We start from the raw sequence: 144,179 nt of genomic DNA on the forward strand, positions 1-144,179 counted from the left end.
GGTTTCTAATCACGTAAAACACGAATGGAAACCCATCTGTAACGAAACTGGCTTCCGGCAATAGTATATATGGATCTGGCAGTCAAACTGCAAGGCTCCTTTGTGGCAACAGTTAGTTAGTAGCTAGCAGGCAAAATATTCGCATCTTGTGAACTGAACGAGGCAAGGAGAACTGAAAGATTACATAATAAAGCCTAGGAACTGGACGTAATAGGCTTAATATTCATGGCATTCTTTGGTTAGCTCTGTGCTACGAAAATCCGAGCTAGTCACACAGCAAAAGACAAGGATACTTCTGCCGCCGTTGTGAATGGCACTGGAGATCGACACTGCCACAACCTACATGTCAAATTAGCAACTGCGAACTGTAAAATTGCATGGACCAGTTAAGTGGCTTCTTTTCCAATAATAACTTTGTGTTAATTTTTGTTTTAGCCTCATAGTTTATCCTTAGCCATTTATCTAGAGAGGTTCCTATCCCAAGTGCTCCGATATTTCCTTGTATCCTACTGTACTAATCTGAAATGTCATTTCAGTGAACTTTCACTACAGTTAATAAACTTTGTGGAGTAGTAAATTTCATAATTATTCAGTAAGCATAAGTTTTCAAGTGTTACACGCACACACACATTCGATGATCCCAGAGCCTGCATGCGTTCTTCATGCTGCGGTGTAATACCAATTCCATCTGTACTCTCTACAGTTTATACTTCGATGCGTGCGTTTCACAGGCGACTTGACCCGTGCTTGTTTCTGTATGGTCGATCACACGATCAGGCACCGTCTCCTCAATGTCCTTGGCGGGAACTTTGGCCGGCTCTCTACGGCGCGAACGACTCCGTCTCTTGTAAGCTGGTGTTTACGGGGGCCGGCCGCGGTGGCCGAGCGGTTCTAGGCGCTTCAGTCCGGAACCGTGCGATTGCTACGGTTACAGGTTCGAATGCTGCCTCGGGCATGAATGTCTTTGATGTCTGTAGGTCAGTTAGGTTAAAGTGATTATAAGTTATAGGGGACTGATGACCTCAGATGTTAAGCCCCACAGTGCTCAGAGCCATTAGAACCAATTTTGGTGTTCACGGATATAAGTTTCTTCCCACTACGAAGACGTCTGTTGGCGAAGCGTTCTTTATACATTCGTTTTGCTTTAGAGGCGCTAAATACTGACGCAACGTGCGTCAAAGACATGTGTGCCAACTCCTCTGACGACTAACGTTCCAATTTTGACTGCACGTCATTCACGGTACATCGTAACACATCTCACCATTGACACATCAGTGATGCACTCGACAACTGGCACCAGGGATAACGGTGTGTGTACACCACAGGTTAATGTGTCGATGAGATTCATGTGATCGTCGCATGACTCTCGTGCTACGAGTTAAGTTGCGTACAGTGTGCCTGTTTGGTGGTGAGGGGCTTACGCTATTTATCACCAGCTGCCTGTTCCAATGTACAACAGACACGGGGGATCTTCGTGAGAGTCCTGCAGAACTGCATGCGCCGTTGCAGTACATGCATGGAGACTGACAGTCGTCGGTTTGAGCAGTGCCTATGAGCCACGTTGGTGTTACGCAGTGTCCAATGTGTTTATCCACAACACTTTAGATACGCATTTCTAACGGCTCCCTATCTGAAAAGTGATTTATGGGCCCACTGTTACCTGTGTTTGACTCAAAAGATATGAGACACCCTCTGGAAATGGTGCTCTAAGCCGAAAGTGCAGAAGTGTGTGCGCCATTGACGGCATTCCACGAAGTAGGACAGAAGAAATGTACTCTTCATCGATAAAGTACGCTTCAGTTGGAAGACTGCATCTCGTAAACACAAATACTTGATTGTAATGATATGTCTGTGTAACAACTTGAATGATGATAGAAGCTCATTTGCGGGTAAAGCAGCTGGCAGGCTTTTTTCATTGGTAATATATTTTGATCAGACTGACATTTTACAAATGTGAGAGGTTACCCCTGTCGTCCATCCCAAAACATTGCTCTGACGTCTGTGGGATCTTACGTGATAGGGCTAACAAGAGATTATGAACGTATACAATGAAGCACAACACGAAAGGTCACGCCTTTGCTTCACTGATGGTACAGCGTCACGAACAAGCAGACAATTGAAAATAAATGACAACCCTGCCGCGAAACTCAATTTATGAATTCTTCAAGAGCCAGTATTAAGTTAAGAATGTAGAAACATACGAGTACTACAACCGCCTACGTACTGCTCCCATAGAGAAAGCACTCGTTATTCATGTACGCACACGAGGATGGAACAAGAAACGACCGTAATATGTGTAGTAATGGGACCAACACTCATCATATTTGGTTTTCGTTGCTGCTTTGCAAAAATGAATGAAGATATGAAGTGTAGAAGATATGAAGTGTAGAAGCCAATCCACATTTGACGGGAGGGAAACGGGAAAATCATATAGGTACCATATCATCGTTATAACATACAGGACTGGTGGTGTTAGTGTTGATTTGTGGAGACACCAAACTATAGTAGTACGTAAAGTTCCATATCTTCCTCAAAGGCGTACTGTTAAGGCGAGAATGTTCGGGATTAGGTATAGCAACAATTGCGACTTGGTGAGAATCTCTTAATAGACAGAAATATCCATACAATGTTACATTGGGCTGCTCGGCGTGGTTTTTAGGATACTGCAAACAGAGTAATCCAATTTCACATGACTGAAGATAGAAACGTTAGGGAAATAGTATCATACTGGTCAGAACTAAAATTGCATATTGCCTCAAGTTGTCAGTTGTGGCTCGGGCGGTTGGTTGTAAATGACTCACAACACTACCGGCTACTATTAAATTAGCAGTACACCGATGATGCCACCCCTCAGGAACGATACCTATTTTTGACGGTGAATTTTTGTCATGAATAAGATATCTATTTTTCGTTCCTGGAACGGTCACTACAGAAAGGAAGCAGTAGCAACAAAACAGTGAATTGCATCAAGATTCTATAATTTATAAAGTATGCTGTTAATTACGTAGGAGGGAAAAGGTCGCCAGTATATTTAGCCCAAGTATTAGCAGCGTTCATAAAGCAAGTTGACTATTAAGACTTACTTTGCTTGATACTGAATTTCTGTTTTGCTGGTAACATACAAGACAAGAACACGATTTAGCAAGCAAGGCAAAGGTCCCGAGCTCGAGTCTCGGTCCGGCACACAGTTTTAATCTGCCAGGAAGTTTCATATCAGCGCACACTCCGCTGTAGACTGAAAATTTCAACCAAGCTAACATTAGTTTGGCACGAGCAACGCAGAACGAATATTAACCGTTTTTAAACAACTGGCTCTTAACAACATTTACTACCTGGATATTAAAGTTGCAAATGAATTATATTTATAGGTCAACGATTTACTGATGGTGGGGCATTACTAACTTCAACATGAGCTTCTTTTGTCGGTTTAGTTATTGAAAAATACTATCACCGTCATGTTTTCGAGATAACTATACCACTTCCATTGATGATTATTTCTATCCTCGTGGAGGATTCACTTCCTCGTACTGTTTACCTCAAATGGAACATTTTTTTAATGGATTTAGTCCCATTTTAATAGCTGCATCCAGCTGCTTATGAATAGCATACAACTGTTAGAGAATAGGAAACCACACTTTATTAATGATGGAATTGTAATAGGAAACTTCAATATGTCGCAACAGTTAGCATGGGGACTCGGAAATTGATCTTCCAGTACGCTCAGACGAGGGACTGACCTTTTAGTTATAACACAATATGAGGAACACTCTTAACATTGTATATATGAAAGTATAAACACTGTTACTTTCCACTATACGCAATAATTAATCCTTAAGTTGGCTCTTCAAGTCCTACCGGTCATGTAACTATTATGAATCATCTTAATGTATCTTGGTAACTGTAATACTCTACCGAGATTTCAATAAGAACATTCTTTGACTTTCGTACATTAATTTTTTTTTGGCAAATGAACATTGGTAAAACTAGCGATCCTTTATCACATAATGGAATCACAGACGTTAGCCCCAAGCGGGAATTTATGGAAATCAAAGGGAAAACTCGAAAATTTGTGACAGACCCGGATTCGATACCACGTCCCCTGCTTACTAACGCAGATGCTCTGGCGACTGAGCCATCCCGACACAGTGGTCATTCCAACTGCACGGACTGCCCTAGCACGCCTCCCGGCAGGCCCTGATTCTCAGCTTATCTACACGCTAATAATGTAGTGCCTCATGCCCATTGTATCCATTACTCGAGACACTTCGCCGAGTCCCGTAAGAGTTCGAGCCTGGTGTGCATCTGCACTCATTACCCATCTCAACTTATATATATATATATATATATATATTAGTCGCAAAGCCCAGGGTGGAAGGCGCTAAGTAAAGATGGTTTATATGGTTAATTTTCCGTTCTTCCTTTTTTCTGGTTCTTTTTATTTGCCCACAAGTTTTTCATTGTTGGCAAGAATATAGCTCTTCTTCCTTCGCCCCATTTTGTTCCGGTTCTTCGGGCTTTTATTTCTGTTTAACCTCCAATTTTTCTACTTTTATTCTAAATTGTTCCTTACGTCTATTTCTTCTTTGGTGATTTTGGCTAATTCCAAGTCTTTTTTAACATTTTGTATCAATTCCCCTCTATTAGCGAGGGAATCTACGCATTTTACTACTCATTTTGTTAGTCTGTGTTCGGAAAGCCTCGCTATGTGGCCATAGAATTTTAGGCGTCTTTTCCTCATGTCTGTCTCTATGTTAGAATATTTTTCAGGTTTAGACGTTTTCTGTAGTCTATATCCATTCTCGGTCCATCTTGGTACCAAAATTTTCCTAATTATTTTTCTTTCTTCTTTCTTTAGATTTTCTATATCAGTTTTCCTGTTTAGTGCCAAGGTTTCGCTGGCATATAACTTTGTTTGTTTAAATAATGTTTTGTAATGTCTAATTTTGGCACTTAAAAATAATCATTTTTTATTATAGAAGTTTTCACTAATCCTAAACGTTTACGATGTTTTTATATTCTTTCTTGTTACACATATTCTTCAGGGATAATTTCTCCCAGATATTTAAAGTCTGATACTTTGTTAAATTCTCCATATTTTGAAAACCTTTAAATTTGTTGTTGTAAACACTGTCTTTTCAAATGATGTCTGCAGAACGACTTTCTCTGTTCTTTCTTTTACAGTTTCTATCGGTTTTATAGCCATCTCACAAGAATGTGCCATTAGTGTGAAATCGTCCGCAAAGGACAAGTAGGAGATTCGTAGGTATTTTTTTTTTTTTAATTGATTCCTAACGAAATTGATTTCCAGCAATTTTGTGTGTGTGTGTGTGTGTGTGTGTGTGTGTGTGTGTGTGTGTGTGCGTGTATGTCTGTGGTCTATTCTTTCCCTTCGAGCAACTACTAAGAGCTACGTTATTGCTCAGATGTGTACGGTGTGTATGTCCATAACACAAGAAACATACATTTCCGACCATTGTTTCCCTACCTCAATATAATCGGTTGTGGACCCTCTACCATCTGTTTCAATTTGACACAAAAGATTTGAGACAACCTCTGGAAATGGTGTTGTTCGCCAAAATTATAGTAGTGTGTGCCCAATTTACGTCACTTCACAAAGTAAACCATTTTTTATGGAAGGTCTGAGACATCCTCTATAACACTAAGACACAGGTTTCAACGGCACAAGGTACACCGTCTGAGTCAGTTGCAAGCTTTAAAGAGTATTGTTTTGAAAGTTTCGTTGATTTTAGTCTTCAGATATTGGTCATGTTGTGAAGCGGATGTTCCTGTACCGACACGCTACCAACGTTTCTTCCACATGAAATGTACTTTTGGGCATATTTAATGACGCGGAGACGGTGGTATGTCTGTCTACCATCAGGGTTTCTAACAATACTATCCTGCGGAAGAGACACGGTAAGGAATTTTTGTTGCATTAAGAATAGGCTCCACAAATAAAATGCACTTTGTTTTCATCAGAAGTCCAAACACCACTGATATATTAAGGGTCTACGGCGTTGTTCTTCGTTGTATTTCAATCAGACATCAGAATGAAACACCGAATATTTATATCTACTGAAAAATCGGAGTTTCAGTTTGTACGGAAAACTTGTCAGCCATTTTTTAATCCTTGCCCATATACCTAATTTCCAGTTTCCTCCTCTCCTGCCCTTCACCAGTCCGTACAGACCCGTTGAAAATACCTACTGAGCTAATAACTTTGTTATCAGCAAGTAGTTCCATTCCAAAACGAATACGAAACCAGCTTTGGCACTCGACAAGGAGATATATTAAAAACAACTGCTCAATACATCTTATCGCTAAAACTATTCGACGGTGAGCGAAGTGTTACTTTTTTATAGCGGCGATATACGTGTAATCTATATGTTGTATATGTCCTTCACCTGCGCAGTTTCTGTTTTCCGTTCCCGTTAGGACTGACCACAAAGCACCACAGTCTGATTCTGGATCAGCGTCTAGAACGCTGTAAGGGTAATAAAACCCAAATTTAAGTGATGTAAAATGGCACGTTACTACTTTTCAAATGTTTGCTTACTTTCACTGCGAATAAAATCAAGCTTTAGAGAAACCTAAATAAATATTATAAGATGGCGGAGTACGAGGATTGTCCGGATAATACGTTTAAGACTTGAATAATGTCTTTATGTTACAAGTTGCAGTCACCGCCAGGTGGGACTACTGCTGTAATCAATCATCTACGCTCAGTTCGAGTCAGAGCACTGTGCGTGAAGATGGGAGTGTGCGACAGCTTGTTGACAGTTCCCCTTTTTCACCTGCCATCGGCATGGAGCTCTCTCTGATTGAGCAACAGCGCGTCAACATCAAGTTTCTTGCAAAGCTAGGCAAGAATGGCAATGAGATTTTTGAGTGTTTGAAACAGGTTTACGGAGACAATTCTCTGAAGGAAGCAACTGTGAACAAGTGGTTAAAAACGTTCCGGGATGGCCGAGAAGAAGTGAACGATGACCCTCGCCCAGGACGCCCGTCGACATCGAGTTCCAAAGCAAATCTTGAACGAATTCGGGCTTGTGTTCTTAAAGACCGTAGATTGACAGTCAGAATGATTGCTGACGAGCTGTCAATCCCCAAAACAATCGTTCACGAAATCCTGACACAAAAACTTGAAATGAAGAAATTGTGTGCGAAAATCGTACCGAAGCTCTTGACGCCAGAACAGAAAGCAAAGAGGGTTGAGTGCTGTGAGGAATTTGTCCCTCCCGGCCAAAGAGTGAACGGAAATTTTTACGTTGAAGTTCTGACACGTCTCAGAGCTCGTGTGGCCCGAGTTCGTCCGGAGTTGGCAAAAGGGGGCAGGTGGATCCTTCATCACGACAATGCGCCCGCTCACACGTCGCTCGTAGTGCGCGAGTTTTTGGCCCGAAGCTCAAACACCGTGACAGACCACCCGCCTTATTCATCCGATTTAGCCGCGTGTGACTTCTTCATGTTCCCGAAATGCAAAATGGTGCTTCGGGGGCGGCACTTGGGAGATGTGGAAGCCATCAAGGCGGAAACGACACGGCAACTGAACAACATCACAACTGAAGACTTTCAGCAACGTTATCAACAGTGGAAACGGCGTTGGCAGAAGTGTATCGCGTCTCAGGTCGAGTGCTTTGAAGGAGACCATATTGTAATACCTGAATAATTGTAAGCCCGCATCTCATGGTCATGCGGTAGCGTTCTCGCTTCCCACGCCCGGGTTCCCGGGTTCGATTCCCGGCGGGGTCAAGGATTTTCTATGCCTCGTGATGGCTGGGTGTTGTGTGCTGTCCTTAGGTTAGTTAGGTTTAAGTAGTTCTAAGTTCTAGGGGACTGATGACCGTAGCTGTTAAGTCCCATAGTGCTCAGAGCCATTTGAACCATTTTTTGAATAATTGTAAAATAAAGTTATTATTCAACTTTTATACGTATCTTCCAGACAAACCTCGTATATGAACTGGAATAAAACAGAGAGAGAGGTCGCTAATTTTCTGAAAATCGGTTTGTGAGGGATCTAATGGTAACTGTGGTAGCTTATTCGCAGTTATGTTAGTAAATTAAATTTTCCAGTTCCCTGATGCGTACAGATACGTTCACGAAATGAGCTGTGGATGTGTCGTTTGTTTGAGAATCGAATTAGTCTCTTCTCATCCAGTAAGAACAGCGATCTATCTGACTGGTCACTTTAGCCCTCTTTTTGTGGATATACTGAACATTGAAGTACAGCTGTTCCTTTGAACTAGCATCAATTTTCTGCATGATGTAGTAATCTGATTACCATGCTATCGCTTTGGGCTGTTTATTACTCTGGTGGGTTGCTCTCCCTTTAGAGAGGGTAACGACACTTTGTGACCGTAATTTACATGCAGATAATACAGTATAACATTCCTACAACGGATACCAATTTCGTCTTTTCCAAATTATTTTACATGACCGTAAGAAGACTACATTAGGTATGGTCAATATCCAACGTTATTTGATGAAACATGATGCACAGTGATATGAAATGTACAACCTTTAAACTGATGTAACCTCGAGAAATAAAGTTATGTAAGAGAAAAGTTTCCTTCTTTGTTTTGTTTTCTTGATGTAGACGTTCAATACTAACATAAAATTTTTTGGGGTCAACATTTATTACCGAAAGTTCTAAAATAATTCCTTTTCATATAGAAATCAGTGGGAACGAACTCAGAATTCTACTTTTTTACGTGCGTCACTCAGGAGATTTTCAATTTCTGGTGAGCTAATCTAGTACCTCGAAAAACACTTATTTTCGTATTCAAAGGCAAGGCTATAAAGCCTGCAGGATCAGCAGTGTCTCCGCAACTATAGCTTAAAAATATCTTATCGAATCAAGTAGTACCTGTTACTATTTTCCCCGCGCTTCTCATTTTCCAAGATTCCGGGTCCTAATATCCTAGACTTAGCCGTGACCTTAAATCCTACCTGACGCCTATCTTTAACCATTGATATACTTCTGACAGTTACCATCCTTACCCATCCTGAGAAATTTACTTGATACATTTTCTATTTACAACAAAAACCTTAGTCTTATTCTAGTTTTCGCTTAAAAAATTGCTGAAATTTTTCGGAATACCCTATTTTTACGATGCTGAGTCAGGCACTCTCTCGCCACTTCCGACGACATAAGCAGCGAAGTAAGGGATGTAACTCACAAGCCGGAGTACAGTGCCGAAATACAATAGACTGGGTGCATGTTACAGGAGTTAACTGTTTTTGTAGCCGTAAGTGTGGGTACTTTGATTCCTGCTGGAGGAGGCTCATCAATCTAGAACACATGAAATATTAGTTCACTTTATTACTGATTTAATAAAAGATTTACTAACTTTGTCACGCTTCTTTGCCACATGGTAGTTGTATAATATGCAACTGTCATTGAGCAGCAAGCTATTGCTTGATACACTTATTAACAAACCTCTTGCAATGCAAAATGCAACATTTACGAAAGCAATTATCATCAGAAACTTTAACAACTCCTACACTGTGATGTTGACTGCTTCAGATGAGGTCTTAAACTGGGGCAGAGGTTTTGAGTGCTCGACACTACACTGACCTTCAGTGCGAGGGCGCTATTGTGCTGTTATGAGAGGGAGGTGTGGACTTTTCGAGCGCCTCTCATTGGTTGTTGGGAACTGCAGCGAGCTCTCGCTGTTATCTGTGGTATCGATCTGAATTGCCGACTTTGGTATGGCACAATAAACCCTGGAAGATACCACGTAAACCAAGAAAAGGTCAGTTCCAAGGATGTTGGGGATCCCAAGAGTGAAAAGTAAAGAGCGTGTTGCTACTTAGTGTTGCTACCAGATGATTTTTCAGCGCTCTGCCTTCCATCAATCCATCCACTCCATTGGGTAATGTGCATGTATAGACCATAGAACCGGCTTACATCAGCTGGTGGTCCATCTACATCTTCACCTTCATCTTCAGCGATTTTCTGACACCAGTTATAATTGGTAACTGTAGTAACAATTACGGGGACGATGAATATTGTGGCGTTTCCCAGGGCGTCAGGCCCCGGCTGCTGACCACGAACACTGCTGCTGCTCCACCAGTGGATTCTCAGATTCCCCTGTCAGAGAAGGTATTGTCAATGGCGGCTGCTGTGATAATGTATGGCTGCATCACACTCCAGCGCCCCCAACATAAAGATCTTCTGTTGACATCTTGGCGACGGCTGCGATAACCGGACCCTGACATCACTCACGGGGTGGGAAAAAAGTGCTCCCCCTCCCCCTGGTGACGAGATGCTTAGACAGCAAGCAGTACCGCACTGAGCAGAGTGGGCTCCATGTTACATAACTGCCCAGCTGTTTTAGTTTTGGTTGGTTGGCTCACATGAGTTTAAATACTACTGCCCCATCTGAGTTTGCGGTAGTGGTGACGTTTGTGTCACGCTGAAGTATCTGGAATAGAGACAATGATATTCCGTCGTAACTGGCACTTTGTCGCCCTGTAGTACCTCCCGGTGGCTGGCCTGGTCTTGTCAACCGAGCGAGGTGGCGCAGTGGTTAGACACTAGACTCGCATTCGGGAGGACGAAGGTTCAATCCCGCGTACGGCCATCCTGATTTAGGTTTTCCGTGATTTCCCTAAATCGCTCCAGGCAAATGCCGGGATGGTTCCTTTCAAAGGGCACGGCCGACTTCCTTCCCCGTCCTTCCCTAATCCGATGAGACCGATGACCTCGCTGTCTGGTCTCCTTCCCCAAAACAGCCAACCAACCAAACAACCTGGTCTTGTCACACGGAAGGCTGCAATGCGGAGAAGCGGTGCTCCGTTCAGCACGTTGTTTCCTGAGCGGGGTTGGCTGACATCACGATAATGGCGCTCCGTATCTGGCTGTAAGAACCGTTATAAGGTTTTCTCCTTGGAAAACGTACACCCAAGATATTTGAAAGCCAACACGTCATGCTAATGTGCTAGCCGGGTGTGGTAGGTCATTTCTATGCGGCATCCTCGCCATTTCCGTGGTTGTCGTTTCGTTTTCCTGTAATAAATTGGAACAAAATATGAGTGTCGTTTCAGTCGACGGCAGTAAGAATTACTTTTTTAACTGATGCTAGCTGACAAACCCAGATTTTCCCGGGTATTCATTTTGCTAATTTTCAATCAGAAACGAAACCAAAATATTATCTGTGTTTGCACTGAAGTAGTGAAAAAATTTCATTTCCATTATACGTGAAAAACTTTGAAATTAGAAGCAGTGGTGCAAAACAATATGCATGCGGTACAAACGTATAAGTCGAGTATTCAAGTTAAAAAAAAGAATGACTCCGGACAGTTTGTGTACTGTGGACGCAGCTGCTTCGCGTGTCCGTTTGATATGATACAGCAGACTTGTGTAGGACTCCTCATCCTGATGGCGGGTCAGTGTTCTGTGACATTGTTATCTTGTACTTTGGCAGAATGTCAGTGGCGGAAGAGACGGATCCATAGCGTCTGTACTCCCGAGGAGCGGTTACAAAAGGTGTCTGACTCTATGCTCGGGGTGGCGTAATTTACACAGTGGAAGGCAAACGTAAAACCATTACTGGCGTTTCCAAGACAACGTCATGGCTTTGCTCAATCTTAAATTAGATTCTGGAGTAAGTGCCACTGCTGTGCCTGGGAATGGGTTCAGAGTGGGGGTGGGGATGGGCAGAGGGTTGAGACGTGCCTCGGAATGTACACATAACTATAAACCACTCTTGTGAATAGCTAAAAGGGCACCAACCTTGAATGTACGAAGTCTCTTCCAGACATGAAATCTTGCTGTCGTGAAGAGAGAAGTGTATCCCTGCACGTAAGTGGACGCAACGAGACGCACTGAAAAAATTTAGCCACTTCGAGACTCAGGCGCGGAATACCATTTTTCGAGATGTGTGGATGTGAGTAAGAATGACGTCATTAAAATGATTCCTAAGAGCAACAGTAACGCTGTTATAGGTTATGAACCCGCTTGTGGTAGGATAACATCTATTAAAATGAAAGCTTCTCCCTGCAGTGAGAACATCGTTCAGGTTTATGATCTCACTGCAGTTTCATTGGACATAGGTATAGATGAATATATGAGTAACTAGAACATACCATCTGAAACATACCGGAAAATGGGGTATGAGTGATCTAGGATGATTTTAATGTGAAAATAGATGAGACTGTACATGAAGGATACGTGACTCCTGTGGTTGGACTATACGGCTTGACTATTAGAAATGAACGTGTGGGACTGTTGCTCGTATTTTGTGTGAATAATATTTTGTCTTCCTGTAATAACCCTATTGCAACAAAATCCTACACAAGGATATGTCTTGGGGATATGGATACAAATCAAATTGATTTAATTTTGGTGAGGAATCGTTGGCGTACTTCGGTCCTGGACTGTAAGACCTGTCTTGATGCAGACTGTGGCAGTGACCATAGTATGCTGTCCATGAAATTTCGGCTGAGACTGAAACTGATCAAGTAGGCTAGAATAATACAGGTTCGTGTTACGGACAAAGATTGATTGTATCATGTGGCGCAAGTTATGACATACGTTGAGTGCGCTTGTGGTACCAAAACACCTAGTATCATTACAATAACTTCTTTATAACAGTCACACTGCAAACATAGATGCGGATGCTGACTACTCCGTGTTTTTCGATGTGTCATATGGAATCAGACGAGGTTTTCACCTCAGCTCTACACAGACGTGACGATAGTGACGTGACAGCGATATGAACACAAAGAGGTGGAGGCAGTATTGAGTACACAGGGTTAAAAAAAAACAGTGCATTGACAGACCTGTCAGTTTTACTCGGGTGTTTTACGTGATAAGCTTCCCCATGTGATTATGGCCGCACGACGGAAAGTGACAGACTTTGAAAGCGTATTGGTGATTGGAGCTAGACGCATGGGAATTCTGTTTCCGAAATCGTTACGGAATTCAGTGTTGCGAGATCCACAGTGTCAAGCGTGTGCTGAGAATACCAAATTTCAGAAATTAGGCTCACCAGAGATAACGCAATGGCCGGCCGGTGTGGCCGTGCGGTTCTAAGCGCGTCAGTTTGGAACCGCGTGCCCGCTACGGTCGCAGGTTCGAATCCTGCCTCGGGCATGGATGTGTGTGATGTCCTTAGGTTAGTTAGGTTTAAGTAGTTCTAAGTTCTAGGGGACTGATGACCTCAGTAATTAAGTCCCATAGTGCTCAGAGCCATTTGTCCAACGCCCTTCAAGAAACTGCTTCGAGCAGCGCCGTTTGCGTAGAGTAGTCAGTGCTTGTAGACAAAGAACTCCACGTAAAATAATTGCGGAAATCGATGTGGGACGTACGTCGAACGTATCCGCTAGTACAGTTGGCAAAATTTGGCGTTAATTGGCTATGGCAGCAGACGATTAACGCGAGTGTCTTTGCTAACAGCACGGCACTGTCTGCAATGCCTTCCCTGTACTAGTTACGTTACCAGTTTTACCTTAGACGACTGTAAAATCGTGGCCTGGTCAAGTGGCTCCTAAGTTGTGTTTGGAAGAACTGATGGTAGGGTTCGAATGTGGCCAAACTCCACGATCCTATGGGCCCAAGTTGTCAACAAGGCGCTGTCCATGATCTTGGTGGCTCCATAATGGTGCGGGCCTTGTTCTCTTGGAATGGACTGGATCCTCTTACCCAACTGAACCGATTATTGATTAGAAATGGTTACGTTCGGCTTCTTGGAGACAATCTACAACTATTCATTGACTTCATGTTCCCAAACAATGGTGGAATTTTTATGGGTGGCAATGAGCTATGCCACCGGGCCACAGTTGTTTGCAATTGATCTGAAGAACATTCTGGACAATTCGATCGAATGATTTGGCCACCCAGATCACCGACATTAATCCTATCGAACATGCAGGGGACAGAATGGAGAGTTCGTGCAAAAAATTCTGCACGAGTAACACATTCGCATTTGTGGACGCCTATAGACGCAGCACTGCTCAGTACTTCTGCAGGGGACTTGCAACGACATATTGCCTCCGCACCATTTCGCGTGGCTGCACAACCTCAAGAAAACCGACGTCCGACGTGATATTAGGAGGCATCCCATGATTTTTGTCACCTCAAGATGTAATATCTAGCACAGTGTATCATCAGAGACGCACTAGATGCCTCGAATGGTGGAACTGCCATTGGCAGTACGAAAATCAACAACGTACACATTGCAGAAAATACTATCCTCTTTACAGGAAGTGAGGAAGGACTTGGTGATATGTCTCCAGGATCAAGGTACGGTTTTCTGCCTTGAGGTAAATAGGAAACAAGATGAATTAATGGTCATTAATCGCCAAGATTTAGATCAAGTTTAATTTACTACCTTGCTTAAAAGATCTGGAGGCAGTGAGTAATTATGTACATTTGGGATCTCTGATCAGTGACACATTAAATTTTGGTAACTAAATAAACCAGCGTGTTGCTAATGGTAGCACAGCTATGGTTAAACTCATTAAGATTTGACACAACCGAGCAACATCAAAATCAACGTAGATGCGCTTGGTGGAATGATTAGCGTTGCTTGTGTTCATGTACGGCTGCGAGGCCTCGACCGCGAAAGCCAGTGACAAAAGCCAAACTGGTGCCTTCGAGGTATCTTGGCGGAAGATATTACATGTGCCATGGGCAGATAAAAGATCAAATGCTTCCACTGTAGAATAACTTAGCATCACAAGACGTTTATCTCCGCGTGTCAGTTAAAGGATCACCAAGTACCTTAGGCTCATCTTGATTAGAGAACTGATTAATTTAGAGAAGACTATCTTAAAAGACCGACTCGAAGGCAGGGGATCACAAAGAAAGGCGATGACGAAACTGGTCTTCCACCTCACACTACGTTAACAGGAGGTGAAAGCTGCTGTGGTTGAGACAATTACTTGCGTCTGGGAATCCGTGGTTCACGATTGACTCTCTCGCCTGCACATTTTCTCCTCTTTCTGCGACGCACGTTGCTACACACAAGGTTTTGAAACAATAAACAACACTGGGGCAGACCAAGTATATAAAATCGGGTTGTTTTCTGGTGCTGATTTGAGAAATAACAAGAATGCCAGCTTAGTATTAATTGCATTTATTTTTTAAATCTTGCCCATAGCAACCTATAATTGCTTTTTGTTACTTTCAGAGCTGTTGCGTATCTAAAAATCGCTACTTAGGCGGAAAGGGACCCAAGATGATGTATTACGACTAAAGATAAAACGTAGAAAATTAATACTGTGCCATACTTTCTGAGTTACCGATAGATACATCAAAATTGAACTCTAGATCTCTCCTACAAATGCGTCCACTGCCTGCAAGCATTGAACAAGAAGTGTGCTTCTGCCAGTGAAAAACGTTTCCTTTTTGAGTTAGAACAACGAGCAACTCTTCATGGCAATAGGACACTGCCGTTCCCGTATCAGAGCAGTTTGTCGTTTGCACTTTTACTCTGCTACCAAGAGACAAGTGTCAAGGAGACCTTTTACCTACGGGAGTGACTACCCCTTTGTGAGTATATAAGATACAAGAAATATGATTCAGGCTATTGTTCCTTAATTTCTAATGTAAACCTGTGTTAGTTCTGCACATAGGCTCGTGACTCGTTTAAAGCCTTGGGGCGCTTTCTTTATTAATTTCAGGTGCTGTATCAGTATTATAGAATACTGTACATACGAGTAACGTTTAAAAATTAAACATTTAACTCCCCACTACCTGTCCATTTAAGATAGCTGCCTCAATGATCATTAATAAGGAGTGAATGTCCAAATCACCCTTCCAACAAATCCTTACCTTACAACGGCCAAAGCAACTACTCAGGACACTGACAAGTACAGAAAATTCGTACATGGAAATCTTTCATAATCCAAACTTGGAGTTACACTTATATCTCCGTTCGGCCATCCAGATACTTGTTTTCCATCCATTGTTTGAAGCGCACCGGCGTCATGAGGAAATGGTAAAGTTCCTTTAAACCAGTCCTGCTTTAGAATAATGTTTCCTGTGTTCATATAAAAAGCAACTCCTTAGCTGATTCCTGTTCAGTTTCAGTTATTCCTAAGAAGTAGCTCCATGCGAGTGACTTAGCACTAAAGTTAATTTTAACACCAACCTTTCTACGTATGTGGTAACACAGTGAAAGGTGGCTACACTGTGCCACTGCGCCAGAGAGTGCGCCAAAGAGTACTATTAAGCCGCCTCCACTGTGCTTGTTGGGAGTTCGTGGCAGTCAGTGGTTGTCGAGAGTTCATGGCAGAGTGCGTGTTTAGAGTTCGTAGCAGTCAGTGCTTGTTATGAGATTGTAGAAGTCAGTGGTTGTCGAGAGTTCATGGCAGAGTGCGTGTTTAGAGTTCGTAGCAGTCAGTGCTTGTTAGGAGATCGGAGAGGACAGTGTGTGTTAAGAGCTCGTGCTTGTCGTGAAGTCGGAGTAAGATGTTGTAGTAAAGAGTGTTGTTCCATATTTTATGCAGTTATTTGATGGGAGAGATAGCAGATGTTATTGTAATGAGTGCATTTCGTCAATATATATGAAGGTAAAAATTACAATGTTTTTTTTTTTATTAATTGTGTGTGTGAAATAATGCGTCACTACAGGTTCAGTCAACAAAGCATCTGGCTCGTGTTCTTGCATTAGAGTGTAATTCTGGTTTTCTTGCGTAATTATAGTTTTTCTAAATTTCTTTTGTCACGCCAGTATAGTTGGTATTTAAAAATTCTTGTCTTGTTGGAAAAGAACCGTGCCAGATGTGGACGTTGAGTCACACTCCCACATACAGAACAGTTACTCTTGTGCTTGTTGGCTTCGTAGATTTTTATAGTTGCTGGGGTCTTAATTAATTAACTGTGTTTACGAAAATTTTCTTACATTGTTCTTTGCAGTCAGATAGGTTAACAATTCTAGTCAGGGCCAACCGATTACGAGACTTGCGTAATCGGACAGACAGTTACTAAAATTAAAAGTATTTTCAATATCAATATATATTTAATTAAGCCCCCATGCACGTGGAAAGGTGGCTACACTGTGCCACTGCGCCAGAGAGTGCGCCAAAGAGTACTATTAAGCCGCCTCCACTGTGCTTGTTGGGAGTTCGTGGCAGTCAGTGGTTGTCGAGAGTTCATGGCAGAGTGCGTGTTTAGAGTTCGTAGCAGTCAGTGCTTGTTATGAGATTGTAGAAGTCAGTGGTTGTCGAGAGTTCATGGCAGAGTGCGTGTTTAGAGTTCGTAGCAGTCAGTGCTTGTTAGGAGATCGGAGAGGACAGTGTGTGTTAAGAGCTCGTGCTTGTCGTGAAGTCGGAGTAAGATGTTGTAGTAAAGAGTGTTGTTCCATATTTTATGCAGTTATTTGATGGGAGAGATAGCAGATGTTATTGTAATGAGTGCATTTCGTCAATATATATGAAGGTAAAAATTACAATGTTTTTTTTTTATTAATTGTGTGTGTGAAATAATGCGTCACTACAGGTTCAGTCAACAAAGCATCTGGCTCGTGTTCTTGCATTAGAGTGTAATTCTGGTTTTCTTGCGTAATTATAGTTTTTCTAAATTTCTTTTGTCACGCCAGTATAGTTGGTATTTAAAAATTCTTGTCTTGTTGGAAAAGAACCGTGCCAGATGTGGACGTTGAGTCACACTCCCACATACAGAACAGTTACTCTTGTGCTTGTTGGCTTCGTAGATTTTTATAGTTGCTGGGGTCTTAATTAATTAACTGTGTTTACGAAAATTTTCTTACATTGTTCTTTGCAGTCAGATAGGTTAACAATTCTAGTCAGGGCCAACCGATTACGAGACTTGCGTAATCGGACAGACAGTTACTAAAATTAAAAGTATTTTCAATATCAATATATATTTAATTAAGCCCCCATGCAACAGCTGTCTCAATCACGATGGATAAAGACCATACGAAATTACCAAAACTTCAAAGTAACTAACTTTCATTAAGTGTAATAAAATGTACAGAATCTTCCCTTTGTCTACAGTGTATCGTTGCTACCTCCCCTAACAACATACCCTATGTGATAAAAAGTATCCAGACACCTGGCTGATAATTACGTACAAGTTCATGTCGCCCTCCATCGGTAATTCTGCGGGGTAACCGGGGTATTCGCGCGGTCTAGGGCGTCTTGCCTCAGTGCGGGCGGCTTCCCAAGTCGGAAGTTCGAGTCCTCCCTCCGGCATGGAAGAGTGTGTCGTCCTTAGCGTAAGTTAGTTTAAGTTAGATTAAGTAGTGAGTAAGCTTAGCGACCGATGACCTCAGCAGTTTTGTTCCATAAGACCTTACCACTAATTTCCAAAAATTTCAATATAGTGTTCTCCCACCCTTAGCCTTGATGACAGCTTCCACTATCGCAGGCATACCTTCAATCACGTGCTGGAAGTTTTCTCGGGGATTGGCAAACCATTCTTCATGAAGTGCTGCACCGAGGAGAGGAATCGATGTCGGTCGGCGAGGCCTGTCACGAAGTCGGCGTTCCAAAACATGCCAGTTGTGTTCTATAGGCTACAGGTCGGGACTCTGTGCAGGCCAGTCCATTACAGAGAAGTTACTGTCGTGTAACCACTCTGCCACAGGCCGTGCATTATAAACAGGTACTCCATCGCGTCGAAAGATGCAGCCGCCTTCCCCGAATTGCTCTTGAACAGTGGGAAGCCAGAAGGTGCTTAAAACATCAATGTAGGCCGGTGCTGTGATAGTGCCACGCAAACCAACAAGGGTTGCAAGCCCCCTCGTTGAAAAACACGACCACATCATAACACCACCGCCTCCGAATTTTACTATTGGAACTACACACGCAGGCAAATGACGTTCACCAGGCGTTCGCCATACCCACAACCTGCATCGGATCGCCACGTTGTATACCTTGATTCGTCTCTCCACGCAACGGTTTTTCCACTGTTAAATCGTCCAGTTTTTACGCTCCTTACACCAAGCGAGGCGTCGTTTGGCATTTACCGGCGTGATGTGTGGCTTATGAGCAACCGATCGACCATGAATTCCAAGTTTTCTCACCCCCCCGTCTAACTGTCATAGTATTTGCAATGGATCCTGACGCAGTTTGAAATTCCGTTCTGATGGTCTGGATAGATGTGTGCCGGTTGCACATTACGACCGTCTTCTACTGTCGGCGGTCTCTGTCAATCAACAGACGAGGTCGGCCTGTACGCTTTTGTGCTGTACGTGTCCCTTCACGTTTCCAGTTCACTATCACATCGGAAACAGTGGACCAAGGGATGTTTAGGAGTGTGGAAATCTCGTGTACAGACGTATGACACAGGTGACACTAAATCACCTGATCACGTTCGGAGTTCGTGAGTTCCGCGGAGGGCCCCGTTCTGCTCTCTCGCGGTGTCTAATGACTATTGAGGACGCTGATATTGAGTACCTGGCAGTTGGCAGCAGCACAATGCACTTAATATGAAAGACGTGTGTTTTAGGCGTGTTCGGATTCCTTGGACCACATAGTGTGCCATCAGTTGTCTGTAAGTATGTATTATTGTGAGGATAGTAATCTTCATAATGCGAGTGAAAAAGTTCTCTGTTCCTATTTATCCTACAGAAATATCTTCATAGTGGTCCAGATTCTCTTACAAGTGCCTCAGATAGCCAAGATGGTACTGATGCGAGCGCCACCTCGATGGGTAAAAGTGCCTCTGCACTCCTGATTTGTCGGCGGATCAACTCACAGCGTCGCACGTGAAAGATTCCACGGTTTCAGACAGGAATATGAAACAGTCGTAAGAAGTAACGGAACAAAAAACGCTATAGGAAGTCTGCGAGATGCGCAAGTAAAGGTGATTTTGCATCACCGATGACGAAAGTAAAGAAAGTCTGATGGAATGTAAAGACAAGAAGGCGACTGGTAGTGTGTCCAGGCAGTGTGCAGTCGACACTGCATCGGCAGCCATGTCTGGTGTTGTTTATAGTAATGCTCATAACAGCACATCACTGAGGTCTCGAATTCTTCTGGTGTATACGGAGGACAACTTCCCTGCTCTGGTATTAAGTACACGTCCCACAAAGGAGAAGTTTGGATAACTCGGATCACAGAGCCTTCTGATCAACTTTATGGAATACTAGCTGAGAAACCCGGAGTTGGCCAGGTCTTTCTTTATAGCTGCGCGACCACTCCCGTACCACGTGGCGTCTGGCCCTATCCTTAGTGTCTATGACGTCATATCTCCTGAAACGTGTGTCGGCAGTGAAATAATTTATTAGATACATTCAACGGCATATGAGGATAGATTTTGCAAAACGTGTTACCAATCGAGTTATTAGCAACGAAGTAAAAATATGTGATGATTATACACCGAAGGGTAAATAAATTTGTATACCGCATGCGTACTCAAATACAGAGATGTGGAAACAGGCACATTACGGAGCTGCGGTCTATATAAAAGTGTCTGGCGCAGTTTTTGGGTCGGTTATTGTTGCTACAATCTCAGGTTATCAAGATTTGAGTGAGTTTGAATGTGGTGTTACAGACGACGCACGAGCGATGGCACACAGCATCACCGAGGTAGCGATGAAGTGGGGCTTTCCCCCTACGACCATTTCACTAGTGTACTGTGAATATCAGGAATCGGGTAAACCATGAAATCTCCTACATCGCTGCTGCCGGAAAAGATCGCGCAAGAACGGGACCTTCGATGACTGAAGAGAATCGTTCGACGTGATAGATGTGCAACCTTTCCGCAAATTGCTGCAGATTTCAATGCTGTGCCACCAACAAATGATAGCGTACGAACCAATCAACGAAACGTCAACAAGATGGCTCTCGGAGGCGAAGGACCACTCGTGTACTCTTGATGACTGCACGTCTCGTCTGGGCCCGCCAATACCGATACTGGACTGATGATGACTGGAAATATGTTGCCTGGTGACATGAGTCTCGTTTCAAATTGTATCGAGAGGAAGGAGTGTACGGTTATGGAGACAACCTCATGAATCCATGGGCCCTGCATTTTGGTAGGTGACTGTTCAAGGTGGTGGAGGGTCTGTAATGGTGTGGGGCTAGTGCAGTTGGAGTGATGTGGGGCCCCTGACATATCTGGGAACGGTTATGGCAGGTGACACAAACGTAAGCATCCTGGCAGATTACCTGCAACCATTCATGTCCTTTGTGCATTCCGACGGACTTGGGCAATTGCTGCGCGAAGTGGCCGCGCGCTCTAGGAATCTTGCCACGGTTCGCGCGGCTCCCCCGTCGAAGGTTAGTCATCCCTCGGGCATTGGTGTGTGTGTTGTTCCTAGAGAAAGTTAGTTTAAGTTAGATTAAGTAGTATGTAAGCGTAGGGACTGATGACCTCAGCAGTTTGGTCGGATAAGCACTTACCACCACCTGGGCAATTCCAGCAGGACAATGCGACACCCCACAAGTCCAGAATTGCTACAGAGTGACTTCAGTAACACCCTTCTGTGTTTAAACACTTCCACTGGCCACCGGACTCGCCAGACATTACAATTATTGAGCAGATCTGTGATGCCTTGCAACTTGCTGTTCAGTTCTCCAGCCCCTCGTACTCCTACGGATTTATGGTAATCCCTGCAGGATTCATGGTGGCAGTTCCCTCCAGCACTACCTCACTACCATTAGTCGAGTCCATACCACGTCGGGTTCTGGCACTTTTGCGTGCTCGCTGGGGGCCTACCCAATACCAGTTTCTTTGCCTCTTCAGTGTAATTTTGCATGTACGTTCTGTGGTGTCACCGCCAGACACCACACTTGCTAGGTGGTAGCCTTTAAATCGGCCGCGGTCCGGTAGTATACGTCGGACCCGCGTGTCGCCACTATCAGTGATTGCAGACCTAGCGCCGCCACACGGCAGGTCTAGAGAGACGTCCTAGCACTCGCCCCAGTTGTACAGCCGACTTAGGTAGCGATGGTTCACTGACAAATTACGCTCTCATTTGGCGAGACGATAGTTAGCATAGCCTTCAGCTACGTCATTTGCTACGACCTAGCAAGGCGCCATTATCATTTGCTATTTATCTTGTGATGCATGTACCGTCAGACCGATTGTTACCAATTATGGATTAAAATTATGTATTCCAGAAGCTATGTACTTTTTTAACTAGACTCAAATCCTTTAACTATTCCAGACCTCACGCCTGCCTGCGTGAGCTTAAACGCGTGCCTTTCGGCTATCTCATAGTGGCTTGGCTGTCTTGCCGAGTCACAACACGTTCTACGACAGTTGTGGGTACATCTACATCTACATCTACATTTATACTCCGCAAGCCACCCAACGGTGTGTGGCGGAGGGCGCTTTACGTTCCACTGTCATTACCTCCCTTTCCAATCCCAGTCGCGTATGGTTCGCGGGAAGAACGACTGCCGGAAAGCCTCCGTGCGCGCTCGAATCTCTCTAATTTTACATTCGTGATCTCCTCGGAAGGTATAAGTAGGGGGAAGCAATATATTCGATACCTCATCGAGAAACGCACCCTCTCGAAACCTGGACAGCAAGCTACAATGCGATGCAGAGCGCCTCTCTTGCACAGTCTGCCACTTGAGTTTGCTAAACATCTCCGTAACGCTATCACGATTACCAAATAACCCTGTGATGAAACGCGCCGCTCTTCTTTGGATCTTCTCTATCTCCTCTGTCAACCCGACATGGTACGGACCCCACACTGATGAGCAATACGTAAGTATAGGTCGAACGATTGTTTTGTAAGCCACCTCCTGTGTTGATGGACTACATTTTCTAAGGAGTCTCCCAATTAATCTCAACCTGGCTCCCGCCTTACCAACAATTAATTTTATATGATCATTCCACTTCAAATAGTTCCGTACGCATTCTCCCAGATATTTTACAGAAGTAACTGCTACCAGTGTTTGTTCCGCTATCATATAATTATACAATAAAGGACCTTTCTGTCTATGTGTTCGCAATAGATTACATTTGTCTACGTTAAGGGTCAGTTGCAACTCCCTGCACCAAGTGCCTATCCGCTGCAGATCTTCCTGCATTTCTCTGCAATTTTCTAATGCTGAAACTTCTCTGTATACTACAGTATCATCTGCGAAAAGCTGCATGGAACTTCCAACACTGTCTACTAGGACATATATATATGTTGTGAAAAGCAATGGTCCCATAACATTCCTCCGTGGCACGCCAGAGGTTACTTTAACGTCTGTAGACGTGTCTCCATTGAGAATAACATGTTGTGTTCTGTCTGTTAAAATCTCTTCAATCCAGCCACACAGCTGGTCTGATATTCCGTCGACTCCTACTTTGTTTATCAGGCGACAGTGCGAAACTGTATCGAACGCCTTCCGGAAGTTAAGGAAAATGTCATCTACCTGGGAGCCTGTATCTAATATTTTCTGGGTCTCATGAACAAATAAAGCGTGTTGGGTCTCACACAATCGCTGCTTCCGGAATCCATGTTGAATCCTACAGAGTAGATTCTGGGTTTCCAGAAATGACATGATACGCGAGCGAAAAACATGTTCTAAAATTCTACAACAGATCGATGTCAGAGATATAGACCTATAGTTTTGCGCATCTGCTCGACGACCCTTCTTCAAGACTGGGATCGCCTGTGCTCTTTTCCAATCATCTGGTGCCTTCCGTCTCTGTCTGTTAAATATATTGCGAATAGATTTGGCTGCAAAGAAGTAATAAAGTTAGACGCTGTACATGATGTGGCGATTTTCCTCGCACCTCGCTGTGTATGACGTCATATCTCCTAGATTCTGTGTCGTAGAATGTTATAATACCGCACTTACCTTTACTGGTATATGTGCATACCGCCTGCAAAATGTGTGGTGAATACAGTTAGGGGTAACGAAGTAATAAATTGTTACGCTATGCCCATCGAGGTATTTTTACTGTACGACCAGCGGAGAAGTAGTAAGGGATAAAAAAATTTCGTTTCATAATTTTGTAGGAAAATTTTTTGTAAAGGTTTCCAACTATGTGTAAGGTTTTTTGCAAGTCACTAAGTGCTCTCATTCACAAATGCTGGATGGATGAAGTCTTGGGATTCACGTGTAACGGATCACACGTCTTTTCTACACTATCCCCATCCCTTTTATAGGTAGGTGGCTTTCACCCCCCCTCCCCCCCCCCCTCATCACTGTCACCTGACACTATAGTAAATATGTTAAGACCGGCGGCCAATTGCTTTAAGGGGAGATATGAAACACACACACACAAACACACACACACAACACACACACAAACAAACATATAATCATATATATTTTATTATATGTATGAATTTTTACGAATGGCTCTCCCTAGCACAGGTGACGGGAACACAGCACAGAAGCATTTTTACCGGGTGTCAGTGATGCGATGTGACTTTCCTAAATATAAACAAGTTTCTTTCTCAGCAACGACGTAAACCAACAACAACGAGTAAAGGGAGAAAAAGAAAACGGCAGGAGCTGCATATAACTTTAGAATTGGGCTCATTGTATAAGTTGGCCGAAGTGTCAATGACAAGACACTCCTACCATCAATAGATCGAGAGGCAGTCGTGGAAACTGTGTATAGTCGAATTGCGTACTTGTTGTTAACTTGTCATAGTGCCATTATGGACAATCGATCATCACTAAAATGGATCATAGCCTTGGAGGGATTCGAAGTAGACCAAAACGAGTAGTTCCATACAGGGATGGATGCGGTACAGTAACGATCAGTACGAGGCGCCAGACATCAGAGTCACTTGGCAGAGCAAAGTCGCACCCAAGTAGCGGGCGCAGTAGAGGCCACATGTAGGGCAAGTTAGATATTTTGTTCATCCATCCCCTAATTTGATTCCCTTACTTATATAATTGCTTTTTGTTTAACTTGCATTCCATACGAAAGGTTGAATGAGTGCCCTGGGACACGGAACGAAAAATCGGATTGAAGTACATTTATTGTTTATTTCAGATACAATTCCCAGCCATCTCATTAACCAATAAACATTCAAGTTGTTGCTGACATTGATTTATTTTATTCTATAATAGAATGTATAATGTTAATACATTTAATATGACGCAAATATCACAATTTTTATTATTATTATCCTTGAACATGAAGCCTCTCTCAGCCGGATAATTTCACGAACCCTTCATTTTCGAGCCATTGTGTAGGACCTTTTTGAAGAAACTTGTCACCACTGTCCAGTTTGTGTAAAAATTCTAATTTCGTTAGAAATAACGTGTTCAGTCCTATTATTGACAATAACTGGCTGATCACGAAATGAATTTCTGCGAAGTCCTTTCTTTTTTTTTTTTTATTGAAGTTTCATCTTATCGAATCCATGTCGCCCACTGTGAAGGAACAGAATAGTGGCAACCTCTTCATCTCTCTGCAAATTGCTCTGAGCACTATGGGACTTAACATCTGAGGTCATCAGTCCCCTAGAACTTAACATAAACCTAACTAACCTAAGCACATTTACACACACCCATGTCCGAGGCAGGATTCGAACCTGTGACAGCAGCGGTCGCGCGGTTCCAGACTGAGGCGCCTAGAACCGCTCGGCCACAACGGCCATCTCATTGTAGCACTAGGATACTAAATCCTTAACTGTTTACTAGATTTAGTCAAATATCTGTCTTCCCCTGGAATTTTTACACTCTACAGCTCCCTATAGTAGCATGGAAGTTATTCTGCGATGTCTTAATACAACTTCTGCTATTCTGGTTCGTCTTGTTCTCATGATTTTCCGTAAGTTCCCAGCTTCGTCGATTCTGTGGAAGAACTACTTTTTATCACATCAGTCTACCTAATTTCAACACTCTTCGATAGCACTACATCTGAACTACTTCATCCCTTCTACCTTCCAGTTTCCCCACAACCCACGATTCATTCCCATATAATGCTGTGCTCCATAGGTACATTCTCAGAAATGTATTCCTCAGATTAAGGCTGATGTTTGATACCAGAACACTTCTCTGTTCCAAGAGTGCCCACTTATCCTCTACTAATCTTCTTCTTATATCAACTTTGTGGTATTACACTTTTGGATACTTCATATATCCTTCTCTGTTACTCGTCAAATGATACACTATCAGTTTATCGCCATGTCAACTATATTCGCATATAAATTAACACATCTGCTGAAGCTGTAGTAATTCTTATTTTAGGAGCGTAGATTACTATGGTAGGTTATTTTGGAATATCCCCCAGATTCGATATACTTCTGAGGAGTTGATTGATTGGGTAATCTGATACCTTAATATTTTAACACATTATTAATACGCCAGTACCATGTTTCTTAGTATTCCTAAGAGGAAAGCAGTTACTAAAAAGGCTAAGTTTTCGTGTTATTTTCCCTTTCTCCACTTCATTCTGATTGCTCCAGTATTGCTGGTATGGAGTCAAATGAATTATATAAATCGAACTAAAGGGTCAAAAACATTTATTCGACAGGAATCGTCTCAAAATACTTGCCTCTAATTGTTGCATTCCAGCAAGAAATTTAGTAGGTTGAAATCCGATGAATATTTAATCTCACAAAAGAATATCCAACACCTGTCTGCACTTTCCCTGACAGTAGTAAATAGAAAGTGGTCTCGTTAAGATCATTTCAGATGTAGGAAATCTTTATTTTCTGGTTGCTTGTAGAGTTTCGTGGTGAAAACCTTTTACTTCTGCACCATGTAACTGATAATTCATTTCCTTCAGTTACGAGTAACGGTTTGCAGGCCCATGTGAGACAGAAGGAAATCAAAATACGCCCAATGCCAGTGCCTCACTAGGCCTAATATTTTTCGTAACGCCATCGCAATTAACTTCCTTTTCCTTGTAAACTATGACCAACAGTTTAGCAAAACACTTAACTTGCGAACCAAGACTAATAACACCACAATCTACCACCATGTACATAGTAACCTGTAAACCGCAGAAAGCAATGAAGATTACCCTGGACGGTAGGATACCACCGATGACTGAACAAACTGTCCAGTAACAAACGTTACTAATTATGCTCATCAAGTGGATGTTCTGCAAGATACAAATGTACGAAGGGTCAGATGCAATACCACTGCCAAGCGTAGACCTTAATGTGGAGTGCGTACTGTATGACCTTCGATACCCACACCATCAGATTATTTGACTTGACGCTCTAACGAAGTAGGCGAGTGTCAGCAAGGGGTATGTCTCGTGGTCTTATTGTGGTGTGTTTATCTTCTCCCGTTAGGTCAGACGATAGAAATGCCACTTGCACGCTTAGAGTAGCAGATTGACGGTGACCAACTTTAAACAGAACTTGATTAATTTTCACAGACATTTATTAAAATAATAAAAATTATAGATATTACGTAACTTGATTCTGGTTGCTGTTTACAATTGACAATCTGAAATTCCTTTGGCCTTGGTGCGTTAATCTTATTCTCACATATCTCTGATACTTGGCAAAGTGGCTATTCATTTATCTTCATAGCTATGTACAGGAATACAATTATCTTATTAGGCGAAGACTGAAACTTGACTATAGACTGGTACAGACTAATGCAGACTGACTAATCCAAGGTCTGTACATTCATTATACTACCTCGCTGATTCAGGTATCACTGCGTGAGTGTGATCCGCGAGGATAATAGGTTCTACGTTAGCAGCAATCTCATTGGCTGCGTGACATATTAATACGCGTATCGACGGAAGCAGAATTTGGTCCGTCTCTAAGACAGCGCCATCTAGTAGTGCGGAGGTGGACGAGCGCTGCGCCTGCGTTGTTGTGCTCAGCGGGGCGCGCTCTAGTGGGAAAGTTGTGTACATGCTGACTATGCAGAACTATGTACACAACACTTAATTTCTGGAAGAAATTTCTGCAAATGAAAATAAATCATGGTTGGGGGAATCGATACTTTTGAGTCGTCGTGTTCTTCAAAAATACTGAACATTACATGAACTGATTAAATAATAAATGAGGAGATGCTAGCAGAGGGACTACATGGTAGGAGAAGAGCTAAGACACAAGGGATTAACCTTTATGCTACTAGAGAGAGTCTTAGAGAAAGAAAACTGTGTGAGAGGACAGATAGGAAATTAATAAGCTCTATCGAATGTCTTCTAAATATTTTCATTCAATCTTTCAACCGGATCGTTTTTGAATAAGTGTGCAATAGATACTATGAAGACGTCCTGGGTTTAGGTTTGGTACAACAAATGCTTAATCCGTGAAGGTGCTTCCCTCTAGCTTCAGTGTCTTATGTCTCTTGTTTGTTTCCACCAAAATTATAATTTTACATTTTAAAACTCTATCTTGGTCACAGTTTCAATCCCAACCTTATTAAATGTAAAAATTACAACCCAGAAACGTCGGCATACACGTTCCAGTTAACATTATGAGTAATTAACAGTTGTCGCTCTATAATGTTTTAGACTTTATTTCATTACAATTTCTCGATTATTTATCGAGAGAAATGAATACAGACTCCTTAGTAAGGGGTATATATGCAGTGAAGTTATCGTGTTTCCGAGCACAATGCGTTTTTCTGAACTGATTTTGTTTCTATGCCATATCATTTATGAAAAGGTTATATCGCTACTCACGATGAAGATGGCACACTGAGCTTCAGACAGGCACAACGGAAAGATTGTTACACACTGAGTTTTGAGTAAAAGCCTTGTTCAAAAAAGTAAGTAAAGCACACACTCACACACCTTCACACAAACAGGCACACTTCAAGCAGAAGTGTCCCAATTTTCAGCCACTCTGGCCACAATGCAGCCGTTGCGTTGAATGAAAGCAGCAGTGCAGAGTGGGACAGAGAAGGCAGAGGAATAGCAGGGTATGGGCGGCAGAGATAATCGTGTCAGGCGGAGCGTCGGATGGTTGCGGTGCCGTGGTGTGTCTGTGGGGGGGGGGGGGGGGGGGGTGAGTGGGAGAGGAGAGGTGCAGAGAAATGAAAAGACTGGTAGGTGCATTGGCAGAGGGCAGCGCGCAATGAGGATGAGGCGAAGGGAATTTGGAGAACTTGATAGAACAGAGGAGGAAGAAACTCTTGGGTGAGGTGTGTGGGTACAGTAGGTTATCATACGTCAAGGCCTCGATAATTTTGTGAGTGGAGGATGTGTTGTAAGGCTAGCGACCATCTGTGCATTTCAGAATAGCTGTATTAGAGAGGAGGTTCCAGATGGCCCACGTAGTGTAGCAGCCACCGAAATCAAGCACGTTACCTTCAACTCCATGTTGTGCTACAGGAGCTGGCTGGAGTGGCCGAGCGGTTCTAGGCGCTACAGTCTGGAACCGCGCGACCGCTACGGTCGCAGGTTCGAATCCTGCCTCGGTCATCGATGAGTGTGATGTCCTTAGGTTAGTTAGGTTTAAGTAGTTCTAAGTTCTAGGGGATTGATGACCTCAGAAGTTTAGTCCCATAGTGCTCAGAGCCATTTGTGCTACAGGATGGTCCACTTTGCTCTTCTCCACAGTTTGGGAGTGGCCATTCATCTTGGTGGACAGCTGGTTAATAGTACTTTCATTGTGCCTCTAAACAGAGCATTGAGTTAATGAGCGTCGAGTAAGATATTGTTTCCCATTTCCATGCACGACGGATATTAGCTTGATGCTGCATAAAATATTACTTTTCTTTCTACTAATTCATTTACTATACTTTCATCAAAATAACTCTCATTGAAATTTCAACAAATCGAGTGGTCAGGACCAAACGCCAGTCAATTGCAATTAATTCACTAATGCGACGCACATGCTGTGTTGCTTGTTTCCTAGGTTTCTCTAGTGACTTGGCAAACACTGCTGTCTGTTCGCCAGCAACACTGGATTCGCCAGTGCAATCTGCAAATTACAAAGTTACGTTGTTCTAGCTACACATGGGAACTGTCCCTGGCGAGGGCTCTGAAAAAGCATAAGAACGAGTTCCCTGCTTTAGAAATTTTTTTGTTAATACGCTGCCTGACAAAAATGTGAAGCGCCTAGAGGACATTGTGAGATGACAAACAGTTATGTACGGTTACACACCATTGACAGGTAGACTTGCAATTCCCTGTGACAGGTAGAACAGCCACAAGAATGCTTTAGGCTGTTCGTGTTTAGTTTAGTTATTGCTGTGCACTGCTTCATACACAATGGTAAGGAGAGGTGGGCTACGGATTGGTGCATAAGCTGTCATCGTAGAGAAGCTGGATGGGAGCAGAAATGATTATCAAATACGTAAATACAGCAAACCTAAGTTTTACTTTACTTGTAGCTTTCTCCAATTGTTGCGAAAAATATTTACAAACGAACAAACAGCAATACATTCCAGGTATTGAAAGAAGCAAACAAAAAGTTGTTGTGCAGTGTGTGGGTTCCACTACTAATGCATCAGCACTTGGTTTGCCTAAGAATGAATGCTGTCGAACACTGCGACTGAGACTGGGCCGTATAGCTGCTGCCAACCATCCTATATCGCGGCGTCAGAACGCGCTCACTGTCAGATCTTCTGAACGCGTGGCTCAGCGAGGGCACATTATTGTATCCACCGGGTCCCTGTGCAGCAGCTATCGGAGTCGTCAGAAAAGTGCGTTTCCGTTGTCAAATGTGACACGCATGTGGGTGTGGTATCGATTTATGATGTCAGAGATACCAGGACGGCTACGGTGTATTCAGGCTGTGGATAGAGTCAGATATCAAGTGACCACTGTGAAGGACAAGTAGAATCTGCGTACTCATGTGAGACAGCATTATCAGCGCCTTACAGCTTTTGAAAGCGGCCGCATTAAGCGCCTTCATTTCGCCATGTAGACACATCACATGATATCCAGAATTGTGACACATTATGATCCTTGATGTTGGTGATGTTATTAGGTTATTGACTGATACCACTATTGAGTTAGATACACTCTTACAAAATTTTAACTGCAGACGTGATACTCTTCAGTTTGCAAGAGATATGGGAGGCCCTTCTGTTAATTTAGTGGACTTTAATACAGACATTAACATAACGAAACACTTATTTAGGATTTATAGAAACAGCTACCTATATGGCAATAGCTGCACGTTCGTATCACCTACAAAGGAACACACACTCAGCTTTTTAGTCAATGGTGCATAGCTTTCTAGCCTTATGTGAATTGTCTTTCCAACCAAATTAAAGACAGTAAAATTCACAGGTTCCGTTAACGGCTATAGCTTTGACTTGACTGATATATTCCATGCAAGAGAAAAATGTGTACTTTACACTACTGCCGTACGCTGCCAACAGCAACCAGTCGTAGTTAAACAATCTGGTGCTCTACACTATATGTCCCCCCCCCCCCCGCCATGCACCATGGACCATGCCGTTGGTGGGGAGGCTTGCGTGCCTCAGCGGCACAGATGGCCGTACCGTAAGTGCAACCACAACGGAGGGGTATCTGGTTAGAGGCCAGACAAACGTGTGGTTCCTGAAGAGGGGCAGCAGCCTTTTCAGAAGGTGCAAGGGCTACAGTCTGGATGATTGACTGATCTGGCCTTGTAACAATAACCAAAACGGCCTTGCTGTGCTTGTACTGCGAACGGCTGAAAGCAAGCGGAAACTACGGCCGTAATTTTTCCCGAGGGCATGCAGCTTTACTGTATCGATAGATGATGGACTCCTCTTGGGGAAAATATTCCGGAGGTAAAATAGTCCCCCATTCGGAGAAAGACAACTGGCGTTCTACGGATCGGAGCGTGGAATGTCAGATCCCTTAATCGGGCAGGTGGGTTCGAAAATTTAAAAAAGGAAATTGATAGGTTACAGTTAGATATAGTGGGAATTAGTGAAGTTCGTTGGCAGGAGGAACAAGATTTTTGGTCTGGCGAATACAGGATCATAAATACAAAATCAAATAGGGGTAATGCAGGAGTGGGTTTAATAATGAATAAAAAAAGTAGGAGTTCGGTAGGCTACTACAAACAACATAGTGAACACATTATTGTGGCCAAGATAGACACGAAGCCCACGCCAACAACTGTAATACAAGTTTATATGCCAACTAGTTCTGCAGATGACGAAGAAAGTGATGAAATGTATGATGAGATAAAAGAAATTATTCAAGTAGTGAAGGAAGACGAAGGTTTCATAGTCATGGGTGATTGGAATTCGAGAGTAGGAAAAGGGAGAGAAGGAAACATAGTAGATGAATATGCATTGGGGCGAAGATATGAAAGAGGAAGCCGCCTGGTAGAATTTTGCGCAGAGCATAACATAACTTGGTTCAAGAATCATGAAAGAAAGCTGTATACATGGAAGAACCCTGAAGATACTAGAAGATACCAGATAGATTATATAATGGTAAGACAGAGATTTAGGAACCTGGTTTTAAATTGTAAGACATTTCCAGGGGCAGATGTGGACTCTGACCATAATCTATTGGCTATGAACTCTAGATTAAAACTGAAGAAACTGTAAAAAGGTGGGAATTTGAGGAGATGGGACCTAGATAAACTGAAGGAACCAGAGGTGGTAGAGAGTTTCAGGAAGAGCATAAAGGAACTATTGACAAGAATGGGGGAAAGAAATACAGTAGAAGAAGAATGGATAGCTTTGAGGGATGAAGTGGTGAAGGCAGCAGAGGATCAAGTAGGTAAAAAGACGAGGGCTAGTAGAAATCCTTGGTGGTGGTGGTGGTTAGTGTTTAACGTCCCGTCGACAACGAGGTCATTAGAGACGGAGCGCAAGCTCCGGTTAGGGAAGGATTGGGAAGGAAATGGGCCGTGCCCTTTCAAAGGAACCATCCCGGCACTTGCCTGAAACGATTCAGGGAGATCACGGAAAACCTAAATCAGGATGGCTGGAGACGGGATTGAACCGTCGTCCTCCCGAATGCGAGTCCAGTGTGCTAACCACTGCGCCACCTCGCTCGGTAGAATTCCTTGGGTGCCAGGAGAAATACTGAATTTAACTGATGAAAGGAGAAAATATAAAAATGCAGTAAATTAAGCAGGCAAAAAGGAATACAAATGTCTCAAAAATGAGATCGACAGGAAGTGCAAAATGGCTAAGCGGGGATGGCTGGAGGACAAATGTAGGGATGTATAGGCTTACCTCACTAGGGGTAAGATAGATACTGCCTACAGGAAAATTAAAGAGACCTTTGGAGAAAAGAGAACCACTTGTATGAATATCAAGGGCTCAGATGGAAACCCAGTTCTAAGCAAAGAAGGGAAAGCAGAAACGTGGAAGGAGTGTATAGAGGGACTATACAAGGGCAATGTTCTTGAGGACAATATTATGGAAATGGAAGAGGATGTAGATGAAGATGAATTGGGAGATATATACTGCGTGAAGAAGTTGATAGAGCACTGAAAGACCTAAGTCGAAACAAGGCCTCGGGAGAAGACAACATACCATTAGAACTACTGATAGCCTTGGGAGAGCCAGTCCTAACAAAACTCTACCATCTGGTGAGCAAAATGTATGAGACAGGCGAAATACCCTCAGACTTCAAGAAGAATATAATAATTCCAATCCCAAAGAAAGCAGGCGTTGACAGATGTGAAAATTACCGAAATGTCAGTTTAATAAGTCACGGCTGCAAAATACCAACGCGAATTCTGTACAGACGAATGGAAAAACTGATAGAAGCCCACCTCGAGGAAGATCAGTTTGGATTCCGTAGAAATATGGAAACACGTGAGGCAATACTGACCCTACGACTTATCTTAGAAGCTAGATTAAGAAAAGGCAAAGCTACGTTTCTAGCATTTGTAGACTTGGAGAAAGCTTTTGACAATGTTGACTGGAATAATCTCTTTCAAATTCAGAAGGTGGCAGGGGTAAAATACAGGGAGCGAAAGGCTATTTACAATTTCTACAGAAAGCAGATGGCAGTTGTAAGAGTCGAGGGACATGAAAGGGAAGCAGCGGTTGGGAAGGGAGTGAGACAGGGTTGTAGCCTCTCCCTGATGTTATTCAATCTGTATATTGAGCAAGCAGTAACGGACACGAAAGAAAAATTCGAAGTGGGTATTAAAATCCATGGAGAGGAAATAAAAACTTTAAGGTTCGCCGATGACATTGTAATTCTGTCAGAAATAGCAAAGTACTTGGAAGAGCAGTTGAACGGAATGGACAGTGCCTTGAAAGGAGGATATAAGATGAACAACAAAAGCAAAACGAGAATAATAGAATGTAGTCGAATTAAGTCGGGCGATTCTGAGGGAAGTAGATTAGGAAATGAGACACTTAAAGTAGTTGATGAGTTTTGCTATTTGGGGAGCAAAGTAACTGATGATGGTCGAAGTAGAGAGGATATAAAATGTAGACTGGCAGTGGCAAGGAAAGCGTTTCTGAAAAAGAGAAATTTGTTAACATCGAGTATAGATTTAAATGTCAGGAAGTCGTTTCTGAAAGTATTTGTATGGGGTGTAGCCATGTATGGAAGTGAAACATGGACGATAAATAGTTTGGTCAAGAAGAGAATAGAAGCCTTTGAAATTTGGTGCTACAGAAGAATGCTGAAGATTAGACGGGGAGATCGCGTAACTAATGAGGAAGTATTGAATAGGATTGGGGAGAAGAGGAGTTTGTGGCACAACTTGACAAGAAGAAGGGATCGGTTGGTAGGACATGTTCTGAGGCATCAAGGGCTCACCAACTAAATATTGGAGGGTAGCGTGGAGGGTAATAAACATAGAGGGAGACCAAGAGATGAATACACTAAACAGATTCAGAAGGATGTAAGCTGCAGTAAGTATTCGGAGATGAAGAAACTTGCACAGGATAGAGTAGCATGGAGCGCTGCATCAAACCAGTCTCAGGACTGACGACCCCAACAACAACAACACTATATGTTGGCAAATTTTCTGATAACCTTCCAGAATAAAAAGAAGTTATTATCGCAGCTACACACCTGCGATTTACGTTAATAACAACATATCTAAGTTGTACTTGAAAAGAAAAGCCATAATGAAATTATTGGATCGCAGTAGTGTGAACGAAGTTCATGCAAGCACGGTCAGAGAGTACACAGATTGGTCAGAAACAGTTCAATAGCTAGTTAATAAGTTGCAGGATAGGTTGTGCTGTCAAATAATTGTCTCGAAACAAGTTCGAAGCGTTGCACCGTTTCAGAGTTAGTTAGCACTGGAGTCAGCCAATTGTGCCCGATCCTTGTCGTCACACATCCAATTTTTCTATTTCTGTGTTGTTCAGTTTTAGGAAAACAAACGAAGCACACGTTAGGCGACACCGTCTCTGGTGGGTCACTTGAATTGCCGCACGCAATAACCTGATTGGATAACTTCAATGCTAATTAACTCAGAAACGGCGCAACGATAGAATTTTTTTCTTGACAATTATTTCTCAGTACTACGTCTCTTGCAACAACCTTATAAGCTTTTCAGGCTGTTGATGGCTACCCTGCACATCGGTCAGCCAGGAATAGTCGCAGAAATGTGGCTTACAGAACCCGGAGAACTGGAAAGACAGATACGACGTTTGGGAAACATCTGTTAACAGAAACCAAAAATTCGATGTAGACGATGAAGTGTTACCCACTTCAAAGTAAATCAGAAATGTGACCGCTGAAACATTAGGAACTACTAAAAATATTGCAACATCTCCCTTCGTTATTACCGTAGTTATGTGGATTCGTTATTTTAGCCAGACATGAAACTTACAGGCAGGTTAAAACTGTAAGATAAAAGTGTCACGTAAGCTGATCTGCTGCACATGAGCACTTCAGTCTACAACACGAATATTATTCTTACTCACCTTTCGTCGCCGGCCGAGTAGTTCTAGGCACTGCAGTCTGGAACCGCGTGACCGCTACGGTCGCAGGTTCGAATACTGCCTCGGGCATTGATGTGTGTGATGTATTTAGGTTAGTTAGGTTTAAGTGGTTGTAAGTTCTAGGGGACTGATGACCTCAGAAGTTAAGTCCAATAGTGCTCATAGCCCTTTGAACCAGTTTCTTCACCTTTCGTCTTCTGCAGCTCTTTCTCTTACGCAGAAGACATTGCACGATCGTGAGTCCATTGATAACACCCAGCTTTAGTGTAATGAGGATCACTACAGCCCTATAACTCTGCTTGCCTATCGGCAGGGAGTAGCTACACTTCTTTTGTTTTAGGAGCCAAAGATCATCACAAATATATTGTTGTGGAATGTATTCCAGTCGTAATAGCTATCACTTGGAATAATAATCACACACAGCTGAAGTACAACAAAATCCTTACTATTTACAACATGTTCTTGGACTATGTACATCCTTCTCCAAGCACTTTCACCCTATCCTCTGACTGCCGACATCCCTTCGTGCCTGGTCATTCTATAGTCTCTGTTCTCACATGCAAGCCAATCAGAGCCCTCAAAAGGCAACTCTCCTCTATAAGGTAATGCTCTGGACAACCAACGGGAAGTTAGAAAATGTATTTCTCAGTCGTTTCGTGTGGTCGACCATCGCGTGATTGACCAGTGAAGTACATCCCATATCGCACAACGGTATACAAGGTGGGGAACGGATGCTTCCTTACTTACAAATACAATTCAAAGAAAATCTTGCCGATATGTATTTAATTCTTTGAATATCATCGAGTACATAATTTAAATGTTATGTTTACATAGTTTTAAAAATGATAATAGGCAGAGACCGTCTATTATTCTCAATGCACTGCGTTGATAGAACTTGGAAGTTCCATTCTACTCTTTCCCGAATATCGACGGGTACGTTGGAGACAGCTTGACCAATGTTGATCTTCAGGTGAGGCAGGGCTCCAGGACGATCACTGTAAACAAGTAATATGAGACAGCCCCATTAACAATTGTCGAGGGACTAAATCAGGCGACCACGCTGGGCAGCGCAGATCGATCCTCAAGGAGACGAAGCGTTCTGGGAAGTGTTACCACAAAACAGTCATTGAAACACGCATTGTGTGTACTTCTTGGTTGGCACACATTTTCAAAATTTATTTCGTTGAGCGTTGGCAGTAAGAACTCCCGGGTCATTGATCATGTAGGCATAACGATCAGCAGTAACCGAAACCGCCCGTTCATTTTCTTCAAAAAACCATGGACCATTTACTTCATCTTGGGATGGTAGACACCGAACAGTCATATGTCGCGATAGTAGGGGAATTTGTGAATATCAGGGGTAACACAGCGCATTTTCTACTTATTTACAGATCCAGAAAGATGAAACTGAGCCGCATCGCTGATGAAAACAAGTGTGTCTTGAGACGTGCCAAGAAGTTCCTTACAGGCATTTTCTCGAGCAACAAAATCGCGTCGATTGAGTTTCTGCACTACAGTCAAGTTTTAAGGATGAAATTTTAGTATCTCAGGAAGACCTCGCCTGACACAAGGAGCAGATAACCCAATAGCACCCGCATGTTCCGGGCAGAGTACTGAGGGGATCGCGAAGCACAAAGCGCTACCATGTAAATGTTCCCAGGAGACATTGCTGTTCGTGGAATCCCAGAATTTTTTTCTTCTTCACATCACCGATTTTCTCATGAAACAGTCGATTTCTGACCAGGAACACGACCACGGGGTGCAATATTCAAGTGCTAGCGAAGTCCACGTTGCTAAACCATGAATGAGCGACCGTTAGACAAGTATGCCTGGATGGCGAACGCACACGCCACTTTCGCCCACACCATGATGCTAGCTAACGTACCGGAGATACAAAAACTTAATGGCCGCCTTCTCAAATGTGCCTCCCTTCACCCTCCCCGGGGCAAGCGTCGCTACGGCGTATGAAATTCGAATATGCAAGTTGTTCTGCGAGCTCATTTAGGTTCCGTATATCGCACTATCTGGCTGGAATAATAATCTCCCCATGAAAATGCATTGTTGTTGTTGTGGTCTTCAGTCCTGAGACTGGTTTGATGCAGCGCTCCATGCTACACAATCTCGTGCAAGCTTCTTCATCTCCCAGTAGTTACTGCAACCTACATCCTTCTGAATCTGCTTAGTGTATTCATCTCTTGGTCTCGCTCTGCGATTTTTACTCTCCACGCTGCCCTCCGATGCTAAATTTGTGATCCCTTGATGCCTCAGGACATGTCCTACCAACCAGTCCCTTCTTCTTGTCAAGTTGTGCCACAAACTCCTCTTCTCCCCAATTTTATTCAATACCTCCTCATTAGTTATGTGATCTACCCAGCATTCTTCTGTAGCACCCCATTTCGAAACCTTCAATTCTCTTCTAGTCCAAACTATTTATCGACCATGTTTCTCTTCCATACATGGATACACTCCATACAGATACTTCCTAACGCTTAAATCTATACTCGATGTTAACAATATGCATAAAGCGTCATATTTCAGGTTAGCGAGATTGCAGCAGAAGGCCAATTTGCCAAAGGTATTACAGTATGATGCGGAATGCCAGCGTGCTACACAGCGACTGAACATTATTACCTTTTACACCTTTGTCACATTTAGTTGAAGTTTTCAGAAGGTAGAATACAGCAGTACATGCAACTTTAGTTATATCTGTTGTTAGGTGTAACGGTTTCCAAATAAACTTTATTTTTCATTATTTGGTAAATGTAACAATTTATGTATAACATAAATACTTAATACGTTTCATTCAGTATACCATTGTCTTAAGTTCTGTTTGTAGTTATATCTGTAAATTATTTGTAATGTGCTGGTCATTGCATCTCTGCTTTGTGATCAAATAAATAATAATTTGCGAACTATCGAAAAGTGGTTCCGATTCAATACTGCTGTCAAACGCTGACGGAAAGTTAGTATTTGAATACTAAATTCAGAATTATCTACTACAGTGTCTCATATTTATCAGTCATAACGATGAGATGCTGTGAAATGAAAGAACATGGAAGAAACTGAGATGGAATTACGTGTGTCGAAAATGTTAATGATATGAAATGAAAAGCAGATGGAAATGGTGACACGAGTGGACACAGATGAAACAGAAGAAAATATGTACAAATTCTGATAAATAATGAAACGATGATGAAATACTTAAGAAATATGACAGGATCATAACGATGAGATGTGTGGGATGAAAGAACATGGAAAGAACAGAGATTGAATTACATGTGTTGAAAATGGTGATGACATGATATGATAAGAAGATGGAATCGATGGCACAAATAGACACAAACGGAACAGACCAAAAAATGTACATATTGTTACATCCACAGATTAACACCCATGAGCGAACAAAAATTTTTATTAGGTGGAGCAAGGCCACTGCTTAATTTTACAAAAAGATAAACTTTCTTCTGAAACAAAAGGCCTCTTCTCCTACCAAAATTTTATAACAAGCCAAAGAATATGCCACCTTATTGAACTGAAATATTAGCAACTGAACCGAATTTACGTTCCTTTGTCGGGTTTAGTCTCGACGCTTTCCGGCGGATGCCGAGGAAGTAGACGGGCGCACGGTCCAGGGTCGATGGCCGTCGTAGCGAAGACGTGGCACCTGGACGTTCCGGCTGCGTCGAAGTCTCTTCCGGGAGGCAGTCCGCGGCGGGTCGAAATACGCCTGTTTCCCTTTCTTCCGGCTATTTAACACGGCGCCTCCAGTCTTCCTCCGCTGATTCCGGAGTGATGATTGGCGTCCGTTGGCGGTCCCTAATTGGTGGATGGTGATATCATAGTGTGACCATCCGCGCCGGAAAAAGGCTCGTGCGCGTGCGTAGTTCACGGTTGATTGAATGTTTGGCGGGAACGCCTCTAGCGGCGGCTGGCGGAACTCGCCGGCACTAAGTTGCAGGCGCCGCTGAACTCTGCCGCGGTAGCCGACCGTTGCGTTTGTGTGGCTGTGCGCGCCACGTCACATAATATTGTAAATATTACCTTTGGTAGAAAAGTTCCGGGACAGGATTTTTTTTTTAATGGAAAGTTGCACTTACGAAGTAATGATCCTATCTCCTATCGAAGTAGTCCCCTTGCCTGTCTATCCTTTTGCCAACTTTTCTGGAGACCTTGGAAGCTAGCAGAAAAAATTGTCAAGTGCTGTGCTGGTAAGATCATTTGTCACAGCCCGTTCGATGTCTGCCATATCTTGATGAAGCTTTCCTTTCAGTCGTCTTTTCATTCGGAGAAACAAGAAAAAATTGCAAGACGAGAGGACGGTCGGATATGGCGGATGTGGGTTGGCATATCAGAATGTCTGGAAAAATGGCTCTGAGCTCTATGGGACTTAAAATCTGAGGTCATCAGTTCCCTACAACTCAGAACTACTAAAATCTAACTAAGGACATCTCACACATCCATGCCCGAGGCAGAATTCGAACCTGCGACCCTAGCGGTAGTGCGGTTCCTGACTGAAGCGCCTAAAACCGCTTGGCCACAGTGGCTGGCAATGTCTGGACAGATACTCGGTAACAGATAAGTCAGTATGGGGTCTTGCACTACCATGCAGTAAAAGTCAGACTTGAGAATGCCGCAAGTCAGGGGGGCGACATCGAATTGCATGTCGCAAACGTTTAAAGACTTCGACGCAAAGAATTTGGTTCGCTGTTTGACCTGTAGGAACATACTCATGGTGAACTAATCCTGTACTATCAAGGAATGCGATCAACACTGCCTTTGTTCTCGAAGGTTGTCGTTTGACTTTTGTCTGGGCTGGTGGTCAAGGACTCCGCCATTCAGCAATTTGTCGCTTCGTGTGAGGATCATACTGGTAGCACCAGTTTTCATTCCTAGGAACTATCTTTGTTCGAAATGTGCTATCACGCCAGGTTGTAACCAGAGGTTCAGCGTAAATTCCTCGTCTTCCTTCTTTCTGTTACTCTGTTAATGTGTGAGGGGCTAGTTTACCATTAAGTTTCCGTTTTCCTCAGTCTTCACGTAACATCATACGACACAATGCACGATTCAAATATTCCACGCACAGTTACATGACGGTCTTCTTGCAATAACTGCCTTACACGTCCCACGTTTGCATCGTTATGTGCTGTAAACGGCCTATTAGCTCTGTCTTGCGCTAAATCTCTGTCTTCACGAAACCTTTTGTGCCACTCCAGAAGACGACTCCTTAAAAGTGACTGGTCTGCATGTGCTTGCTCAATCATTGTCCACGTATCACTATGGGTTATACCTAGCTTAATGCGTGTTCACCCTTTGCTCACTATCAGCATTCGTTGTGTCACCGTGACTAATGCGCCCAGAACCCAAACAGCGTGTTGCCAAGCACAACCCTGCCATCTAGTGGATCTGTGAGGAAACGTGGTCAAGGTATTTCGGGGACGCACACATGCCAGGTAACATAGAAACAACATTTGTTGCTTTTCAAAACTGCAAACTCAGAAATAAAAAGAACCCTGTTCTGGAACTTTTCTGACAAAATGAGTAGATAAAAATGCGTCCAATGAAGGTGAGAAGCGATACTATGAGTTCAATCATGCGAGTTCTGAAGTTACGAGACAGCGTCGCAAAAGAGAAATGTGTCAGTTCAGCGTAAAATGTTAAAATAGCCATCTATGTAGTTTGAACATGGAGGTTATGATTATTTCTCCATATGGATATCACACTACATAATTGCATAATACTTACAAAGTGCAAACTCTGTAAAATTTCGGATATATAATTGTAAAATTTTGAATGCACATTATCCCAGGACCATCCGCATTTTTGCGAATCATAAGCTAAAGCTTGGCAGAATGGGACTGCATTGGGAGCATAAAGTGTATCTTCCTTTCATTGTTTCATACCGCAAGTGAGTTTATCAGTACTTGACTACTTCAATTTTCAAATACGACAAGTAACTACTTTTGCCAGTCTGAAATTTTACGTACCACAAGTGTGTTACTTCTGCCTTCTTCCATAATTTTTAGTCTCTCGTTCACATGTTATACTATCTTTAATTCTTAATATAGCACTAGTGCACCATTTTAAAAATATGTGGCTTTCCCGGACAACAAGTACATTTTATTTGAAACTGTTTCTTCCCTGTCGCTCTGACAGAACTAGAAATTCTTCTCCTTTAACTAAGGACGTAAACTATTTTCACCATTAGGATATCACCCACCATTTTTATTAGATATATTGTTATGTGTGGGGGGGGGGGGTGGGGGGACAGTAAAGCAGCCACATGCGACGTCATCATTAGCGGAAAATGGGAAATGCTTTGCCAGAATTAGTAGTAACCGTTTTCTCAAGTACGGCTAAAGTGACGATAGTGCAAAAATGAAGGAGACTATCTTAATTACCTTGGGTATGTAATTTGTGTCGAAAATGAGTGGTGAAGATAAAATCAATAATTAAATTTAAATGAAACAGCGAATTTCAGACGGTGTCATCACACGTTTAAATAACCATTAAAGAAAAATTAAAAATGAAAAGCTTTACAATGGTATATCTAACTCAACATCTCCACCCACTGTACTGATAGAAAGTGACTAACTGAATTCTCTATTTTTCCATCGCCTGGAATTAATTGTATTACAATTTTTGATTGATGCATAATTCGATAATAAATTTTCAGAAACGATTCAAAAGCCTGAGGTCTATTGTCACAATTGGACTTATTCATAACCTTTGTTTCAGTTAAAACCACTTACAACAAAAATTATATGTAATAAAAATTAGTTCCGACCTAACATGATATACGCTTTCGGCCACTACATTAAATTGCCTGACATTATCCGTCCCTTTATATACCCGTATTCTATCTTATCTATACTATAACATTAATTTTTTAATCACGAAACCATATTATGTAACAAAACGTTCTTTTTGTACAGACGTGAGATTTACAATCAAATGAAAAAAAGAACTGTAATACAATCGTCTTCAAACACCAACGCAGATTATTAAAAAGCTGAACTTCAGAGGCTACCCGTCTTGTATGTTACCTTGCTATTTATTTGTTTTATCAGTGTAAAACTTTTATTAAATTTTCACCGTCGAGAGACAATGAATTATGACGGCAGACGACCGAAACGTGTCGGCCTGAGACAAAATAATTTCTTTACAGCGTTGGGAATAATTACTGATATCTGCTATTTCTTCAGATCAGAAATAGGTGATTATGGCAGTTATTAATACCGATTGTAAGCCAGAATTATAATCCCATCCTTGCGAAAATGTGCCCCCTTGACGTAACAGAATCACGCCAATCTTTGTATCATTCACATGTTTTTAACGTCGTTTAACTGGAGGACTGTTCCATCGTAGAACTTTCTCTACAGAGAGGGCACATTTCACTACGTAATGTATCTGCTTCTTCTGTGTGTTGCAAGTTTTCGTATTTGGTTTCTCTTTTTTAGATTATCTCCAGATTTACTAAACTATGTTGGAAGTCAGAAGCACCTCATATCCAGTGACATAATATGTTTTGTGGAGCACAGCTTTCATCAATTAAGCCTACAAAGCCTGATCAGAGAACATTTTCGACAGTTTTTTGCAAATAATTTATGAAGCAATTGATAAATTTCCGTCGAAGCACGAGGTCAAAATACATCATATCGGAGAACTAATTTTACTGAAAGCCGATGTTTTAATTACTTTTGGCTAAATAAAATGTTGATGGAGCTACATCTAAGAATTTCATAATACTTTACTCAGACGAAATCCATTTTAATTCAGTAGTCCTGTCATCAAACAGATTAGTTTGATGTGCATCACTATTACATTGTTTGGTTTTTATCGTTGATTTTAATGTCTGTATGTTTTCACCCTTTTATCCTCTTTTAACCTGGTTTGTTCAAAACATTATTCACATAATTAACATGCGAAAGGAATCATCAAATAAAGAAGAAACTCCCCGTATTGAATTATTTTATAATTAGTCATTTACGTAGCTTTCAATTATATAAATGTAATTTGATTGATAAAGGACGTAATTCTGACATAGGAATTGTTTACGCCGTGAAAATTACGTTAGAAGCTCTAGCAAACAGCAAGTGAAGATGGGGATTTTGGCAACTGTATCGACAGTTCCGAGAGAGGGAAATCCGTTTCTTTTCAGTACTTCATTGCGTTGTTTCTCCATGGTGAAAAGGTGGAATTACCGACGCAGCAAGAAATTTCAGTGTCCACCTCACTCATTTTCCTGTATTCGTACTGAACTGCAGAGTATAATTAAAGCTGCAGGTTTTAAACGCAGTAGTAAGAGTACCACTGCTCAGAATAGCATCAAATATAAACAGCATATTATTGAGGCAAAGACAAAAAAAATTAATCAATCAGATGGCATTGTTGGCCGGGAGGCCCAATGCGAGGGAGTTCGGTCGCCGTATTGCAAGTCCTCTTTAGTTGACGCGACACCGGCGACTTGTAAGTGAATGAGGATGAAAGTAATGAAAGGTAGATCGCTGTGTTTGGTCGTTGCGGACGTCGCAAGACATCCTGTCCAAGTTCGGTGGTTGATCCTTCCACTCAGTTTTTTTATTACAGAGACCAACCGGCTCTCTGACCCAACACGCTGAGCTACCGTGCCGACAGCCCCTAGGCTACGGAGGCGGACAAGACAGAGACAACCCCACGGAACAAGAATTCAACGAACATTTTACCAACAGATGGCTCTCTAGGCATCTTAAGGTAAATGAGGTCAGCTACAAATGATGGCAGTGTTAGTTAGCTAACCCCAAAACACATAAAAATGAAAAATGACATTGGTTTCTAACTGTCGCGAGACGGGCGCTAGACATATTCAAAATGCTGTCCACCATTTTCTGCCTAAGTTGAAATCGAGAAACAGCATTCTACTCAACAGATCGGAGTGACTAGGGGTTCACGCTCAGGACGCGTTGTGCACTGCGTACCTTAAATTCAGCTATGTTCGTAGTTGCAGCACTGACCACAGCATCTCTCAGGTAACCTCACAGCCAGCAGCCACACGGATTAAGATTAGGTGGCTGGATGGCCAGGCAGCATGGAAATGACCGCTGATGATTGAATCATTTCTGAAACGTCTCTACAGCAGCCGCCTTACTGCTGTGCAATGGGCGGAGGAGCGCCCTCTTGCATATAACTGACCCTACCCACAAATAAAAGCTATTGAAGGGTTGGAAAGACTTAGGTGGGCAAAACACCATCATAGCTTTTACCTGTGACGGTGCAGATAACAGGACCCGCAGGGCTCCTCTCCCCAAAAAATACAGCCCTACGATAAACGCCGCCGTCAACACGCAAAACACAGTAACCTCTGCTGAATGAAATTGATGTTTGTACGGTTTTCCGTTGCCATCTTCTGTAATTCTGCGTATTTCCATGTCCAAGAAGATGGAAATGGGGTTCGTGCGTCAACTAAATGTTCCATGGAAGTTCAGTATCCACTTCCATGCGAGCAGGAAATTCCACAGTGAACATTTGTCTTGCTAGCAGGTTAGCAAGAAGCAGCTGTTGAAGGTGCGGATAGCAATGCGGGATGTTTCCTAGGATTTTATGCACCGTCCACGCAGGGATGTCCAACGTGCAGTGCACGTTTGTACACCACCGCTCGACCACTCCAGCAATGCTGTGGCCACATCTTCGACAGACGTCGGATCAACTGCTCCAGTGCGCTTCAAAAGAATCTGTCTTTTCCAATTTTGTAGTCATTTTCTCCAGATCCTTAGCTGACATCGGACTACTACTTTTTTTTCATGCCCTTGATAGTCCGGAACTTCTGCAGGGCTACTGGCACGCAGTCACCGTTCTTCAGCTTCATCACCGCTCCAAGTCTTTTTTCCTTTTACATAGAATAATGTCACAAAATTGCAACTGCGTTTTTAAGCTGTTGTGATTTTCATCCTTGTAGCTGCTCTTCATTAATCTTTGTCATTTAAAAAGGAAACAGTCCTCACATTTTTTCTCTCTCATCTTTGTTACAGAATTAAGACTGCTCTTGGCTGAATATTAGAGTATTGTACTGCTGACAGCCCACCCCATTCCCCCACGTGGCTCATCGAGGATATAAAAAAAAATACAGAAGAAAAGAGCTTTGCCAGCAGCGTGCAGTTCTTGATGGATACAGTCTTACTGGGCGTCTCGAATACACAGAGGAACAGCCTCATGCCGCGCGGTTAATGGTGTGCATATTATGACGCTCACAGCGGCATATGTAGGTCAAATTTTCGTAATTTGTTTTTCTTTTTTATCGTGGCATTTCCCGCTGAGTCAGTAACATACTGGTTCTCTTTCTAAATCATTTTGAACCTGGATCTTCGCAAATTTTGAAGTATTTGAAGGTTATTTACACTACTGGCCATTAGAATTGCTACTCCAACAAGAAATGCAGATGATAAACAGGTATTCATTGGACAATTATATTATACTGGAACTGATGTGTGATTACATTTTCACGCAATTTGGGTGCATAGATTCTGAGAAATCAGCACCCAGAACAACCACCTCTGGCCGTAATAACGACCCTGATACGCCCAGGCATTGAGTCAAACAGAGCTTGGACGACGTGTACAGGTACAGCTGCCCATGCAGCTTCAACACTATAACACAGTTCATCAAGAGTAGTGACTGGCGTATTTTGACGAGCCAGTTGCTCGGCCACCATTGACCAGAAGTTTTCAATTGATGAGAGATCTGGAGAATGTTCTGGCCAGGGCAGCAGTCGAACATTTTCTGTATCCAGAAAGGCCCGTACAGGACCTGCAACATGCGGTCGTGCATTATCTTGCTGAAATGTAGGGTTTCGCAGGGATAGAATGAAAGGTAAAGCCACGGGTCGTAACACATCACAAATGTAGCGTCCAGTGTTCAAAGTGCCGTCAATGCGAACATGAGGTGACCAAGACGTGTAACCACTGGCACCCCATACTATCACGCCGGTTGCTACGCCAGCATGACGATGACGAATACACGCTTCCAATGTGCGTACACCGCGATGCCGCCAAACACGGATGTGACCATCATGATGCTGTAAACAGAACCTGGATTCATCGGAAAAAATTACGTTTTGCCATTCGGGCACACAGGTTCGTCGTTGAGTACACCATCGCAGGCGTTCTTCTCTGTGATGCAGCGTCAAGGCTAACCGCAGCCATGGTCTCCGAGCTGATAGTCCATGCTGCTGCAAACGTCGTCGATGTGTTCGTGCAGATGGTTGTTGTCTTGCAAACGTCACCATCAGTTGACTCAGGGATCGAGACGTGGCTGCACGATCCGTTACAGCCATGTGGATAAGATGCCTGTCATCTCGATTGCTAGTGATACGAGGTCGTTGGGATCCAGCACGGCGTTCCGTATTACCCTCCTGAACCCACCGAGTCCATATTCTGCTATCAGTCGTTGGATCTCGAGCAACGCGAGCTGCAATGTCGCGATACCATAGACCGCAATCGCGGTAGGCTACAATCCGACCTTTATCAAAGTCGGAAGTGTGTAGGTACACATTTCTCCTCCTTACACGAGACATCACAACAACGTTTCACCAGGCAACGCCGGTCAACTGCTGTTTGTGTATGAAAAATCGGTTGGAAACTTTCCTCATGTCATCACGTTGTAGGTGTCACCACCGGCACCAACCTTGTGTGAATGCTCTGAAAAGCTAAGCATTTGCATATCACAGCATCTTCTTCCTGTCGGTTAAATTTTGCGTCTGTAGCACGTCATGTTCGTGGTGTAGCAATTTTAATGGCCAGTAGTGTATTTCTATTTATAAAATTAGTACAACGTGAAACGTGTAATAGGACCGTGGAGTTTTAACCCTGGACTACCAACAACCATAACATAATTATATCCATATCAGTGTGGAACTTCATTGTAGATGGCGATGTGCTGTTTATTTTATGTTCAGTGCCATCGGTTTCGATCAGTAGACCATTATCAAGCCGCAACGAACTGTACCTAGCTTGTCACTCCAAAATTTGAAGGAACAACGTTGATGTAGGTAGAGAAACGTAGCTTCTGTTGCAATAAATAATCTCCAAAAGACACTGATATGTAGGTGACCTGCGCAAGACGATGATATATTTCAAATTCAGGATGATTACTCATTCCCTCCCTTTTGATAATAGTCTACTGATAGAAACCAGTAGCATTGTGCATACAAGTAAACAGCTGACGCTCATCAGCAATGAAGTTTCACAACAGCTGTAAGGCTCCACCTCATCATAAATCTGAATACGAAATTTGCTGAAGAAATTCCCGAACATTCCTAATATCGCGCCAATGGGGTGATGCAGCGAAATGCCGTTGGCATCACTGCGCGCACCTTTGTATAATGTGTAACTGCCGGAAGTTTCATTGTTCTATGTCTGTTAGTCATTGTTCAGTACTTGTATTGATTATAACATTGTGTCGCACAATTTGCGAATTTAGTGATGGCAGAATTAGATGAACAAAGCGTCTGCATTAAATTTTGCTAGATACTCAAGCAAACCTTTACAGAGACACACTAAATGATGCAGGAATCCTACGGTGATGAATGTATAAGCCGTACTCGGTGTTACGAATGGTTCACACGGTTTAAAAATCGCAGGACAGAAGATGATAATCGTTCAGTACGCCCTTCGACATCTACCGAGGACGCTCATCTCAGAACCGCCAGCGAAACTGCGCGTGCCAATAGAAGACTGACTGTCCGAGAGATTACAGAAGAATGTAACATTTTAGTTGGCTGACATTATGAAATACTGACACAGCTTCTTGGAATGCATCGTGTTGCTGTCAGTTTTGTCTCACGGCTCATGAATCAAGACCAGAATGACCTCCACCTCCCGATCTGTGAAGAGCTTTTGGACCACGTAAATGAGAACTAACTTTGCCTGAGAGAATCATAACTGGTGATGAGACGTGGGTCTACGGTTTTTATTTTGTGACCAAGGTTCAATCTTCACAATGGATCGAGAAAGATCCCGCAAGACCAAAAGAAGCTAGTCAACATAGGTCAGTTGTGAAAGATATGCTGATAGTTTTCTTTCACTCTGGAGGATTAGTTCATTGTGAATTATTGTTACAGGGACAAACAATTAATCGATGGTACTATCGAGAGGCGTTGCGACGCCTGCGAGATAATGTGAGAAGGAAACGGCCTGAAATGTGGCGAGACAATCATGCCTCCTGCATAGCGATAACGCAGCTGCACTGTTGGTCCGTGACTATTGCACAAACAACGAAATCACTGTGCTGCCACATCCGCTGTCCCCTTCAGACCTGGGCCCTGGGGATGGTTTTATTTCCAAACGTGAAAACCGCGTTGAAACGACCATGATTTGCAACGACAGTCGAGATAAAAAGTATTCTCAGTCGGTGCCTCCCGCGATCCAGCAAGTGGCGTACCAAGACTTCTTCCAGAAGGGGAAACGGCATTAGGGCGGATAGTATTTCGAAGGAAATGATGGGTAAGTAAAAGATAAGTGTAGAGAAATTTTGTGGATAAAGTTCGAGAATTTTTTGAACAGACCACTTATATACACTGGCTCCTGCATCACGATCTGTGTTTTTAGTGGCGCTCATATGAACGCTTATTCAAATGAGTCATTGGACTATCCCCATATTCCCAGTGCTGTGATGTGAGATATGTCATTGGAAGAGTAACTTCTCGCAGCCTGATGATACTCTCGGATCAGTATCCAGAGGTGTTTACAGTCAGAGCAGTGTTAACCGGACACAAGATACACTGTCTGCAAAATCAGGGAAGCAGGTCACACACAGCTGCGTGGGCAATGACGAGTCCGCGGTCCATGGGAAAGCAGCTAACAACATCGGCTTTAATTTAGCGCAGCGCTGTCCGCACTCGTCACGTAGGGCAAAAAATGCTGCGGTGGAGTCCAAACTTCATAATGACCGACCGCGCGCACGAATTCGAGCTGCCGCGCGCGCAGCGGCCGCTGCGCTGTATCGAATGTACTGGAAGTTTCGGCCGCTCGCTGGCGAATGAAGAATGCAAGCCCGCTCTCCACCGTACTCGCCGAATCTCGTTTGACCCGTTAGCACAGCCCGCAAACCAAACAGTAGAACATACTGTCTGCACACATTGGCTACCAGCTGAAAACTCAACAACGCTCTGTTGCAAATTCTACTGGAAATATCACTTGAAACAACTGCTGCGCACATCCTAACGGGACGTACAGTTGGTGTGCTGCTTACACACACCGAACGGACGCTACAGGTCACACAAAACTACCCGAGTACAGTAATTTCAGCAGTTTGTTAGCAGTACAATCATCACATTTTATTAATAGGTTTCGCGTGCTGTACAGACCTTCCTTTTATTTTTACCGTAGTTCGGCATGTAAATTTCTTATTCGTAATTCTTTCACTGATGAAAGCTACATACGTTATCGCGTCGAAAATTGCCGTGGTGAGACCGCAGCTGTGTGAAAATGAAGGTTAATTCCCGCAATAAAGTAAAATCAGCAACCGTCAACGGTTAATAAAATTAGGGATAAATAGTGCACGAGGTTCACATGCAGACAGCTGTTCCCATTTAAATTTATATTATGATGTACATTTATTAGAAATGAGAAAATATGGTACAGCCAAATATCAGGTTCTGTGGAAAAGTAGGAAATTTTGGGTGAGGGCAGAGAATGGAAGAAAGCAGTTTGCCAGATTTGGCAACAGCTTAGAGACACACAAGAAGGTACGCAACATGGCGGAATTGTATCAACGGAAGAGAGCCAAATGCCATGTGGTACCACGGGCAACATTCCTCCTCGCTTAGAATACTAGAGTGAGCTAAAACTCGAAGGCAACGATGACATCCCTGCATTTAAATTGTGTATGTCCAATTTACTATAAAAAGAAATTAAAATGTTCATGTCGTGTCGGCAAGTTCGTGTGGGGGGCCTAATTACTTTTCAAGTAGCATTTACTGTAAACGTACAATAAAAGCTAAATTTGCATTAAGGGAGGTACCGATACCCGACTTTCTGACACAAACATTGGCTGTGTGAGCCAGTCAGGGGACGATACACTCGATACCTTCACTTCGTTGTGGGACCTCGAGAGCGGCGGATGTGGAAGACCTCTCCATCGATAGTAGTGAGGTTTGGGATAAGTTTGACTATAGTAGTTGTAACACCTCAAATACAGTACCGATAATGACCACCCTTTTGTTGCAAAAGAAATAGGAAAAATAGTCATCCTGACAGTGACGGCAGCTACTGACAAAAAAATTTACACTCTTGTCAGTTTGATTAACAGGGATGTTATGTAATACCAATGATTATCATAAAGAGAGGACTGAATGAAAGAATACCATGTGATACAAAACAGAAACTTTAAAGAAAGAATTCAAAAATTATTATTTACGATGGTTACAGCCCAGACCATAAATCGACCAAAGATAACATTGATCCTAGAACAGAGTTGTAGCCACATCGAGCTGTAAGCTCGCTGTGACTACAATACAACTCGGCAATCGAGATGTTAACTTCACTTCTTTCTTGTACCCGGGCAACAGTAGTATTCATGTTAAGCGCTGCTGGATAGTTTTAAAATAGATTTGAATTTTAAAGTTGTACGATATAGACTGGAAATGTAGGTCAGAAGTCGGACTAATGTAGGATCATCTTTACCGCTACACAAATAAGGGGATTTTAATGTAAGTAACAGAAGAGTGAATCTTGTGATTACCGATTTGTGATGAGACTTAGCCTCCGTGATACTTAAGAGTCACGAACATCAAAGGACACAGAAAGAGACTGATCGCCGACACAAACTCGATTATTAGACTTGAGTAGGCCACAACTAAACGCAATTACGAAGAAATTACAAATCCGAAGTGTTGTCAGAAGTTAACGTCAAGGTCAGAATTACTGATATTAACATATGCAATTCCTAAATGAAATATCGGTGTGTGTGCTCAGCGTTGGGACAGACAATAATCACGAAGAACAATAAACCTTAATTCAACTTCGATTCTCCGTGTCGCTTACAACCTTTCATGGACATTTAAAGTGTATTCGTGACATAAACTGATTATTTTGATAACATAAAAGTGCTACGTGAATTAGTGACAATTTAAATGTGAACAGCAATAACTTTACACCTAAATTACGACACATTCTGAACGATGCTCAAGGGTATGTTGTCTCTGGAGTTACGTCGCGCAGTTGTTGAATACACGACGTAGCGACAACTTAACGACGGAATAATAATTAACAGATTGATATCCTCGCAAAATTCATAATGTGTCCTCGGATTGGGTGATGGGATGATGATTCAAGACACTTTTTTTTAACGTTTGAATAACCATTGCCAAACCAGCCCTAAGAACTATAGTCAGCAAGTTCGCGTAGACTGAAAGGTCTGTCGCCAACACGCAAGGGACTTTTGGTTATTTCAGGTCAATGGAGGCATCGCGTTATCGAGTGGTGCAGTCACTACACTTATAAGTGAAGAAGATCGACAGACATCGAACACCATTGCTTTAATTACAGGCAAGGGTGGCGCACACACTCCGGCGTGCTACTCCGTCCAGACAGTGATATCATTTTCGAGATACAGTATCTGAAAATAACCAAACCACTCGAGGATTTTCCTTTTCTTCTAATAGTTGCAGATTGACGTTGTCGTGATCGACGGACGCCGTTCCACGTCACCTAAAGATTGGCACACCTATCACCATCGGGCCGAGAGAGAACAACGCCACATAGCGCACAGCATTGGTGACGTGTCGTAAATGAAATATCTCGATTCTATTCATAAGCATTAGTTTTGCTATTCGGAATGAGTTCGTGTCCTAGCTGTTTTAGAGTAAATAAACGGGTTAAAATTTGGCTTGTGCTTCCTAAACGAATATCAACACTGTACTGCGCTAAATCGGGCATAGGAAAATCTAGTGTCGTAAGTAAGCTGTTTTTATTCTAGGTTGGCAAAGAGTGGCCAAGTTAGCTACTTTTTTTTTTGTCACTGCAGATGATCTTGCACAAATTTATATACAGAGTGTTGGATGAATCATTGTGCTGCTGGGCACAGAGGTTAAACTATACCAGGTGTAGAAATTTGAAACCGGAATTTGGTTGCAATAATTACACATCTGTTGTTTGAAACTGATAAACAATATTTTATTCGAAATAATCTCCATTGTTATTTATACATTTCTCCCACCTCTCCAGAAGGCTGTGAATGCCACACCAAAAAACAGTTCTTCTCTTGAAGCGAACCAGTTAGCTAGCCATTTTCGTACACTTTCATACGAACTGGAGCGTTATTCAGCGAGAGAATATCCCAGTGATGCAAACAGATGATTATCGGACAGAGCCAAGTGTGGAGAATAAGACGCATGCCCTAGTATTTCCCAACTGAAAGCACCGATCGTTTCCCTGAGCCATATTGCTATGTTTTATAGAGCTTTATCATGGAGCAATATGACACTGTGTTGCCTATTTCCATATTCAGGTCGTTTTTCACGTAAAGATCGATTTAAATCGATCATTTGGTGTTGGTAGCCATCAGTGTTAACGGTTTCACCATGTTTTAGCAGCTCATAATAGATGACACCCTTCTGATCCCACCAAACACAGAGCATTGTCTTCTTTCCAAAGCGATTTGATCTTGAAGTGGATGTCGGTGTTTTGCCTTGATTCACCCACGATTTACGAGGCTTAGGATTCTCTAAATTTATCCATTTTCCATCACCTGTCACTATTCTTTTGCATCTGGCGAGCAGCATTTCACAAGTGGTCTTTCGATTTTCTTTGCTGTCTTTCATTGAGTTCATGTAGAACACATTTTCCCACTTCCTGCATTTTTCCACTAGCTTCCAACTGAAGAGAAACGGCTCTCTGTGTCACATTTAATTGTTCCGTGAGATCCTGTTAGGTTTGAGTATCACCTTCATCCATCAAGGCCTGCAATTCGTTGTCTTCGAACATTTTCGGCAGTGCTCCGCCCTCGTAGTTTTCCACTTCAAAATTACCACTTTTGAATTTTTTGAACCACTCGAAACACTGTGTTTTCCCAAGAGCATGTTCATCGAAAGCTTCGACAAACATTCGAGTTGATTCTGCAGCAGTTTTCTTCAAACGGACAGAAAATCAATGCTGTCCGCAAATCGTATTTCGTACAACACTCGAAATGTTTACGGGTTTGAAATAGATACCGTTGTATGGAACTTGGGTTACTGTGTGTCGAGATTCGTCGTCAGATGTAACAGAAAGCAGATGGCGCTGCAAATGCGGTTTCACAGGACCTACACTGATGGCTAGCACCTTCTATAGGGAAATTCCGGTTTCATACTTTTACAACTGGTAGGCTGGGGGTAGGTGAGCAGCAGCATTACAAAACTGATCTTTGTCCGATGCATTGCGTAAGTTAGGCAACATACACGTAGAAACACAATAGAACAGCAACATTTCGAACTATATCATATCACGCCTGACATATTCCATCGCAACACGGGATATTCGTTATTATTACAGACAGAATTGGTATAGTTTCTCATTTGTATTTAGCCGTCTTTGTACAAAATCATCTGTCTGGCCGTAATACTGAGCTATCCTCGAGCTCCATGCACTCCGCCTAGCCTTCCGTATACGCCTATCCTCTACAACCTGATTCCTTTCCCCCATCTGCTCCTAATCCTCGAACATATCCACATCCTCTGCACCTCCCGCTGCCTTGATCCCTCTCATCCCCTGGTTTCTTCTGTCCTCTCCAATCCCCTCCCTCTGGTGCACCTTCACCGTTGTGTCCTCTCTACCCTCCACCTCTGCACCCTTCATCTCCTTTCCCAAGGTGGCTTCCGTCGAGTCCCCCTCCGTTTTCTGCCCGTCCCACCCCCCAGAACACGTCACGTCCATTAATAAGTTCTATTGCACCTGGATGTGGTACACGAGATTGCTATTCCAAGAGGGTGTGTCCCGGAAAGAGTCGGATAACGTATTACTCCCTCCCACACATGTCTCTTGAAATGGCCACAATGAGAAAATACGAGAAAGTACTGCTATTATGGAGGTTCATTTTATCATTCTTCCCACACGCCATACGTGAATAGAACAAGAAGGAGGGATGAGATAGTGGTACCAGAAGTATTTTCTGCCACACACCGTATGGTGCTTTGCGGAGTATAGACGTAGATAAAGATACTGGTCAAACTGCCTATGGGTGGGAAACTTGCAGTTTTGAGGAAGGCTCGATCAGCTACTGAAGCGATCATTACGATTCATTGGACTACATTTTACTGACTGAGTAACGGGATATAACCCAGAAGCAAATAATTACTTTGTTGGCATGAAAATGTTTTTGTTATGGCAGACAGGAACAAACTTTCAGAGTACCCCTGCTCTTTTCATCCGATAGATACAGACATTACGTCATACATTGAAGAAAATTTGTCATGAAACTGACTATACGAGGAGTCATACAATGTTATATCGTCTTAATAACCATGTATAAAACCAACTTACACACAATTTTAAGAAACTGGAAAATGAACCTTTGCAGTTTTGTCCTAGTTCATTTTATCGTGCATTTACATACACAGTAAATTTGCATAGAGATCATTTTGCTTTATTTCGTTAAATAATCATCATTAATATGACAAATCGTAGAATTAAGTTAATTTCATACTATAAGGTTCTAAAACAAGGTATCAAGAAGGTACAACGTACTGTTTACATTTCAGTATTATTGAGATGATAATAAATTGTTGACACTTTTATTCCGTTACCAGCAGGCTCACACTGTGAGATAACTCCCCGTGGTGCTAAGAACCTAAGAAATACAAAATGAGCAGGTACCGGCTATTTATCCTTTTTCGTTCCCTCGTTACACACATGTGCACCCTCGTAAACAGACATATTTTTCCTCTTATATATCGACGGTCAGCGAGTGTGGACCTTCAAGCTCTTAGTTTTAAAACGAGGGCACAGTACCTTCCAAGGAACGATTCATCTATTAATCTGCATTTCTTCTTATGCAGAAAATGATTACTTCCACAAACTGAAAACTTGTGTAAATAATCATTATGCCTAATTATTAGGAAGACAATCTAACTATTCCGGGTGACGGTAATGAGTTTAGATTGCCATATTTTTTTCATTACTATGAAGTAATTTATTTACTGAAGGTCCTCATACGTGGTCGTAATGCATACCTGTTAATTTGAATGTGGTCTTCGATAATGGTATACTTAAATAATCGTCATTTCTATACTCTACAGCAGTGTATGAAACATTAACTGAATAGCAATTAGAAGCTCTTTTTAATGACAGCAGTGCCGAATTGTCTGGTGGCGAAGACGATGAATTCTCGTGCTTGAGTGAAGATTGTTCTGCTGAGTTTGCAGAAACTGACTGGTAAACAATAAAAAGGATCTCGTTTCTTGCCAGTAGCTAGGAAAAGACGACGCCTATGTACAGTGAATTCCTCTGAGAGTAAATATGTAATTGCTGTAGATAATGTGTATATTCAAAAACAGCTGAGTGGCAGCCAGTTTCAGAAGTTATATTTTGTAATTTTGGCCAAGTGCAAAAGTTACTGGAGACAATAAATGCTTCAAAATGCAGGCAACATTGTTGGAATTCCAAGGGAAGAGACATGTGCGTCAAATGTGCATTGCCATTAGGTATTGTAAAAAGTAATTGTTTTGAAGCATAACGAAAAGTTTCATTTACTGGTGGTATCGAATTATTACTTGTTGCACGATTATTAATAACTTGGATTAATTAAGTGGATTTAGAGCATCAACAAAATTCCTGTATTGGAAATCATATATTCCAAATATATTAACATTAAGAATCGTATTTTCTGCGTCCATTAGCGCATAAAGCCTACTGCTTCAAATAAAATATATCTACTTCTGAGTGAAATGTTTTTATTGAAGAATAGAGAAGGAAAGTACATGGCAAATATTTTCACGATTAGTAAGACTTGAGGTCCATTTATCCCTTAGTGAATCACCGAAAAATTTTTAAATTGAATTTGTGTTATGCTTGTTTATTATTGGCTAGAAAAGATGCAAAGAAAAATTTCCTGCTATTTTTTTTATCTCTGGTGTGAATAGGGTATAAGTGGCTGCAGTGTTATGTGTGGCATACCCCTTGTTATAAATTTTAAAGATCGTTAACAGTTCTATTTATTGAGCAGCTTCGTCTGCATTCCACTCTGCAATTGAGAACTACCAAACAGGTATTTAGTTAAATCAAAATTGTAAAGTTTTTAACTGACCCTTGCTGAGGCAAGTCTGAAGATGGCAAGAAGTTTGCTTGCCGAAACAGCGCAATCTAGACGCCGCCACCTGGCTGAATACCCAATAATTTTCAAAATAAAGTCTGAGAATATTTTGTACAAGAGTGTAACTGCGAAAACTTCGTTCACAAATGAGATTCCATTATTACATGACATATAACATACGGTAACTATCGTGAATATACTCAGGGCGAGAAGGGGGAAGACAACGATTTCCTTCCACGTTTAATATATCGTGATGAGGCTACCCCACAACAGAAGTATATGGCGAACGCAGTCACCACATACCACAGCAGGTCAGGAGAAAAAGTCTTCAAAGCAGCATATGCCTGGTGTTGTTACCCGAGAAAATGTGTACGGTTATTTCTGTTTTGTGATACAGGTCACGAATATCGCTAACCTGCACGTTTACGTTCTGGCTTACATCCTGTAACTTCCCCTTTGAACAATTATACACGACTGTCCTTAAACTGACACACAATATTTTGTTAGCGCAACGCAATCTGACTTTCAAAATTCCCTACAAAAGAATGGCCCTGACTAACATTAAGCTATACCTTTCACAAATCACTTACCTCACAAAAATCTTCGCTGCTCAAGCTACTGCAATATAGCGAGCGCCACTACTGCCAGCTAAATAAAAGATTCAAACTATGGAAGGCACTAACTACTGATAGGGATAGTTAGCAAATGAAAGATATTAATAGAGAACAAACAATGTATTTACCTTGATATGATCATATATAAATATAGCAGTTCATGACAAATTTCAAAACTCCGCCATCTCTCTCCCCACATCCACCACTGCTGGCGGCTCACCTCCAACTGCGCAACGCTACGCGCTGTTCACAGCCAGCTGCCTAACACTACAATGGCGAGTATTACAACAATGCAAAGCAGCCACAGACTGCACACAGCACAGCCAGTGATTTTCATACAGAGGTGGCGTTACCAATAAAAAAACCTAAACAGCCTACTTACAATCCTAATTAGAAGATTGAAGCGAAAATGTCATTTTTCAACACGACGAAGCACCGCCGCACTTGCACCTACGATTAGGTGCCTCATCGTTGAATCAGCCCTAATATATACTTCATGACTGGCATCTGAGGCCGTCCAATTTGAGTGATTTTTTTGTGGGGGATTTTGAAAGACCTCGTCTATGAGCCACTCTTCTAACATACCTGGGTGAACTGTGACGCCGAGAACCACAGAAAATTTATGCAGTAATCGCAAACACGATCGTAAAAGAATGGGATGAATGTGATTATTGTATGGATGTTTATTGTGCGTCCGATGAAAGCCATTCGTGAAACCTAAATGAAAACTTTGATCCTTTATGCTGTGTACGCTCGCTCGAACTGTATGATGTAAAGTGCCTTGTAGTGACGTCACCCACGTGCTGCCACTTACAAATCGAGCTGTACGGGGATTGTTTTTCAACATTTCTGTTTCGTTGATTATGAAAACTCACCTAAATCCTTTTTACTGGTATGGCACTGAAAAAAAGCTAAAATAAATTAATTTTGTTTACATTTAATTTCACGTAAGGAACTGCAAAGTAACGCTTATTTTGGATGGAGCAAGCTAAAAATCGTATGCAAATGACTCAGAATAATGATAGAGAAGAAACAACAGGTTTACGCTTGTAATACTCGAGATGAGTGCAGACAAAAATATTTAACATATCAAATACAAAAATTCTGAAATTTCTTTTGAACTGTTATTTCTTGATTTCTGTAATTTGTTGTTCACCTTCCTCTTAAACTCATGTGGGACTTCATTTTGAACAACATTAAATTGATTTTTAGTCACATTATAATATTTTTCTGTATATGACGTAAAGACTTTTTTTCAGTTGTCCGAAAAAGTGTTCTGATGTTTTCGTTCCTGAAGTTCATTACTCTAGCGAAAGATTCTCTACAAGATCGTGGAAGAGATGGGCGAGTATGGCGGTCTTGGAGAAAATTGTTTTCCTGCTACACAAACTCTGAAAAGAGTTTGAATAACATTTACAGTAACCAACGCTTCGAAAGTAGATCGTTGTTCCAATCATAGAGAGTTGCACTTCTGTTGGAGTATGAATGTTTTCGTATCGTTTGCCAGGGTCTTTGATAGTACTTTCCTGGGGTGTAGGCCTCATAATACTGTAAAACGTGACACCATTAGGGTCGCTAATGCAACTGGACATCTTCTGGAAGTGTAATACGAATAAACCACAGTATTACACATCCATTATTAAAGCTGCATTACATCTTCGTCCACCAGAGATTCCGAAATCAGATATTAGAATTTAAGGCGTACCAAGGAGCATAAATAGGATCACATTACAATTTTCAAATGACGACTAGACTAAACTGGAAGCGAATCGTCCGGAGGAATCAGCGTAGAAGGAAATAAAATACAGAAATACTGAGTAATGGAGGGATTTTGCTATAAGGGATTCCACAGCAGGCAGTTCAGTTGAAGAGGAGTGGACATATTAAAATATGCCAATCACAGGTGGTGGACAAACATAGGGAAAAGGAACGTGTCTGTGAAGAAACGTTGGTTAACAGAAGAAATCAATGGATCGACGAAACGAGGGAGTAAAATATGTTCGGGGAAGGGCGTGAACACACTTGTATAAATCACTTATGAATGAAAGAAATAGGAAGTGCAGGGTAGCTAAAGCTACAGGAAAAATGTGGAGAAATATAAAAAGATTTTTTCATCGGTAGGTCTGACTAAGCATACATAAAAGTGAATAAAAGTTTCGATGAAATTAAAAGGAATGATGTTGACTTTAAGAGTGCAAAGAGCGTTGTACTGTTCTATGCAAAGGAGAGAGTGGGTACGTGGAAAGCGTAAATAGAGCGCCTCTCTTGTCTGATGACGTGACAAAGGAAAAAATGGGAGTCGATATGGAAGGTGTAGACGATCCTTTGTTAGGGCCAGAATTTAAAGAGCTCCTGAAGACTTAAGATCATTAAATGAGGAAGGATGGACAATATTCCGTCGGAATATCTAATACCATTGCTGAAAACGGCAGTGAAGCGGATATTCAGGCTAGAGTGTAGTATCTATGTGACTGGTGACGCAGCGTCAGCTTTTTTTAAAAATATCATATACACAGTTACTAAGGTTTCAATGGCAGATAAGTGCAAGAACTGTAACACAGTCAGCTTAACAGATGATGCATCCAAGCTGGAGACAACATAATATATTGAAGAATGGAAGAGAAACCTGAGGCTGTAGTTTACGATCAGTTTGCTTAAGAACAAGTAAAGGCACTAGAGAGGCAGTTCTGACGTTGCGCTTGATGATGGAAGTAAGACTGAAGAAGAATCCATGCACATAGGATCTGTCGACCTTGAAAAAGCGTTAGACAATGTGAAATGGTACAAGATGTTCGAAACTATTAGAGATATGGGTGAAACCTATAGGGAAAGACGGGTGGAAGTCCTCGGATTAAAAAGCTGTAAGACAGTGATGCAATCTTTCACTCTTAGAGTCCAATCTGAACATCGAAGAAGCAAGGATGAAAAAAGAACTGCCGGCCGGAGCGGCCGAGCGGTTCTAGACGCTTCAGTCTGAAACCGCGCGACCGCTACCGTCGCAGGTTCGAATCCTACCTCGGGCATGGATGTGTGTGATGTCCTTAGATTCGATAGGTTTAATTAGTTCTAAGTTCTAGGGGACAGATGACCTCAGATGTTAAGTCCCCTAGCGCTCAGAGCCATTTAAACCATTTGAAAAAAGAAGTTTCAAGAGTAGTTTTCATTGTGAAAGGATACCAATGATAAAGTTCGCTAACAATATTGCTACCCTCAGTCAAACAGTGTAATAAGTACAAAATATGGAATGAGAGTAAGCCAGAAAAAGACAAAAGTAATGAGAAGCAGCGGAAATTGAGAACACCAAGAAACGTTACACAAAAATTGTTAACCACAAAGTATACGAAGTTGAGGAATTCTGCTTGTAAGCCAAATGAGCGATGACGGATACTTTACAAGTTGCTAGAGAGCTGTGGAGTGTAAATTCTGTATGGGGAAACAGAGACTGCAACATATAACGAGGAAGTAGGATGGGAGAGCTACTCTGAGATGAAGAGGAGGTGAATCGTGAAGGGGTGCATGAAACTAGTCATATGATGGATCATCCAGACAATATATTTTAGAGATTTAGTTGAGATCCTGAGTTGTATCATCGCTTATTTGATTTTAAGGAACTGCTGCCATTACAATAGACAGCAAACGTGTGACTGACGGTGTGACAATACTGGAACAATATTACGCAAGATGTAATAGTACAGCAATCACAGTATCAGGTGCAGATATCATGGACGCAATTCACACCACCGATCGACTGCCTTAAGCTAGCTGGTTAGGACATTTACGTTGATTTGAGGAGAGGCTTTGCTGCAAGACATTATTCGCAATAACCCACTTGGTCTAGTTATTTACGAGTGGCCAGTTACAGTTGCCTAATGGAATTGTTTCAGTACCGTAACCGCCCCGTCAAATATTGTTGCGACCTGCCTTGTGTATCTTACCTAATGTTACGAAGGCAAAGAAAGTAGTTCAGTGTGCACATGTGTCGACCGAGCTTGCTCGCACTCACACCTTGGTTTCGCCACGTGTTGAAGACACTCATCACAGAACTCTTAGAACAGGCAATAAGTTTCCGAAAAGCTCGTGTCAAGCCTCCGGGCTATTAGAACCTCAATCTCCCCTCGGTCAAACTCATATAGAACGCACGCCTTCCTTATTCTACACACGGACATCAGGCTCACTGATACCGCACGTACTGTGTGTGTGTGTGACTAATAGACATTCCCCGAAAGGTGACACTGCTATCGCCTGGACGGTTTTATATCGGTAGTAGCCGGTGGTCACAATGTTCTGGCTGCTCTGTGTATTTATGCATTGCAGCTGGCTTGTCATGACACATCCGTGAACTGAACCCTGAACGGAACCAGTGCTGGGCTGTTGGCACTTTGAAAACATTTTACTGTTCCTTTCCTGTACTATCCCAGTATTCCACCGATACATAGAGATTATTTCACATCCTGTGTATAAAGTAATTGACCGGCCGGTGTCGCCGAGCGGTTCTAGGCGCTTCAGTCTGGAACCGTTCGACCGCTACGGTCGCAGGTACGACTCCTGTCACGGGCATGGATGTGCGTGATGTCCTTAGGTTAGTTAGGTTTAAGCAGTTCTAAGTTCTAGGGGACTGATGACCTCAGATATTAAGTCCCATAGTGCTCAGTGCCATTTGAACCATTTTTTTATAAAGTAATTTGTAAGCCTTCCTTGAACATCTAGAAAGGCTTGTTTCTTATTTCGAATAACAATTCATATTCTATCGTGGCGCCAATTGATTACATCGTATTGTGAGGGGCAGTGATCCAGGGGGCGAAAAACATGTTCCTAGCCGGCCGAAGTGGCCGTGCGGTTAAAGGCGCTGCAGTCTGGAACCGCAAGACCGCTACGGTCGCAGGTTCGAATCCTGCCTCGGGCATGGATGTTTGTGATGTCCTTAGGTTAGTTAGGTTTAACTAGTTCTCAGTTCTAGGGGACTAATGACCTCAGCAGTTGAGTCCCATAGTGCTCAGAGCCATTTTGAAACATGTTCCTCTGGGTTTGTGCAATATTTGTGTCATCTTTGGTGGAGCATGTGTTAACAGTTTCCACGTATATTCCAGGTCAATAATCGAAAACTACAGAGGGGCAGTACACAATTGTAATCTTTATCTTTTCCCAGTCCTGTAGACAGTTTCATTGTGCACTAGTCAACTTCCATGCATTCTTAATGTCCCAGTAGAAATCTTATAAAACACTGCTATAACCAACACTGTAACTTATTTTTAAGCACTATGGGACTTAACACCTGAGGTCATCAGTCCCCTAGAACTTAGTACTACTTAAACCTAACTAACCTAAGGACGTTACACACATCCATGCGCGAGGCAGGATTCGAACCTGCGACCGTAGGAGGTCTGCGGTTCCAGATTGTAGCGCCTAGAACTGCGTGGCCACTCCGGCCTGCCACTGTAATTGTTCTATGTGCTGTATGATAGTTTACACGACACAGAAGCGTTTGGCAACAGTACAGCAGAACATATTTTAAACACTGTTTGTTGGCATTTAATGCACTTAGACTCCCACAGGGTCAAACACTGGACCCATTCTATAGTCATGTATCATATCCTCCAATATGACACTACCATGTTCTTGTCCAAGATATATTCAAACGTTCCTCGTATATGCTTATCAGAAAATCTTTTGAAAATGATAAGATGGTAACTGATCTTTTTCCGATCCTGGGCAACGTGTTTGATATATAAATTTGTTACAGTTTTTTTTTATTTTTTATTCTACAGCTGATGCTCATCCACTTTAAACGTTGGACTCCACCAGTTTTTCGTTGATGAAATTCAGGTTTCTGACACTTTCGTAGCCTCCTGGCACATAGATGTTCAGAAGTCACATGTCTGAATTTTGGTAAAAATACCAGCAAATTCTTGCGTTATATCCAGCTCCATAAGGTTATAATCTGGCACATGGAGCTGGTGCAATACACCATAGGACTTATTCAGGAGAATTTACCATATGGGTAATTGTTAACAGCACTAAGTTTTTTTTCTTTATCACTACAGACTTCGCATTCTCTAATTGCTTTTAGCAGTCCTCTTCACCACAGATTGCCGCGCGGGGTAGCCGCACGGTCTCAGGCGCCTTGTCAGGGTCTGCGCGCGTCAACCCGTCGAAGGTTCGAGTCCTCCCTCGGGGTGTGTGTGTTGTCCTTAGCGTAAGTTAGTTTAAAGTAGATTAAGTAGTGTGTAGCTTAGCGACCGATGACCTCAGCAGTTTGGTCCCATAAAATATTACCATAAATTTCCAAAAATTTTCTCCACAGATTTCAACCACTATAGAGATGTCGCAGAACGGTTCTACAAGTATGTAAACACATTTCAATACTTCTTGTTTTTGGTGTCTTTTGTGGTACCAATATCAGTGTCGTGTTTCACCTGGTGCTCTGGTAACAACCACAAATTAAAGCGTTAGTCTCTTTGATAGCTGCAGTTGTTCTGCGCTCTGATGTAATTTGTCAATATGGCTTCCTCCAAGGTGCTGAATATCTTTCAGCTATTAGGAAAGATGACGAGAGGAACTGAAGAACTCTTTGATTTGTCTCTATAGTTGATATTATCGTTCAGAGAAATTAAGCAACTGCTTAGATCGTTAAGATAGTTCTCATTTCTTATCCCTTCTCAGGTACACATTTTTCTTAGATTACATATTTGTATCACCCTTGATCATCTCCATATTACGTAGTTGCGTAAACATCCCTTCTTGGCTGTTCAGAACCACGCATCAGGGTAATGTTTCGCTTGTGGCTATCGCTGGAGAACTGAGACATTCTAGTGAATAACAGTGGTATCATAAAAGTGTACCAAAACCGTTATGCTCCCTTATACGAGGAAGCCATATGTACTTACAGCCATTACAGAACCGTTTTCAGAAAACGTTATGGAGCTTAAAATCTTTGATAAACAGGATTAGCTTGAAATGCGAGGAACAGAAGCCGTTACTTGGGGTATCAAGCTGGGAGCGGTACCAGAGAGCCACAGCTCTAAGATTTGTTTACAGGAAGTATCACAGTAGAGGACATATGCGGTGCTAAGCTGAGAGGAGGGGCACAGGTGCCCAAATGCAAGATTGGGAAACACCGCTCATCACAATTAATAGCGATAACTGGAGCAGGAGAAAGTGCACGTGGTAAAACGGGTGGATGGAAGAAGACCCTAAAATGATAAAGACACTTATAAGGGAAAATGTTCTCGCACCTGCCCTGGTGATCGAGTAGACAGCTTAGAGAAATTAGGATAATTACTATTCATATTAATGAAGGAAATGATTTGTAATTTAACAATTATCTGCAACATAAATTCTCGAAATTCGTCTCTGTCAGATGTGATATCAAGAAAGGCCGGAATGGTCAATGCGACAATATTGGGAAAAATCGAACAGAAAGCACTCAATCCCCTTTCTACCACATAGAAATCCTATGGCAATACAATATGAAGTGGAATTACCTGACGCCAAAATGGCTGTACTACTCGATGAGCTGTCGTGGATACTGAAACAACACTGTACAGACGATTAGAACCTTATGGAACTGGATATAAGGCAACATTCAGCTGTGGTTTTTAGAAAAATGCACATGTTTGGGTAACTAAAATCATACTAAGGCTTCTGTGTGCAAGGAGATGACCAAGAAACAGAAACGTGGTTGTGAACAATAATAGGACAGTTGGATTGCGCTGTTAATGTGGATGAGTTCCTATTGTACAACAAAGCTAAATTACAAATTTAATTCACAAATAACAAGTGAGGAACTGTATCAGTAACCTTCATTTCACTTTGTAAACGGCTTCGATATGCGTCTATGATAAATGTTTGTGCCTTACGTGATATTAGTAGACTAAAAACATCAATTTATAACTGCAGAATGGCTCTGAATGTATTAAATGCCAATGTCGACAAACAGTATTTAAAATGTGGCGCACTGTACTCGGTGCAACCACTTCTGTGTGGTTAAAATCATTGGGTAGGTTACACAATAGTTGCTTCGTTGTGTTTAACAGTGTTTAACAATGTGTCAATTGAGCTGATAAGAATACACGAAAGTTGACTGGTGTACAATTAAAACTTCCTGCTAATGAAGACGGAGAAACGATTGTAACCCATTTCCTGTCTGACTATAGTTTAAATTATGTACCAGTTAACTATGTGAAAGCTGTTAGTACAGGCTCCAACAAAGGCGACATAAATATAACACAGAAGTATTATCTTAAAACTGGAGGATCATATCTTTCTCAATGTAGGTCATTATTCTCCACGGTACCGCCACATACAGCTATTACCTAACTTTCACTCATTCCACAGTTCTTAACAAAAAGAATGGAAAAACCTCACAGAGTTAAACCATTCGCTATTAAAGAAATTACTCTATAAATGTAGTTGGTGTGTATTGCATTGAAAAGATAAAACTGAGTTGGAAAAGATCCAAGTCTAGAAATACTTCTGCCATGAAGGAAGAATATAAAATGTTGTTTGGAAGACGAACAAGTCGTTGCAGATGTGCAAGCAAGGCTTAAAAAGTACTTTCAACACAGTATACAAAGTAATCTGGAAATGAATTGGGAATATTAGACACCAGAATGTACTGTAAATACCGATGAAATCAGGCCATACGCTCGAGTACTCAGAAAATAATGGATTACAGGACGCTTATTATATAAAAGGACGCACAAAATAATCTGTTTATCAAGCTCCATTCCCATTTGGATCTCCTGAAAAGGGATGGTTAAGTTGCATCCAAATTATGACATAAAATTAAAGGGACTCTTTTTAGAACCATCGCTATTTCTCCCAGGGTGACGCAGAAGTTCGAAATTTAGTTCAAAACCTTCTTCAACATTGCTCTGCAATAGTGTTTTTTTTTTTTTTTTGGGTATTGCGACACCAACCACGGGCCCGCCGACGCTTCAAAAATCAAGGTGCCGAATTGTGGAAAAATAGGCCTCAGTTCAGAATTTAATGTGGGGCGTAAGCTGGGTAAATGATATCGCAATGGCTCAACAAAACTCTGCTCAATGCCAGGTTCGAATCTTCCCTCGGGTATGGATGTGTGTGATGTCCTTAGGTTAGATAGATTTAAGTAGTTCTAAATTCTAGGGGACAGATGACCTCAGATGTTAAGTACCGAAGTGCTCAGAGCCATTTGAACCATGTGGGGCGTAAGGTGGGTAAATGATATCGCAATGGCTCAACAAAACTCTGCTGAATGCCACTGTGGAAGTAACCATGAGAGTTTTGTCACATCTTCACTTACTCACATCCCGCCAATTCTTTTGACACTTCTGCGAAGCACGGAAGTTCCGTTCTGAAATCACACATTTTCGTTCTGGGTGGCCGTTGCATGTATTTAGGACACACCATTACTTAGAATCGACGTGGTAAGGCCTTAGGACGTGAATGAAACCACCTCATCCTTTAAGAAGTTTATTTTTACGCATTTTGCTGTCGAAAATGAAGAAAGGTATACTAAATGTGTCTTTTCCATGGTAGTCTTGGGAGGTAGCTGCATGTGGGTAGCTGAAAGCATATAAATCCTCACTTTACACCAGTAAGAACCATCGTCTGGAACTGTCAGCTAGTAGTGCATTGCTTGTATGGCATATTAATTTTCGTTATATACGGTTAACACAGGGGTAGGATCGTAACTGAGGTGACTTGTTGTTGTTTTTCTTGTGGTCTTCAGTCCTGAGACTGGTTTGATGCAGCTCTCCATGCTACTCTATCCTGTGCTAGCTTCTTCATCTCCCAGTACCTTCTGCAACCTACATCCTCCTGAATCTGCTTAGTGTACTCATCTCTTGGTCTCCCTCTACAATTTTTACCGTCCACGCTGCCCTCCAATGCTAAATTTGTGATCCCTTGATGCCTCAGAACATGTCCTACCAACCGATCCCTTCTTCTAGTCAAGTTGTGCCACAAACTTCTCTTCTCCCCAATCCTATTCAATACGTCCTCATTACTTACGTGATCCACCCACCTAATTTTCAACATTCTTCTGTAGCACCACATGTCGGAAGCTTCTATTCTCTTCTTGTCCAAACTATTTACCGTCCATGTTTCACTTCCATACATGGCTACACTCCTTACAAATACTTTCAGAAATGACTTCCTGACACTGAAGTCTATGATCGATGTTAACAAATTTATCTTCTTCAGAAACGCTTTCCTTGCCATTGCCAGTCTACATTTTATATCCTTTCTAATTCGACCATCATCACTTATTTTGCACCCCAAATAGCAAAACTCCTTTACTACTTTGAGTGTCTCATTTTCTAATCTAATTCCCTCAGCAGCACCCGACTTAATTCGACTACATTCCCTTATCCTCGTTTTGCTTTTGTTTATGTTCATCTTATATCCTCGTTTCAAGACACTGTCCATTCCATTCAACTGCTCTTCCAAGTCCTTTGCCGTCTCTGACACAATTACAATGTCATCGGTGAACCTCAAAGTTTTTATTTCTTCTCCATGGATTTTAATACCTACTCCAAATTTTTGTTTTGTTTCTTTTATTGCTTGCTCAATATACAGATTGAATAGCATCGGGGAGAGGTTAAAACCCTGTCTCACTCCCTTCCCGACCACTGCTTCCCTTTTATGCCCCTCGACTCTTATAACTGCCATCTGGTTTCTGTACAAATTGTAAATAGCATTTCGCTCCCTGTATTTTACCCCTGCCACCTTTGGAATTTGAAAGAGAGTATTCCAGTCAACATTTTCAAAAGCTTTCTCTATGTCTACAAATGCTAGAAACGTAGGTTTGCCTTTCCGTAATCTTTCTACTAAGGTAAGTCGTAAGGTCAGTATTGCCTCACGTGTTCCAACATTTCTACGGAATCCAAACTGATCTTTCCCGAGGTCGGCTTCTACCAATTTTTCCATTCGTCTGTAAAGAATTCGCGTTAGTATTTTGCAGCTGTGACTTATTAAACTGATAGTTTAGTGACTTAGATAGTGACTTAGACATGAAAATAGGATTGTGATATTTCATTTGAGAGTCCATTATCATGGTTTTAGACGTAAAGTGTTTCTTAACCTGTAAGTTCCGCAATTTTACTCGTTGAGTAGAGCACACACTGACAGGTTATATAGCCACATAGAGAAACGCACACACACGCCCGCATAAACACATAGAAACACACACTGTTAGCTTCTAGCTTTAGAATAATAATTTAGTGCTCAGTCTCTATTCGTTAGTTTCTCTACAACCATTGCCTTATCTGTACAGCACAATATTTTACACATACACATATGTTTTTTTCTGTTTTAGGACAATAACAGGCAATTCTCAGAGTGAGTTACTGGTCTTAGAATATTATTTGCATTTGCGTACCCATTTTTTAGTTTGGAACTGCCAACTTTAACTTCCTTAGGTGCCCAGCATATTATCTTAGCAGCACATGTTTTGTACCGTTATAGAACAATAATACTAACACTTTTACGCGTGGAAGTAGCATTGCGACAGTTTGCAAGTCCGCAGCCGGTTTTAGACGTCACGTATGTCACAATAATTTTATGCTTCCTATTGCTGCCACTCACTGTTAATTTATATGGCACGAGCACGCTCATATTAGAACATTATTTGAAACCTGAACCTCACGTGTGTCACAATAATTTCACTCTTCCAGTTGCTACCGATCACTGTTAATTTATATGGCATGAGCACACTGATATTAAAACATCATTTGAAACCTGAAATTCTATTTGTATGTTTGGAATAGTCATCTATCCTTGTCATACCCGCCGAGACAATTATTTCAGACACATGTGTCCTGTACAGATACAGAGTACTAATACATCCTTGATCTCTCGACAGTCACGAGAAAAGAAGTCATTTCCATTAACAGACTACATACAGGTTACACGGATACTAACAAAACGAGGCATTTATTACAGTTAAAGCCATCTCCAAGCTGTGAGTACATTCTCACGGAAGAGTGTTTTCTACATAAACCAGTTGAATATGATAAACAAAATCATTCAGCAACATTTACACCGCATAGTATTTTAAGAATTAACTATTATTTTTCTGCGTGAGTAGCTCTTTGCTCCAAGGTAGCCATATGTATCTGCGAATGCATTCGCCTTTGTGAAAAGTAAATTGGAAATTTTGGAATACTTCCTTGTGTTTCATTATGAATACATAGAATTAATTTCATATACAAATTTACGGCTTTTATCGCAATGATGTGGTCATACTAATGGCCTTTGTTTCTGACACAATCATTGCGTTTTGTACTTTTAGTTAAGTCAGACAGATGGCCTGATTACACTGAGGTCACAAAAGTCATGGGATACCTCCTAAAAACGTGTAGTGTCTCCTGTATCACACCACAGCGCAGTAACTCGACATGGCAGGATTCAACAAGTCGTTGAAAGTCTCCTGCAGACATATTGACCCATGTTGCCTATATAGTCGACCATGAACTCAGGTCTGGGGCTCTAGGTCGCCAAACCAGTCACTCGAATTGTCCAGAACAAACCAGTGAATTGAATTGTCCAGAATATTCTTCGAACCAATCACGAGCAATTCTGGCGCGATGACACGACACATTGTCATCCATAAAAATTCCATTGTTTTTAGATACATGAAGTGCATGAATAGCTCTCAATAGTATCAAACTAGTTCAGTTGGACCACAGCACGGCATGTAACCACAGCGACCACGGTTATGGACCCACCACCAGCATACACTGCCTTATTGACAACTTGGGTCCACGGTTTCGTGGGGTCTGCACCACGTTCGAACCCTACTATCAGCGCTCACCAACTGAAATCCGAAGTCACCTGACAAGGCCTAGGTTTTCCAGTCGTGTAGGGTCAAATCGATATAGTCATGAGCCCAGGAGAGAGACGCTTAAGTTCATATCGTGCTGTTAGCAAAGGCACTCGCGTCAGTTGGTCTGCTGCCTTTGCCCATTAATGCCAAATTTCGTCAACGGCTTTTTATTCCAGTCTTTGATCACAATATCAATTCATTATATGATGACAGGTTTCAGTCCGTAATGACCATCCTCTTATCTACAATATACAAATATATATACCTAGTGAGCAGTGTGTCTTTCAACATAATACGGCAATACGTATCACAATATACTGTCATACAACCAGGGAAATGTACAGATAAAATACGGTAAGATGTACCTTTTTTACACCATGTCCTAAAGTGATAACGCCATAATGGCATCGTCAAAACATATAAATATAATCAGCACAGCATCGTCACATAGATCTAAAATAAGGTGTAGAATAGGCCACATTGTCCACACGGTCATTATTGGAACTATCTTCTGAAGTACAGTAGCCACCAGAAATCTGTTTGCCTACATCCTCCCTATATGTCGTTACTGTGCGCTTAGATGTAGTCATCATTTACGCAAATACATAATCTGATAAAAACACATTCGGTAAAATACATTAGGTAAGATTCATTAAAAGACGAATACAGTTACCCATATAAAGGTATTAAAAGGTAATATATGAATGAATGTATTACAGTTGGTTTCTATGATAGTTATCAATTTTAAAAGTCTGCTACATCTATTTTACCTAATGTGTTTTTACCATTTTATGTTTTTTTTCGTAAATGATGACTACATCTAAGCCCACAGTAGCGACATATAGGGAGGATGTAGGCAAACACATTTCTGGTAGCTACTGTACTTCAGCAGGCAGTAGCAATAATGGCTGTGTGCACAATGTGGCCTATTCTACACCTTATTTTAGACCTATGTGATGATACTGTGGTGATTATTTTTAAATGTTTTGACGATGCCATTATGGCGTTATCACTTTAGAACATGGTGTAAAAAGGGTAGGTTTTACCATATTTTATCTGTACATTTCCCTGGTTGTATGATATTATATTATGAAACATATTGCTGTATAATGTTCAAAGACACACCGCCCAGTGATGATGCTGTGCTGATTACATTTATATGTTTCGACGATACCATTATGGCCTTATCACTTTAGGACATGGTGTAAAAAAGATACGTTTTACCGTCATTTATCTGTGCATTTCCCTGGTTGTACGATAGCATATTGTGATACGTATTGCAGTATTCTGTTGAAAGACACACTGCTCACGAGGTGTATATATTTGTATATTGTACATCTGACTATGGTCATTACGGACTGAAACCGGTTATCATCTAAAAAATTGATATTGTGATTAAAGACTGGAATAAAAAAAATACATTTGACAGTATTAGATCACTGTTTGTATACCCGACTATGTCGCAGTTGGTGAACCAAATTTCGTCATACTGTCCTAACTGATACATTCGTTGTACGCTCCACATTGTTTTCTGCGGCTATTTCAAGCAGTGTTGCTTGTCTCTCAGCAGTGGTAACCCTACGCAAACACCTGTGCTCTCGGTCGTTGAAATATGATCATTGGCCACTGAGTTGCCCGTGGTGAGAGGTAATGCCTGATATTTGGTATTTTTGGCACACTCTTGAGACTGTGGCTTACAGAATACTGAATTCCCTAACGATTTCCGAAATGGAATCTTCCAGGCGCCCAGCACCAAGTCTGTAATTCTCGCCCTGCGGCCGTAATCACATTCCTTATGAATCACCTGACTACAAATGACAACTGCACTAAGGCGCGTCTACCGGCGTCTGCATATGTGCATATCGTTATCCCATACTTTTGTCACCTCTCTGTTTGTCATTATGTGATATATTTGTATGGTGTGACATGGGGTTTTCCTGAAACCAATGAAATAAAAAATGCTGTGGGACTCAGACTAAAGTACTGATGTCTCTTTCCTTCTATTCTCTCTCTCTCTCTCTCTCTCTCTCCTTCTCTTTCTCTCTCTTCCTGTAATATTTAGGGTGACAAATCACGAGATGGGTAGATCATCAGAAACGAGGCACCGTATCGAAAATTGATTTGCATGCTGCACAATTTTCTGTACTCTTGTGATTGGTTGGCCGCGGACAAAATACCGCCGTGAACCAACGATGCATTTCCAGCACTCTGAGAGAACTTGTTGACGCTGAGATATTGGTGGGTGAGGCTTAGCGACGACGGCGTAAAAAATTGACGCGGTCAGCACGGCGGCGAATATTGGTCCAGTTACCAGTCAATCCGCGAGATTGCTCGTTCCTCACCGGAGAGCGAGATGCATGCGAAACGTGGGCGTGCGGAAAGAGAAATTAGGGTTTTCGACTAGCCAGTTGGATAGTCGACGGCGTGTGTTCTCGTGGCACCTCATGTCAGTGAAAACTTTTTTGTTTTCCCACTCGCTCGCTGCAGAAGTGGAGCTAATAAGGCTTGCTGGTTGCCGGAAAACATGTGGAGGTGAGAACGGGCTAAAGTTTGCGGCCGAAGCACAAAGCCAGTTGTCGACGCGGGGTCGAGCATCATTTACACGGGGTGCAGCTGAGCAGCATAACAACTAGCGATCGCAATTTCGTTGCCGAACTTGGACGAGTTCCTGGCGAGGCTGTGAACGCCGCCGGTTTGAATATTAACCTGCCTGCTAATGAAGGACGCAAAGTAGCGGGCCAAAGCTGTCACAAGACTAACCCGACGCTGAAATTACTCTTCCCGATGGGGCGACAGTCTGTTTGCCGCGCGACGCGGCTCGCTCCATCAAACGAGTGCCTAATTGAAACGGTAGACAGGTGAAAATTACGCGAGCTGTTTTAAAACGCACGTTCTGTAGATAATGAAGTGTTGCGACGCCGCTCTCTCTGGAGACGGATGAAGTTATTATCAAAATTTCTAATTAATTTTCGCGACAAAATTACGGTGCGTGTAATTTCACTTAGTAATGAACAGCAGTTTCGGTCTGTTCAGTAGTATAATAAATTACAAATATTGGAAACCGAAGTTTTCCTCAAAGCGACAACAAATTCATTACCTTTACCTGGACAAAGTTTCCTAAAAATTAACTATGGACTATGTTTCAGCACCTCAACGACAGTAGGGAAGGAGCGGTAGTTCAGAAAATCACTCGGAAACTGTGATGTTTATTAAAATTTCCCATTTAACAGCTCAGTGCCTCATATCTCAGGGCCGTATGCGTATTGCAAACAACGTAACTATCGTGTTCATCACTTTATCAATTGTTCCACTCGGTACATTGCTGCTTCCACCAGTTACATGTTCTTTGATCTGAACTGTAATGAAGGAGCAGTCCTTCCTGTTACGCAAAGTCTACGAGCTCATAAAACAGAAACCTTCTCGATCATGATGTATAAGTCACTATTCTGAATTGGTATCAAAATTATGCAATTTCTTTGCTTGTGTGGCTACTTCGAGAGATAGTATTGCTGAAAGTTTGTAGAACTTGTAGTAGCTGTACTAGGGTAACTAGATTCATATGGATGGAGTACTTATTAACGATCAACAAGACGGATTTATCGAGTAATGGGAAGGTTAACAAGAAGAAATTTAATAAATATCATACTGAATCGCAGCAGCGTAACCTGACACATTACGATACGTGTCTTTTCTCGAAAATCTTGTCAGAATAGCCGTAGGGCGCATGATCTATGACATAGGTATTGGCAACTTTGAAATCCACTTCTTTTCCGTTGAATTGCTGTTTTCAGATGAAGCACTCATGTTACTGCCGCATTTTCTCGAATTTCATTTTATTACCCAACAATTACGTCATCATTATTGCTGTACATTGGGAATCTACCATCAGTTCAGCTAATTACCGATCAGGACTGACTGTTTTATACGAGATGTGGCTATAAATTTCGGGACTATTTGTGTAAAACAATTTATTTCAAAAACATACATATGTAGTTGCAGTCACCTTCAATGTACTCCTCTCCACAACCCCTGCCACGCTCCATGCGAATTTTCTATTGCTGGAAGTCGTCCTGTGTGAGCTCCTTGACGACACATGACGCCTTTTCTTCCAAAGCTTCAGTGCAATGCAAATTCGACTATGGGAATAGATAATAGTCACAGCGTGCCAGGTCAGTCAAACAAGGTGACTTGTCTAACACTGGGATGCTGTAATACGCTAGAAACCTCTTAACAGACAACATGGCACGAGCCGATGCATTGGCTTGATGCAGAACTCATGACTCGTTCTTAGCAGATTCTAGTCCTTTTTTATTATTCTCTCGCCGAGTTGAGTAAGAACCTCAAGGTAGTAATGTTGATTAATAGAGCGGTCATCAGGAACGCCTAAAGATACAAATTTCGATAAATATCGGAAAAACAACCATTATCGGTTTAAATATTTATTTCTTCGTTTGAGCCCTTTTCTCTCGCAATGAAGTTGGGCCCTTCCAGTACATGCCTTGGCGCTTATTTTCTGGATAATAAGTGAAAAAACAAGATACCTCACATTTTGACACTCTTCCCAAGAAATTAAGATCATTATCAATGGTATTCAAATTTATGAACACATTTTCAGGACCGTCTTTTTGATCGTTCGTTCGAGAGAACCTTCGGCACTTGTTACGCACACGCTTTTCTCGTGTCAAACTAGTTATGTAAGATTTACCTTTCACCTTCTTTGCTTCTTTGTCATTTACTACAGTTTCAACAATCGATCGAATGCTCATCCGACTGTCAGCTCGAATCAGATTACTACTTTTGTAGCATTTCCAGCCGCTTTTGATACTGAAGGGCGTCCAGGGTGTGAGTCACCTTCAGTGTCATCTCAACCATACTATGAACGCTTGTACAACTAAAAAACTCGGGTACTTGGTAAAGAGTCTTCCCCAAACACTTCTTTCAGTAAAGGATGGGTGTCAGTCGTAGTTTTTCCAAATTTCGTTTAAAACTTCACGACAGTTCCCTTACCCTATGATTACCTTTATCATCTATTTTCCCACTAAAACAAAGTAACGCATCTTACATAAACGAGTTCTCGGCCACGAGGATTTGCCTGCAGATAACACACATAACTCGCCCACTCAGGAGGCTTCAAGTTTCTTAACAACTGGTCGTTGCTGGCCAGAGTGGCCGAGCGGTGCTAGGCGCTACAGTTTGGAACCGCACCACCGCTACGGTCGCAGGTTCGGATCCTGCCTCGGGCATGGATGTGTGTGATGTCCTTTGGGTAGTTAGGTTTAAGTAGTTCTAAGTTCTAGAGGACTTATGACCTCAGAAGTTGAGTCCCATAGTGCTCAAAGCCATTTTTGAACTGGTCGTTAATTTTGGCACATGCATACTTACTCTGTGACAGCATCAATTCCGTTGTCTTACAGACACACGTCGTATTAGCTGCAGTTGTCATTAAGCCTTCATCTCCAGCGTGATTTCTATTCAGTTTACCAAATAAATAAATCAAATAAAATTTATCAATGTCGTAGTTCACGTCAGCGTAAATTCACTATCTATTCAAAGCAATGAATCAAATGGATCCACCATAAATACATTCCTCTACGACCAAAAGGATGAGTTCATTAATATCATTCACCTGAATTACGCAAACATAAGGAAAGCAGTAGTAGGGTTCCCTCGTCGTACGCGGTCCGCTGTTTTGATTAGGTGGTCTGTTAATTTGGTGCCGGATGCCCTTTCTGTGGCCACAGGCAGTTAACTTGAGAGAGTGAAATCCTGTGCACCATCTGTATGTGAATCGTGTAAACTGTATGATGATATTTTAACTACTTGTACATCGCTTTTCCTGAAACAGATATACAGAACAGGACCCTTTCGTGGAGGGGTTGAAATCACTGTTTCCTGCACCGACCCTAATGAGAATGGCTTTTCCTGAAACGGATATACAGAACAGGACCCTTTCGTGGAGGGGTTGAAATCACTGTTTCCTTCACCTACCCTAATGAGAATGGCGCGTGGAGGATGTGGTTTTCTTGGTCTGTTGGCACGTTATAAGGGGCATTGAAATGAAACCAGGTCACTAATGTAAAGTAAGAATAATGATTTTACTAACTCAAAAATGTAGTTATACACACTACACATACTCAAAAAGAGTCACCAAAACTGTTGGCACATTTATCCGATTGCGACACTAGCCGGTCGAATCCATCCTTGAAGTACTTAGTGGGCTGCTGTCGGAACCAGGTCTGGACCCAAGGTCGGGACTGTACTGTGGATGTTCCAGCGTTTCCCAACGAAACTGCTGCAATATCGCCTTCACCGCATTGGCCGTGTGTGGGCGGACATTATCATGTAGGAGGATAACGCCATTTGACAACATGGCACGGCATTCGAATTGATGGCTCTTCTAAGGTTCTGTCAAGTGACCCTATAACGCTGGGCATTGATGGTGGTTCCCCGTTCCAGGAACTCGACAAGCAGTGAGCCCTTGTGATAAAAAAAGGAGGACATCATGACCTTACCAGAACTGGTGTACACGGCCTTCGATTTCTTTGTAGGTGGTGAAGTCCCATGTTTCCACTGCTTGCTCCGACGCTTGCTTCACGGTTCAAAATGGTAACACCATGTTTCGTCACCTGTCATAGTACGTGACAGAAAGCCGTATTCCACCTCATGATAACGTTTCAGATGAATCAAAGGGAGCGCCATTCGAGTACTGCCCTGTTCGGCCGTCAGTTGGTGGGGAACACACTGCACACAGATTTTCTAAAGTTCAAGGCAAGATTAAAGCATTCACTTCCTCAACCATTTCCGATGTGACGACACGATGAACCTGTCCAGGACGAGTATCGTCTTCCAGGGACTCGCCAACCTCAAGGAATCGTTTGCGCCATTCCACAGCACTTGAAGGACTCAGAATGTACTCGCCGTACACAACCTTCATCCGTCGACACATTTCACGGCCTCCAACTTCCTCTGCCGCCAAAAATCGAATCACTCCTCTTTGTTCCTGCTTACTCGCCTGCATATTCGTTAGTGGACTATAGTTTGTGTGACCACCTTCTCTTCGGCGTGAAACCACACTGGCGCTATTCAGCATCAAATGGTGCAGACGCGTCAGTCTCTCTACCAATAGGTAGCGCCACCATACCCGCAGTTACGTGTTGCCACCTTACGTGAAAGGCAAAGGTAGACGGCACTGACGGCCTGTGTGGCAGTGCGGTTCTAGGCGCTTCAGTCTGGAACTGCGTGACCCCTACGGTCGCAGGTTCGAATCCTGCCTCGGGCATGGATGTGTGTGAAGTCCTTAGGTTAGTTAGGTTTAAGTAGTTCTAAGTTCTAGGGGACTGATGACCACAGATGTTAAGTCCCATAGTGCTCAGAGCCATTTGAACCATTTTGTAGACGGCACTAACAAGGATTCATGTGAATTAACCACATACTTTCCGCTCCCGCTTCTTGCCACTCGGTTTCTGACACGATGCATTTACGCGTGGGTAGTGCACTCCTCATTACCTGTCATTAGTTAAAGGAAGACTCCACTCAAGGGGAAAATAGTCTTGTACTGTGTATGTTACCTCACCACGTTGATGGTACATGAATATAAAGTAACACTCGTCATTGTATTCAAATGGCTCAAATGGCTCTGAGCACTATGGGACTCAACTGCTGAGGTCATTAGTCCCCTAGAACTTAGAACTAGTTAAACCTAACTAACCTAAGGACATCACAAACATCCATGCCCGAGGCAGGATTCGAACCTGCGACCGTAGCGGTCTTGCGGTTCCAGACTGCAGCGCCTTTAACCGCACGGCCACTTCGGCCGGCCATTATATTCGCCCAACTATATCTATACTACTTTCGATAACTGCTATTGTGCCACACTCTATACATCGAAGCGCATAAACTGGGTAACGAAAATGTGATTCACTTCTGAAGCTTAAATAGACGTCACGAACTGATATTACAGTATGTGGTCAAAAGTGTCCGGGCGCGCCGATAGACACGTTTTTCATATTGCGTGCATTTTGCTGCCACCTACTGCCAGGTACTCCATATCAGCGACGTCAGTAGTCATTAGACATCCTGAGAGCAGAATGGGGCGCTCCGCGAAACTCACGGACTTCCATACGCGAGATTTCCACACTCCTAAACATCCTTAGGTCCACTGTTTCCGATGTGATAGTGAAATGGAAACGTGAAGGGGCACGTACAGGCCGACGTCGTCTGTTGACTGACAGAGACCGCCGACAGTGGAAGAGGGTCGTAACGTGTAATAGACAGACATCTTCCAGACCATCTCACAGTAATTCCAAACTGCATAAGGATCCAATACAAGTACTATGACAGTTCGATGGGAGGTGAGAAAACCAGGATTTAGTGGTCGAGCGGCTGCTCATAAGCCACACATCATGCCGGTAAATGTCAAACGACGCCTCGCTTGGTGTAACGAGCATAAACACTGGACGATTGAACAGTGGAAAAACTTTGTGTTGAGTGACGAATCACCGTACACAATGTGGCGATCTGATGTCAGGGCGTGAGTATGGCGAACGCCCGGTGAACGTCATCTGCCAGCGTGTGTAGTGCCAACAGTAAAATTCGGAGGCGGTGCTGTTATGGTGATGTGTTTTTTATGGATGCGGCTTGCACCCCTTGTTGTTTCGCGTGGCACTACAACAGCACAGGCCTACATTGATGTTTGAAGCACCTTCTTGCTTTCCACTGTTCAAGAGTAATTGGGGGATTATGATTGCATCTTTCAACACGATCCAGCACCTGTTCATAAGGCACGACCTGTGGCTGAGTGGTCACACAACAGTAACATCCCTGTAAAGGACTGGCCTGCACAGAGTGCGAATGTTTAGTAAAAATCCAGAGCGCAGTGTTCACGGAGTATTACAGATAACTCGGGATAGCCGCACATCAATAATGAGAAGTTTGACCATACGATAGTGATACATTGGTCACCATGTTCCAGGGTATACATGTATTACATCTATCCTCTATCTTACATTTGGAAGGACATGAAGGCTGTTGTACAAAGGTGAATGACAGAAACCTTGCACACTTCAAAGAGCAGATTGTTTACACTTGTGCTAACATTACGCAATATGTTTGGTAAAAACTCAAGAGGAGTGGGCGAAGCAGGTAACATAAACCTTACAACGTGCCGAACAACGCGGCAAACAAAAGCTGCAACCTTTATGTGATATCACCATCATTTTTCTTGTTCAGTACAAGTTGCTTCAAACATCAAGAATTGATACGACTGTGCTCAGATTAATGACAACATCAATTTTCTTGTATATTTCCCTGTTGTTATGTCATGATCTTCCCGCTTGAAAATTACGAGAGGCATCCAAGATGGCGACTTCCAAATTGGTCACCATGTTGGAGATACAGTATCATACGCTTCCCTCTTCTGGTATTTCATATCTGTTAAATATCTGATATTAAATGTCTGTTTATCGTTCCTCCTTTCTCTTAGAGATGTAGTTTCAGGTCTGTGGACCGCACTGTAATTCAGCTATACCCAGATAGCAAATACAGTGAAGTAATCTTAGTCCACACGATCTAAATTACTCTCATTCATAAGATTACTCGAGTCGATTTGGAAGAGTTTCAGTCACTCCTTCTCCCAGAGAATCCGCCCTAAGCTTAGGAAAACCATAGAGAGTGTAAACAAATATGGGCACACACGAATTTAGATTATATGACGGTTATAGAAAACTGATATATTGTTTTCACCACGAATGGAGTGTGTATAATGTCAAAGGATTTTATATACGTTCTAAAGATGAAATATGATTCGTACGACATTGCCTACTGAAAATAACCGCTGAATGTTCAGCAGCCTAATCGTAAAAGCATTCTTTCTCTCCCCAGAATGGCCTCTTTTCACGCGGTATACTTATTTAGTATAGGTAACTGTAATAGATCTGTGATTAATGTGGTGTCACGTTCCTGTACCGCGTTTTAACGTCCTCATCTGACGAATCACTATCGAAAGCGTAACATGCAGTCAGTGCAAGATATACTTTTGAGGCGTCTGGAACTTCAAAATGGTTCAAATGGCTCTGAGCACTATGGGACTTAACTTCTGAGGTCATCAGTCCCCTAGAACTTAGAACTACTTAAACCTGCTAACCTAAGGACATCACACACATCCATGCCCGAGGCAGGATTCGAACCTGCGACCGTTGTGGTCGCGCGGCTCTAGACTGTAGCGCCTAGAACCGCTCGGCCACTACGGCCGGCTGTCTGGAATTTAATGCAGAATATTAGAGCAAAGTCCGGTGTTTAGGAACTGTACGCCACAACGTTATGTTTATTCTGAAGCCTCTTTGCTACTAGAAAATACCCATCGCAAGTACGCCTCCGGCATCATATGCATTAACGTCCGCTCCTTAACTCCAGCGGATAAATGGATAGGTATTTAGTATGGCGATGGACCTAATATTATTGGTGCATGTTCTGGTCATGATCTGGAAACGCTGGCTAACCAACTCTTGATTCGTAGTTAATAGGACGACTCTAATGTAATGAAACGTAATACAATCAGTTCGTTTCAGGCAGTTCTGTTCATGTCGAAATTCTGCCCTTGTATACCGTACGGGGTGATCAAAAAGTCTCTCCGCAGTGCCGTATGAGTGTTAGCCGCACATACTGCATGATTGTTTGCCTGCCTGGGTTACTTCCCTTCAAGTGGACTCTCCCAACATTCCACTGTTTCGTTTACCTCAGTAAAAATGAATATTCAATAAATTAATAACTTTTATTTCACTGAGTTTCATTTCGGTATAAACACTGCGGCATACGGCATGCGCGGCTAACAGTCATACGGCACTGCGGAAAGCCTTTATGAACACCCCTATCTGTAAGCCAATACAAATTGCTTGGTTGCCTATCCAGCAGTTTCCAGAGGCAACAAATATTTTATTTTCAATTCATAACATAATTATTAACCGAATTTAAAAATTAAAACTGCAGTTATAATCTGCTTATTAAGGGGTACAATCTAATGTTTAAAGTGTAGCACAACAAGGCAAGTAACACACTTTGAAATTATACGTTTACCTTGATGCAAATGGGACAGAAATAACCGGTTTATATTCTTCCAATATTTGAGAATTAGAGGACTTAGCGTCTTCCAACAGCTTTAGGCGCAATTTGACATAATTCACGAAAATGTCTCTTGATGACACTCCCTCGAAATAATGAAAGGGAGAAAGTTTATCGCTTACCACATTTTCGGTGTTCATGAATTGAAACTTTATCAGTAGGCATGACGTTTTAATTTAATAGTACTTTGCTGCCAGGTCTATTCGCTTCACAGGTTGCAGACAGTGTACACGTATAATATTGAATGTACCAACAGAATTATATCATTGTACGACACCCAGTTCGGCAGATATTCCGTCATAAAATACACAGTGGCGGAAATAAATTTAATACGCCTCGAAAGACGTAGTCGATTTTTATCCGAGGACGGCTTATACGCCGGCTGGTGTGGCCAAGAGGCTCTAGGCGCTTCAGTCTGGAACCGCGCGACCGCTAGGGTCGCAGGTTCGAATACCGACTCGTGTATGGATGTGTGTGATGTCCTTAGGTTAGTTAACTTTAAGAATTTCTAAGTTCTATGTGGCTGATGACCTCAGATGTCAGGTCCCATAGTTATCAGAGCCATTTTTGAACGGTTTATACGACCTGGGGGATAGTGGATGTACTGATAATGGTTTAAAAGTCGCTCACCAACAGATAGCGTGGTTGCATAGCTACTAGAGCGCTATCTGTGTCTACCCTTAAACAGGGAATGCCCACAGCCAGAAGGCTCAGTGTGGTGCATATGTGAGAAGCAAGCAGGCAACCATGCCACAGAGATGCACTCATGCTTTCTACAGCCATCTAAGTGAGTTTGAAAGAGGTTAAATTGTAGTATTCTGATTGGCGGGATGATCCTTTCGGGGAATTTCCACACAAGTGGACGTTCGGTGTCAGTTGTACAACGATGCTGGTATCAGTGACGTGAACACTCTCATTCCTGTAGATGAGGATCTGGACGCCCACACAGCAAAGACACCCGCCAGGATCGTAGTATTGTAATTACAGCAGTGGCAGACTGTACAGCTTCCACGCGCAGATAGGAGGGCTTGTGAGCCCAGACGTCTCAACACGAACTGTTGCGAACCTGTTATTAGCAGTGCCATTTCGGGCACGAGCACCTCCAACCCGTTCTCCACCTTCCCCACAGCATCGAAGTGCATGGCTTGGCTGGTGTCATCAGGGGATCGCTTGGAAGATGTACTGGCCCACCGTGATCTTCAACGGTGAAAGCACATTCTGCCTGGAACGAAGTAATGCCCATTTGCGCCAACGATGTAGACCTGGTGAGTACATTCGTTCAAGATGCATTGGCCCCACCGTCGGCCTTACACTCTGGGTTGTGATAATCTATAGTTCTTGCTCATATCTGGTTTTTCTGGAGGGGACGCTAAAGCAGATGTTGGTAGGACAGTTCTTTTGACGTTCTTCCTAAAGGAAGGAGACGTGTTGTTCCAGTCGGATAATGCTCACCCTCACACTGTCCGTGAAACTCAACGTGCTCTTTAAGACGTGCAGTAGCTTTCCTGACCAGCACAATCTCCAGACGTGTCTCCAACCGAGCACGTGTGGAGTATGATGGGATGAGAAGTGACCTGTGTCACTCGTGACTTTTTCTAGCGCTGTAGAAGCATGAGAAACTAGCTTTTGCTGGTAATGGAACACAGTAAAACTTCAGTTTCACTCATGACATTTTAATTTATTACATTTTTGCTGTCAGTTTTATTCGCCACACACTTCGCATTATTTACATACAGTAAATCACTGAATGTAACTGCGAAGTTACATCATTGTACGACATATGAAGTCTTAAACTTCAAGTTACTAGAGCAACTAGCTTTTGCTTAAAATGGAGCGCAAATTGCTCAGACTACGTTAATCCAGCGTTACTTCGCGACTTACAACAAAATTTAAGCATTATTTGGACGGCCAGTGTGGCCGTGCGGTTCTAGGCGCTTCAGTTTGGAACCGCGTGACCGCTACGGTCGCAGGTTCGAATACTGCCTCGGGCATGGATGTATGTGATGTCCTTAGGCTAGTTAGGTTTGAGTAGTTCTAAGTTCTAGGGGACTGATGACCACAGATGTTAAGTCCTATAGTGCTCTGAGCCATTTGAACCATTTTAAGCATTATTTCGAATTTTTCCTAAACGTTTCCTCGCTTATGTAATATGGTAAGCTAATCAGATGTTAAAAGCTGCTTTATTCGTGACAGTTAGATTCCGAATCGGGGGTTCTCTGCTGATTTCACTATTTGAAAACTTTCCACATTCATTAGCAAGGAGGCTTGTTCGTTATGAATATTTTCGTTCCTTTGTGTCATGTGTAATGTACAGACAGGACAACTGAGGCGAAACACAGAAAGTAGTTTCAGCCTAAATACTAAAGGAGGGACAGCCATGAATTCGGCACGTAAGCTGTTCTCTGACTGGCATGATGTAGCTGTCTCTCCTCGTAAGACACGTCCCTCACTGCCCCGGCACTCTGTGTGAGCGTGAGGACTGGGAAGACGGGGGAACTGCGAAGGTCTCACATTTAAATGGCAATGCAGTCACACTGCATAAAACCAGCTTTTATATCTAACATTTCTCAAAAATGTAGATCACAAACAAAACTAATTTTCGATATTATTTGCTTCTGGGGCAGTAAATACATAGTGTATCTACTACCTGGTGCAAAAAGTTGACAGAGGAAGACAATTTCACAGATTCTCGTACTCTGGATTCCACGTAACCGTGACTTATTTAGTTTCATAATGGAAAAAATAGCGCACGCATGTAGATCGAAATATTTTATAACGTTTGCAACCTTATTATGGACAGGTGGAAACTTTTCTTCAGGAAATCACCATAGATCTCGTGGACAGTTGTAATGTTAAAAGTATTGTATTTTAAATAAGAATTAAGTTGGAAATTAGTCAGTTCCATGTGCACATGCGTATAGGAGTTTCCAAGTGAAATGGAAAATTCTCCAGACAGAACCTAGAAAACATTGTACTCAAACCCTTTTAGAAAACTGTCCTCGTAATTCCTTCAAGACCACAATGAACTCTTCGAACCTAACGTTCTCTTTAACGCCACTGAGGATAGGGAAATGGACGGCGTTTCTTGTCAGAATTTGCCCATTCAAAAACGCGATTTTCTTTTTCAATGCATGCCCATCAAATTAGAAATAAGCTGTTTATGACCTGGCAATATCTTGTTATGGACAGTGTGGATTCAATTCCACTTAAAATGCGATGTCTACAATCCATTCCGGATTTTCTGATTTTCGTTCCTCCTTTTTCTTCATATATTCAACAACAGTCATAAACTGCTCGTTGAATTACTCAACGTTCTTTTCAGTAATATATAACATTTGTATATGTGTCGTTCAGTTCCATCAAAACCCGTCACATCTTACGTGGCAAAATGCGTACGACTTCAGAAAATTTACTCTTCATGCCATAACTTTCATCATGTTCCTCATGCCTGCAAATTTAGTAACAAGTGCTTCTTGATGTACACAACAATAACTGCTGACTGTCGACCATCGTAATTTTTTGCTCTCTCATCGTCAACTAAATCTTGAAATTCTGCCTGCATGCTGTTGTAATGTGGTAGCTGTTTATTATGCCTCTGTATATCGCATAACAGATGTTAGGAATTCTTATACTTCTGTCCTGCCATTCCTATTCATTATAAAGACTTGTGACAATATATCACCAGACTGCATCTTTTAGCGCAAACACCCAATCGACCTATGAACTTCTTTTACGTTACTAACAAATAGCGGAAGGGAGATAACGCTGACCCCACGATTCTTCCAGCCCGAAGAAATTCGTGCCGACCGAAAAATGTCGCACCGTAGTGCAATACGAAATATCGTTGTGTCCTAACTACTATCGAGAAGCACCGAGCAAAGCCGAGATATGCCGAGTTTCGGCCCACACACGGCCCACATATCGTGGTCGCATGAGAGTCCCCACGCCATGGCCACCGTGGCCTGGAGCGAGTTATCGAAGCGTTGTGATAATTCTCTTATCTAGCAACACGATCAATCCTTAGACTTACTTTGGAGTACATCTATGTGGGGATATGAGATTTGATTTTCTTAACATAAGGTGAGTTGAAAGGTACAACATCACACATTCAGCGAACACATCAGTCGAGAAAAATGTTAAGACAGGGACCACATCGTCAGTATTGCTCTAAATCGAGTCTGAGGCTATGCAACGCAAATTTGCCAGTGGTTTCCACAAGATTTAAGAATTGTTAATGTAGCTCTCTCTAGAGTCTGTTGTTGTTGTGGTCTTCAGTCCTGAGACTGATTTGATGCAGCTCTCCATGCTACTATATCCTGTGCAAGCATCTTCATCTCCCAGTGCCTACTGCAACCTACATCCTTCTGAATTTGCTTAGTGTATTCATCTCTTGGTCTCCCTCTACGATTTTTACCCTTCATGCTGCCCTCCAATGCTAAATTTGTGATCCCTTGATGCCTCAAAACATGTCCTACCAACCGATCCTTTCTTCTAGTCAAGTTGTGCCACAAACTTCTCTTCTCCCCAATCCTATTCAATACCTCCTCATTAGTTACGTGATCTACCCACCTTATCTTCAGCATTCTTCTGTAGCACCACATTTCGAAAGCTTCTATTCTCTTCTTGTCCAAACTAGTTATCGTCCATGTTTCACTTCCATACATGGCTACACTCCATACAAATACTTTCAGAAACGACTTCCTGATACTTAAATCTATACTCGATGTTAACAAATTTCTCTTCTTCAGAAACGATTTCCTTGCCATTGCCAGTCTGCATTTTATATCCTCTCTACTTCGACCATCATCTGTTATTTTACTCCCTAAATAGCAAAACTCGTTTACTACTTTAAGTGTCTCATTTCCTAACCTAATTCCCTCAGCATCACCCGATTTAATTTGACTACATTCCATAATCCTCGTTTTGCTTTTGTTGATGTTCATCTTATATCCTCCTTTCAGGACACTGTCCATTCCGTTCAACTGCTCTTCCAAGTCCTTCGCTGTCTCTGGCAGAATTACAATGTCATCGGCGAACCTCAAAGTTTTTACATCTTCTCCATGAATTTTAATACCTACTCCGAATTTTTCTTTTGTTTCCTTTTCTGCTTGCTCAATATACAGATTGAATAACATCGGGGAGAGGCTAGAACCCTGTCTCACTCCTTTCCCAACCACTGCTTCCCTTTCATGCCCCTCGACTCTTATAACCGCCATCTGATTTCTGTACAAATTGTAAATAGCCTTTCGCTCCCTGTATTTTATACCTACCACCTTTAGAATTTGAAAGAGAGTAGTCAAGTTAAAATTGTCAAAAGCTTTCTCTAAGTCTACAAATGCTAGAAACATAGGTTTGCCTTTTCTTAATCTTTCTTCTAAGATAAGTCGTAAGGTTAGTATTGCCTCACCTGTTCCCACATTTCTACGGAATCCAAACTGATCTTCCCCGAGGTCCGCTTCTACCAGTTTTTCTATTCGTCTGTAAAGAATTCGCGTTAATATTTTGCAGCTGTGACTTATTAAACTGATAGTTCGGTATTTTTCACATCTGTCAACACCTGCTTTCTTTGGGATTGGAATTATTGTATTCTTCTTGAAGTCTGAGGGTATTTCGCCTGTCTCATACATCTTGCTCACCTGATGGTAGAGTTTTGTCATGACTGGCTCTCCCAAGGCCATCAGTAGTTCTAATGGAATGTTGTCTACTCCCGGGGCCTTGTTTCGACTCAGGTCTTTCAGTGCTCTGTCAAACTCTTCACGCAGTATCTTATCTCCCATTTCGTCTTCATCTACATCCTCTTCTATTTCCATAATATTGTCCTCAAGTACATCGCCCTTGTATAAGCCCTGTATATAATCCTTCCACCTTTCTGCCTACCATTCTTTGATTAGAACTGGGTTGCCATCTGAGCTCTTGATATTCATACAAGTGGTTCTCTTCTCTCCAAAGGTCTCTTTAATTTTCCTGTAGGCAGTATCTATCTTACCCCTAGTGAGACAAGCCTCTACATCCTTACATTTGTCCTCTAGCCATCCCTGCTTAGCCGTTTTGCACTTCCTGTCGATCTCATTTTTGAGACGTTTGTATTCCTTTTTGCCTGTTTCATTTACTGCATTTTTATATTTTCTCCTTTCATCAATTAAATTCAAAATTTTTTCTGTTACCCAAGGATTTCTATTAGCGCTCGCCTTTTTACCTACTTGATCGTCTGCTGCCTTCACTACTTCATCTCTCAGAGCTACTCATTCTTTTTCTACTGTATTTCTTTCCCCCATTCCTGTCAATTGTTCCCGTATGCTCTCCCTAAAACTCTCTACAACCTCTGGTTCTTTCAGTTTATCCAGGTCCCATCTCCTTATATTTCCACTTTTTTGCAGTTTCTTCAGTTTCAATCTGCAGTTCATAACCAATAGATTGTGTTCAGAATCCACATCTGCCCCTGGAAATGTCTTACAATTTAAAACCTGGTTCCTAAATCTCTGTCTTACCATTATATAATCTATCTGATACCTTTTAGTATCTCCAGGATTCTTCCAGGTATACAACTTTCTTTTATGATTCTTGAACCAAGTGTTAGCTATGATTAAGTTATGCTCTTTGCAAAATTCTACAAGGCGGCTTCCTCTTTCATTTCTTCCCCCCAATCCATATTCACCTACTATGTTTTCTTCTCTCCCTTATCCTAGTGACGAATTCCAGTCACCCATGACTATTAAATTTTCGTCTCCCTTCACTACCTAAATAATTTCTTTTACCTCGTCATACATTTCATCTATTTCTTCATCATCTGCAGAGCTAGTTAGCATATAAACTTGTACTACTGTAGTAGGCATGGGCTTTGTGTCTATCTTGGCCACAATAATGCGTTCACTATGCTGTTTGTAGTAGCTAACCCGCACTCCTATTTTTTTATTCATTATTAAACCTACGCCTGCATTACCCCTATTTGATTTTGTATTTATAACCCTGTACTCACCTGACCAAAAGTCTTGTTCCTCCTGCCACAGAAATTCACTAATTCCCACTATATCTAACTTTAACCTATCCATTTCCCTTTTTATAGTGGTATATAAATCGAGAGGTATTAATATTCCATTCAGAGAAATTGTGTTAGGCTACCTGTTCCGTCCAGTATAGTTTGGCATTCTCATGATTAATTATTTTTATATGACGTGAGTATCGAAATCTTTACAATTAACACAATATAACCTAGGAAATCGCCATTCCTTTTTTAATATTGATCTTTCAGGAATGGAGGAGTCTTCTGTTCAAAAAAATGGCTCTGAGCACTATGGGATTTAACTGCTGAGGTCATCAGTCCCCTAGAACGTAGAACTACTTAAACCTAACTAACCGAAGGACATCACACACATCCATGCCCGAGGCAGGATTCGAACCAGAGACCGTAGCGGTTACGCGGTTCCAGACTGTAGCGCCTAGAACCGCTCTGCCACTTCGGCCGGCGAGTCTTCTGATTATTTGTTATTATTATTGACATTACATTAATTTCAATCATTCATGTTTCAATGTTATGATATTTCTGATTTTTCTGAAAAAAGATGCGGAATGTTTAATGTATTACACTGACGGGAAAAAAACGCAACACAAAGGAGTGGTGGACATAAACGAAAGAAAATCTATATCTACATGATTACTGTGATATTCACAATAAATGCCTGGCAGAGGGTTCAATAAACCACCTTCAAGCTTCTCCCTACCGTTCCACTCTCGAACGACCCGAGGAAAAAACGAGCACTTATATTTTTTTGTGCGAGCCATGATTTCTCTTATTTTATCGTGATGATCATTTCTCCCTATGTAGGCGGGTGCCAACAGAATGTTTTTGAAATCGGAAGAGAAAACTGGTGATTTAAAGTTCTTGAGAAGATGCCGTCGCAACGAAAAACGCCTTTGTTTTTAATGATTTCCACTCCAATTCACGTATCATGTCTGTGGCACTATATACCCTATTTCGCGATGATAAATAATAAGCTACCCTTCTTTGTACTTTTTCGACGTCATCTGTCGGTCCCACCTGATGCGGATCCCACACTGCACAGCAATACTCCAGAACTGGGTGGACAAGAGTGGTGTAAGCAGTCTCTTTAGTAGACCTGTTGCACCTTCTACGTGTTCCGCCAATGAATCGAAGTCTTCTATTTGCTCTACCCACAATATTATCTATGTGATCGTTCCGATTTAGGTTATTTGTAATTGTAATCCCTAAGTATTTTGCTGAATTTACAGCCTTTAGATTTGTGTGACTTATCGCGTAATCGAAATTTAGCGGATTTCTTTTAGTACTCATTTCAATAACTACACACTTGTCTTTATTCAGAGTCAATTGCCACTTTTCGTAGCATACAGATATCTTATCTAAATCATAGGCATATTTCTACATCTTAGAGACAAATCAAAGCTTGCCATTAAACTTGCTACACCACGAAAATGACGTGCTACAGATGGGAAATATAACAGACAGGAGGAAGATGCTGTGATATGCTAATGATTAGCTTTTCAGGGCATTCCCACAAGGTTGGCGCCGGTGGCGACACCTACAAAGTGCTGAGATGAGGAAAGTTTCCAACTGATTTCTCATACACAAACAGCAGTTGACCTGCGTTGCCTGCTGAAACGTTGTTGTGATGCCTCATGTAAGGAGAAGAAATGCGTACCATCGCGTTTCCGACTTTGATAAAGGTCGGATTGTAGCCTATCGCGGTTGCGGCTTATCGTATCGCGACATTACTGTTCGCATTGGTCGAGATCCAATGACTGTTAGCATAATATGGGATCGGTCGGTTCAGAAGGGTAATACCGAACGCCGTTCTGGATCCGAACGGCCTGCGATGGTGTACTCAACGACGAACCTGGGTGCACGAATGGCGAATCGTCATTTTTTCGGACGAATCCAGGTTCTGTTTACAGCATCATGATGGTCGCATCCGTGTTTGGCGACATCGCGGTGAACGCACATTGGAAGCGTGTATTCGTCATCGCCATACTGGCGTATCACCCGGCGTGATGGTATGGGGTGCCATTGGATACACGTCTCGGTCACCTCTTATTCGCATGACGGCACTTCTAACAGTGGACGTTACAATTTAGATGTGTTACGACCCGTGTTTCTACCCTTCATTCGATCCCTGCTAAACCCTACATTACAGCAGGATAATTCACGACCGCATGTTGCAGGTCCTGTACGAGCCTTTCTGGATACAGAAAATGTTCGAATGCTGCTCTGGCCAGCACATTCTCCAGATCTCTCACCAACTGAAAACGACTGGTCAATGGTGGCCGAGCGTCTGTCTCGTCACACTATGCCAGTCACTGCTCTTGATGAACTGTGGTATCGTGTTGAAGCTGCATGGGCAGCTGTACCTGTACACGCCATCCAAGTTCTGTTTGACTCAATGCCCAGGCGTATCAAGGCCGTTATTACGGCCGGAGGTGGTTGTTCTGGGTACTGATTTCTCAGGATCTATACACCCAAATTGCGCGAAAATGTAATCACATGTCAGTTCTAGTATAAGACATTTGTCCGATGACTACCCGTTTATCATTTGCATGTCTTTTTGGTGATGCAATTTTAATGGCCAGTAGTTGTCTGTTCAAATTTCACGCCGGTCGCATGAAAGTCGCATCACTATGAGGATGCAAGTCAGGTTTTCTTTGAATACACGCTACAGCAGTAAGTGTTGGTTACCTATGATACCGGACGGACTGAGTTGACATTAGTCAAGAATGTCTGTAAGTCGACAATGATGCCGCTACCAGCACCCCACTGAATTTAAATGCGGTTGTGCAACGAGGCTATGAGAAGCTGCTACATTAGAGGAAGATTTTGTAGGAATGTGACAAATAGGCCTATACGTGATTGTTGGCGGCGGCGGTCAGGAGAATGTACGAGCTCTGGACGGTCACGTGCCACTACTGAGAGTGGAGGCCATCGTCTTCGGCGTAAAGCTCTGGCGCATCATAGTCCATCTGCAACAGCAATATGAGCAGCAGTTGGTACCGCAGTGACACATCGAACTGTTACGAGTAGCTTACTTCCCGGACAGCTCCGAGCCAGACGTCCAGTAGCGTGCGTTCTGCTGACCTCAAAGCACCGCCTTTTGCTTCAGTGGCGTCAAGCGAGAGCTCACTGAAGGGCGGGGTGGAGGTCTGTTGTTTTCTGATGAAAGCTGGTTATTCCTCGGTGTCAGTGACGGCTAAGCGTTGGTTAGAAGGCGGCGAGGTGAGGGCATGCAACTAACCCTTCTGCGAGCTGTACACGCTGAACCTGTACCTGGACTTACGTTCTGGTGTGTGACTTCGTATGACAGCAGGAGCACTCCCGTGGTTATCCCATGCACCCTGGGGACCGATGACGTCAGCAGTTTGGTCCCATAGGAACCTACCACCATCATCGTGCACTCTGACTGAAAAATTGTACGTAGATCTGGTGATACAACCTGTTGTGCTGCCATTCATGAACAGCATTCCAGTGGGTGTTTTCCAAAAGAATAGAGCGTCGACATGTTGCCTGGGCCTACTCGATCGTCAGATATGTCTCTATTCGAGAGCATATTAGACATGATCTGATGACAACTCCAGTGCCATACACAAATAGCATTAACCGGCCCTGCATTTACCCACCAAGCCCAACAAGCAAGGAACTCCACGACACAAACTGACATTCGGCAGCTGTACAATTCAATGCATGAGCGTTTGCATGATTGCATTCACCATTTTAGCAGGTACTCTGGATATTAATACACCAGAATTTCATATTTGGAACGGTCAGTTTCACGCTTACGTTAACCTGTGACCTTTCTATGTTAATCACTTAAATATGTGAGAACTTTTAACATTGCAGCGTGTCAGCAATCGTGAATAATTTAATGATTATAAAGAATCCGCATCGATGGCAAATAGAAACCGGCTGTTGACCTGCCTCTTAGGCAGTTTGTAGTTTTAGTGTGTTTCCAAGAAGGCCTGGTTACCCGCGCCGAAACCTTGGTGAACATCCGCTTATTATTTGCAATCGAGGCAGATTCTTTATAATCATTACTTAAATATGTGGCTTAACCGAATGCATTCCAGAAATTTGTGTAGTATAAATTTATTAGTTTTTGCTGTTGCGATTTACACTCCTGGAAATGGAAAAAAGAACACATTGACACCGGTGTGTCAGACCCACCATACTTGCTCCGGACACTGCGAGAGGGCTGTACAAGCAATGATCACACGCACGGCACAGCGGACACACCAGGAACCGCGGTGTTGGCCGTCGAATGGCGCTAGCTGCGCAGCATTTTTGCACCGCCGCCGTCAGTGTCAGCCAGTTTGCCGTGGCATACGGAGCTCCATCGCAGTCTTTAACACTGGTAGCATGCCGCGACAGCGTGGACGTGAACCGTATGTGCAGTTGACGGACTTTGAGCGAGGGCGTATAGTGGGCATGCGGGAGGCCGGGTGGACGTACCCCCGAATTGCTCAACACGTGGGGCGTGAGGTCTCCACAGTACATCGATGTTGTCGCCAGTGGTCGGCGGAAGGTGCACGTGCACGTCGACCTGGGACCGGACCGCAGCGACGCACGGATGCACGCCAAGACCGTAGGATCCTACGCAGTGCCGTAGGGGACCGCACCGCCACTTCCCAGCAAATTAGGGACACTGTTGCTCCTGGGGTATCGGCGAGGACCATTCGCAACCGTCTTCATGAAGCTGGGCTACGGTCCCGCACACCGTTAGGCCGTCTTCCGCTCACGCCCCAACATCGTGCAGCCCGCCTCCAGTGGTGTCGCGACAGGCGTGAATGGAGGGACGAATGGAGACGTGTCGTCTTCAGCGATGAGAGTCGCTTCTGCCTTGGTGCCAATGATGGTCGTATGCGTGTTTGGCGCCGTGCAGGTGAGCGCCACAATCAGGACTGCATACGACCGAGGCACACAGGGCCAACACCCGGCATCATGGTGTGGGGAGCGATCTCCTACACTGGCCGTACACCACTGGTGATCGTCGAGGGGACACTGAATAGTGCACGGTACATCCAAACCGTCATCGAACCCATCGTTCTACCATTCCTAGACCGGCAAGGAAACTTGCTGTTCCAACAGGACAATGCACGTCCGCATGTATCCCGTGCCACCCAACGTGCTCTAGAAGGTGTAAGTCAACTACTCTGGCCAGCAAGATCTCCGGATCTGTCCCCCATTGAGCATGTTTGGGACTGGATGAAGCGTCGTCTCACGCGGTCTGCACGTCCAGCACGAACGCTGGTCCAACTGAGGCGCCAGGTGGAAATGGCATGGCAAGCCGTTCCACAGGACTACATCCAGCATCTCTACGATCGTCTCCATGGGAGAATAGCAGCCTGCATTGCTGCGAAAGGTGGATATACACTGTACTAGTGCCGACATTGTGCATGCTCTGTTGCCTGTGTCCATGTGCCTGTGGTTCTGTCAGTGTGATCATGTGATGTATCTGCCCCCAGGAATGTGTCAATAAAGTTTCCCCTTCCTGGGACAATGAATTCACGGTGTTCTTATTTCAATTTCCAGGAGTGTATTTCCCATCGCTGTATTCCATGTCAGGTGTGAGAGACACAGATTTCTTCCGGAGTACAAAAAAATATTCCATCTACCTACATTCTGGTTCCTCTTCTCATCTTAGATACACGTGACAGTTAACGCATATCATTAAATATATTTCAGAAGGAAGTGATGGTTTGATGGCTGATGCGGAGGTAGCATCCAACTGCCTGACAGTTAGATGCAGCAAGTTTCCAAGGTGTCTCGACATAGTGAACCAGGTGGATACGCTTAGCTGTCACCCAAAGAATCACGTACAGTATGAAACTGTCTAGAGTATCAGCATAACCCCCCCGAACACCCTTCGTAAATAAAAACTTGTGATTAGAAATCAGTATTTATTCGTCAAATAATGTTATCCGTAACAGTGATTGTTCCTAAACGTTTCCCATTTTTACGAGCTAGTACTGAGATGAACATGTAGTTACTTTTCGGAGGAAATACAATGCGGTCTTATATGACCTATTCATTGAGTGTTAAAACCATGATTTCGACGTAGACGGAAGGTTGTGTCAAAATTAAACATATAAAGGGCATGCAAAAAGTTTTGCACAGGCGTTTCTAATTTTTTTTGCTTTTTGCACGAGGAGAATGGCATTTTTTGTGAACATGTTTGGAACATTTAGCTATACATTGAAGCTGCTCAATGTAGTCTCCATGAGCTGTGACCCATCTGGCCCGACGTTCTTTCCAAGATGTAAATGCACTTTGGTAAAATTCTTTGGATTGACTTTTACACCATCGCTTGACACAGGAAATAAGGTCTTTCTCACTATTAAATGTTTTACCGCGCAGGTGGGCCTACAGACCACCAAAGAAGTAAAAATCAGACGTAGCTAGGTCCGGACTGTAGGGAGGATGACTAATAATATTGCAACCCATTTTCCTTATTTTCTCCTGCGCCATAAGGGCTGTATGGTGTTTGGAATTGTCATGGTGTAGTCTGACGAGAGGCCCTGGAGCTGTGGTCTGTGGGTCTTGATAGCAGATCGCAGCTTCTCCAACGACAAGCAGGAACGGTCCCGGTTAATTGTGCAGCCAGGTTCAAAATAGTCAATGAAAATGACACCACACTCTATCCCAAAAGAAGGAGGCCATCACCTTTCAGCCTACTGCTCGTGGAAGTCTTGGTTTCTTCTTCCGAGGGGAACCTGTATAACGCCACTCAATGGATTGGGTTTTGCCTTCGGGTTCGGACATAAGCAACCATGCTTCATCCTGCGTAATGACGCCATCAAAACACTGTTTCCACGTTTCATTAAAGCTCTTCATGAGACCCTCGCACACATTCTTCCTCATCGTTTACATTTCTCTTGTCAATAATCTATGCACCCAACGTGCACAGATTTTTCTGTACCCTGCTGACTGTACCAGTGATACCACGCTACCCAGTGATAAACGAGTCATTTCAGAAAGCTGTAGTGCCGTCACACATCTGTCATTTTGGATGATTTGACCAATTGTCTCCTTATTCACATCACTCACTACCGTCGATGGTCTACCGCATCGTGGATTGTGCAATAGAGAGAAATCACCTTTTTTAAACCTCTGCAACCACAGCTGGATACAGCTACGATCCACTGTGTCTTCCTCATAAATAGGGAGCAACATACTGTGAATCGATGTGGCAGTCATAGCCAGTCTTGAAGAGGAACTCCATCACCTACCGTTATCTCAACCTGACATCTACTTCAAGGTCCATAATGGCTCACCTGTAAATAAAAGAAAATACATTTGTATACCTACTAATAACTAACTGTTCCAAGGATGTTCACAAAAATTTTCTTTCTCCTCCTGCAACAAATAAAAAAGTTAGAGACAACTGTGCAAAACGTTTCCAACGCCCTTTGTACAACAAAATACACAATAGGCCGGTTTCGGCTGTAGAGCCTTTGCCAAACACTGGTAGCATATACAGTAGATACACGTCAAAATCATTTCTATCCTGACTATTTTATGCTCTCATTTTGGGATAGGCACGAATCGAAAGAACCATTGAAAAATCACTTGAAGCCCGTTCTTGATCTCTTCACTCAGATTTTTTATTACAAAGAGCAACCAGCTCTCTGACCGAATACGCCGAGCTACCCTGCCGGCAACTACTCAGCTATCGAGGCGGCCGAAAGAGCCATTAGCCACCATACACTGATGGTCATGTGTATAATGAAGCAATGTCTACACCGAAAGTTTGTAGTATTGTCTGCCGTACGTATTATAAAGTGGTCGATTAATGAACTAAATAAAAGGGGTCGCTTTACCCTCCAGAACTAGTGTTAATTCATCAAAGTCAACGGGTTCGTTGTTAATGGCTCGGAGGACTATGGGACTTAACAGCTGTAGTCATCAGTTCCCTAGAACTTAGAACTACTTAAACCTAACTAACCTAAGGGCATCACACACATCCATGCCCGAGTTAGGAATCGAACCTGCGACCGTAGCAGCCGCGCGCTTCCGGACTGGGCGCCTAGAACCGCGAGACCACCGCGGCCGGCCGTTGTTAATTTTACAGATGTTTACAGCCACTGTGGAACCATGATTTCAACATTCAGCAGTTTATTACTGGTGGCTGTTGAAGCATACATGCAGAAAATGACTTATTTAGCATTGCATCTAATCTACTTTTTCGTAAGCAATATGAGGAAATCCCTACGTGGTGTGTGCATGGTCTTTCTACACTACTGGCCATTAAAATTGCTACACCACGAACATGACGTGCTACAGACGCGAAATTTGACCGACAGGAAGAAGATGCTGTGATATACAAATGATTAGCTTTTCAGAGTATTAACACAAATTTGGCGGCGGTCGCGACACCTACAACGAGCTGACATGAGGAAAGTTTCCACCCTGTTTCTCATACACAAACACTAGTTGACCGGCGTTGCCTGGTGAAACGTTGTAGTGATGCCTCGTGTAAGGAAGAGAAATGCGTACCATCACGTTTCCCACTTTGAAAAGGGTCGGATTGTAGCCTATCGCGATTGCGGTTTATTGTATCGCGACATTGCTGCTCGCGTTGCTTGAGATCCAATGACTGTTAGCAGAATAAGGAATCGGTGGGTTCAGGAGGATAATACGGAACGCCGTGCTGGATCCCAACGGCCTCGTATCACTAGCAGTCGAGATGACAGGCATCTAATCCGCATGGCTGTAACGGATCGTGCGGCCACGTCTCTTTCCCTGAGGCAACAGATGGGGACCTTTGCAAGACAACAACAATCTGCACCAACAATTCGACGACGTTTGCAGCAGCATGGACTGCCAGCTCGGAGACCATGGCTGCGGTTACCCCTGACGCCGCTTCACAAACAAGAGCGCCTGATATGGTGTACTCAACGACTAACCTGGGTGCACGAATGGCAAATCGTCATATTGTCGGATGAATCCAGGTTCTGTTTACAGCATCATGATGGTCGCATCCGTGTTTGGCGACATCGCGGTGTACGCACACTGGAAGCGTGTATTCGTCATCGCCATACTGGCGTATCATCCAGCGTGGTGGTATGGGATGCCCTTGGTTACACGTCTTAGTCACCTCTTGTTCACATTGACGGTACTTTGAACAGTGAACGTTACATTTCAGATGTGTTACGACTCGTGGCTCTACCCTTCATTCGATCCCTGTGAAACCCTACATTTCAGCAGGATAATGCACGACCGCATATTGCAGGTCCTGTACGGGCCTTTCTGGATACAGACAATGTTCGGCTGCTGCCCAGGCCAGCACATTCTCCAGGTATCTCACCAATTGAAAACGTCTGGTCAATGGTGGCCTAGCAACTGGCTCGTCACAATACGCCAGTCACTACTCTTGATGAACTGTGGTATCGTGTTGAAGCTTCATGGGCATCTGTACCTGTAAACGCCATCCAAGCTCTGTTTGACTCAATACCCAGGCGTATCAAGGCCGTTATTATCGCCAGAGGTCGTTTTCTGGGTACTGATTTCTCAGGATCTTTGCACCCAAATTGAGTGAAAGTGTAATCACTTGTCAGTTCTCATATAATACATTTGTCCAAGTAATACCCGTTTATCATCCGCAGTTCTTCTTGGTGTAGCAATTTTAATGGCCAGTAGTGTATTAGAGTTTCACTTAATTTTTAATTCCGTGTGGGGTTGCTACCAAGTTCATTCATTCTGTTGCAGATACTTTTAACCGAAATAAACAGAAACGCTCTGCGATACAAAATCAGAAGTGGCGGCTTGTATTCTCCCCTTGCAGTTCATTTGTCGCTACAAAGAGCATTATTTTCGAAGCGAATGCTCGGTACTGTATGAGGTTCGTCATAGTCGCGACACAGATATTACCTGAAAACGCATATGATATCAGAGGATGTCGACTCGGCGCAGCTTGGTGCACGCTGTAACGAGGCGAATGAAATCGACTGGGCCGAGTGCCTCCTCTCGCCCCCCCCCCCCCCCAGCTCCCCAACAACACTTCCTTTTTTACCTTCTTCTTTTCACAACCCGGACCCCGCCCTACAAGCGCTCGGCTTTGAGATGCAAATGCGGCGCGTTTGCGTCAAATTATTTGCTTTCGCCGACAGAATGTTCCAGCCCGTCCTTAGCTGGCGTTCTCGAAAGCTCAGCACTAAAACTAGCAATTTGCGAGACGGGGCTCTCCCTCTCTGCTGTCTCTCATCTCCAGTCACGAGATTGCATTATGGCAGGCAACACCTGCTGCATGAAAATCACAGCGCGTACTATACGACATTTTTGAAGTTGCAGTACTTCAGTTTTCTTACATGTGCAGAATCATAATTACGTATTTCTTTAGCTACAGTTCAAATAGAGTTTTAAGAAAATTCAAAATTTCCCGTTACACAACTTTCTACAGAGCTTGAAGTTGCGAACCCTTAGGGTCAAATGTGTAGTGCTGATAGGGAATTATACTGAGTACTTTGAGACCAGAAACTCTCTCGCCGTTTCCTCCAGTTTATCCCTTGGTAGGGGCTCATATGTTTTAATGATTTGGTGGATTTATTTTACTTTTGTTTACCGTTCTAGTCGCCACAGTCGTCTTTTATGCTGAACGAGAAAAGTTGTGTTCGCCGTGTGTCCGCGATTCGAATAATATTTGTTCTCTGCTAGGCCGTATTTTGATTGTCAGCGTGTCGTATTTTATGTGACTGATATTGGAGACCATCCCAATATTTGCCTAAACGAGCGTTGTGAAGCGCCTGAAAGACCTTCCATGCAGCCCCCCACTACTAAATTGGTGATCTCTTGAGGCCTCAGAAATCTCATCAAAACCAATCCCTTCTTCTAGTCAACATGTGCCACAAATTCTTCTCCTCCCCAGTTCTATTCAGTACCTGTTCGTTAATTACTTGATCTATCCATCTAATCTTCAGCATTCTTCTGTAGCACCACATTTCGAAAGCCTCTATTCTTCTTTTGGCTAAACTATTTATCGTCCATGTTTAACTTCCATACATGGCTACACTCGTTAAAAATGCTTTCATAAAAGTCTTCCTGACACTGAAATCTATACTTGATGCTAACAAATTTCCCTTCTCCAGAAATGTTTTCCTTGCCACCGCTACTCTACATTTTGTATCCTCTCTACTTCGATCACCATCAGTTATTTTGCTGCCTAAATAGCATAACTCATTTACTGTTTTAAGTGCCTCATTTCCTAATCTAATACCATCAGCATCACCTGATTTAATTCAACTACATAACAGTATCCTCGTTTTGCTTTTGTTGATGACCATCTTATATCCTCCTTTCAAGACACTGTTCATTCCGTTCAACTGATCTTCCTGGATCTTTGCTGTCTCTGACAGAATTACAATGTCATCGGCAAATATCTTTCTTTTGTTTCGTCTACTGCTTGCTCAAAATACAGATTGAATGACATAGGAGATAGCCTACAACCCTGTCTCACTCCCTTGCGAACATTGTTTCCCTTTCATGGCAATCGACTCTTATAACTGCCATCTGGTTTCTATTCAAATTGTAAATAGCCTTTCGTCCCCCATATTTGACCCATGCCACCCTCAGAATCGGAAAGAGAATAACCCAGTCAACATAATCAACAACTTTATCTAAGTCTATAAACGCTAGAAACGTAGTTTTGTCTTTCCTTAATCTACCTTCTAAGATAAGTCGAAGGGTCACTATCGCCTCGCGTGTTCCAAACTGATTTTGCCCGAAGTGGGCTTCTACCAGTTTTTTCCATTCGTCTGTAAAGAATTCGTGTTAGTATTTTGCAGTCGCGGCTTACTAAACTGATAGTTCGGTAATTTCCACACCTGTCGACACCTGCTTTCTTTGGTATTAGAATTATTACACTCCTGGAAATTGAAATAAGAACACCGTGAATTTATTGTCCCAGGAAGGGGAAACTTTATTGACACATTCCTGGGGTCAGATACATCACATGATCACACTGACAGAACCACAGGCACATAGACACAGGCAACAGAGCATGCACAATGTCGGCACTAGTACAGTGTATATCCACCTTTCGCAGCAATGCAGGCTGCTATTCTCCCATGGAGACGATCGTAGAGATGCTGGATGTAGTCCTGTGGGACGGCTTGCCATGCCATTTCCACCTGGCGCCTCAGTTGGACCAGCGTTCGTGCTGGACGTGCAGACCGCGTGAGACGACGCCTCATCCAGTCCCAAACATGCTCAATGGGGGACAGATCCGGAGATCTTGCTGGCCAGGGTAGTTGACTTACACCTTCTAGAGCACGTTGGGTGGCACGGGATACATGCGGACGTGCATTGTCCTGTTGGAACAGCAAGTTCCCTTGCCGGTCTAGGAATGGTAGAACGATGGGTTCGATGACGGTTTGGATGTACCGTGCACTATTCAGTGTCCCCTCGACGATCACCAGTGGTGTACGGCCAGTGTAGGAGATCGCTCCCCACACCATGATGCCTGGTGTTGGCCCTGTGTGCCTCGGTCGTATGCAGTCCTGATTGTGGCGCTCACCTGCACGGCGCCAAACACGCATACGACCATCATTGGCACCAAGGCAGAAGCGACTCTCATCGCTGAAGACGACATGTCTCCATTCGTCCCTCCATTCACGCCTGTCGCGACACCACTGGAGGCGGGCTGCACGATGTTGGGGCGTGAGCGGAAGACGGCCTAACGGTGTGCGGGACCGTAGCCCAGCTTCATGGAGACGGTTGCGAATGGTCCTCGCCGATACCCCAGGAGCAACAGTGTCCCTAATTTGCTGGGAAGTGGCGGTGCGGTCCCCTACGGCACTGCGTGGGATCCTACGGTCTTGGCGTGCATCCGTGCGTCGCTGCGGTCCGGTCCCAGGTCGACGGGCACGTGCACCTTCCGCCGACCACTGGCGACAACATCGATGTACTGTGGAGACCTCACGCCCCACGTGTTGAGCAATTCGGCGGTACGTCCACCCGGCCTCCCGCATGCCCACTATACGCCCTCGCTCAAAGTCCGTCAACTGCACATACGGTTCACGTCCACGCTGTCGCGGCATGCTACCAGTGCTAAAGACTGCGATGGAGCTCCGTATGCCACGGGAAACTGGCTGACACTGACGGCGGCGGTGCACAAATGCTGCGCAGCTAGCGCCATTCGACGGCCAACACCGCGGTTCCTGGTGTGTCCGCTGTGCCGTGCGTGTGATCATTGCTTGTACAGCCCTCTCGCAGTGTCCGGAGCAAGTATGGTGGGTCTGACACACCGGTGTCAATGTGTTCTTTTTTCCATTTCCAGGAGTGTATATTCTTCTTGAAGAATGAGAGTATTTTGCCTGTCTCATCCGCCTTGCTCACCAGATGGTAGAGTGTTGGCTCTCCCAAGGCTATGAGTAGTTCTAATGCAATGTTGTCTACTCCCGTGGCCTTGTTTCTACTCACGTCTTTCAGTGCTTTGTCAAACTCGTCGCGCAATATCATATCTGCTATTTCACCTTCATCTACGACCTCTTCAGTTTCCATAATATTGTCCTCCAGTACATCGCCCTGGTATAGACGCTCTATGTACTCGTTCCACCCTTCTGCTTTCCTTTCTTTGCTTAGGACTGGTTTTCCATGTGAGTTCTTGATATTCATACAAATGGTTCTCTTCTCTCCAAATGCCTCTTTTGTTTTCCTGTAGGCAGCATTTATCTTAACCCTACTGATATATGCCTCTACAACCTTACATTTTTCCTTTAGCCATCCCTGCTTAGCCATTTTGCACTTCCTGTCGATATCATTTTTGAGACGTTTGTACACCTTCTCCCTTGCTTCATTTACTACATTTTTATATTTTATCCTTTCATCAACTACATTCAATATCTCTTCAGTTACCCAAGAATTTCTACTATCCCTCGTTTTGTTACCGACTTGATCCTCTGCTGCCTTCACTATTTCATCTCTCAAAGCTACCCATTCTTCTTCTACTATATTTCTTTAACCCGTTCTTGTCAATCATTCTCTAATGCTCTCTCTGCAACTCAATACAACCTCTGGTTCTTTCAGATTATTCAGGTCCCACCTCCTTAAATTCCTACCTTTTTGCAGTTTCTTCAGCTTTAGTCTACAGTTCATAACCAATAAATTGTGGTCAGAAACCACATCTGCTCCTGGAAATGTCTTACAATTTAAATATCTTACAATTATATAATCTATTTGAAACCTTCCAGTGTCTCCGTGCCTCTTGCACGTATAGAATCTTTTTTAATGAGTCTTAAACCAAGTGTTATCTATGATTAAGTTATGCTCTGTGCAAATTCTACCAAGACGTTTCCTGTTTCATTCCTTACCTCCATTCCATATTGACCTACTACTTTCCCTTCTATTCCTTTTTCTAACATCGAATTCCAGTCTCCCATGACTATTAAATGTTCATCTCCCCTCACTATCTGAATGATTTCTTTTATTTCCTCATACGTATCTTCAATATCTTCGTCTAATCTGCGGAGATTGTTGGCTTATAAACTTGTACTTGTGTGGTAGGCGTGGGTTTCATGCATTCACTATGCTATTCGTAGTAGCTTACCCGCGCTCCTATATTTTTATTCATTATTGAACGTACTCCTGCATTATCCCTATTTGATTTTGTATTTATAAACCTTTATTCTCTTGCCCTAAAGTCTTTTTCGACCTGTCACCTAACTTCCCTGATTCCCACTATATCTATCTTAAACCTATCCACTTCCCTTCTAATATTTTTTAACCTACCTACCCGATTAAGGGATCTGACATTCCACGCTCCGATCCGTAGAACGTCAGTTTTTCTTCTTCTGACAACGACATCCTCTTGAGTAATCCCCGCCCGGAGATCCGAATGGGGGACTTTTTACCTCCGTAATATTTTAATCCACGAGAAAGCCATATTCATTTAGCCATACAGTAAAGCTTCATGCCCTCGGGAAAAATTACGGCTCTAGTTTCCACTTGCTGTCAGGCGTTCTCAGTACTAGCACAGTAAATCCATTTAGGTTAATGGAATAAGACCAGATTAGTTAATCATGCAGACTATTGTCCCTGTAAATACTGAAAGGCTGCGCCCCTCTTCAGGAACCACATGTTTGTCTGTCCTCTCGACAGATACCCCTCTTCTGTGTTTTCACGTACGGTACGGCTATCTGCATCGCTGAGGCACACAAGCCTTCCCACCAAAGGCAAGGTCCATGGTTCACGGGAGTACATATTCTGTGACCGTATACATTACAAAATGCCCCTTCAAGTTGTTGCTGAACTTCGTAAATTTTACAAAGTCATTCGAGTCACCAAGCGTGTTGCTATTGATTCTTTAAAGTGGGTTCAGCCAATTACATATCAGTCTAATTTTTCTGTGGAATGTAACTAGCACACACACATTCCAAATAACTTTATGGTGATAATCAGTAATACTACTACGTGCTTGAATTGATAACTTATTTATGTAATATAAATGTTGTGTATATGTACCGGTATTACCAATCAGCAACAGCTGCTGATTTACGTGTTTCTCATGATACTGGTTTGAGGTATCTAATGGTACAACTCAAAATTGTTTCTCATGCTCTTGTGGTCTACGTCGAAAGCCACAGAGATTTACGAAGATTGTTTCGTTCTCTTTTAGAAAATTTGAACATGCTTCATCTATGTAGCAGTTGGTACGTTGTCTCAATTTAATTTCTTTTTGTGCGAAAAATAGATACATGTTGTATATTCTGGTTTACGGGATGCAGTTTGGCTAAACTGGTCCACTTAAAGCAGGTATTGTTATACGACTGTACATTTATTACCGCACGTTTATCTACTACCACTTTGACTAGTTTTGTGTATAATCCTGTGTAAAATCCCTTTTGTCATTTACATTAACCAAAATTCTCTCTTGAAAATCCCAAGTTATTTAACAGCTTACCAGTGACAAAGTTGAATACCAAAAATCACTAATTTCAGATGTCATGAAACCTGTGTTCTTTGCATTACGATATATTTGTTATTCTTCCCCTGATGCCGGTAAAAGAAATTTGCAGCAAGCCTTAAAATCATTTTATGAAGTTGGTTAATCATACAAACATTTATCTCCAAAATATGAGAACAGGCACCCAAGAAATGTCTACGTTCCTTATACCCAACAGTATCACCTGGCACATCTCTGGTTATAAGACTTCAAATGCAGGTTCGACGGCAACCCATTCAAGATCGTTGGTTGCACCTAGATTAATGCGTTTTGGAGACAGTGTAAATTTGGACAAGGTGTGCGACGTTCAGCATAGTGAGAGAATTAACTGTCAGTGAATCATTGCTGCTGCCAAATTTGCTGCAGTCCTTGACTGTTTCTCTGATCGAGTACTAGATGGCAAGTTGCTTGCAGATTCCGGAATATACCGCGTGGTTGTCATAGCATTTTCACTATTTAACGCGTTATAACGCGAAAACTAATTACCGTACGAAGATCAAACTTGGCAGCATTAAGTCAATGAGATGGAGAAGAGAAATAATGCGGAATCAATTCAATTAAATCACTTTTAATTTGTTGCTACGGTACATCATATCATTAAATACCGGTACCATTACTGCTACAAAGGGTGCTCAATATGGCGCCCATCAGTTTTGTGAAGAGCCTTAAAGCACAGGATTGCATTCTGCACAGCAGAATGGAGCATGTCCGTAGGTATGTGGGCTACCTCTCTTAATATGCCGCGCTTCAGATCAGCACATATGTGAATGTTTCCCCGGCAAACCCTGTCCTTCAGGTAGCCCCACAACCAGAAATCACAGGGTGTGACATCAGCTTATCGTGCCAGCCTAGAATTTGGAAACGATCGGCTGATAATTCGATCGTTTCCAAATGTGTTATGGAGAAGACTTCACGAGTGATGTGCGGTGGAGCCCCATCTTGCATGAAAACTGTTGAGTTCAATGCGCCTCTCTTTTAGGGCGGGTGCGAAGCATATCGCAGTAACGCTGGCCAACCTCACGGCACGTCTTTGGTCTCTGAGCGCCGACCTATTCAAAAAAGAATGTGCCAATAATGGACGTAGGCGTGCAGCCACACCAAACAATGACACGTTCACCATTCAAAGGAACTTCATGGACAGTGACTGGGGGTTAAGATCCCCACATTCGGCAAATCTGTGTCTTCACCTCACTCGTCAAAGAAAAATGAGCTTCGTCTTTTCGCAGGTTTGTTCAGGGCCAGCCCTCGTAAACTTCATCCCTTGCGAGAAAATGAGAGAGGAGTCAACACGTCGTTGTGCGCCTTCTGGTTCAGGCTGCTGTACGATATCTGTCTTTTGCGGATACCATTTGACAATGGTTCGAAGCGCCTTCCATATGAGTATGGGATGTTCAACTGTTCTGACACAGCACGCGCACTGCCTGATGATCGGGAATTGCGCGCAGCTTCGTTTGACATAGCAACAGCGATTTAATCAATTACCTGTCGTGCAGCCGACAGTCGGCCTCTTCTCGGAGCTACGCCCAGTTCTCTAGTTGATTCGAACTTCTTCATCATGCCCAGTATAGCAGGTGGAGAAGGAGGACCCTTTCGTTACCTTTTCAGCCTACGATATTCTCAAAGTGCAGTTGCGCATTACTGTTGTTTTGTTAATAGAGCTTCACCAATAATGTCCTGCTCCTTGTGTCCAGACTGATGCTGACACGTCAAAAAGTGCGCTGCGACTGTTAGGTGTGTAAGACTATGAATCACGATTACTGTTCACGTCAGCTGCTAGCCACAGTTGAAACTGGGGGTTGGTGTTGTTGTCGGGCAGGAAACCACACAGCAAAGTCATCGGTCTCATCGGATTGGGGAAGACTGGGAAGGAAGTCGGCCGTGATCTTGCAAAGGAACCATTCCGGAATTTGCCTGGAGCGATTTAGGGAAATCACAGCAAACCTGAAACAGGAAGGCCGGACGTGGGATTGAACCGTCATCCTCCCGAATGCGAGTCCATTGTGCTAACCACTGCGCCACCTCGCTCGTTCGTTCAAACCAGACGGTGGCTCGGTGACGCGTGTAAATCATCCACCCCATACTCTGGACATTAATACTACCAAGTTTGGTAGTGGTACGTTTATTAGTTTCCTTGTTATCAAGTGCTAAATAGGGAAAGTTTAATTATAATCACCAGGTAGAATGAAGAACATTTCTGAGATACGGGTGAAGTTGACTGCATTCATGCATATGACAAGGAGTGAAACATACGTAACAAATGAGTGAATCATAGATTGCGTAAGCAGAAACGTTCCAGTACGAAAAAAGAAGAGTTAGCCTTTTATTATAGAGAAATTCCACTCATATAGAATTTCGGCTTGTTTTTATGGGAGGTGGCCCAGTCACTGCCCTGTCCAGCTTCTCATCCCTCCAGCATTTTGCAGTATATGTGAAACTGAATAAGGAAAAATTAAGCAAGTTTTACATCAATTAATTATTAGATTTAAGTTGTAAAGTTGTTAATGCTAACATGACTTGTTTGGTTTCTCACGTGTGCTAGAAACAAAGTAATTTTTGATCAATGTTCACTGTTAAACAATGAGGAATCATTACCTTCCTCGAGTGGAAGCCGTGCTTTCATAACTCAGTTTCCCCTTTGAGTGAGCAAGTAGGGCGAGGGTTTCCACAGAATCTCTCATGTTCTCTGGATTCCTGCTGTATCAGGAAGTGTTGGATAGGGAAAGAGTCTGCACTGGTTCATTTCTGTAATCTCTTGCGTGAAACAAAAACTCTCAAGTTTCCAGCAATTTCCATGCTTGTTGAAACAGGCAAAAACGTGGGAAGTCCAACTCTTGTCAATGTGTGTATCATCTTTGTTGACAAAATCGTAACTATTTTTGGTTTCAGATGGGTAGAAAATGGCCTGCAGGTGATTTTAGAAAGGTGAAACAAGTTGTTGCTGAACGTTTATCGATTAAAAAGGCTGCTGAATATTTTAAATTACCTCATATCGTTCTGCCAGTGACATTAAAGTGTGGAGAAAATTCAGACCTGAAGTTCACGAGGATATATGCACACCTTGTTAGAGCTGCTGGCGGATCACTTAACACAGTGTCTGTTACTCGAGCACCTCCACCTGAGCACTGCTTCGGTTGGTGTAAAGAGCAGTGCCACTGGACTTTTCATGATTGGAAATGAGTGATCTGGTGGGCTGAACATTACCTGTCGTCAGTGAAGTACAGAGGTGATGGTGTTACCTTAGGGGGGTATTTTTCATTGTAGGGAGTGATCGCCTTACTGTACTTAAAAAGCGCTAAAGTGGGAAGGATATGAACACGTTTCACAGTATTAGGAACTGCTCATAGTAGGGGGAAAATTTAGAGGAGATGACTGTCTGTGCTGAGATGATAGCGCAGATTGTCATAAAGAACATCTGTTAAGCATTGGTTAGCGAGGGTTGGCATTCCTATTACGTACTGGTCTGAGTTATAAGATCGACTTCAGCGTCCAGCATTACGAACTTCTCTGCCTCTTCTGGAAGAATTGGATCCCATTTCTCTACATGTCTTATTAAAAGTCTTCCTAGCATAGTCCATGGTATCATAAAGGCCAAGGCCGGACACATCACTTCTTCATTTTACAGTTTTGCAATTTATGCAAAGGTGATTTATTGCTGCTTTTTGCTGTAATGTGGCATCATATGCGGTATGTGAGTCACTGATTAACTGCAACCGTGAGATGATGAGAAGAGAGAGGGCAAAAATGACTCGATGTTTGTGATTGGTATAATCGGGGCAATAATTCACATGATAATGGCGTAGTATGTACTGAAGAGAAGTTCCGGTTTTTGCTCTACATTATCGACGGTTGTCGAACGACTCAATGCATCTGAGTTTGAAAAGTTCCACCAGCTGAAATCGACACAAACTGTGTGTTCTTGAAATAGTTCGTGTAACTTCAGTGCCTCAACGCTAACCGAATGCAGCGTCTTAAGTAGTTTCCAGCTGCTCGTCTCTCTTACTACAGAGGGCTGTAGGGTCTCGTAGTGCATGAAATAGGTGGCGATATGCGTGACTTAAGAATAAAGAAAAATTACAACAAAACCGTGATCAGTCAAAGCACAGACACGCTGAATTCCTTTAGCATTAAATGCAGAGACGGAAAAAAAACCACATTCAAGATAGAATTTGTTCGGTTATGTAGTATGTCGGTGCTTGCATTTTTCCAAGATCATGTGTCATGCGAATGTAGAAAACCCGAAATATGATGCTGCATCAACAAGGCAGGGTTTTCTGACTAATCTTTCCTTGGCAGTCGGAAACTGTCGACTCAGCACACTGATGTGTTAGAAGATTTGTATGAAAACAGGGAACGAAAAAAGCTTTCCACACAACTACTGGATTACTTTGTAAGAGAGATGACATGTACATTTAGTGCTGAATTCAATGTGTGAAACACAGGGGTGCATGCGCGTGTGTGTGCGTATTTACCGGACTCGAAGCCAAATATCTTACAAACTTAGTCTTTTTTACTCAAATATGTTTTAAGATCAAGTCAGATATATGGAAGTTTTTTCTGATATATTGGATACCTTCAAAGCTGGTGCCTTTTAATGCTCATCAAGTAATCGCTACGTTTTAGTCCTATACCGAGATTCATTAAGGAGGATGGGGGGGGAGGGATGTGGATGAGGGTGACAGAGAAGAGGTAGGGAGCACAAACTGACTATTTCTGTCATCAAGCGTGTTTAAAATCCCATTTCTCATCACTGACACCTGGCTTTTTTATATTCTACACTATCACCATCTCCCATTTCTAAGATTTTCCACCATCATCTTCCTGCATTTTTGAAGTTTGCATCGCAACCATCTTAGAACAATGACTAGCATCGTAACTTGAACTCTGTGACAAAGTTAACATCGATATACTGCTCCTGTCTTTTGAACTTTGCATAATAGTTAAACTTGTATCTCTAGTGGCTTTCCTGACGTTTTACATCCGAACGACCTTGAACAGTGGCTTCCCTGACGTTTTACATCCGAACGACCTTGAACAGTGAAATTGTGGGTGCCAATTGCCTACAAGCAGGGACAGGCCAAAATGACTGTATACACGTGTTGTCAACAAAATGATGGATGGTGTAGTTTCAAAAATGCAAGACGGTGAATGGCACAAAATTAAAAATGCAAGATGTTCAGAAATTTTATTTTAAAACATTAGAAAATCTAAGATGGCAGAACTCGTCCTTTTATGGTTTGTAACCCCTCTCCCCCCCCCCCCCCATATCCCTGCCCCCCCCCCCCAACCCCCCCCACTTCCCCACCCATTCTCTGTCCTTCCCTCTCCATCAGTGACATTCCACTGTTTCATGGGACATTAAAAATAATTACAAACCTCAGTGTACACGCAGAGCATCCATCTTGTTCATGTTGGAAGGTAACCACACAATCAGAGCCTTTGCATCTTGTTCAAAAGTACTGGAGCGATCTGAATTATTTATCAGAATGTTTTGTAATGTTGTGACTCGCAGTAAATTAAAATCTACAATATGGCAGGAAAACACACACACACACACACACACACACAGCACATGTACATACTTACAACCATAACTAAAAGCAATAGTTCATGCACATTTCTGGACAGACTCATCAGAAAATTTCATCTGGCATGTGTAAATTTCCTTGGAAACTTTATACCATTTTTAGTGGAATAAGAGAATGAGTATCGAGCAACCTAAATTGCTAAAAACCAAATTCCACCTATAAATTTAGGTATTTAACTATAAGTTTCTGGTCTGAGCCTGGCGACTTCGACCCTCGATCTATTAACGCCCGTTAGGTAGGACATGTTCTGAGGCATCAAGGGATCACCAATTTAGTATTTGGGGGTTGGGGGGGGGGGGCAGCGTGGAGGGTAAAAATCGTAGAGGGAGACCAAGAGTAAATACACTAAGCAGATTCAGAAGTATGTAGGTTGCAGTGGGTACTGGGAGATGAAGAAGCTTGCACAGGGTAGAGTAGCATGGAGAGCTGCATCAAACCAGTCTCAGGACTGAAGACCACAACAACAACAACATCTTTGCCGATCAGTACAGAGAATTTATATAGTCTGCCGAAAGGGTGGACGGCGAGCAGTTTTGAAAGGCGGGTAACGGCGAGACAGCTAGGACGGAGGGCTACAGCGAATTTGACCTTTTTCCTCGTGCTGGCCGTGCAGCAAGAACGAGGAAGCAAGAGCAGCGTGGAGAAATTCTAAGTAGAATGTTACAGTGCCTGCTGTGGAAGCGGAAGGGATCTGAAACTTCAGTACGGAAGGACCTTAAGCTAGTTTGTATTAACCGAACTTTGTTGCCCATACGGAGACTGTGGCTCCGAGAGCAAACTTATAATGAGCAACAGATGAATAATCGACATGTTCACGGAATGTGAAAATTTTCGCCGTCGACAGAAGGTTCCAACACATCTAATGTGGCTCGAAGTAACTCTTGACTTTCAGTTATAAAACTCGGCCATGAGTAATGTTCATAGTCCCTTGTCAATGGACGAGTTTCAGCATCACAAAATAATATAGCTGTACTTGCAGTATCAGTTCTGTTTATTCTTCACCATTCACTAGCCGCATCCATCTGCCCGCCAGAGGTTTCAATTGAAGCACTGTTTTAGACTGTTTTGTTCCCTTGCATCTAATGGTGATTTATCTGTTGTAGTAGCGACCAGTGTTAAACGAACTTAGAGTGGCATTCGTTTTGTGAAGGGCTGGTTGAACCTCCATGGAAGTCGCCCTGGATCATATGTAATGACTTTGTATGATTTGAAAGACTGTCGGTCTGTATTCATGTACTGGCTCCTCTTTAGTATGAAACTGAGTAGATACAGCATTATCTAGCCAACATTTGGCCGTATGTAGTTGCACGCCTTAAGGTCATTTCTTCGGATTTCATGATGGGTATTTCACTAAGTATTTAAAAAAAGTTATTTAAGATCTGTAATTGCATATTGGTGCCGTGTCATATTGAGTGGTTTAGCTTTAATTACTCAGCAATATGTAATGTGCTAAATTACCTCTGAAGTGAGCTGATTTCAAGTTTAATGAAAACTCATTTGAACACACAATGAGGGCTTTCGCGACCGGATGGTACTGTTGTTGATAATTCTTCCGGGTTATATGGCCGTGGTCCATGGAATTCTTCTATTCCTATCGTTTCGTCCAATACTGCGTTGGACATCCTCAGAGATATGGCTGGTGCTGCTGAGTCCTTGAAGAAATCTTCTTCTTGAAAATTATTATTCTTGCCATTTTAGCGTTGTGACTGATTTTGGTAATTTAAAGGTGACTGCTCATTATAATTCATTGACCATGTTGCCAAAGTAATGTTTAAGCTGCCTTAAAGAAATTTTTATTGAAAGTTATTTTGCTGCTCTTCTGTATTCAATGGTTTAGTTTAGCGGTGATTACACTGTAGTATTTCAGCAGATAAGTCACTCCTGAGGTTGCTGGAATGCTGTTTAACCTGCTTCAAGGTAAATTTTATTAAAAGTTATTTTATCATTTTGGCTGCTATGTTCTATTCCACAGAGTAGTTTCATTGTGACTGTTCATTTGTATTTAAGCTGAGAAGTCACTGCTGAGGTTGCTGGAGTACTATTCAACCTGATATTAGCAAATTTTATTGAAATCAATTTTGTCATTTTGCTGCACTCTTGTATTTCTCAGTTTAATTTAATGATGACTACTCGTTAGTATTTAGGCTGATAAATCATTGCCAGCTTTCCTGAAGTACTGTTTCGCCTGCCTTAAGGAAATTTTCATTAAAAGTTACTGCTGTCATTTTGCTGTTCTGTGGTATTGCACAATTTCATTTAACGGTGACTGCTAATTAGTATCAAAGCTGATAAATCACTGCTCAGGTTCTTGAAGTGGTATTTAACTTGAACTTAAAGAAAATTCTCTTGGAGGCTGTCATTTTGATGTTGTGCTACATTACGTAGTCAAACTGTAATCACTTATTATTTGTGTTCTTTGGATTGTATTAGTGTCTTGGGGCTAAGCTTTTAATTTTAAGCAGAAAGAAATTATCAACGAACCCCGATATTCCTAATAAGTAAAAGAGCATTTCTGTCGTCTGTCAATTTCCAGATCCCCCCGCCCATATCATAGTTATCAATGACAAGTTTTACTTCAACTACTATATTTCAGAAGGTTAAAGAAAATCAACTGATGTTTATGTTCTTGTTTCCTGTCGTCACAAACAGATGACAGCATTCGTATATCGAACTGCGGACAATACCTGGTGTAAGGCAAAACAGACTAATTAATTATTTTGCGTTTCTAAATTGTTCTATGATTATTGTAAACTATCGCAATGTTCTTTTCACATTTCAAATATCTCCAAAAATACGCCTAAAATGGAAATAATGTGGCGTTTAACTGAAATGTTACAATGTTGTTTTCCACTCAAAGACATACCCCTCTAATTGGTGCCTAAAATGCGATTATGAAATCTTAAGTGAATACCTAAATGCCATTTCATGACTAATTAGTTCCAAATAACGTTATAAACAGACAGTTAATATTTTAAGTTTGACTTGAAAAATCTATGCTGTTAAATTAATCCGACCAGACTAAAAACTGCAGAAAATACATGTTGTGTAAAATACAACATACGTATAGTGATAACAGATAGGGACCTCACATGTTATTTAGATGTACTGTGCATCTCATTTGTGACATGTGCTACAGAATTAAGAGACAGATTTATGAGATAATTTTATTACTTGCAGTTGTTAGGTGTATGCCGTGCTAATCTTTGTCGTCCATTTGTCAGTGGTACGCAGTCTTGTCCCGTTCGGAAGTGTTCGTGCCCTGCAGTTTCTCTTGAAATTTTTCAAGGACGAACTCAGTGCAGTGTTTGCCTATGAAACCATTACCACCATGAAAAACATGCTTATCCGCGTTATGTCTCATCCGAATTTGTACTAAACGCATTCTCTGAAAATTATTACGAGCAGTTAGCTCAAGAGTCCACGCGAGTAGGAAATGGTTGCGAAAACACACTTGACTTCTTAGCAGCAAAGATTTCTGAGCTATTATGGAGCATCAAAACGGATGCAGGGATTCGAGAAAGCAGGGTTGTCATAGCGAGCCTGAATATTGTAACCCCCAAATTCACTTGACGCCTTCCTGAGAGAAAATCACCACTCCTTCAAAATTAGCAATGTAAATGTAGACCAGATGTGGCTTGTAATCAAAGAAATAGTATCGAGAGCAATTGAGAGATCTATAGCAAATAAATAAACAAAAGAAAATTGACAAATGACGGAGCTGATCCCCCTTGGCACACAGCACAGGTCAGAACACTGTCAAAGAAACAACGAGAAATGTATGTCAAATTTAAATGAACGCAAGATTCCAAGATAGGGGACCTTTTACCGAATCTCGTAATTTATCGCGGACATCAATGTGAGATGGTCATAATAGTTTCCACAACGACACTTTGTCTATAACCCCGACAGAAAATGCAAGGAGAACTTCGTCGTATATAAAGTATGCTAGCGGCAAGATACCATCGATGCCTTCTCTGTGCGATAACAATGGAAATACCATCGACGACAGAGCTGCTAAAGCAGAGTTACTAGACATAGCCTTCCAAAATTCCTTCACCAAAGAGGACGAAACAAATATTCCAAAATTCGAATCAAGAACAGCTGCCACCATGAGTAACTTTAAAGTAGATATCCTCGGAGCAGTGAAGCTACTTCAATCACTTAATAAGCGAAAGTCTTCTAGTCCAGACTGTACACCAATCAGGTTCCTTTCATAGTATGCTCCATACTTAATAATCATATGCAATCGTCGCTAGACGAAAAATCCGTACCCAAGGACTGAAAAGATGCATAGTTCACACCAGTAGTCAAGAAAGGAGGTAGGAGTAATCGATGAAATTACAGGCCCATATCATTAACGTCAATATGCAGGAGGATCCTGGGACATATATTGTGTTCAAACATTATCAATTTCATCGAAGAGAAAGGGTTATTGACACACAGTCAACACGGATTTAGGAAAAACTGTTCTTGTGAAACTCAACTAGCTCTTTACTCATACAAAGTGTTGGTGCTACTGACAAGGTAATCCAAATTGGTTCCGTAGTTCTAGATTTCTAGAAGGATTTCGAACCGTACCACACAAGCGGCTTGAAGTGAAATTGCGTGCTTATGGAATATCGTCTGTTATGCGACTGGATTCGTGATTTCCTGTCAGGAAGATCGCAGTTCGCAGTAATTGACGGAAAGTCGTAGTGTAAAAAAACAGAAGTGATTTCTGGCGTTCCACAAGGTAGTATTATTGGCCCTTAGCGTTTCCTTATCTACGTAAACGATTTAGGAGACAATCTCAGAAACCCCCTTAGGTTGTTTGCAGATGATGAAGTCTTGTATCGTCTAGTGAAGTCATCAGAAGATCCAGACAAACTGCAATACGATTTAGGAAAGTTATCTATATGGAACAAAAATTGGGAATTGATAATAAATAATGAAGAGTGTGAGGTGATCCACATGAGTGCTAAAAAGAATTTGTTAAAAGTCTGTTACACAATAAATCAGTAAAATCTGAAGGCCGTAAATGGAAAGAAATAACTCGGAATTACAATTACGAGCTACTTAAATCGGAAACAACACATAGAAAACCTTGTGGAAAAGGCCACCCAAAGACTGTCTCTTATTTATAGAACACTTAGCGAAAGTAACAGATCTACATCTACAGCTACATCTCCATGTACATAGATACTCCGCAAGCCCACCGTAAGGTGTGTGGCGAGGGTACTCTATACCACTATTCAACACTTACACTTGTGTTCCACTTCGAGATAGAGCGAGGTTGAAACGACAGTCCGCTGTCCTCTGAAAGAGCCCTAATTTCTCGTATCTTATCTTCGTGGTCCTAAAGCGTGATGTATGCTGGCGGGAGCACACTCATTCGGCAATCACCTTCAAATGCCGGTTCTCTAAATTTTCTTAATAGTGTTTCCCGAAAAGAGCGCCGCCTTCCCTCCAGGGATTCCCATTTGAGTTACTGGAGCATCTCCGTAACACTTACGTTTTGTTCGAACCTACCGGTAACAATTTTAGCAGCCCTCCTCTGAATTTCTTTGATGTCTTCCATCAATCCGACCTGGTACGGATTCCAGACACTCGAGGAGTACTGAAGAATAACTCGCGCCACCGTCCTACATGCAGGACCAGCGCACTACATGCGGTTCTCCTTTACGGGTGAACCACGATTTCCTAAAGTTCCCCCAATAAGCCTACCACACTTTCCACATGCTCGTTCCACCTTATGTCGCTTTGCAACCTTACATCCAAATACTTAAACGACTTCACTGTGACACGCTGGACACTAGTAGTATTGCTTCCGAACGTTACAGTTTTGTACTTCCTACTCATTCACATTAACTTAAATTTTTGCACATGCAGGGTTAGCTGCCATTAATCACACCAACTGGAAATTTTGTGTTAGTCGTCTTGTATCTTCGTACAGTCACTCAACTTCGGCACCTTACCGTTTTATTCGGGCAGGGGTTTTTTATCATTTACTCTGAGTGTTTCTGTTTTATTTGATTGCTTTGTGTTGATTCTGGCTTTTGGCCTACGGTTTTAAACTCAGTTTTTAATGTGTTTTCAGTGGTTGGCTTTTCCTTTTTTTTTTTTTTGTTCCTATGGTCGGCCAACCACCGTCGCACTCCATGTGCTTTTATTTTGTTTTGTCTGGTCCTTGTCTACGTTTCTTTTGTTCTGTGTCGTCTGTCTCCTATTCTGTTGAACATATTTTATTCTCTGTGGGTATTTTTACTATTTTGGAAAAAGGGACCGATGACCTCTGCAGTTTGGTCCCTTTCATCCCTCAACCAACCAACCAACCAACCAACCTTACCGTACATCACGACATCATCAGTAAACAATCGCAGATCGCTGCCCACCCTGTCCGTCAAATCAGAGAGCATCAGTGGGCACTCCTGACGATAGCCCTGTCTCTGACGGACACTCACTGTCGAGGACGACAGGATGGTTCTATTATTTAAGAAGTCTTCGAGCCACTCACACATCTGTGAACTCATTCCATATGCTCGTACTTTCGTTAACGGCCTGCATGTGGGGCGCCACGTCAAGTGGTTTCCGGAAGTCTAAATTCTATTACCGGCGGGGTCAGGGATTTTCTCTGCCTCGTGATGACTGGGTGTTGTGTGATGTCCTTAGGTTAGTTAGGTTTAAGTAGTTTTAAGTCCTAGGGGACTGATGACCATAGATGTTATGTCCCATAGTGCTCAGAGCCGGAAGTCTAAAACTATGGAAGGTGCCTGTTGCATTTCATCCGTAGTTCCCAGTACATTACTAAAGAGATTTCCTACACTAAGCTTGCCCGCCCTCTTTTGGAGTACTTCTGGGAGGTCTGGAATCCTTAGCAGACAGGATTAACGGAGTACATCGAGAATGATCAAAGAAGGGAAGCACGTTTTGTATTGTCTCGAAATGGGGAAGAGAGCGTCTCTGCGTAACAGTGAATTATTGAGAAGGTGGTTCGATGAAACCTCTCGCTCTTAAGTGTGATTTGTAGAGTATCCAATTAATTGTAAATGTAGTTTTCACACAGACACATTTACGTTAAGACTCCCGACAGTGAAGTCAATGCAGCTTGTTTTATTTGGACACCTTAGTTTTCCGTGTGAGGTCTGACGATTGGAAACTCTCTGTAAGTACACTCGCTGCCGTGAACATGTGAACACTCTTAAATGTAGTGGATGACTTGCTATATAATTTGTATAAGCGTTTTCACCAAGCTGTACAAATGCTGAAATACAACAGCGTGACTAATAGTGCTGTGTGTTGTCTTTGTGTCACGTTGATCAAGCAGTTTTCATCGAGACGCTGTTGAACTCGACCAGAAAATGATTGCGAGAGGCGAGTTGTTAACTCACATCTCCATAGTGCAAACGAAAGTGACATGGAAGTGCTTCGGATTGTCTGCGTTCCTAGCCGCAATCGAAAATCCAGACAGAATTATCTTGTGAGAAGTACTGCATGGACCCATTTGTTAATAAACTAGACATGCCTTGTCGAAATTCACGCCTCCAGTAGTAATTTCGGAAGTTTGAATTGCACTTTTACGCTTGTCATGTTTGATGCACTTGCTAATTTCAGTTGTGTTGCCAATTACCGTACCATTAGTTTTGATGTAACTACCATAGACAAACGTTTATGTGGCCCAATGTCGTCAAAGAATTAAGTGTATTTGTTATAATTGAAGTTCTACTGTTTGTTGTATGACCCATTGCACCTCGATCACAATAAGCCACATCTATAAAGCAGACCCACTTTCCTCTCGAAAGAGCTTACTGCCACTCAGTCTTCCGGGTCATCTGGTGAATGAGATACAACTCGTCGGCTTTGACCAATGGATATTAACCTGTTTACTTTCGAGTCATACATAATAAATTGGTTATCTTCTGTGGTGAAGAGTCATAAACGTAAATAGAAATAAATGAATGTGTTATCACAAGGTAGATTCTGGATAAGCTTTTTGTTGCTAGTGATAATTTTAAATCATTAGCGCACATATTTAGAATTAGGCCTTCGCCTAATAGTGAATCGCTCCAACTGCTGAAACTTCCTGGCAGATTAAAACTGTGTGCCGGACCGCGACTCGAACTCGGGACCTTTGCCTTTCGCGGGCAAGTGCTCTACCGACTGAGCTATCCAAGCACGACTCACGCCCCGTCCTCACAGCTTTACTTCTGCCAGTACCTCGTCTCCTACCTTCAAAACTTAACAGAAGCTTGGTTCGCAGGAGAGCTTCTGTTAATTTTGGAAGGTAGGAGACGAGGTACTGGCAGAAGTAAAGCTGTGAGGACGGGGCGTGAGTCGTGCTTGGGTAGCTCAGTCGGTAGAGCACTTGCCCGCGAATGGCAAAGGTCCCGAGTTCGAGTCTCGGTCCGGCACACAGTTTTAATCTGCCAGGAAGTTTCATATCAGCGCACACTCCGCTGCAGAGTGAAAATCTCATTCTGGCTCCAACTGCTGTTATCTCCGTGACGCATTTGTGTCTTGTACTATGTAGGTGAACTGAAGAATAGGATACCAGTACTAGCGAAAGCAAGAAAAGCGACGTACGTAACACTGGCATCCTGGTCCTCAGTTGAACTACAACCTATAAAGGTCAGCTGAAGAACGGTTTACAAATTTTACGTTTGTCGCTTTTTTCGCCTTCGGTGGTAGTTAGCTCCTGTTTTTCAGTTGGCCGGCCGCTGTGGCCGAGCGGTTCTAGGCCTTTCAGTCTGGAACCGCGTTGCTGCTGCGGTCGCAGGTTGGAATCCTGCCTCGTGAATGGATGTGTGTGATGTCTTAGGTTAGCTAGGCTTAAGTACTTCTAAGTCTAGGGGACTGATGACCTCAGATGTTAAGTCCCATAGTGTTTGGAGCCATTTTTTGATTTGTTGTTCAGTTGACCTTTGACCGTCAGCTGAGGTAGTGGATACAAATTTAACGATTGTCACTTTTTTCGTCTTTGCTAGTATTAATACCCTGATCTTCAGTTGATCTACAGAGGTGAAATGCAATACAGAGTCAACATTTTATGTTTGTCGCTTTTTTCGCCTTCGCTAGTATTAGTATCCCGTTCTTGAGTTTATCTATACAGTGAAGACGAAAAACCCGACATACGTAACATTTGTATACATGGCAAGTGAGGTACTCCATGCCAGTGTTACGTATGTCGCTTTTTTTGCTTTCGTTTGTGCTAGTATCCTATCCTACTGCTGAGCTATATAGATCAACTGAAGAATAGGGTACTTGGCTTCCCTATTGTGAAATAGGTCGAAATATGGATGTACGTGATATATGTCAACGATCTGTTTTCTCAGCATTCGTCTATGCATTTGAGTATTTCAGTGCATCATCTGTGGTAGCCCGTGACGTCATTGGTCAAAGCCGATGACTTGTGTCCCATACTTCAGTATTTCAAGTCATCCTGTCATCCAGACGCCTGCACACCTGACGTCCAGCCTGTACTACAAGCCATGTATCCACACGAAACAATGACGCCAAAGGCTGAAGCTGTTTGTTTTAGGGAGGGTTTTTCCTACGATACTGTCCTGCCTAATTTCAGGGTGACGAAGAATCTGTCCAGCCATAGAAACCTACTCAGGGACTAATCTTCCTAACATGGCCAAAACCGAATTTTGAAAATATTGTAAAAACCAAAGGCGGATATTCAGAGGAAGGAAAACTTGTAACCACAATACTGAAAGCACCTGTAACTGATACTCAAACAAAGAAAAACCATATAGCTACAATTCTAAAAAAAAAAAAAAAAACTGTAACTAAATACTCCATCAATCCAGCACGATCTCCCCAGGGCAACTGTACGAGCATTTGTGAATATATTTCATTGTATTAATGGAACAGGTATTATCCCATGTGTTATTTTGAGAAATCTACCTGCTACCACAATAGACACTGCACGAAAAATTACGTCATTCTCGTATATTCAGCAACATATATTACAAAATGTTCCAACTCATGTGTAACGAAAATCTTTAGTAAGGCCCGTGAAAACGGATGATTTCATATACTACAAAGTTAAGAAAAGTAACAGTGCTATGTATATGATCCATTTGTAAATGGCAAAGTATTCCTTTGAAATTTTGTAATTTGTAATCGAAAAACTAAGCAATAGTTATCGTTAATATGAAGCTTTAAACTGTGAACAGTTGGTCATGAAGTGTAAAAACAAAATAGCGTCTGTCATTTTTTGAAACGTGGGAATGAGCTTTTCCCATTAATTTTCGTCAGTTCCGCGTGAAGGGTGTCTGTTGATTAAACAATCCTTCATTTCGATTAAAAAATTTGTCCCGTTGATTACGGAAGAGCACTTTGTGTTTATTTATCATTGCACATTGATTGATTTCGATGGATTTCGATGTAGATCTTATCTACGTAACTACTGGTCTTCGGAATCAGTAGCTTGGTCAATGTACGTTCAGAGCATAGTCGCTCCCTGTAAGTATGTAGAATCTGAAAGGGAGGAGGAGATACAGTCGCATGGGGTCAGTCACTTCACTGTGGTCACACGCGGGCAGTCATAAGTAGTCTCGCCATGTTACGCAGCGCGTGTTATTGTGAGATAGTGCTGAGCAGTTTTACGTATGATGTGCCTGATATTGCGAGTTTGTGGGGTCAGACAATGCTACAGGGGAGGAGGTGGTTTGAAAGATGTTTGAGTCACACAGATTACGACCTGCTACTTCTGCTGCAACTGGGTTGAAGAGAAAAGTGCGTAATGTTGAAACTGGTATTGAAAGTAGTTACACTATTGTATCTTGAGGGAGCAAACAATATTTTGTGAATTAGTTTTTACGTCTCCTTTTTATTCCACTCAGTGGTACGAAGTGACGTGCCTTTTTCTCACTTGTGTTGTGAACAGGAAGTGCGACAGGTTTTAATACGAACCGTGTAGCAGAGTGACAATTAGACAGAGATCTATATAAAGCTTTTTGATTACGTTTAACCAGTGATCAGGAGTTAGTAGGTCGTTGCTTAATTCATTAAACAGTTTGGTAATATCGCTGGGTTTTTATTTTTATTTCGTTGATTTATTTTTTTAATACTTGCGATTCAAGAATCTAACCTAAAGTGACTATTTTATATGTAGCTGATGGTTTGTGTTGTATTAATTTATATGGAGATTCGTCACAGTAATTACTCTACTACATTACAAGTTTATTTCAAGTTCCCCTTTTTTATTATCTTAGATAGTTCTATCTCATGCGTTTCTGAAGTGATATCAATTTAACATTTTGTGTTTAAATCATATCCCGATTTTTAACTTATTTCGGTCTAAGTAACATGTCTATGAGGAGTCACTCTCTCATAATAGGATCAGTTTGTAGATTTGTTAGTGGCATACGGGACTTGTTTATTGGTTGAGCCACACTAGAATATCTTAATGGTAACGACAGATTGTACCAGTGCGTGTACTTGTACGAGTGTCTCTCTAAATGTGCTTGTATATAGTCTCATACACAATGATACGTCTACAAGACGAGTACACTTGTCTATTTTCAGTCACCGTACGTCTGTAGATCCTGTCCTCCACGATTTAATTGAGCAAAGGCTGTGTTGTGCACTCTATTTCTTTCGTTTTTGTTTTATTTTTGTTTACTTTTCTGTGCGTCTTGCTGAAACTTCGCGCAGTGATTTGATGCTAATTTCTCTACAGGGAATATGAACACTTGAAACTTCCTGGCAGATTAAAACTGTGTGCCCGACCGAGACTCGAACTCGGGACCTTTGCCTTTCGCGGGCAAGTGCTCTACCAACCGAGCTACCGAAGCACGAATCACACCCGGTACTCACAGCTTTACTTCTGCCAGTACCTCGTCTCCTACCTTCCAAACTTTGCAGAAGCTCTCCTGCGAAACTTGCAGAACTAGCACTCCTGAAAGAAAGGATATTGCGGAGATATGGCTTAGCCACAGCCTGGGGGATGTTTCCAGAATGAGATTTCCACTCTGCAGCGGAGTGTGCGCTGGTATGCAACTTCCTGGCAGATTAAATCTGTATGCCCGACCGAGACTCGATCTCAGGACCTTTGCCTTTCGCGGGCAAGTGCTCTACCAACTGAGCTACCGAAGCACGACTCACGCCCAGTACTCACAGCTTTACTTCTGCCAGTACCTCGTCTCCTACCTTCCAAACTTTACAGAAGTTCTCCTGCGAACATTACAGAACTAGCACTCCTGAAAGAAAGGATATTGCGGAGCCATGGCTTAGCCACAGCCTGGGGGATGTTTCCAGAATGAGATTTCCACTCTGCAGAGGAGTGTGCGCAGATATGAAACTTCCTGGCTGATTAAAATTGTGTGCCCGACCGAGACTCGAACTCGGGACCTTTGCCTTTCGCGGGCAAGTGCTCTACCAACCGAGCTACCGAAGCACGAATCACACACGCTACTAACAGCTTTACTTCTGCCAGTACCTCGTCTCCTACTTTCCAAACATTACAGAAACTCTCCTGGTAGAGCACTTGCCCGCGAAAGGCAAAGGTCCCGAGTTCGAGTCTCGGTCGGGCACACAGTTTTAATCTGCCAGGAAGTTTCATATCAGCGCACACTCAGCTGCAGAGTGGAAATCTCATTCTGGAAACATCCCTCAGGCTGTGGCTAAGCCATGTCTCCGCAATATCCTTTCTTTCAGGAGTGCTATTTCTGCAAGGTTCGCAGAAGAGCTTCTGCAAAGTTTGGAAGGTAGGAGACGAGGTACTGGCAGAAGTAAAGCTGTGAGTACCGGGCGTGAGTCGTGCTTTGGTAGCTCAGTTGGTAGAGCACTTGCCCGCAAAAGGCAAATGTCCCGAGTTCAAGTCTCGGTCGGGCACGCAGTTTTAATCTGCTAGGAAGTTTCATATCAGCGCACACTCCGCTGCAGAGTGGAAATCTCATTCTGTAATATGAACACTTGTTTGCAGATCTGAAAACCTTTTTTTCTAGGTTTACTTGTTTAGCAAGATGTTAAATCATTCATCTTTTCATAGAGGTCTGCGAGGTGATTCTGAGGTTATCTCATTACTTGTTAGCTTTGTTCTGGAACTTTTAGTCAATTTAACATAAAAAAATCAATAGCTGATCGAAATGAGACAAGGAGTATCCAGTTTGAAGAAAGCAGAGGAGGAAGAAAACCGAGGGATACGTATCACTCTGATTCAGGGGATTTTTCGGTTGACTTCATTAATGTGATTAGCGAAGGATTAGAAGCAGTTATGGTTAGTGGCCATCCTAGTGGAAGTCAGGGCACCAGTAGTGTAGAAGTATGTGAAACTCTTAGTAATGGTGATATGGTTCAGCCACTGGAATTTAGCAATGAACATGGTGCCAAGTGAGACCATTCCGCAGCTTCGATGGTTTGTAGTCCGTAGGTTGAAGAATGAAGTGTCAGCGTAGCTACAGAACAGTGTTATATATGAAGTATTACTAGGCTTGAAGGAGAATTATAGAGCCACTAATACAGGAATGAAGCTTTATGGCAGTAAATTAGAAACAATTACGAGAATCTTATGGGGAACAATCAAAAGTAAAAGCAGCTCTTCGCAAGTGCAGAAGTGTAATCGTGGCAGGAGAACATAAAACACGATCACAGACTTGTAGGAAGGGCCTATCGGAGGAAAGGAAACTAGTGTGAAGAGGGTTGATGAGAAATTACAAGAGAAAGTTAAAGCCGTTGAAGGGGACATGACTCAGAAATTAAGCACTAACATTGACACTTTACAGAAGCAGGTTAATAATCAAGGACAAGTTATAAGTGCTTAAGGCAAAACGTTTGCAAACATTTACCTAATGAAATGAATTCATCGTTAGGGGAAGTGTTTCAAAGGAAGTTTTATGGTAGAATATCTAGTGCTAAGAATGAGCTTCGTACTACAAAACAGTTGCAAAAACAATAAAACTATCTATTAAGGAACAGGGAACTTTTGCAAAATAATCTTCAAGATACAAGAGAGCAATCTCAGAAAACAAAATTTGAGTTATCATAAAGAACAGAGATGATACCAGGTCAACAGGCTGTCATTCAAATAACGGAAGAAGTTGTGGGTATTGCCAAATTTATACTATGATTAGAAGAAAACTAAAGATTACTAAAAGAAAGATTAGAAACTAAAGATTACCACTGAAAGGGAGAGTTGACAAGTAGAGGAAAAAGGTAGATGAAGGATGTCATTTAGGTGCTCAGTCTGTGAATAATTAAAATCAGCGTTCTGTTAGTATGGTCACAGTCAGGAATAGTGAACTCAAGGAAATAAAATCGTTGCTGAAATTCAAGGATGAGCAAACAAACATCAGTGGGAGGAGAAGGAATTCAGGAAAGGAATTAAATGGCAGTTTTTGAAAAATTGAAAAAAATGTTTGGTAAAGGTGATTTGCAGAACAAAACGCCAAATTTAAAGAAGTTGAGGGACACAGAAATAAGATTTAAACCAAAAATTGACAAACGACATACAATGAAAAGGGTATTTACAGATGAGGAACGACGAAAAGCATCGGAACGAATGAAGAGATACTGGGCCACTCGGAAGGGGAAAATACCAAAGAAGAGGACCAGAAATGATTGACTGAAGTGGTCCAATGAGGCCGTAAAAGAAGAAGAAGAAGAAGAAGAAGAAAGGTGTTAGTGAAGAGTTAGGAAATAGTTGAGGTCAAATATCTGTTGGTGACGAATACATGCTATGTATTACCTGTTCATTTTACAATTGCCGACGGCAGAACGCGAATCTAAGCGTTGTTTACATACTGACGGGGCCGAAAGCGTCCGACAAAACTTGAGAGTACACGAATGACTCATGGGCTCGGCATTGTACGGTCACGTTATTCTAATAGTGTGTCAGTATATTGCTGTATACTTTTAGCGTCTGCTAAAATTGATAATGATCGCCTAAATGTGCGTTACCGGGAAGTACACTTAGACAGGAAGGTCTCGATTAATAACGTAGTTGCCGGGCGGTGTGGCCGTGCGGTTCTAGGCGCTTCAATCTGGAACCGTGTGACCGCTACGGTCGCAGGTTCGAATCCTGCCTCGGGCATGGATGTGTGTGATGTCCTTAGGTTAGTTAGGTTTAAGTAGTTCTATGTTCTAGGGGACTGATGACCACAGATGTTAAGTCCCATAGTGCTCAGAGCCATTTGAACAATTTTGAATAACGTAGTTTATTCCTGTCGTAAAGAAAAACGGGAATGTTTCATAATACCGTTAGAAAAGGCTCTGGAAACAGTAACAGTAGAAGTAATAGGAAAGAGTGTAAGGACAGTGTGTAATGTTGTGAACGATGTTAAGAAAGTCAGACGGAGTGCTCAGGAAATTGTGACACCGAGAAAAACGAGAGTGAGGAAGAAAGCGAAGTGTCTCGACAACTATGATAAGTGTTTACCCAAAAGAAAGTCCTTGAATTATTGCAACGTCAAAACAGTAACACCCATTCATCGAAAGCTTTACAATTGAGTGAAGGAAGATACAGACATTCATTTCACGGGAATAAGAGCCATTTTCTGGAAAATTTGAAGGATATGGGTCTCATTTCAAAAAATTTAAAAATAGACGAACATTTCCAGTTGAGAGGAAGGACATTGTAGCAAGACGTGGACTCTTCCTTAGAATCTTGAGAGGAAACGAGAAAGTGAAAAGAAAGCCATATTGTACACTGATGAAACGTGCGTGCATACGCACTATTCTATCAGTAAATATTGGCAGCATAGCGACGTACTAGGTGTGGCGGAAAATGAAAATTCTAGACAAATAGCAATGGTGCTTCAAGTGGGAGCTGAAATGGGGTTCACTTAGTGTGCAGAGCTCATATATTATTCGAGGTCAGCAACGGGAGATTATCACAACGAAATGAACAGTGAAAATTACATACAGTGGTTGCAAGAGTGCCTGATACCAAATATTCCAGGTGGAGGCATTGTGGTGTTAGACAATGCACCCTACCACTGTGTTCACGACAGTTTATTGCCTAACACATCATCTCGTAAAGTAGGTATACAATCATAGCTGACTAAGTATAAATTTCCATTCGGTGCGGCTTTAACATGCAGTGAGCTCTTGGGAGTTGTGAAACGTCACAAACAGGAGCCAGAGTATGCATTGGATAGAGTACTACCAGAATCCGGGAAAGGATTTACAATGTCACGCCTTCCACCCTAAAACTATGACTTGAACTCCATCGAACTTCTCCGGAGTTTAATGAAACAGGAAGTTTCACTGAACAACATCAGCAGCGTTAGCCTTAACCGACGCAGACAATGATCACGGCTGCAATGCGGACCGTTACAAAAGGCAATTCGTAGAGGGCGTGTGGTAAAGTGGAAACTATTATGGACGAATACTGCACAGAGTCGAGCTGATGGACGATGCTCTTAGGAGCATAATTATTCAATTTCAACCAGACAGTGACAGTGAAATTTCGTCGCGTAGCTCTAGGGATATATGGGATTAGACAGATTCAGAATCATCGAGGTCAGCTATTTCGGACATCAGCAACAGCTCTACCTAGTCAGCAGATGAGACAGAATTACATGCATGTATGTATGTGTTCAGCCCTTACATGTGGTTTACAGATTGTTGAAAGAATTATATTGACGTTTATCACAAGGTCACATATTTTGTTCCTGTCCTTCTTTTTTATTTGAAATCCTCATGTATGTGATTTTAATTATTTTTATTTATCCATCATAATATTTAAATGTTCGGAAATGGTGATATACTGATTGACAAAAGTAGAATAATCTGTTTCTATTGGTTGTGCAATGCCGTCAGAAATGTATTTTTTGCTACAATATTTGTTAATATAGTGATTAAAAGTCATTTCGATACACATTTGAAAATAATGTTAGAGCAGTTGACAAGAGTTGAACCACTGCCTCTCACACAGTAAGCAGACGTGTTGTTCACAGCAAGACTTCTGCTGACACTATGGCCTTTTCTTCGATGGTATAGATTCTCGCGAGAATGTCCGAATTTCTTTTTCGTCGATTACTTCCAAACGGAAACCAATCGTAAGCCACATCGATTCAAAAGTCGACCCCCTCTCCCCTAATGATGACCTCTCTTTCATAGTAATTAAATCGTATACCAAAATTTCTATTTCATTTAGTTTGCTTTCCTGTAGAATTATATCTGAAGAGCGAATGTATTTTTCTCTGCTGCACGATCAACTATAGTTATTAGATTCAAAAATAACAGTTTTGCTTTAATTCCACACGATTCTCTGTGGAAGAATGTGTTAACAGCATATGTATTGCGCGTTCGCTTCAGTTATTAGATCCTAATACAGCAGGTTTTATTTCCTACGTTTTCCTGTTGAAGAATATGTTAAAGGTGAACGTGTTGTCCCCTAAAGGCATGCGCAACTCCATTGTTCGACCGTAAAATAACAGTTTTATATTCTTATTTTAAATTCCAATTGGTTTTTTGTCAAGAGTGTGTTAACAGAATGTACATTTGTTTTACCTGATGCTACATTTGCACTGAGCGCAGTTATACAGTTCGTGTGTCATCCGCCATCAGCCAATAGCAGTACACGTCATCGGTAAGCAGCATACTCAGCTGAAACGATAATTGTAAACTAAACGGGCAATAAGTGTGCCTAATTCTAGCTGTCATTGTGAAAGCAACAGATTACAGCCGAGTAGTGGAAATCCTTATGGAGATAAGGTACATAGTGAGAAAATGTATTCTTTTCATTATAGAAACTTTTTAACTGTGAGAAAGTTTCAAGTTTTTAGAAAGACACCCAACAGCATTTATCCTCGATCTTGGTTGCAAAAATTTGATTACTCCCATCCAACTACTTTGCTATATAGTCACAAGGCTGAAAATGAGTGTAGTTATCTATAAAATGAACCCGCAGTGTGAATCTGTAAACTAAATAGTGGTACTGAATCATATGAGGAGTTTACACAAATTATTCCTGTTTGCATGTTGATTTGAAACAGCACAGGACAGAGTTAAATATAGTAGTATCCTGACGATGAAAAAGTTTTAACAATTATTCTGGTTTTAGCTGTCCTGTTCAGTTCGTTGAAAACATGTTACAGAAGATTGAGTCTAATATAATCGTTTTGGTACTACTGACTTTATTCGCTTATGTCTTCCGAATTTGTCTCAACGTTTACCAGAAATCATCCTTGCTAGTCGTGTTAATGATTTAGTAAGTTTTCAGAATTTTTACAGAAACTGGAATATGCCACTGAGGAACCAGATTTCTGTACTAGCCATGTCAATGAAGTTGAATATCCAAATACCAGGTTTCATCAAGGAAGAAGCTACGATATCAGGGAAAATGATTCATGATGTGTCCAATATGGGAATCACAAATTGAGGTCGAGAAATAATGGATGTATGTGGAATAACAATAAATTTGGGAGATGTCTCAGTAATCATGTTACTGATGGTGTGACAAACATTAAGGTCCTGAGATTGTGGAGATCAGATAAGCTGATCCTAGAAATAACTCACAGATGGCGAGTATATCACCACATGGTTGACAGCTGAGTTCTACAGCCTCGTTCGGTGCTGCCAATCAAACAAGCAATAACTAAGAAGTGAAGAAAGTATTAAGTTTTAAGTATATGAGGGAGATTTTATTTGATGTGACGTATGACAGTGTGAAAACAATAGAAAGTCTACACTTCAGGGAGACATCAGTGGAATTGTTTTAACTTGCATACTTTACACGGTGACTGTGCTGAGTGAACCTGTGCTGAGTGTAACATGGTAGGGTTTTGGTTGACCCTTCCTTTTGCAGTGAAAAGGGCAACTCCAGTTAAGAGTCTTAATGTAATGTAATTGGTGTGTGTCGAATTGTTGTGTCAGGGCAAAAGGTTTCTTGCAAATTTCGTGAATGTGACAAACCCAGAAGTTGACTGAATGTAGTTTGTATGCTTCTTGTCCAAATACCAGTCAGCAGTGGACTTCAGTCATGATGAAGTGTTTGTTGGAGTGTAATGGATTGACACTGAAGTTAGTTTTGTTGAGTGTGTTATTAGAGAAAAGAATGTAACTACCTTGAATTTTTAATGTAGTCACGGGTATCCGTCGAGTGGAAGTCTGTTCTTAAAGATTATATCCAGTGCATTTCTATTACTAGACTAAAACAAGGGTCTTAGTATCGGACAAGAGAATCAGAATAAGGTTGAATAAATAGAAGAGGTCGACAACTTAGAGAAAAGAAATTCGTATGAGGTTCTATGCCATCACTTTTTTGTATCCTCTGAATATCCAAGTACTATTAAGGGCTTTTCGTATTAGGTTAAGATTCTTTTTTAAGCCGTATTCATTACTAATAATTTACAATCAAACTGAGAAAATACTACAACAAGGAGTGATGAGACCAGTGGTTAACTCTTATAATAATTCAGTGCTGATTGTGTGAAAAGAGGGGATGACATTAGACTGGCGTTAGATTCAAGAAAAATTAATACAATAATTATTCCAGAAGCCACTGACACTAGAAGAGTTATTACCAATATTTCAGGTTCTTGAGGTCCTAACCACATCTGATACGGTAGCATTGCTTATGCAGGAAGTGTAAAACGTACTAATGCTTTGGTCGCTGCTAAGTTACCCATCACCTTGCATGATAGTTTGGGAGCATTTTTTAAAGGTTTTCAAAGTGGTTTTTCGTTGGATCTAAAGAAGTAGTTCACAATGCACGTTAATCATTTCTTAACCGTAGGATAGTGTTGGAAGAATGATAATGAGGGTTGGGTGTGCTGATGGGTGGTTTTAAAGGAAATGGGGTGACTGTTGACTTCAGAAACTGAGAATCTGCATTGACGTAGGTAAGGTTTCTTGGTCATGTTGTTATGGGGTCAGAGAATTTAGTCTAGCAAGAAACAGTAGACTCCATTTGTGGCTTCCCAGCACCCAAGACAAGGGAACAGATTTGAGCATTTTAGGATTCATCAGGTTCTACAAAATATTTGTAAAGCTGACTATCTTGGCCATGGCACTCTTGTTACTTGAGATGGGATCCAGAGGCACAAACTAAATTTGAAAATAGGAATGGATTCTTGCCGAGGCGTTTCTTCTGTGAGATCCCAACTTGATAATGGCTTGTTTCTCAACCGTCATTTGGGCAGGTTTGCATTGTATCTTCAAGAATTCAGCTTCAAGATTCTTTACATTTCAGGTATGGCCAACGTTGTTACTGATGCACTTTTGAGATCTCTGTTAGGGTTAAAATATGACCCACAGGAAAATTTACAGCCGATCAGTTTTAGTATTATGAACATGGAAAGTGTTGCTGATAGTAATTTTGTTAGATCCTCCCCATGATACAATGCTAATGATCATGACAAATATCTGATATGGAAGTAGGAAAAAATAAACTGAGAGACAAGAAAAAAATCTCCATTCAACGCGACTGCTTAGTTAAAAATGATATTTCATTAGAGAAAATAGTGTGGAGAGAATTGTTGTCATTTATTGTATTACATAAGTGTCATGAGCAGTTTGTGTAATAATACATACCTTATGCTTTTTCCGATGTGTTATTTTTCATAAATTTTTAAGTAACTGAAACCTTCAGTAACTACAATCAAACAAGGAATGAAGATGTTGACGATAGCGAACAGAAAATTGTTACTCAGTAGAAATGACGACGTATTATATTTAATCTGAACAGATAAAGGGGAAGTGATGAGGGACTGTGTGTACTCATCTATGTAATGAGTGGAATTAATCTTGAGTAGTACAATGTTTTAAATTGGACATGATTCATGAGGTGTGGGTTTCTTTTCTCTCTCACACACAATGGTACGCTATTTTGACATGTCTGAATTAGCGCAACCGAGATTTTAGTCTCCAAGTATTCATCTGACTTGGAAAGAATTTGATAAGTCTTATTTCTATGTGTTAGAGTTAATCTTGTTTAGATAAGGTTCTATGTTGCGAGTGCTGATCTACCTTTTTTTCATCATTTTGGTATTTCTCGTTTCCGCCATAAGGCTGAACGTCGTAATAACGAAAGCATTGATGATAGCTAGTAATGTCATATGTGACCATGAACATATTTTATTAACATTTTTATTGTGTACTTGGGGATCCTTTGCATTATTGCCTAGGCTATGTAATTGTTCACCTCCAGACGTTGTTGTAATTATCCTTGTCATGTGCAAGTGGATTCTGATTATTAAATATCGTCGTCTCTTGTACCTGTTTGTCTTGAGGAAGGGATGTTCTACTGCATAATTGGTTCAGACATACCGATGAATTCAACTAGACGTTGCATTTTACTGTTAACGTTTCCCAAGACAATGACGGATTTTTTTAATGTATGATAGTAATGATGAATGGTAAATTTAATATTCTAAAGAAGCTAAAATGGTATGGGTAGTCTTTAGTAAGGAGTGGTTGCAAAAATTGTATTTGAGTTTAGATTTTTTAATCAGGCCTCAAGAGACAAAAAATCGAACTGCAAAAGACACAAATCATGGAAAAGCCTCACACTCAATTAAATAAATTGATTTTCACTGCTTCATTAAATTTCAAGATGATGCATCTATCTGTGTAATATCACGGCCACTGTAAGGCCGTGCCTAAGGTATAGCTTAACTGGTTTTCACTGATGAATGAAAACTAAGGATGTGGACCGCTTTGTGTAATATCACAGGCAAAATCAGTCTATATTTAAGCTTTTAATTTAACTGTTTTATGCTGTTTCCTCTTTGTGTTGCATCAAAGTTACAGTCTAGCCAGGTATTAAATGTCTTCTACTAAATCAGTTCTGTGGTAACAGCCATATTAGATTCATTCTAAATATCTATGTGACACGATGGTTTATAGACACTCTGTTCATTATTTCCTTTTCTGCTGGGCGTACAGCATGCAATACATCTTAATGCGATTTTTTACATTGAATTATTCCAGGCAAACAGCTGATCGTTTAATTAGTAGTACTTCTTCCTTATTACAGGGTTGTTTCGGCTGTAGACCATTCTCAAGTACGCCTGTACTTGTTGCAGTTCTTGAGTCCACACACGTTTACCAAAGTTGTACACAAACGTTAATTCACATATACAGGTTGTTTGGGGACGAAAACTCAACATTTTACACAGTGACTGTATACGTAATTCCGGACAAAAAATGTTATATGAACATAGGTACACAAATGCTTCGTTAGGTAGATATGGGTATTGAAAGGAACTTTAATTCTGCAAAACTGATGTGCACAACGTGAACGTATACGTAATACAACTCGACCATAACGTGATTTTATTGCAAACAATGCAGGGTACATGCCATGTTAGCGCTATGCAACCTACCCCGTATTATGCTCATGTGACGTACGTAGTAGGTAGTACAATCACGCGTTGTTTGCGCAGTTGTGCCTTGTAAGCCGCATTGTGTAGTGTACCGGCGACGGATCGCTTAGCTCAGTAGTGTATGGTGTTAACTGGGTCAGTACAAGCGCTGCTAACAATGCCACACGTCTACGGTAATGAGGAATGCGCGGATATGGTGTATGATTATGGCTTCTGCCACAGGCGCTCTCCGACTCGACGATTACCTGATCACAGGGTGTTTACCGAAGTGTTCATCACTTTGCGTGCAACAGGCTCTCTATCAAGTAGACATTTTTCGTCCGAGCGTGCACGTCCTCAGACTTTTCAGGAACAGGAAAAATTATCGCAAGTGTTGAGCGAAGTCCCGGTACGAGAATACGAAGAATGTCTCTGCCTATGAATGTCCCACAGACACGTGTATGGGACACTCTGCATGCGGAAAACCTGTATCCATTTCACATACAGCGTGTCCAAAATCTTCACGTTGGCGACAATGCTCAATGTCTTCAATTCTGTCACTGGGTAATTCAGAATAGTCATTTGCTTCCATACGAAGTCCACTTTTCACGACATGGAATAAACAACACACGCAATAATCATCGATGGTCAAGGGAAAATACAGACGCTTCAGTTTTCCAAGTTCGTTTTTCAATAAATGTTTGTTGCGGCGTGATCGGTATCATTTTGACAGGTCCATTTATTATCAATCAGCGACTGACGGGAGAGAGGTACCTGCAATTTTTGGAAAATTTATTTGTGGAGCTATTGGAAGACGTTCCTTTAGCCAAGCGAATTAGAATGTACTTTAACATGACGGGGCCCCATCACATGTTACTTTACGTGTGAGGGACCATCTCAGCCGCACCTACTCTCATCGCTGGATTGGCCATGGCGGTGCTATTAACTGGCCTTCAAGATCACCGGATCTTACACCTTTATATTTGTGTTTATGGGGTTGGATGAGATCAGAGGTGCACGAAGTGATGGTAAATACACGAGAAGAACTGCTTCGTAGTATCATGGACGCATCTGGATTGATTAGGAACCGACCACAGGCATTTGAACAAGTAACACAACATGCTATCGCTAGAGAGCAAAAGTGCATTGACGTTCATGGTGGGATATTCATACCTGTTCTGTGAACTGTACAATATCAGTACGATAAATGTTAAAGGTGTTTGTAAGAGAAGTGGTACGTCTTTTTCAACAGAATACATGTGAAATGTATGTTGTAATGCATTACAAACTAAATGCAAAGTAAATAAACATTGTGTAATACTGTGCAATATAAATGTACTTCTCTGTAACATTGTTTTCAAGAAAATCACGTTACGGTCCAGTTGTATTGCGTGTAAGTTCAATTTGTGCACATCAGTTATGCAGAATTAAAGTTCTTTTCAATACCCATACCTCCCTAACGAAGCAAGTGCGGACCTATGTTCATATAATACTTTTTGTTCAGAATTACTTATACTATCACTGTGTAAAATATTGACCTTTCCTCCCTAAACACGCTGTAGACTTAAGTCTAGTTCGACTATATGCCCACATTGCAATAGTGAGTACACAATCGACTGTTTGGTTATTGCTAGACTGTTGTAAGTCACGTAATTTCAATTTTTTCTAGAATTTTTTCGTGGAATGCTTTAGACAGTATTGCAATCGTTACCTTTCATGGTAGGGCATGTATCACGTACGTCAAACACAGAGCTCAGAGTAAAGATATACGTCACAGTAATAAGTTTGTAAAGATCGGGCTACATAGTGTGCGAACCTAGTACTCGACAGGTGCGTTTACCTGCTCGAGAGCACCTAATTTCTGTGGTTCAAGGAGGAATGAAGGAGCTCTGAAACCATTGAAGACCTCCGGCACCCAGGAAGATGAATGTAACGTTTATAAGCTCCTGTTGTTACATACTATTCACAGACATGTTAATGAGAGGACTTTGACGTTGATCTTCCCATGGGAGTAGTAACTTCTAGTCTAACGTGTAACCGTTTATGAAAGTTTGCAACAATATACAGAGTTAATTGGAACCAATCTACATCTTACTTAAGTAGAGAACCAGTGATTTCTTTTAAAGTCACGTATAGAAATCTGCACGGAAGAAAGAAGTTCCATTTTAGGAAGAGCAGGGCACAACATACCTGGGCCATGAGATAAACAACATGAGTTGCAGGGCTGAATCTATATCAATCTAATGAGGCAGAGCTAAGGCGACGGTGTTAGGTGAACCTGCATCGAGTAGTAGGTCTAGAGCAGACGTTGCACAAGCAGTCAGAACTCGCCACACAAGATGAATGCAGCAGTGACCAGGCATTAAATGAACACTCCAGCATCTGGACTGACAGATTATTCTCGTTGATGCTTTTTGTTTATAGTGCTATCTTTCCTAGTCAGTGACGTTAGTAGTGTCTCATTGTTACTATTATTTCGTTATGGTGTATATCCATGGCTATTATTCGTTCTTGTTTCTATTAGTTCTCGAGTTCCAAAAATCAGTAAAATTTTCTCGTTAATTTTTTGTTGAAGATCGGTTTGTTCATTGAGAATATCTTTTGGATGATTTTTCATGTGTGTATATGTTTCGAATTCTTCCAGAAAATTCATAGCATATCCTTTTGGTATTTTGTGTTGTACATCTCATTGAAAATACATCACAGGTTCTTCAACAAGTCGGAACTGCGACTACATAGAGAAGTAGGTAATTGTTGCAAATATATTTTTGATTGTCATTGTGGTTTCCATGCCGTAACCGATCGGACGGTAATAAACGAGTACTCTTCATAGTACGTCAACGGTATCTGTGGCACTCGCATTCACATTAAAGTAAGAAATGTTCTTCCACGTTCTTTACTAAGTATTAAAGGAGATTCTGTCCTTTGCCCTTTTGTAGAACAATCACAGCTTTTCAGTTCAGAAAACTATTCGACAACATCAGAGCCTTCAAAGTTACAAGGGAAGAAAAGCTGAACAACCAGTAATCTGTATGGTAATACGTATCTGATGTAGTTGTACCTTTACGATGCAATGTTTACATACCAACAAAGGCAGGTAAAGACCAAAGTAGATGAACAAAATTATTTAATTAATTCAAACTTGTGAACGCAAACAACAAGAAAAAAACTGAACAAGCTTTTTAACATTTTAACAAACAGAACGCAAACTAAACACAAACAATAACTTCTTGAACGTAAACAAGAACTGGCTTTATGGGTTTCCTGAAAACGCCCGTTTCTTGGGCGGGCCTGTAACAACAATCAGACCGTTCCCCCAGTCCAGCGGCAGTCGAGCACAGGTGTGGGCGGCTGTGCTGGACGCCGCATCAGGGTCCACGTCCAGCGATGCCGCAGCGTCTGATGCTGCCATCTGCCAGTAAGAGAAATAACAGCTACAGCTAATCAATAGGAAAATGTATTTTTTGTGATAAAAATTACACAAGTTTTATACAAAATTACGTGTCACCATTCTAATACAAGTAAGACTCAGAGAATGTTCTGAATTAAGAAACCTATTCGGCGAGCTTCATTCATAACAGAGCTCCGTATGAAAGACGTTAAACAGTGCTTCGACAGGAATTCTTTCCAATACAGATTTCTGAAGTTGTTTTTTTACCTATTTATGCGTGTCCTCGAACATCAATAGAGAAACAGTTGCTGAGAAGCTCTAAGATAAATGTGGTTTATATCTCAAACAAATATGAAATTTGGCCACCACAAATTTATGGGATACCGGAAAAGAACTAGCTTACAAACCATAACGCGCCTAAGAAAATACTGAAATAAGAGAGGATAGTAAATTGATTTGAGTGCTGTAATCTCTTGGTTAGTGTGACATACGACGTAAAGATAAAATCTTGTGGTTCAGGAACGATGACAGTATCTGGTAAATGGATACTTCTGTCGAAATCGCGCTTTCAGCTGTCATCCCTACCCAGAAGAACTTCGAGACTACTTTCTTCCGCAGCTATTCACAACTAAAGGGATTTAAAGATAAAGCTATCGTCAGTGAAAACGCTGATTTGAACACAACTATGCTGTACCAGGCATCATCCTACTGGAGATGTTATGCAAGTGCATTCTTCCAAACCAAACTTGCTATGCCTTCCTTCAAACTTTCCACCGACCTACACCCAGGCAGCTATAGGGCTATTTGTAATTTAACAAGACTCTGAACCATGGAAGTACACAGCATTTTTTCATATTAACAAACATTAACAGAGGTGATGGAAGTGACCTGTGACGAATAAAAATCTTCGCACTGACCTCATATCAAACATCAAGCCCTTAGATTCGTAATCTGGCACCTAAACTGTGAGTCATCGAGCCATACAAATAGGCCTTGATCTGCTATAAAATCAAACACCAACAGTTTATCAAGAAAAGACAATATTCATGACCTCATGATATGTAACCTGTTGACGCCTGCCTAAACTACTTTAGTTAGAGAACTTAGCTGCATGTGGTGCAAGATCAAGTATCCAAAGCCTAAAACGGATAAAAGTACGTCTAATGCAATAGGTTTTCGTCCCAATGCACTTTGGTACTGTGCTGGCAAGATGTGGGAGAGGATAGTAAAACAAAGTCTGTACAGTGGTTGAACACACCACTGGGTGCTACATGGTTCTCAGCTCCACTCGATTTAACACTCAACGCAATTACCTGGACCTAACATTTGATATCCAGAATAGCAATCGCTTTACGTTATTCAATCAGTCTCGAGAATACAATCTGTGACACATTGGAATAATTGGTAACAATGCAAAGGCATTTGACCATAAGAGGTAAGTACCCATAGCTCTACATGTTTATCGAAATGACGTAGCTTCCAATTTAGCATCACTGAGACAGATACTGAAGCAACAACAAAATGATAAGAGACCTTCTCTATTAAACACGAAGACAAGTGTGTCAGGGTCAATACAAGATATTCATTCAGCTAGGCAGACACGCAGCACAAACAGAAAAATCAGAGAGTAGGTCGAAGTAGTAAAGCAGACACGTCCAACACGAACCGCTAGTGGGGCGGGGGGAGAGGGGGTTGTCGATGCGGGGGAGAGCTAAGTGTGAGTACGTGTTGGCTGCTATATGTGGCAGTTCGGCGGGCCGATCGTCCGCCATGAAACAACACACTGGATGCCACTGGAAGGTACAATCACTATATATATATTAATTCACTGAGACGGAGTGATAATGAACCTAGCTTGTAAAGTGGTACAGCAAGCAGTGAAACAAACACAGGTAATAAACATATGTATCACTAGTTGTAAGATCACCGTGTGCCAACGGATGTGTGTTTGAGATTCAGAAAAAGTACTCGGGACACACTAGGTGTATAGAGTATGATCACGATTTGGATAAATGCTGTAAGGGTGGCACTTGTACAACTGCAGAGGCATCATGACGCCCTTAGACAGGCAAGTGCCACTGTGGTGATTGTATTAGATAATCCACATCACAAGATGCACAACCAAATTTAATTTGCAGTCATAGAGCTACAGTTCTAAATGACGTCTCTCAGGCTCGATCTCTTGCTGAACGTAGATTTGGAGAATATATCCAACACATTCCACTTTAAAATCTTGCAGATTAGAAATTGGACGGCTCATTTACGTTTTTCACAAACACAACAGGAAGAGTAGGGAACCAATCCCTAGTAGTTGCTGAATGAAGCTATCAATATGAAATGAAACTTTCATCGGCACTTATTCAGGCTTGCTATCCTGCAACAAGTGACAGAGGCTTGAAACAACGGCGAACCTAGTAAGGGTCAGTTTAAACTACAACATACGTGGTACTGCTTTAAATCAAATTTACTATGTGTGCGTAACTCACCTCTGCTGAGCAAACTGTAGTCTTGACTGATTCCAGACACATCTCCATATCTTCCGTAACAGTGAGTGGCATCAAATCAGCTTCGTCTTCTACCTGCCAGCAGAATGATATAACGTCTTATGCATCTATGTTCACAAGTAACACCATTGTAACAAATATCATGAAACATCTAAGCAAGGCATGACGAAATTACGTAAAGGTTGCTTCATGTTGTATGTGTGGTGTAAACGAAAGGTATATGTCGCTGAGGCCACGCAGTTCAGTGAAACAATGAGGCTTGGAAATAGTTGCCAGACTTCTTTTGCGATAATTAGTGGAGATGACGCTATCACTACATGTTTTTCAATTAGTTGTATGTACACTCCTGGAAATTGAAATAAGAACACCGTGAATTCATTGTCCCAGGAAGGGGAAACTTTATTGACACATTCCTGGGGTCAGATACATCACATGATCACACTGACAGAACTACAGGCACATAGATACAGGCAACAGAGCATGCACAATGTCGGCATTAGTACAGTGTATATCCACCTTTCGCAGCAATGCAGGCTGCTATTCTCCCATGGAGACGATCGTAGAGATGCTGGATGTAGTCCTGTGGAACGGCTTGCCATGCCATTTCCACCTGGCGCCTCAGTTGGACCAGCATTCGTGCTGGACGTGCAGACCGCGTGAGACAACGCTTCATCCAGTCCCAAACATGCTCAATGGGGGACAGATCCGGAGATCTTGCTGGCCAGGGTAGTTGACTTACACCTTCTAGAGCACGTTGGGTGGCACGGGATACATGCCGACGTGCATTGTCCTATTGGAACAGCAAGTTCCCTTGCCGGTCTAGGAATGGTAGAACGATGGGCTTGATGACGGTTTGGATGTACCGTGCACTATTCAGTGTCCCTTCGACGATCACCAGTGGTGTACGGCCAGTGTAGGAGATCGCTCCCCACACCATGATGCCGGGTGTTGGCCCTGTGTGCCTCGGTCGTATGCAGTCCTGATTGTGGCGCTCACCTGCACGGCGCCAAACACGCATACGACCATCATTGGCACCAAGGCGGAAGCGACTCTCATCGCTGAAGACGACACGTCTCCATTCGTCCCTCCATTCACGCCTGTCGCGACACCACTGGAGGCGGGCTGCACGATGTTGGGCCGTGAGCGGAAGACGGCCTAACGGTGTGCGGGACCGTAGCCCAGCTTCATGGAGACGGTTGCGAATGGTCCTCGCCGATACCCCAGGAGCAACAGTGTCCCTAATTTGCTGGGAAGTGGCGGTGCGGTCCCCTACGGCACTGCGTAGGATCCTACGGTCTTGGTGTGCATCCGTGCGTCGCTGCGGTCCGGTCCCAGGTCGACGGGCACGTGCCCCTTCCGCCGACCACTGGCGACAACATCGATGTACTGTGGAGACCTCACGCCCCACGTGTTGAGCAATTCGGCGGTACGTCCACCCGGCCTCTCGCATGCCCACTATACGCCCTCGCTCAAAGTCCGTCAACTGCACATACGGTTCACGTCCACGCTGTCGTGGCATGCTACCAGTGTTAAAGACTGCGATGGAGCTCCGTATGCCACGGCAAACTGGCTGACACTGACGGCGGCGGTGCACAAATGCTGCGCAGCTAGCGCCATTCGACGGCCAACACTGCGGTTCCTGGTGTGTCCGCTGTGCCGTGCGTGTGATCATTGCTTGTACAGCCCTCTCGCAGTGTCCGGAGCAAGTATGGTGGGTCTGACACACCGGTGTCAATGTGTTCTTTTTTCCATTTCCAGGAGTGTATTTAGGCTGAATTTCGAAATGACATCACTCAGGTTTGGTCCCTTGCTGTACGTGATTTTCGGGACTCTATCGAACACATTACATATGGGAAAATAGCTAAACATTCGACCCACATAAGTGACCCTGAAATGTAACGGAAGAAATAGGGGCCGTTCCTCCGCGATTGCTGAGGGATGCTACCAGTATGGACTGAAACGTTCATCATTGTTCTTGAGTGTTGTTGTTATAAAATAGCTGACAATGGTGTAAAGCTACAATATACGGGCTATTGTTTTGAACCAATGGAAGTATACCCGTGAAACTCACCTCTTCTGAACCGATTGTAGTCTCCACCGAATCCATAATCTTCTCCGTATCCTCCACAGCAGTGGTTGACATCGCTTCACCTTCTTCCTCCACCTGTTGGCAAAATGATAAAAAAAATCAATTTACCTTCGCATTACGAAATTTCAATGGTGGGTCGATGTTTACACATAATACACGTTGTAACACGTATCATGATACCTCTAAAAATGACATATAGAAATTATGAATACAGTATGTCGCTTCACATTACACGTGTGGTGTGAACGAGTGTCTGTCGCTGGTATGACATGCTTGAGTGAAATAACAAGGATTGGAAATAGATGACACACTTCTTTCCGATAATCAATGCAGGTGACATTATCACTGCAAATTTTTCAGTTAGCTGTATATATCTATGACATTTACATCCAGTATACATTTCTAAATGTCATGATTCAGGCTCGACTACTGCTGCAGGGGTTTGGGGAATCTGTCCAACATACTACCTTTGGGACAGCAAGAAAGTAGTTGACGATCAACGTTACTCAGAAACGTAACAAGTAGAGGAGGGACAACTCCTCAATGGTTGCTGAATGAAACTATAAGTATCGACTTTAACATCTGTCATCCTCATAGAAGCTTGTTATTCGATAATAACTAACAGAAGCTTGAAGCTAAGATGAACCTCTTAATGGTTAGTTTAAACTACAGTATACGGGATATTACTTTGAACCAAAGTTACTGTGGCTTCGAAACTCACCTCTACCGAACAATCTGTATCCTCGACAGACGCACGACCCTTCTCAGTATCCTCCATATAAGCGGCTGTCATGATGTCAGTGTCCTCCACCTGTCGGCAAACCGATGAGAATTTCTGAGTTTAGCTACACACTACGGAAGTTTGATGTTACATCGATGCTTACTCATAAATCGCTATTATATTACTACAATGAATATCACCATATCGTAAAAAATGGAATATCAAAACTATGGAAAGGTCATTTCAAATTGTGTGTGTGGCGTGAAGGAGAATTATCTGTTCCTACGACGTCATAGTTGAGTGAAATGGTCATTCTTTGCAGTAGCTCCCACAATTCCTTTCGAGATGTAGTACAGAAGATGTGGTTAGCGCGAATTTTCCCTTAGCTGTACGTTTGTTGCCTACAAACCATAACCCAAGAGATACCGTTACTTTTTTCACATATAAATGTCACCCAATCTACCACTATGAATTTTAGCTCAATCTATAGATTGCTGAGATGTTCTGATTAGGGATGTATCGACGCTCGTCCATTATAGCAGAGTTCTGAAACTCCTGCGATTATTTGCAATCTTAAATACAATTTGTACAATGTTTGCAGAATTTAATTTCTATATGTGTGAAGTATAATGCCCCTACACTTACAGTAGTACATAAAATAGAAATTCGAAGTTCGAAGGGGAGTACATTGCTATAGAAACACTGTAAATAGTAATCTAGCGAGATGGAGATATAGTTTACGAAGCATGGACTAGTAGAGCAATTAGTGAAATAACTACAGCTAAGTAACTAGTAGCCCACGTTATCGTCGTTTGCAGTAGTTTTAAAATCTTCATGTGCCCAAGGACGTGCTCTGGTTACTTAGAAAAAGTACCCAACATACTTCGTGCAGTGAACGTAATCTAGATTGGAATATGTCCTACAACTAAAGATTCATGAGGACGTGGTTAGACAGGCAAGTATTATTGTCTCGATTATGTATTTTACACTCTGTTAAGACACCTACATTCTACAAGTTGCAAAATCAACGATGATTTAAAGACAGAGCTTGATATAAACAAGTGATATAAGTAGCTACAGTTCTAAATGACCACTCTGAGGCTCGACCTTTTGTTGTGCTGGGATATGTGGCATCTATGTAACTCACTGCATTTTGGAAAATTAGAAACTTGGCGACAAATCTATTGCACGTTACACGGAAACATGATAGGAAAAGGAGGGAGCGAATTAACAGTGGTAGATGAATGACACTACCCGTATATCAGTGTAACTGAGGGTTATTATTCTGAAACAAATGTAAAAGGCTTAACTCGTGCGGGCTACTGCTTTAGTTACTGTATCTGTGAAACCCACCTCTCCTGGAAACCATGTAGTCTTGACAGGCTGACGACCGTCGTCGATATATGTGATCAAGATCACCTCATCTTCCATCTCCACCTGTCGGCAAAAGGATAGACAGTCTTCAGATTACCTAATAAGACTACACAGGTCTAATGATCCGTTGGTGTTTACATACAAATCGTTTATTGGAATAGGAAGTTATGCCATTTTTGCTACAAAAGGGGCATTAGGAAATTAAGAGGATTTGCTTTACATTAGTGTGTATGATGTAAACTAGAGGTTTTTGTTGGCGTGATTCACCGTTAGGTGAAATAGCTACATTAGGCAACAGTTTCTACCCTTCCTATCGATGATTGGCTATGAAGACACTGTCACTAAACATTTTTGAATTATGAGGACGTATCTAGTCGACAGACGATAAAAGAAAAGATTCCATTACTACAGAAATGGTCCACACTGCCTACATAGTGTGAGACTAGTATACACAATTTTTGAAGAGTGTCTTCAGCACTTGATTTTTAGTGGTCTGGTTCCACTGCAACTTATGACATAACTTTCTTCTCACTTTACTGTCGCAGTCCTATTACGTAATGCTGCCGATTGACAACTGACTGGTCATAAGCACGCATAGTGTTTACAGTTGATCGTTGAAGCTGCCACTATAGTTACTGTGCTGACGTTGCTCGGAAGAGATGGTGTATTCTGGGATAAATCGTAACGATGCCAACTAAAATGGATTTTATTAACATTGCTCATATGACACTCCTTTCGCAATTTTCCTCTTATGACCATCTCAAAGTTATGGATGAAGAGAATTAAGGAGTCTGTGTATTTCCTTACTTTTGTATGGCTTCTCTCTCAGCACCATGTACATGCGTATTGTAGAAAATAAAATCATAAGGGATATCGAACGCAATTTGTAACTGTATTGAGGATTTCTTGGTGAGGAGGATACAGCGTGTTACTTTCCCTGGAGTGTCACTGACTGATGTACTTCAGGTAACTCAGTGGTAGCAGCGGGCTATGTTTAGGTCCCCTTCCAGTCTACGCAGCCTAGCAATTAGCTGGCAGAATTTAGTTACAAGAACGCCAGACTTGCTGCAGATGACGCAGTTGTCGGCAAAAGCATACTGTGCTCAAAAGGATGTGATTAAATTTTTTAAAGTCATGTATATACTGGAAACTGGTTATAACTGTTCAGAAGTAAAAATTGGGCACTTTACAAAGCTACACATCGTATTTCGTCATCTTTCTGACGTGCATTCTGGACAATATTAGATGTTTTTCCGATATTTGTGCCTATTATCGAAAGGCAATCTTCCAGGTCAGTCGCTGGAACAGTTTAAACAACTTCACAGAATTAAGTGGAATAAACGCCCATTGCGTCTGATGCACGTGCGTTCACTGCACAGTATTGTTCAATTGGCTTATATTTTGCAAGCGACTCATCTTCACTATCGCTGTAGCGTAATGGCCCAAATATCGGAATAAGAGATAATAGTACCCCTGATGCACGCCCGAAAGGCGATGGAATATTCTGTCCGTTGGGAACATTTCGAAAGAACACAATTGCTATAGAGCAAAATGCCATCGAGTCAAAATTGTAATGTATCCACTTATACAAGTAGTTTGGTGTATCTGTCAGTAGAAATGTGACATAGAAAGGTATGCTCACTCATAGGTAAGGCAGATTCAGACGTTGCTTCATTCGAAGGATACTGGGAAAATGCTATCGGTCTTCCAAAGAGATTTGTCAAAAACCACTCGTACGATCTATCCCAGCATACTGCTGTCACACAGGACTAAAAAATGGTCAATGGTTTGTCTGGCTTACGACAGAGCGTCATGAAAATGTCAAGTAAACTAAAGTGGCCCACGTCTGAAGACCGACGCCAACCTTCACATTAAAGCTTACTTACTAACCAGTAATAA

Source organism: Schistocerca piceifrons, chromosome 6 (assembly GCF_021461385.2).
Source record: "Schistocerca piceifrons isolate TAMUIC-IGC-003096 chromosome 6, iqSchPice1.1, whole genome shotgun sequence".
Classification (NCBI taxonomy): domain Eukaryota; kingdom Metazoa; phylum Arthropoda; class Insecta; order Orthoptera; family Acrididae; genus Schistocerca; species Schistocerca piceifrons.